Source organism: Phyllostomus discolor, chromosome 1 (assembly GCF_004126475.2).
Source record: "Phyllostomus discolor isolate MPI-MPIP mPhyDis1 chromosome 1, mPhyDis1.pri.v3, whole genome shotgun sequence".
In the NCBI taxonomy this organism is placed as follows: Eukaryota; Metazoa; Chordata; class Mammalia; order Chiroptera; family Phyllostomidae; genus Phyllostomus; species Phyllostomus discolor.
The window spans coordinates 180260730-180404908 of NC_040903.2; the positions used below are offsets into that span (position 1 = coordinate 180260730).

General features: G+C 38.2%; 3 protein-coding genes, 2 long non-coding RNA genes and 1 pseudogene across 7 annotated transcripts; 3 read left to right on the forward strand and 3 right to left on the reverse strand.

Annotated features, from left to right (window-relative positions):
• Positions 1–657: 657 nt before the first annotated feature.
• On the forward strand, positions 658–24737 carry PSMC6 (proteasome 26S subunit, ATPase 6). The gene is made up of 14 exons (XM_028505895.2): positions 658–817; positions 2011–2090; positions 2180–2219; positions 2461–2513; positions 4793–4860; positions 5077–5191; positions 7196–7283; positions 9183–9244; positions 9330–9453; positions 9808–9869; positions 11197–11317; positions 11464–11544; positions 19984–20055; positions 23533–24737. The coding sequence occupies exons 1-14, from the start codon at positions 691–693 to the stop codon at positions 23649–23651; spliced, it is 1212 nt and encodes a 403-aa protein (XP_028361696.1). The 5' UTR covers positions 658–690; the 3' UTR covers positions 23652–24737.
• Positions 24738–25907: 1170 nt separating this feature from the next.
• STYX (serine/threonine/tyrosine interacting protein) lies at positions 25908–73569 on the forward strand. Of its 3 annotated transcripts, XM_028506144.2 has the most exons (11): positions 25913–26300; positions 41002–41034; positions 42470–42523; positions 46050–46147; positions 51208–51268; positions 52119–52155; positions 54434–54473; positions 54576–54626; positions 56834–56906; positions 65718–65811; positions 70121–73569. In XM_028506144.2, exons 1-11 carry the CDS (start codon positions 26244–26246, stop codon positions 70192–70194), a joined length of 672 nt encoding a protein of 223 aa, XP_028361945.1. In that variant the 5' UTR covers positions 25913–26243; the 3' UTR covers positions 70195–73569. The 3 variants fall into 3 exon arrangements, with proteins under 3 accessions (XP_028361946.1, XP_028361945.1, XP_035865999.1); XM_028506145.2 differs by lacking the exon at positions 42470–42523 and having other exon boundaries at positions 25908–26300; XM_036010106.1 differs by lacking the exon at positions 54576–54626.
• LOC118496894 lies at positions 68801–70162 on the reverse strand. The gene is made up of 2 exons (XR_004899457.1): positions 69619–70162; positions 68801–69032 (listed from the first exon to the last, which is right to left on the reverse strand). It is a non-coding gene; the product is annotated as an uncharacterized LOC118496894 (long non-coding RNA).
• Positions 73570–75488: 1919 nt separating the features above from the next.
• GNPNAT1 (glucosamine-phosphate N-acetyltransferase 1) lies at positions 75489–84537 on the reverse strand. The gene is given in 6 exon segments (XM_028507874.2): positions 75489–75976; positions 77163–77224; positions 77918–78045; positions 83320–83382; positions 84345–84423; positions 84425–84537. Coding segments are annotated over 6 exon segments (579 nt in total). The 5' UTR covers positions 84524–84537; the 3' UTR covers positions 75489–75828.
• A 6045-nt stretch (positions 84538–90582) lies between these two features.
• On the forward strand, positions 90583–110461 carry LOC118496910. The gene is made up of 4 exons (XR_004899469.1): positions 90583–91035; positions 96139–96279; positions 107028–107129; positions 110292–110461. It is a non-coding gene; the product is annotated as an uncharacterized LOC118496910 (long non-coding RNA).
• Positions 110462–133804: 23343 nt separating this feature from the next.
• Positions 133805–135470, reverse strand: LOC114492970 (annotated as a pseudogene).
• Positions 135471–144179: the final 8709 nt, after the last annotated feature.

The following is a 144179-nucleotide window of genomic DNA, read 5'->3' on the forward strand; positions in this document are numbered from 1 at the left end:
TGTCATTGGCCTCCTTTCTGGTCCTGGAAGTGAGCCAAGCTCTTCTGCACCTCACGATCTTTGTTTGCACTTGTTGTTTCCTCTGGAAGATTCTTCTCCAGTTTGTTGCTCAACTGGGTCCTTATTTCAGATATCTGTTCTAAATTAGTTCTCCTAACCTTGCTCTATAACATTACCATATTTTATTTCCATTAAAATATAGTACTTACTACATTCTGAAATTATTTTTTTAATCTCCCCACTAGATTGTATCTCTATAACTGAATGAGTAAGTGAATGAGATATCCTAATCTGTCTGCACCCGGAGGTCCTGGATAGTAGTATTGTGTTATACCGATATAACATCAAAGCTCTCTATATAGACAGATTGCACATTTCCTACTTCACTCCCATCTTAGCTTAATACAAAGTGTTTTGTGGTTCCAGGACAGCGGTGACTCAAGAATAGCAAGGCCTCTCAGAATGGCCAGAATAACAGCACCCTGCTTTACCCAGCCCCACCAGTCGGGGGCAGTGTGGCGGGAGGCTTCCTTCGGCGCACGTCAACGCCCTACGTAAAAGAAGACGCGGTAGTGAGAGAGGTGGAGTAGAGAGGCGGAGCCAACCGGAAAGGGCGGGATCATCCTCAAACCCGCCTTTTCCAAGGAGGCCCTTCTCCCTTTCCCCGCCCCTTCCCCCGCCCGGGCGGCCATGGCCATTCCCGGCATCCCCTATGAGCGACGGCTTCTCATCATGGCGGACCCAAGAGATAAGGCGCTTCAGGACTACCGCAAGAAGCTGCTGGAGCACAAGGAGATCGACGGCCGCCTTAAGGAATGTGAGTGCATCTTTCTTTCCACATAATCTCGTGCCCGAACCCTCTTCTGTCTCTGACAAAGCGGAGGCCTTTGGCGGAGCCCGCCAACCTCGCTCTGACGATGGGAAGGCCTCGGTCCAGGGACAAGGCGCTTTGTCATCGGGCCCTGAGATTGGGAAGCAGAGCCCCTTCGGCGTGAAGATGGCCCAGTCTGGGCCAGGTGACAGAAAGAACATTCCTGAGATGGAATTGAAAGAGGACCAGAGGAGGCTTGGGGAAGAAGCGGTCCAGGGATGCTTCCCAGGTTGGGGTGCAAAGAGGGCAGTGCTGCTGGAGTCCCGGCACCGGGAGAAGGGAAGATACTTAGGTCAAGAAAGTTCAAGCAAGAGATGAGACTCGGGCAGTTGGTGTGTTAGTGGAGTGGAAAGCCGCCCACGGAGCTTGAGGAGTCCATCCGTCATAATAACCCTCCTCGTCTCCTCTTGTGCTTTGAGTTGTACTGCATCAGGCACACAGGTTTCCTTTAACTGCTGAGCTGAAAGGTCACTTATATTTTTTGATAGTGCACCTTTTTTTGAAAGGTGAATTAAATGAAGACCATAATCATGTAACTCTGCGGAGCACTCCACCAGTTGCCGTCATTAGGATAGAAAGTCAGAGAGTAATAATCCGTATGGATAGGTGAAGTGACGAGAAAGAGGCAGATTTATCACTGACTAGTGTGGCTCAGTGGATTGAGTGCCAGATTGGGAACCAAAGGATACCAGGTTCTATTCCCAGTCAGGGTACATGACGGTTGCAGGCCAGGTCACCAGTAGGGGGCCCTGGAGAGGCAACCACCCATTGATGTTCTCTGTCTTTCTCCCTCTCTCCCCTTTCTAAAAGTAAATAAATAAAATCCTGAAAAGAAAAGGTCAGACTTTTATCATTTGAATTTGTAGTCACAAATCCGGAAGTGTCAGTGTCTTATCTGCTAAGAACATAATCTAAAATGTGCTCAAACAACAGGTATTGTCAATTAAAAAAATAAAAATATGATGCTGTCTCTTACAGCATTTCGTTTTTATCTGGCACCTACAAACCTCATAATTTCTTTTGTGTTTTGATAGCTATAAAAATTATGTAAAGTGAAATAGACAAACTTAAGTGAGACTTAGTAACAAACTCACTGAGATTATTGTTTAATTAAAAATGTTCACATTATATTATTTCAGTAAGGGAACAATTAAAAGAACTTACCAAGCAGTATGAAAAGTCTGAAAATGATCTGAAGGCCCTACAAAGTGTTGGGCAGGTAGGTAATGGAGTTTGTGGGATAAAAGGGGTGATGGTAATTGCTTTTTAGCTCTTGGCAAAAGGTAATCCTTTTTTTCTTCTTCTTAGATTGTGGGTGAAGTACTTAAGCAGCTAACTGAAGAAAAATGTAAGTGTATTAATTGTTAATTAGTAAAGAAAAAAGAGTGGACTCTCTCCCTCCCACCACCACTTTTGAAATGCTTATTATTCTAATGACAGTAGTGAAGGTAGAGGCTATTCTTGCATAGACTTAATTTTCTTTCAATTATGTATTTTCTTGGAGGACAGAAATAAAACTCAGCCTGCCATCAATGTGGGTATATTTAATTTTTACTTGCTATTTTAAGTTTTTCTTTTTCTTTCTCTAGTCATTGTCAAAGCTACAAATGGACCAAGATATGTTGTGGGTTGTCGTCGACAGGTAACACTTAACATTTGTAATAATTGCTTTATAATTGGCAAAAGTACTTTCATATAAGTTATTTAATTCTTGAGGTAATCAGGCCAGGTATTATGCTCATCATTCACAAAGGTGATTTGCTAAGATATAACTAATTATTAGCAAAGTCTGAACTCAACCCATGGGGTTTGACTCTTAGTATTCTCTACTTTCTGTTGTACTGAGTTGTCTCAGTCGGTTCTACAAAACTAGAAATCAAAGACTTTTAGAACTAGAAAATGTCTCAGATCATTTTATTTTAATGTCTTTTTTTGGAAGGGGATTTAAAAGGATTAGACCCTATCAATTACCTATGTTTTAAATTTAAATATTCAGAAATGTTACTTATATACAGTACTATAGCTTAAATTGATTTTATATGAATTCATTTAAATTAAAAAAACAATTAGAATAGGCAAATTGAAATAACTACACATTTTATTTTTCAGTCATCAAAATGCCACCAAATGGTTTTAAATTATTAGTAGCCTCTGAATCCAATTTATGTATTACACTATTTATTCTCTAGGAAGTATCCTTAGGGCATATTTATAAGTTCATTGGGAAGAGCTTTCTCTATTTGTTGTATCATGTTTAGGTTTTAGAACATTGATATAACATGGGTGTAGAATGGAATTTAACCCAGGGGCTAATTCTAAGTTTGGGATTTTGCCTAGCATATAAGTAGGATGACATTTTCTAAACCAAAGTATTAGATGCCTAGTCTGACACAGGATTTTTATGTCCTTTATAGGGCCCTCTGGATGCCAAAAGTTGGCCTTTCCAAGATATTTCATGGTTGTGTGAAGGCAAGGGAATATTTGAAACCTGGAAAATTTGGCCCTGGCCATGTAGTCCAGTTGATTAGAGAATCATCCCAATATGCCAACGTTACGGGTTTGATTCATCTGTCAGGGCACATACAAGAATCAACCAGTGAATGCATAAATAAGTGGAATAACAAATTGATGTTTCTCTCTTTCCCTCGCTCCCCTTGCTCTCTCTTATCCATCCCCCATGCCTCTCTGCCTCACTTCCTGTCTCTCTTAGATCAATAAATAAAAACAAAATAAACAAAAAACTGGGAAATACTAAAAAATCCAGAGTATAGCCTTGGCTGGTGTGGCTCAGTAAATTGAGTGCCAGCCTATGAACCAAAGGGTTGCTGGTTCTACTTCCAGTCAGAGCACATGCCTGGGTTATGGGCCAGGTCCCCAGTTGGGGGCATGTGAGGGGCAACCAATGAATGTATCACACACCTTGATGTTTCTCTCCCTCTCTTTCTCCTTCCCTTCCCCTCTCTCTAAAATTAAATAAATTAAATCTACAATAAAAAAGAAAAAAGCCAGAGTATATATTTCCTGTAGATGTAAATGACCTCCCTCAGGATCCTGACCAGTACCAAGCCCACAGCCCAGGCATGTGCCCTGACTGGGAATGGAACCAGTGACCTTTCATTCTGCACAACAATGCCATGGCAACTGAGTCACACTGGTCACAACTTTTTATTTTTCATGTTTTTTTTTTTAATTTATTGATTTCAGAGAAAAAGGAAGAGAGATGGAGGGAAAAATACAATTCGTTGTTATGCTTTTTTATGCATTCATTGGTTGATTTTTTTTTTTTTAAGATTTTATTATTTTTAGAGAGGGAAGGGAGGGAGATAGAGAGAGAGAGAAACATCAATGTGCGGTTGCTGGGGGTCATGGCCTGCAACCCAGGCATGTACCCTGACTGGGAATCAAACCTGCGACACTGGTTCGCAGGCTGCGCTTCATTGGTTGATTCTTATATGTTCTCTGACCTGGTTGAACTTGCAACCTTTGAGTATTAGGACAGTGCTCTAACCAACTGAGATACCTGGCCAGAGCTCACCTAAAAGATTTCTGTATAACTGCTTTGGCACCAGTTGCCAAAGTTGCTGTATTACAGTGCCTGAATCGAAATAATGAGCAGAACCATATTAAATATGAAGGTAAAATACTAAAGGCCATTGCTTCCTCAAAAACAAGGTCATTGCCACCTCAAACTTTGTGTATTAGTGATTTCATATTTCACACTGCAATTGTGCAAAACGGGCAGATGGAAATAACATTGAATTATAACATTTATACCCTCTGTTGTCATGGTGTTTATAACCTAATATTAGTGTTCTCTCTGAAGGGTAAAAATGATTATTTGTCTTCTAAATGTTTGGCTCTTGTTAGAGTGTTAGTCCTCTTTTTAAGTGTTTATGTAACTTCTTTGTTGTACAAAATTAGCTTGACAAAAGTAAGCTGAAGCCAGGAACAAGAGTTGCTTTGGATATGACTACACTAACCATTATGAGGTAAGTTTTTTATTCTGTATAGTTCATTTTTTGAGAGGGAAGATATGTTTTTTCAGATCACTGAATATTTTGTCTTTCTTTTACTAAATCCTAATTAATTTAAACATGTATTTTTATAAAAATCACCAACAGGTGTTTGCTCAAGCAGGTCATTTATACTCTATCTGTAGACTGAGCAAAAATACATTTTTAAAAGACAAATACTTGTCATCACAGATATTTGCCAAGAGAGGTGGATCCACTGGTTTACAACATGTCTCATGAAGACCCTGGGAATGTTTCCTATTCTGAGATTGGAGGGCTGTCAGAACAGATTCGGGAATTAAGAGAGGTTGGTGATGTATGCTTTGTTTTCTGAACTTAACAATAAGTAGTATTTCTTTTAAGACTCCTGAACGGGCCCTGGCTAGTGTAGCTCAGTGGATTGAGTGCAGGCATATAAACCAATGGGTCACTCACTGGTTCGATTCCTAGTCAGGGCACATGCCTGGGTTGCAGGCCAGGTCCCCAGTAGGGGGCATGCCAGAGGCAACCACACATTGATGTTTCTTCCCCTCTCTCTCCCCCTCCCTTCCCCTCTCTCTAAAAATAAAATAAATAAATAAAATCTTTTTTAAAAGACTGCTGAAGGGAGAAAGATGATGAGAAATTACCTTGTCCCAATAGTGGTTACTGAATAGTATACATTTAATATTCTTGCTGAGAAAAGAATAGCACTAAATATCTAGCTGTGAAAATTATAGGTGTTTGTTAATGTGGAGATAATTTGGTGTGAGAAAAATCCTGCTCTTTTTGACAAAGAAGAAAATAGCTAAGAATAATTGATATAATACAATGCCCATGACATTTGTGTTTTTGATTATCACAATAGGTTACTTGGGTCAGAGCACGCTTGGATAACATGTGTGATGTAGTTTTTCCTATAACCTTATTAGTGTTAGCTTCCCACTCATAGTAAAGTAAGTTACCTGTGTCCTAAGTGTATTTTATTTCAGTAGAGGTGTTTACCGCTGTTTAAGAAAATTACTGGCTTTAGGGTGGCTTAAACCTTTTAAGCTCTTAGGTGAAGAATTTAATCAGGGTTGCCTTGCTTGATAGCACAGGTGTCTTCTTAACAATTCTCCTTAAAGCACATTTATTGTCCTATTGATTTCACCCTAATTTAGGATGAAAATACTTAGGAATAAATGAAGACAGTTGGAATGGTTTACATCATCTGATTTAAGTCCTAAGCTAGTAGTTTTCAGACCTCAGTATATTAAATTTTCTGGAACTCTTATTAAAGATATGGATTGCTAGGCCCTCTGCATGGTTTTGATGTAGTAGACTGGGGGTGGGACAAAGGAATTAGCATTTAAACAAGCATTCCAGGTATTTATGTAACCAAATTATTTTTTGACCAAGATTGAGGAAGCACTGGCCTAAGTGTAAATTAAAGCCTATTCTCACTCTGTAGTTAATGAAGGGTCAACAGGGGAAGAAAAGTGCTTCATGGAACAGTAAAACCTTGTCTTTTACAGTGATTTGCCACATCAGGCACAGGAGCAGAAAGAATCCCTCCCTCTTTCTCTCACACACTGACCACATGTGCACACGGTACCCTTTTCCATCTGCATACACTTCGGAACATTGATCTCTCACACTTTTAGCTTGTCTTAATCACACCTCCTGCACTCAACTATGCAATAGAAGTTGATCTCCAAGTTGTTGGCATTATAAAGAGTTTAAATTGGGCAGTTAAACCCTCACTTTTTCTATTCTCATTTTTTTTCCTTGAATCAGTCTTAGGACCTTGAAAGCAGAATATGTGGTTCTTGTAAGGCTGCTATGATAAACTGCCAATGTGTGAAAATTTTATATACTTTCTTTTCATAGTGGCAGTTATAACACCATATTTCCCCATTTTATAATTTGTATTGTGTTCCCAAATGCAAAAGAGTATATATCTTTTGATTTTTATTTTTTGAATAACTGATTTTTTTGTAGTGTAATTTTTTCATTGAGGCACAATTTATATTCATTAAAATGCATATTTTTAAGTGTACAATTCAAATGTGTTTTTGATAGATTATATGCCTGTGTAACCATCACTCTAGTCAAGTGTATGGTTTGTTAAAATAACCACACAGTTTTTAATTAATTAATCTAAAAACATTTAACTATTTTTAGATGTAAGAAATATCTGAAGAAAACTCTCTAATGCGGTTTTACATAACAGAATTCTAGACTACTATGAATTATGATGTGTATAACTAACTATACTAATACTTAAAGTATTTGAAAGTACATCAGAATCTTTACCATCTGTTTAAGAAGCGTACAACTTCTTTTCTAGGTGATAGAATTGCCTCTTACAAATCCAGAATTATTCCAGCGTGTAGGAATAATACCTCCAAAGGGCTGTTTGCTATATGGACCACCAGGTTGGTATTGAATTATGTCCACCTCATTAATGAATGAATTAAGGAATAAAAAAAAATAAGTTAGAAATTTAACTTGGGCATTTCCTACCTCCACATTGTTCGGAGTAAGAAAAGATAAGAGATGTGTGTCTGCTGTTCTCTCAGCATGCCTAGTCCTCTAGTGCCTTATGGGATATATAGTTGATCCTTGAGCAACATGGGATGGGGTTGGGGGCACTGGCCACCCCCCACACAGTCAAAAATCTACATGTAACTTATGACTCCCCCAGAACTTAACTATCCTTAGTATTGTCAGGGATTGGTTCTAGGACCCACAGGGATATCAAAATCTGTGGATGCTCAAGTCCCCTACATAAAATGGCATAGACCAATGCATACAGTTGGCCCTCTGCCTGCGCAAACCCCCAACTGTGGACTGAAAACAGTACAGATACTTATTGGAAAAAATCCACATATTAGTGGGCTCGCACATTTCAAACCCATGTTCAAGGGACAACTATATATTTTAATGTGCTAAATGTTAAACGTGATTCTAATGTAATGGTCCTACATGGTTCACAGACCTTTGGGTGTCCCTGACATACTTTCAGGGAATCTACAATGTCAAAACTTATTTTCATAATGCTAGGATGTTAGTTGCATTTTCACTGTGTTGGTGTCTGTGCTGATCTTGCAAACCCAATGTGGTAGAACTGCTAATGTCATAGCATGAATCAGTTAAGCCAGTGGCACGAAGTGGTGCTCGTAGTCAATGTGTTTTTGACCACTCACTTGGAGTATTTTTTTTTTAAAAGCCAGTTTCACTTAAAATGTCTTTGGTAAAGTAGTAAAAATTATCTTTTTAATTATTTTTTAAAATGTTATTTACATATTTATAGAGAGATAGGAAGGGAAGGAGAGAGAGAAGGAGAGAAACATCAGTGTGTGATTGCCTCTCACATGTTCTCTACTAGGGACCTGGCCTGCAACCCAGGCATGTGCCCTGACTGGGAGTAGAATCGGCGACCCTTTGGTTCGCAGGCTGGCACTCAGTCCACTGAGACACACCAGCCAGGGCAAAATTATTAGTGTTATTAAATCTTGATACTTGAATACCATCTTGATTCTGTGTGATGGAATGGAAGATACATATAAAGTACTTTTGTTGCCTATTGAATAGGATAATTAATCTCTTGTGCAGTTATTTTCGTTGCTAGCCAATTTAGCTGAAAGGATAATTTATAGATAATCTGTGGTTATCAGACTGGTTATTGGTTATTCATACTGATTATTGGTTACCTGGCACAAGTTTTTCACAAATGAATAAAGTTAGCCTGTCGTGATAAAGAAAACAACTGACATCATTTGTAGCCAGTGATAAAATTGGACCTTTCAAGGAGAAATTAGAGTTTTTGAAAATTTAATCCAGCACTGTGAGCTTGATAGCTTTCTACTATGTTAACATTTAAAAAGATGAGATTGGTGGTAATACTAACAAGTGTGATTTTTAAATAATGTATAATGAAAAATAACCAACATTTCAAAGATTTCCATAACTTACTAAGTTAACAGTTTCCAAATAATCAATAATTGATATACAGTGTCATGCATGGGTAAAAGATCCATTTAGTGTACAGGACAGATTAATGTATTTTAATGTAACAGGTTTCTATTGTAGTCTATTTATACATAGTGTTTGATATATTTCCAAAGTTATATTCAGTATGCTTAAAATAAGATTACAAGGACCATTTTGAATAAAATTTAAAATTGAATGTAGAAGTACAGTGGAATTTTCACTGGAAATTCTGTTTAGGATTTAGCTTCCATTTTGCAGAATTTACTAGTCAAAGGATTATATTCTCAAAAGGCTTTTGAAAGTTTTACTTTCTGTCTAATTAGAACTTTTGTTATTCCTAGGTACAGGAAAAACACTCTTGGCACGAGCTGTTGCTAGCCAGCTAGACTGCAATTTCTTAAAGGTAAAGGGAAGACTCTTTGTAGATGCTGAGATTAAATTTTATTTGAATTATCTTATGTTTACCTTAATGTTTTTTCTTTAATCAGGTTGTATCTAGTTCTATTGTAGACAAGTACATTGGTGAAAGTGCTCGGTTGATCAGAGAAATGTTTAATTATGCTAGGGATCATCAGCCATGCATCATTTTTATGGATGAAATAGATGCTATCGGTAAGAATAACATCTTAAACTTTTGTCTTAAACTTTTCTTGGTAGTGTTAGGAAACTTTTTTAAATCTAAAGGAACTTTTTTCCTTTTTTTCTAATTGCTACTTTTATGAAGTAGCAAAATAAGTTGGGTGTTATTTTTTAAAAATTCTTAAAATTTAACCAGTTTTAATTTATAACCTTTGACATTGACAAAATAAGAAATGTTATACCAAAATCATTAATTTTGTCAGTATAATTCTTAATACCTAATTTTTATCTTAATGTTTTTAACCCTAGACACTATCATATCCTGTCTTTTAAATGATAGTTATTGAGGAAAAGAATTTATATGAGCTTCCATGTAATTTTTTTTAGGTGGTCGTCGGTTTTCTGAGGGCACTTCAGCTGATAGAGAGATTCAGAGAACTTTAATGGAGGTAATATGTGGTAAAGGGGGCTTATGGAGAAATCAATGTTTATTGAATAAAGAAGTAAACTCAGATATTTGAAGGTCAAATATGTATAGTAGTTTAAATGAAGAATATACTTGACTGTGAAATTTGAAAATACTGACAGGAATGAACACATTTCTCCACCACACTCTTTAGTAAGAAAATGACTATTAGAAAATAATAGGGGCATCTACAAAATTCCCATTTTGCAGTCAATCAGATATTTAAATTGTATATGGTACTACTTGTAGTGTGGATATGATCTCATGATAGTTTTATTAGACATTTTATGAGTAATGGACATAGTAAAACTAGTGGCAATAAACGAGTTACGTATGAGTCTGATCTAAAAATCACTAACACTTTCCTTTCTTACTATATTGCTGAGAATGAGAGGAAACTGAATAGTGTTGATAATTGAAGAAGATGGATGCTGGGATAAATGTATATAACACCTTTCCCCATCCCAAAATCTGTGAAAGTAATGGCAAGAGCCCAAATATATTTTCAACTTCTACAAATAGAAGCTAGGTAGCATAGGTAATGCAATGTCAAATTCTGCCTGAGTATGGGTATTTGAAACTTACTTTTCATAAGTTATACTATTTGCTCAGAAGATATGCTGTATTTTAAAATTAGTTATAGAGTCTCCTAGAGACCTTAAGTTGAGGTATTTTAAAACAACACTGATATTAGTTTTATTCATGTAACTGGTATGTTAGCTAATGCATTTGGGGAAAGAAATAGACATGTGAGGCCAGCTATATTTTAAAGAGTTTGTTGAATGTGGTTAGGTTTTTCAAAATTCAAGAAAACTTTAAGAAGCAAAGGAAATATGGTTAGTGTCTCACTATTTCTATGTATAGTAGAATTATTTGAAAAGATATTTTAATGGATTTGTTATTAAATTTGTAGAAAAATCATTGTGTCTGGTTATCCTAATGTAAATTTTATGTAATGCATACCATAAGCACTTTATGTGTTAGATTTTATTATTAGCTTTTATTTTTAAAAGTAATGGAAAGAACATTGGAAATCAGATCTACATAGTTTAGTTTTATAATATTTGACGATATGGAAACCTTCAGACTTACTAAAACTACCTGATAGCTATAAAAAGGATGGATAGTACATTCCTTAACATAAGAGAGAAAAAACAGGATTCCACAAAATGATCATTTTGAATGTTACATAGCTGTCTGTAGGCAAACATTTCATGGTATTAGGCATATAAAAGTTGTACCTATGTATTTTTTTAATGGCTAGGATGCTTTGTAAAATCTGTTTATGATTTTTATTTATAAATACTTAGTTACTGAATCAAATGGATGGATTTGATACTCTTCATAGAGTTAAAATGATCATGGCTACAAACCGACCAGATACACTGGATCCTGCTTTGCTCCGTCCAGGAAGATTAGATAGAAAAATACGTGAGTTAAGGCCTTCTACCTGCTGTATATTTCCTTTGTCCTTATTCAGTTCTCTTTCCATACCTTTTCCTCACCCCCTACTTTATTACAAAATTAAAGCAAAAAAAATAACTACAAAAGAATTTTTTATAATTTCTTATTTTCAGATATTGATTTACCAAATGAACAAGCAAGATTAGATATATTGAAAATCCATGCAGGTCCCATTACAAAGCATGGTGAAATAGGTAAGGAAATACCCTTTTTTTTATGTGTATTTACATTTGGTAAATGAAGCAAAAGGCTATCATACATCATAGATAGTCTATTCAGCCTGGTTTTACTTTCATTTTTAATTGTTGTATTTTATTGATTATGCTGTTACAATTGTCCCACTTTTTTCCCTTTTCTCCACTCCACCTGGTACCCCCATTCCCTCCAGCAATCCCCCCCTTAGTTCATGTCCATGGGTCATACATACAAGTTCTTTGGCTTCTCCATTTCCTATAATATTCTTAACTTCTTCCTGTCTATTTTGTACCTACCAATTATGCTTCTTATTTCCTGTAGCTTTTCCCCCATCCTCCGCCTCCCCTCTCCGTGCTGATAAGCTTCCACATGATCTTCATTTCTATGATTCTATTCTTGTTCTGATTGTTTGCCTAGTATTTGTTTTCATTGTTATTTTTTTTAGGTTCCATTGTTGATAGTTGTTTTGTTTGTTGTCATTTTACTGTTCATAGTTTTGATCTTCTTATTCTTAGGTAAGTCCCTTTAACTTTTCATATAAAAAGGTGTTGATGATGAACTTTTTCAGCTTAACCTTGTTTGGGAAGCATTTATCTGTCCTTCAATTCTAAATGATAGCTTTGCTGGATAGAGTAATCTTGGGTATAGGTCCTTCCTTTCCATGTCTTTGAATATTTCTTGCCAGTCCCTTCTTGCCTGTAAGGCTTCTTTTGAGAAATCAACTGATAAGTCTTATGGGAACTCCTTTGTAGATAACTCTCTCCTTTTCTCTTGCTGCTTTTAAGATTCTATCTTTAACCTTTGGCAGTTTAATTATGATGTGCCTTGGTGTGGCCCTCTTTGGGTCCAGTTTGTTTGGGACCCTCTAAGCTTCCTAGACTTACATGTCTATTTCTTTCACCAAATTAGGGAAGTTTTCTTTCATTATTTTTTCAAGTAAGTTTTCAATTCTTGCTCTTCCTCTTCTTTTGGCACCTCTATGATTTGGATATTGGTACATTTAAAGTTGTTCCAGAAGTTCCTAAGCCTCTCCTCGTTTTTTGAATTCATGTTTCTTCTTTGTATTCCAGTTGAATGTTTATTCCTTTTGTTCCAAATCATTGATTTGAGTCCCAGCTTCCTTCCTTTCATTGTTGGTTCTGTGCATATTTTCTGTATTTTACTTTGTATAGCTTTCACTTCTTTATTTTGTGGCCATACTCGATCATTTCTCTAAGCATCCTGATCACCAGTGTTTTGAACTCAGCATCTGATAGGTTAGCTATCTCCATGTTGCTTAGTTTTTTTTCTGGGGTTTTGATCTCATCTTTCATTTGGGACATATTTCTTTGTCTTCTCAATTTGGCAGCCTCCCTGTGTTTCTGTGTATTGGTAGAGCTGCTTTGACTCTCTGTGTCAGGCCTGTTACATTGTAAAGAGTGGAAATTTAGGTATTTGCCAGGATAGTGTAACCTGCTTGGTGGCTTTGTGTCTCTGTATGTGGGGGAGGGATCAGAGAGGAAACAATGCTGCTTGGTGGGCTCTCACCCCATTTCCAGTCACATCCCCCACTTCCTGTAAGCAACTAGTGCTCTTTTAGCTGCTGCCCTGGTGCTAATTACCAGAGTGGGTGGGTTTGCATGCATTCTAGGACCCTGTGGGCCCTTTAAATGGATTCTCCTGAGAAACTGGCAATTTCTTCCGCCACCCTAACCCCCACCAGTTTTTAAATCCAGAGGTTATGAGGCTTTATTTTCTGGTGCTGGAACTCTGGGCTACATGGTCTGGCCCGGGGCTGGGATCGCTCACTCCCTAGTTGTCCTTCTTGGTTTTTCCCTGCTGCATGTAAACGTGGGACTGCCCATTTTGCCAGCTACTGCTGTACCACACTGTGTCCTCTCTGCCCCTCCTACCCGTCTGGATGAATGTTTCTTCTTTAAATCCTTGGTTCGGACTTCCATACAGTTTGATTTTCTGGCAGTTCTGGTTGGTTTTTGTTTTTAGTTGGTTATTATCCTTCTTATGGTTGTGTGAGAAGGTGAAGCAAGTTTACCTATGTTCTATCTTGGCTGGAAGTTGTGCTTTATGCCTCAAATCTGGTTTTCAATTCAGAAATATTTATTTACCCTCAACTGCATGTTAGGAATTTTTCTAAGTCCTGGGGATATAGCAGTGAAGGAAACTGACAAATTTCTGCCTTTATAGAATATATATTATCAGGGAAAGACAAATAAAGTGAGTAAAATATATAGTATAATGGATGGTAGTAAGTGCTATGGAGAAAAATAAAGCAAGAAAAGGGGACTAGGTAATGCCAGGGACGGGTATGCATATGTGCATGTGTGCCTGTGTGTTTATATGAACGTAAATGGAGGTGCGAAGGGGGCGGCCTTACAAAGAGGGTAATGTTTAAGCAATGACCTGCAAAGGTGAAGGAAGTAAATATGGATATTTGAAGGGAAATTATGCAGAGGAAGCAGCAAGTAAGAAGGCTTTGAAGAAAGTATTTGTCTGGAACATTCTAGAGCAGCAAAGAGGCCACGGTGTTAGTGGCAGAGTAAATGGGACAGTAGTAGCAGTAAGTGAAATCATAGAAGTAATGAGGACCAGATTGTGTAGAACCTTACTGAGTCCACCATGTAGGAACTTTAATTTTAATTTTAAAGATATGGATGCCATTGGAGGATTGTTAGCAAAGGAATGATCTTTCTCTTATTTTGAACTTTTAATTGTAGAAAACTAGAAATAATAAAAGTAGAATTAAGCGTATAATGAACTTCTGACCTCAGGTACTCATTCATCACTTAGCCTCAGTAATTATTAACTCTACAGATGAAACGTCTCATCTATAATGTCACCTACCCCTTATCGTCTGTCTAGTTTTAAAAAGCAAATCTCAGCATTATATCTGTAAATGTTTCATTTTATCTGTAAATATTTTAAAATTCACTTAGGCTAAAAGATTATTATAGATACATGAAAAAGGAAAAGAAGCCAGAGGATTAGATAGGTTATTTCAGTGATCCAGGCAAAGCTGGTGACTTGGTCCACATTGGTTTTAAAGTAATGAGATTTTTGGATATATTTTGAAAATAGAGGTGACAAAATTTGCTGATAAATTGGATGTGGCATGGGAGCTAAAGAGAACCAGGGAAGACCTAGGTTTTTGACTCGCATAACTGAAATGATGAAGTTACTATCAGTAAAAAAAAATAAGGGAAGACTGGAAAGATTTGGTTTTAAAAGGAGAATAAGGAATTTGATTCTGGATATATTAAATTTGAGGTGCCAATTAGATATCCACATGTAGATATTGATTAGTAATCCTTTATGCATCAGTAGTTTGTTGGGGTGGTCTATGCTTGATGTATAAATGTGGGTAATAGCATAAAAATGGTTTTTAAAGTATTGAGATTAGATGAGATTTCTGAGGAAGTGAATGTGGATAGAGAAAAGATTCAAAAATTGAGCTAATTCTGACATTAAGAAGTTGAGGTGAAGAACCATAAAAGGAGATTAAGAGGGTATAGTCACAGAGTTAGGAGTAGAACCAGGAGCTGGTGGTATCCTAGAAGACAAATGAAGAAGTTGTTATAAGGAGGGATTAATTCCCTGTGAAATGCTGACAATGGGTCAGATAAGAGTTCTGAGAATGGGTTTTTGGATTTACTATATAGAGATCATCGGTGACTTACCAGAAACAATTTCTTTGGAGAGGTGGGAAAGCAAGCCTACTTCAAATGGGTTTCACAAAGATTGGAGAGACATTGAGTTTAGACATTTCTTTCAAGGAATTTTTTAAGTATATTTTAATGATTATGCTATTACAGTTTTCCCAGTTTTTCTCCCTTTATCCCCCCTCTGCCCTGTACCCCTCAACCCTCCAGCATTCACCCCCCCTTAATTCACGTGCTTGACTTGTACATATAAGTTCTTTGACTTCTCTGTTTTCTACACCATTCTTAACCTTTCCCTGTCTATTTTATGTCTACCAACTATGCTTCTTATTCCCTGTACCTTTACCCCCTACTCTTTCCCTCTCCTTCCCCTCTTCCCCACTGAAACCCCTCTATGTGATGCCCATTTCTCTGATTCTGTTCCTGTTCTAGTTGTTTGCTTAGTATTTGTTTTTGTTGTTATTGCTTTAGATTCAGTTGTTGATAGTTATGATTTTGTTGTCATTTTACTGTTCATAGTTTTTGATCTTCAATTTCTTAGATAAGTCCCTTTAACATTTCATATAATAAGGGCTTGATGATGATGAACTCTTTTAACTTGGCCTTATCTGAGAAGCACTTTATCTTTCTAAATGAGAAGCTCTTCCATTCTAAATGAAAGCTTTGCTGGGTAGAGTTATCTTGGATGTAGGTCTTTGACTTTCATGACTTGGAATATTTCATTCCAGCCCCATCTTGCTTAGAAGATTTCTTTTGAGAAATCAGCTGATAGCCTTATGGGAACTCCTTTGTAGGTAACTCTCACCTCTCCTCTTGCTGCTTTTAGGATTCTCTCTTTGTCTTTAATCTTGGGTAACTTGATGATGTGACTTGGTGTGTTCCTGTTTGGGTCCAACTTCTTTGGGTCTCTCTGGCTTCCTGGACTTCCTGGAATTCTATTTCCTTGGCCAGATTGGGGAAGTTTTCCTTCATTATTTGTTCCAATAAGTTTTCAACTTCTTGCTCTTGTTTTTCTCCTTCCGGTACCCCTATAAGTTGGATATTGGAATGTTTAAAGTTATCCCAGAGGTTCCTAAGCTTCTCTTCATTTTTTTGAATTCTTATTTCTTCATTCTGTTCTGGTAGGGTGTTTATTTCTTCCTTTTCTTCCAAATCATTGATTTGAGTCCCAGTTTCTTTCCCTTCAATGTTGGTTCTCTGTATATTTTTCTTTATTTCACTTTGTGTAGCCTTCATTCGTTCTTTCATTTTGTGACAAAGCTCAATCAGTTCCGTGAGCATCTTGATTACCAGGGCTTTGCACTCTCCATCAGATAGGTTGGCTATTTCCTCATCGCTTAGCTCATTTTCTGGAGTTTTGCTCTGTTCTTTCATTTGGGCCCTATTTCTTTGTCTTGGCGCACCTGTTAAGTTGTAAGGGGGAGGGGCCTTAGGTATTCACCAGGATAGGGTAACCCTCTTTGCCACACTGTGGTGCTATCTGTGATAGAGGGGCCAGAGGAGGAACAATGCAGCTTGCTTGCTGGGTTCTAGCCCCACTTTCCAACAAACTTGTGTGAGACTGGGAGTTTCTTCCATGGTGGCAATCCCCACTGTAGTCCACAGTGAGCTCTGAGTCTTGGTTTCCCATTCAGCCAGCCCTGCCTGTGCTATCTGCTGCCTCACTACAGGTCCTTTCAGCCAGCTCTGCTGGAGAGGTCTGCCACCTTGCCCCTCGTTCTGTTGGCCAGCCCCTGCCTAGCTATGCGGTCTGGTCAGCTGCCTCACTGAGGGCCCTTTCAGCCATCCCTGCCCGCAGTCTACCACGTTGCCATGGGTTCTCTCTGTCCCATCTCCCTCCTACTGGTCTGGTTGGTCTGGTTGACTGTTTCTTTTCATTCCTTGGTTGTTGGATTTCCATGGAGTTTGATTTTCTGGCACTTCTGGTTGTTGTTTTTAGATTGGTTGTTATCCTCATTTTAGTTGTGCAAGGAAGCGAAGGGTTTCTACCTATGCCTCCATCTTGGCCTGAACTCTTCTTTAAAGGAGTTCTATAGCAAAGAAGAGAAGAAAAAGACTTGTAGCAGAAATGGAGATAAGGATTTGGGGAAGTACTCATTAAGATAGAACTTAATTTTTATGCTGATGGTATAATCTAGGAGAGTACGAAATTGAAAATGCACTTTTCTTGAAGAGGAGTTGGCCCTGTCTATGAGCATATCTTACTGAACAGACCCATGGAGAGGGGACGATATACTATTACCAAGTGGACCCTCCCTTTTCCCCAGGTCCCCCTGTACTGCTTTCGGCTTGCCCACTGCCAGGGAATTATAGCTCTCAATGCCAGGGATTGGTGAAAAGGAATGGAATTATTTATTCAAAAAGGTATATAGACTTAGACTCTTCATTAAAATCTCAAAGTCCCTTAAAACACCCACAAACACACACAACCTTTCATTCCCCCCTTTGCCCAGTCTGGGGTACCATATCTCAGGAAAAGAAATAGAAGTCCGTAGCTCAGGTAGTCCCTGGCTCTTCCTAGTAATCCGTGATCAGCTCAGCTGGCAGGCCTCCCTCAGTTCCCAGCACTGTCAGCTGTGTTGCTGGGATCTCTAGTTCTTAAATCTAAAACCATGTGGCACCTTCTCCTGGTCCACCAGCAAGAAAGAGTCCTTTCACCTGTTTCCTTCCTGCACAGTCTCTTCTGCATTCTTCCAAACTGCTAAGAGAGTGCTCCATGCTGCTACATCCTGTCTTCCGGCTTCCTAAGCTTCATGGCAAAGGGAGACCCAAAACTGTGCTGATCTCCCTTTCTATCCCTTTCTCCCCAAAAGCCACGTGGTCTCCCTTTTTCATGACTGCTGCACCTGGGTTCCTCAGCAGCCCCATTTTGGACTCCTCCCACAATCAGCTACACCTGCCCACATTCCTGTATTTTTCCAGCACTAGGGTGCCATAGTAAGTCTGGGCAGGCATGGCCCCATGGTGTGGAGCCAGTCAACTCCAAGCTCTCATGCAGGTGCTGTAACCAGGGAGAGTTGCCTCCCAGTTATGTCATGGGTTGGAGTCACTCCCGTCTCCCTGGCTCATAGCTTGGCCAAAGCTACTTAACATATCCATGAAACCAGTTAAAAGTTATAGAATGTTAAATGACTGTGCTTGAGGTTAAGTTGGAAAACTGTTGGTATGCAGAACAACTCTCAGTTGCCCTGCTTGCTCCATGTGTCCTATCCCCCAGTTCAGACTTGTGGGGATGAGGACATCTTATATCTTTTTAATGTTTCCTAGACCCCATTACGAATCCTTGTTTGGGGACCCACCTGGCTGCACTCTGTTACACACAGACTTCATTTACAACAAGAAGAGGGAAGGCAGAATATATAGGTGCTGATGATGATAGGTTCTCAATAATGGCAGGAACTTCTAGAATTTTTCTTCTGAATACTTTTGTTTTCTAATTGAAATAGGAAGCGAGCTCAGAGTCAAGATGGGAAAGGATTGTTAAAGATTTAAGGACAGAGGAGAGGTTATAAAATATTTATTTATAGATTTGAGAGACTGGACTAGGGTAGAGGCCAACAAACCATGGGTTGGGGGCAAAATGCTATCTGCCTTCTGTTTTTATAAATACAGCTCTGTTGTAACACAACCATTTATTTGTAGTTTGTCTATGACTGCTTTCACACTCTAACCACAGAAATGAGTACTTTTGACAGAGACCTTATTGCCTACAAAGCCTAAAAAATATTTACTATCTGGCTCATTACAGAAAGTTGGCTGACCCCTGGATTAAAAGAATCTAGTATAATTACTAAGCAACTCTTAAAAACCCTTTAGAAGTTAATGGTCCAAAACAATTATAATTAGTTTATTACTGCCCCTCACTAATTTTTTCATTACTCATGTGAAAGAGTTTTGAGCTGGAAGGCCTGGGCTGACCTAAAAATGTCAATTTATAGATTTCTTTCAATACTGAGCTCTTGCTAGGTGCCATATACTGTGTTAACCTTGGGAATCCCTAATCTCAGGAAGTTTACTATTAATTTAGATCTGAATGAAGACTAATTAATGAATATTTGTATGATTTCTAATAGAAATTGACACACTCTGGATTGTCTGATAAAGGGTGTCTCAAGAGTTACTTACATTGTAGAGGTTTATTCTGTCTCTTATTTTTCTCCCCATTCTGTATCAAGTCCATAACTGCTATCCCACACCAGCAGTTGTTTAAGTCTGTCATGTGACTAGAAAGATCACTTAATAATTATTGTTATCATTAGATCTGATACCACTCGGAGCCTACACAAAAACCAGAAAAGCCACCCAATGCTTGATCTAGCATGTGAAAATTCCATGATAAAATTATTTCTGATGACTATTTTGGTATATTTATATTTGTCTTATGTGAGTAAATTCCACTGTTGTTACGGTTTGTTTTGGATGACTTGGTTTATTCAAATTAAATGTTTGTTTACAGTTTTAATGAGTTATAGTTGACTGATAATCTGAAGTTCACATGGGCATAACTGTTTCACTGCATAGAAAATTAACATGTTTTCAGATATTGAGCATATTTCTTGGTTTTAAAGTTTCAGAAGTATGTTTATTTTTTAATAAATTCTTGGTGCTGGTTTACTTAACAGAAGTATAGCTCGTGGTTGTTAATATTGTAGAGCATTAACAGAGATGAGGCCTAGCTGGTCAAATTCAAAGCAAGCTCTTCAGTTTAAATTTTTCATGTGAGCATAAATCAGAAAGAGGTCTCTTTTTAAAAACTAATTTCCAATATTTTTTCCTAAACAGATTATGAAGCAATTGTGAAGCTTTCAGATGGCTTTAATGGAGCAGACCTAAGAAATGTTTGTACTGAAGCAGGTATGTTTTTAAAGTAGTTTTTGTTGTTGATTTTTATTTACATTGCTAAAAATGTGTTGAGTTTGTCTAAAAGCAGAGCCTAGGCTTTGTAAGGAATTGGTTACTTGTTTTGGGGGACAGATTCAAAGAAGCAGGAAAGAACAGGGCAAGTGAGATGGGAAAAGGGAAAGTTATTATAAGGGTATACCATGGCGGGGGGTAGATTTTGAAGAGACCCTCAGAGAAACATACAGAATGCCATTTATGATTACCCTGTTACAAGACGTAAGACTGGCATTTATTTTCCAGCTCTCATCCCCCATTTGATGAGATTTACTCTTTGGAATGTTAACTCTTTTGCACTTCTGGATGCCTTAGAGTAGAATGTGGAAAGATAGACATGTGATAGGATACTGGTTCCCTGAAGTAAGTATGAGGCTGTACAGAATTGTTTGCCCACACCCATGGCTGAACTGAGACTGGGACAGCACCAGAGGAATCTGCTACAAAGTGGATGACATGCTTTCTGATGCTAGCCTTTCAGTACTAAGCTTTGAAAATTGATTTATGAATTTTGTGTTCATTCAACTTGTAAAATATAATAGTTTTTAAATATTATTTTCTCTATGGATTGTGTCTTATTTTTATTTTTGGTGCCAAGTGGCTTTAAAACCCTACATAGAGTCAATTAGTCTTTGTCCTCCACACAGAATCTTAAAATAGAAAAAATGTCTATGATAAAGTGTTACAATATGTGGTTACCTCTTTTTCATATCACCTTACGCCTGTTTTAGCATTTCTTGTAAATTCAACACAGCATTTAAAGAGGCTAGCTTCTCAGGCATAGCTTTTCCATAGGAGTATCTTTGTGGGTATATTGTGACTCAGTATCTGAATCAAATATCTACAGGTCTAGAAACCTCAGTATGAATCAGAGTAAATCATGCTCACAAAGACTTATTAATGAATAAAAATATTATATTAAGAGGTAAATTGTCATGTGACTTGAAGTACCTGAAATAATTTATGACATTTTCTTTCCAAAATCTATGTCAACCAACTTAATTATTAAAAAGATTGCTTTAGTGAAAATGGAATCCAAACAAAAGCAGTGTCAAAATCTCAAAGGCTGATAACATAAAATTATGATGATCTCTTTTTTCCACATATATAAAAAATTATTTTTAGGTATTTCCAAAAAGGAACTATAACTTCTGTGTGGATTAGCATTATAGCTTTTTAGTTGGGATATTCACATCTGGAGACATAGTGAAATTTTTTTTTTTTTTTAATTAGACTTCAAACTTTTTTATTCTGTAAGTTAAAACACTATATTCAGTTATGGTTGCATTTTCCTTTCAAATGTAGATATTTTCATGCTTTCTTGTCGGGGGCTCTGCCCACAGGACACCCCCCCGCCCCCCCGGCCGCAAGGGATGAGAATAGGTCTACCAAGATATGATCTGCTTGGGGAGGAAAGGTGGTCGATCTCTCCAAGGAGAAGGACCAGGAGCCTGTTCCTCAATGGGCTTTTATTGGGTTCATTTGCACAGGAATACAGATAAAGCTCATTAATCATTGTCAGGTAGTAAGGATCAAACAATAGATAACAAAGAACTCTGAGGGCCTATTTTGAGTCAGGGTCAGATAGCCAAAGAGCTGTAAAATTTTGAGGAACAAACTTACTTCTTCCTTGGACCCTTATCATTTAATTGAGCATTCTAAACAAAGCAGGTTTCACAGGATCTTACATATTCTTTCTTAGGCCTGATCGCCTGGGGAACCCGCCCTTTCCAGCACAGAGCTGCACCACCCTCTGTCATTGTTTCATACTTGGGTGGAGCAAGGGAAGTAAGGCAGCCAAGAGATTAGGAGACTTCTTGCAGACAGAATGAGGACTCAGGCTTTGTCAAAGCCAAGGGGTGATGGTCCATCACCCGCTTTTGCTGTGCCCCCCCAAAGTCCTTCCTTGGGGGCCTCCCACATGATCGTGCCTGTCTTAGGTCATTCCCCCCTTGGGGAATCTTACCTGTCATTGGCTAACTGACCAAGCTTTGGGGGCCAGTTATGGATGAAGTAAAAGGAGCAGAAGCGCTGCTCCTGCCAGGGAGATAAGCTTTTGTCTCCTCAGTGGCTTATGGTCCAAGGTTGCTCCCTCAGCCTTAGCCTTGGCGGGGTTACAGCTTCTGAAACTAGGCAGGGTGGTTCCCAACACTTTCTGGATTAGTATGTATCTCAGGTTCATTCATTCACTAAATCTGGAAACACAGGTTTGGAAAAATAACTTTCCTAATTTAGTTGTAGCCTTCTAAACAAATTTTAAAACTACAGTATTAAAAAATCATTAAAAATTTTGTATTCATCTCATTTCTCAAGACAACATAGAGTAGCTATTTTCAAGGCTCCTTGTAATTAGAAATCTTTAAAGGGAAGATAGGAAGTAACCCTTGAAATCTTCTATTCAAACCCATTCATTTTATATAAGTGAAAATTCAATATAAGCAGATCCTCAATGAAAATATTAGTAGGATGCATTTAATTAGTAGATAGTGATAACTTATTGGCTGTAGGTTGTCATCAAATTGGGAGTCTCTGAAGACCTGGGATCTGTATCTGTGATACAACTACATAAAGTTAAAAAGGAAAAACACAAACAAAAACTTTTATCCCTTTGTCAATCAGTATTTGAAAAGTCACATTAGAAACTTAAAGGAAAAAAATTGAATTGTGATACTTGAATAGGAAAGTCATTAAAATGTCAATTTGCATATAAATAGCATAATTGTAATATGTGAATAATGGCACTGAGTTTTGTTAAAGCCCACTTTTGGCTTTTTTAAATGTCTTATTCTCTGTACTTTGATTATTAACAAGTAAGGGCTGTCAGAATTACTGAAGGTGTTTTGTGTTTTCCCAAACCATATATGCATTGCTTCCTTTCAAGGAACTGCTGCTTGTAGAGTTAGGAAACCACTGCTTAGCCTTGGCTGGTGTGGCTCAGTGGATTGAGCACTTGTGGCCTTCAAGGTGCTGTTTCAATTCTGGGTCAGGGCACATGCATGGGTTGCAGGTCAGGCCCCCAGTTGAGGCCTGCAATCAAAGTTCCTTTCCCTTTTTCTCCTTTTCTTCCCCTTTCTCTAAAAATAAATAAAATCTTTATTTTAAAAAAAGATACGGTTGCTTAAAGTGTGTATATTTTGTTTATAGTTGGATTTTGTTTTCAAGATGCCATTGAGTACAGAGATTGTGTGATTCGGATTTTAAATATTCAGATAATTGTCTCACTGTTTTCTAGCTTTTGGTTTAGAAAATAATTCTCATGATTGCTATGGAAATTTACTGAACAATGAAAGTAATTTTTAACAAATCAGAACTACTGATTCAGAAGTAGTAAATGTAGGCTTCTTCATTTATTCCAAAGAATTACATTATTTAGTTTTCTTATAATACATAACCCACATATTATATAAAGCAGTTATGTTGTTTTATTCTCCACAGGTATGTTTGCAATTCGTGCTGATCATGATTTTGTAGTACAGGAAGACTTCATGAAAGCAGTCAGAAAAGTGGCTGATTCTAAGAAGCTAGAGTCAAAATTAGACTACAAACCTGTGTAATATACTGGAAGGATTTTGATGGATGTGCATAACAGACATTGGCTTAATGTAAAAATGAAGTTAAGGAAAATAATGTATGTATTGGCAATGATCTCATTAAAAGTGTATGAATAAAGAGATGAATAACAAAACTTAGTAATTCAGTAATTTTACATTAAGATTGGTACAGAAGAAATATGTATATTTGTTAATGCTGCATTTATTGCAGCAGAAGTTATAAAAGAATATGTTGTGGCTTTTCGTATTTGCTGTGTGGGCATTTTGTAAAACACTGAAAATGATTTGAGATAGTAGTACAAAGAGCATTTCTTATCACTTATGTCATTTGTTTTCCTCATCCTAAAAAGTTGAATAAAATCTGTTTGACTCAGCTCTACACATACTGTCTTTTGTAAAACTACGTTTACTATATAGTCCTTTAGGGTTTTTAGTAAGTAAACTATTTAATAACCAAGGTAAAGTTGCATTTAGATTGTTGGCTTTTGAATTTTAATTTAAAACAGTACCCACCCTGTTTTCATAACAGTATCTTGTTACGTGTTTTTATGTCTATGTCTATGTCTGTTCCTCCTTCCAGAAAGTCTTTATTCAATTTCCACCTACTATGATTTAGGCTGTGTAATAGTTAATTGAAATAGTACAGGCACATCCATAACTTTTAAGATTATGATTGAAAGTAATATTCTGTAATAAATGTGACTTAGTTTTCTTAAGTTATATGAGATGATAGTTCCCTTTTTAGAAGGTTAAGGTATGGATCTTCTTCCCAGAAAAATTCACACATAACTATATACAATTTTGCAAATACTAAAAGTTAAGGAGATTTATTATTTTATAAGCTCACCCATGAACTCTGTAGGTGTCTGTGGATACCAGACTAAGAGTGTCTAATGTAGGTAGGAGATGTTGATGTCAGAAATGTTCACAAAAAAAGTTCTGTTAGCTGTACACAGTTCTTGTTCATATCATGTGGCAATTAAAGCTTTAACAAATTACAATAGGAAATCATCATTGGGTATCAAGTAAAATTATCTTATTAAAGGTGTTAAAAAAACAAACTAGACCTCAGGTTCATAAACACTAAAACACAAACTATAAATGACCTGGGTAATTACAATCATTCAAATTAAAATGTAATTAATTAAATTAAATTAAAATCTTACTATCAGAGTATTGTATACCTTTTCATAACCTTAAAAGATACAGAACAGATTACATAGTGGTAGAGAAAATGGACCACTCAAGCCAGCCACCTATTACTCAAATTATTGAACAGTTCCATTTCTATAATATGTTGACAGTGCATTTCATAAATACAACAATATAAAAAGTAATAGGATATTTGTGGGGGAGGGTATAGGTCAAATATCCATGTAATTCTTTTTACTTTATCCACTGTAATTTGCAATTTAATTAATAAATGACTTTTGCTTTGTTTTTTTACTTTGGTGCTGGTTTTTTTTCAAGAATCAGTTTGGTGTACAAACCTTAAATGTTTATGTGTGGGTTCCAAGTTTGATTTTCCTCACCTATTGAAACAGAAAGGGTAATATTATCTCCCTAGGCCCAGAGAAAACATCACATACCTAATCTTTATTAACAATATAGTATTAACTCTTGAGCCCCTTCTAAAAGATACTGAAAGCGCTGTAGTTTATCACAATGTTGAAATATTGATAAACTTCAAGTTAAAGGGAGAATTCTTTCTTAAATATGTGCAATTTACTGAGTGAGCTATCAATTCCATTTCTGTTTCTTAGGATTTTTTTCTATTAGGCATTTCTTGAGATTTTCTAGCCATATACTCAAGTCCATTTAAATTTGCATAAAAGTGATGGGTGTTTCATTTTCTGTGTAGCCTAACAATTTTAAGAGAACGCTTCACTCATTACTCTTTTGGTTAGAACCTCACTTCAGATTGCCCAGCATTCTGAAAAGGGAGAAACTATAGTTTTCCTTGCAGATGTCAGCTACTGGTGGCTAGGGTGTTTTGACCGTTCTTAGTACCAAAGAGACCCGGATCTGCCTGGAAACAGTGGAGCTGCATTGCCCCACTGCCTTTCCCAAGACCTTCAAACATTCTCTCCCTCTTCCTGCAGCCCCGCCTCCCCTACGTCGCGCGCGGGCTCGAGCTAGGGAGCCTCAGGCCCCACCCCGCGCGTCTGCGCTCTTGCGAAGAGGCGGGGCGTCGGCGCGCTGACACCTGGCGGCGGCGGGGCGGGCCGAAGGCGCGCGTGGGCTGGGATTGGCTAGGGCGGTGCAGGGAGGGCGGGGGGCAAGGAGGGAAGACGGTTGTAGGGCTCGAGCTTGTGCCCGAACCTGGGTGGTCTGAGGGGCGCGGAGACTCGGGGTTAGGGATCCCGCAGCATAATGGCGGCCCGGTATGAGCCGCCTAACCCTCCTCTTCCCCTCTGTGGTCGCCGCCGCCGCCGGAGTCGCCGGGACCCTTTGGTCTGCGTGTGTTAGTAGTAAGGCCGCTGCCCGTCCGTCAGCCCTCCGGTTTACCGGCGCTCCCTCTTACTGCCAGCCCGAGGGTCGGGCTGGCGAATAACTCCTACTCCCATCTCACCCACCAGTCAGCCGGCCGGGATCATGGAGGACTTGAAGCTGGAGTTCCCCTCTCTCCCACAGTGCAAAGAAGACGCCGAGGTGAGTCGGCCACGCAAAGGCCGAGAGGCAACCGCAGGCCCCAACCGTCGAAGTGCCCAGCGATACTGGAGCCTTGAGTGCGTCCCGGGATCTCGGGGTGGAGCCTCCGGCTCAGGGGAGGTCGGCTCTTTCCCTGATTCATTTATTTTCTTACCGAGACGCCGCCGGTGCGCTTGGGTGTGGGTCTGGTATAGTTTAATGAGATGAGCAAAAGTAGTCCCTTTACCCCCTTAGGTCAGCATCGAGGACTTCCTTGGAGTAAAGTTCCCCTTTTATTGCCAAAGCAACACGAAAGTAGTGTTGCTTTTAATCTCATTTTGAGGGATATCTTTGGTGTCACAGAGTTCACTTGTAGGACACATACCCCCGGTCCCCACCCACATGTGGAATAGACCTGGGGCCTGACTTTCAAATGGGCCTTCTAAAAGTTTTCCAAAGTTGTTGTTTCCTTTTTTTTTTAAGGCAAAGCTACAAAGTTGGCTCATTTGAGTCTGAAAACTTAAATCAGAAATCTTGCCCTTCGAAGGAAAGTTAATAGAGTAAAATTTTTCATAGCTTGGTCTTCTGAAGATTTCTAGTTTGGGGTTTTCTTTATAACCCACTTTACTTCTTCCCTGTATAATGTTTGTATTGAGTTGAGTTTCTTTTCCCCCTCATCGTTAGAATATTTTGAAATCTAAATTAGTAACAGGACAAGGTATGCTTTAGCATAATCAAGAAAAAAATCTACAATTTTCTAGTTTTTTTAAAAAGATTTTATTTATTTATTTTTAGAGAGGGAAGGGAGAGAGAGAGAGAAACATCAATGTGCGGTTGCTGGGGGTCATGGCCTGCAACCCAGGCATGTACCCTGGCTGGGAATCGAACCTGCGACACTTGGGTTCGCAGCCCGCGCTCAATCCACTGAGCTATGCCAGCCAGGGCTTTTGTTTGTTTGTTTGTTTAAGATTTTATTCAATTTTCTAGTTTTAAAGATCTTAAAAGTAAATGGAAGAAGAAAGCTCTAATTTTAAGAGACCCTTTAATTTACACCAAATATTCATTCTATTGAATATCTTCATTTGGGGTTCACATTTTTTGTTTGGCAGGATCTTTTGCTTGTGATAGTGATCCTTGAGAATTGCATGTTTTCAGAGTAGACTCGCATAGGTGGGGAAAAGTTGAATTTATATTTAAAAATGAATTTAACTCTTTTCTTCATTTAATATGAATACGAATAATGTGAATGGGAAATATGCTTCTATATCTTGGAAATTATTCAATCATTTCAGCACTGGAAGCAATCTTAGGAATAAAGTAGACAGTTGAAGAAATTGTAGCTTAGGAGAATAAGTGATTTGCCATGGTAACACAGTAGCACAAAGACAGTGAGAACTTTGATCTCATGAATCTTATTAATTCATTGTTCTTTTTAGTACACCTCAATTCTTCCCTGCTTTCATCTTAAAATGTCTAGTTTAAAATGTTTAAAGACTTGTCCTTACTAGTGTGGCTTGGTTGGTTGTCCCCCAAAGCAAAAGGTCAGGTCCCTGGTTTGATTCCTGGTCAGGGCACATGCTTGGGTTGCCAGCTGGCCCCAGTTGGGGCGTGTGTGAGGGGCAATGGATTGTCTCTCCCTTCCCTTTTCTCTAAAAATAATTAAGTAAAATCTTTAAAAAAAGTTTAAAGACTTTACATTTAATCTTTTTAAAAAAGATTTACTTATTTGTTTTTAAACAGAGGGAAAGGGAGGGAGAAAGAGAGGGAGAAAAGCATTATTGTGTGGTTGCCTTTCATGCATCCCCCACCAGGGACCTGGCCCCCAACCCAGGCATGTGTCCTGAGGTAATGGAACCTGCAGCCCTCTGCTTTGCAGTCTGGGACTCAATCCACTGAGCCACACCAGCTAGGACTACATTTAATCTTTTATTGTGTATATTATATGCAAAAATTAGAAAATCTTACTGGGAATATACCTTCTTTTCTGTGTGGGACAGAAGTAAATGTTTAAAGCCTAATAGATAGTGATGCAAATATTACCTACTGAAAGCCATTTCTTTATCTTATAGCATTAGATGTTTCTTCTCTATTTGTTGCAAAACTGAGACTGGCTTAAGGGAAAAGAAGTAACTAAATCCAGAAAGCTAGAGGTATAGCTAATGTCAGAGTCTTGACTAGACATTATAATACATCAGGACTGCTGCTGCCTGTCATCACGCTTGTCTGTACTTTCTCTCTGGGTCTGTGCTTTTCCTTGGGTTTTTTCACAGGGAGTTTGGCCAACATCTGCTCCAGGCTCATACCATGATGGAGCCTACACATTGAGGAATAAAAGCACTTTTCTCCAAGCCTTAGTGTTTAAAATCTAGAGGACTGAGCCAGCTTAGGTCATATGCCTATCCTTTGGATCAGTCATTATAGCCGGGAAGTGGTAAATATAATGAAAGGCCCAGGCTAGGTCATATACCCACTTCCTTGGTTAGGGTAGTGAAGTTTGTCATTGGTAGACATTTCCACAGAAGATGGAGAGTGCTTTGGGGGCAGACAGAATGATAAATAACCATTAAATAGGGCATGTAATTATTCGTGATGAACTAATAAAACAAGTTAATTTTCTACTTTCCAATGAGATATGTGAAGTGTCAAATTGTCTTAAACCTAATTAGCATGACCAGCCAGCACTGTGTCTTCTACATAGGAAGCACTATATGGAAAGCTAAATTACAACCCAAATCTTGCTTAATAAAAATGGAATTCAAGTAATGAGTGCTCTTAATGATTGATGTGATCAACCTGTGATCCTATCATCTCTGTAAGAATGTTACTTCCAAGTTTCTTGAAATACTGGTCAGGGCATTCTTTATAGGACAGTGCTAGTGTTACCCAGTACAAAGTGCCCAAAGCTTTGAAAGGCCAAAACCCAACACATAAGAGTTTGGCATAGGGAAAGTTTACTTACTGAAAGGCACCAGCCAAAAAGGTGAGGAGCCTTAGTAGTTAGTTACTCAAATCCATCTTAAGAAATGGGAGGAGGTGTTTTTGTAATACTCAACCCCACACAGAATTCCTGAAATGATTAGTTCATCTATGCAAGACTAAGCAGGAGCTATTAACCCAAAGGCCATGGAACAATACAGGCTTGAACAAGATAGAGTCAAGCCAAGCATTTCATTCTTACACTAGCAAAAATTTAGTTGTTTCCAGATCACTTTGCAAAAAGATTGACACTCCTTTGTTTAAAACTATACTGTGATTTCCTGTCTTGAGGATGAAGTTCAAACCTGCAGTATCATCTGGGAGGTCTTGTGATCTTGCATTTACCTACCTCTAACCTTATTATGAGCTACTGTTCCTGTTGCTCTCTTCTCTGCATACCCTAGTTATATTCATCTTCTCTCAGTTTCTGGAATGCTTTCATTTTTCCCCCTACTTCATGAACTTTGCTGTTTTCCTCTGCCATGGCTACCACCACTCCACTTACCCTCAACTAATTAACTACAAGCATGTATAGCACGACATTTCCATCAACGAAGCACCATGTATACAAACAGTGGTCCCATGGATGGAGCTGAAAACATTTCTATTGCATAGTGATGTTGTAATTGTCTAATGCAACAAATTACATAAATAAATACCAAATACATCTCTTTGGCATAGAATTATTTTAGGTTGGTTAATTTTAAGAAATGGTAGGATTGGCAGCTTTGGAAACCAAGTATACATAGAAGTTACCCTTTGTAAAACACATTTACCTTTGTAAGGAAAATCTTCATTTGTAACAATGCCTTCCCACCCCAACCAAGAGGGTGGTGACCTTATCTCTAGAAACTCTTATCAATGTAGAAGACGACTATAACTTAAATGTTCATGGCAGCCTTACCCTTGTTACTGTGCTTTTCCTGATAACCTCCCATAACTGACTCCCCTACTCCCAATTTCTTTGTCAGCTGAAGGTGTTACTAAGATGGTGGCCTCAGCCATTTTTGTAAGTTACTCAGTTTTGGGTCTCTCCTTCTTAAATAGAAAACCACAGGCCCAAAATGGTGTCACTTGAGCTGAAAGCCCAAGATGAACCTAAATACCTGATCCAATTGCAGTTCAACCTCTACCAGAAACATAATCGGCTTGGGATTTTGTGATCAATACTAGTGAGGTAATCTGCCTGATAAGACCCCTGACCTACCTCTAAGGGAAAGTGTCCTTGCCTGAAGTAATCCATTGTTTTAGTTTCTTAGTCTTGTTTCTGCCTACAAAAGCTTTCCATTTTGTACAGCTCACTAGAGTACCTTTCTAGTTGCTAGACAGATGCTGCCCAATCATGAATTGCTTGACTAAGCCCATTAGATCTTCAAATTTACTAGGTTGAATTTTTTTTAACACTCCCATGTATACAGGAGTTATAAATCTTATTAAACTTTTGTTTTTCTCCTGTTAATCTGCCTTTTATTACCAGGATGTCTTGGCCAAGAACCCAGAAAAATAAAGGCAAAATAATTTTTCCTCTCTATTTTTCATGATAGACTAAAAGTTTCGTAAGGAAGCTTAGTCACTATTAGGTTTCTATCTTATTTGCCATTGTTTCTTTCATTTAACACAGTGTCTGGTATATCTCATAAGCTTAACTAATGCTTATGAGATATTAAGCATTAATATCTGTTGAATTAACTAATTGTTGAATTAATTAAAGAATCTTGACTGGTTTTGTTAAAAAACAATTTGAAAAACAGAAATTGATGATCTAATTGGCTTTAATTGATTCATGAATAGGAGCAGCATCCCACCTAGCAACTGGAAACAAAATTTATGTAGAGTATAATGTACTGATATTAAATGTGCAATTCAGTGTTTGATAAATATACGTGTTAGGGTAGCTGTTGACACAGGCTGTGAAAGAATTCACAAAAAGAGGAAAATGCAGAACGCAAATTTTTACTCACTTTCCAAGGGAGGAAAGAGGCTAGGCGTGGAGAAATGCACCAGCACTGAAAGATTGGGACTGTGAGCTTTTATTGGATTACAAAGGGTGGCAGGTGCTGTTGTGTGGCTGCTGGAGTGTTGCAGCACAGGACGTTTCTGTTTGTGTAAGCTGCAGTTTTCTCTAATGTTATCTTTTGCTTGGTGCTATGGGGAACAGTTAGTCACATTCTATTCTAGCTTTTCCGGTAATTTTTCAGTAGTGGGGACATAAGCTCAAAAGAGTAAAAATGGCAGTCCTATTTAACAAGGTCATAGGGCTGCTCAGCAAATGCTGCCACAATAGCGGATGGTGCCACTTCTGTCCTTTCAATACAGGGTGGGCAAAAGTAGGTTCATAGTTGTTCCTATGGAAAATAATACAATAATTAATAATAATATAAGAAGAAACTGTGTTTTGTGTACTCACAACTGTAACCTACTGTTGCCCACCTTGTGTACATCAGTGGAACTATTCCTATCAAAGATATAGACTGTTACTACCAACATGGAAAGTTACATCCATTTCCATGGAGTCCCTACCTCATCCCATAATGGGCAACAAACATGATTTCTTTAATCATAGTGTAGTTTTATCTGTTGTTGAACTTAAATGAAATCCTAATTATAAATGAAATCATACAGAAGGGACTCTTTATGGCTTCTTTCACTGCGTATAATATTTATGAAATTCATCTATATTGTTGTGTTTATGAGTAGTTGATTCTTTTCTGTTGTTGAGTACTATAGTACTGTGTGAATACCATGAATAGACATTTGGGTTATTTGGGGTTAGGTGAATAAAGTTGTTTTAAATATTCTTATTGTACAAATCTTTTTGTAGACATATGGTTTCACTTCTCTTTGGTAAAATCCAAGGAGTTAAATTGCTAAATAACAAGATTGGTATATTTTTAACATTTTATTTAACACTCCCATTAGCAACTTTTGAGAGTCCCAGTTGCTCCACAATATTACTAGCATTTGGTGGTGTTCATCTTTTTAACTTTAGTGTTCGTGGGTATGGAATGGTATCTTTTGCTTTTAGTTTGAATTTCCCTAATGACTAATGTTGTTGAGCACCTTTTCTTGTGCTGTTGGCCATTTTTATATTTTCAGTGGTGAGATGTCTTTGCCCATTTTAAAAATTGGGTTGCCACTTTATTGGTGTATATTTAGATATTTTGAATACAAGTCTTTTATTGGATATATGTATTAAAATTTTTTTTCCAGTTTTTGGCTTGCTCTTTTATTTTCTTGGCAGTTCATTTCATTGAGCTAAAGTTTTTAATTTCATGAAATGTAATTTACCTTTTTTTTTTCCTTATGCTTAATACCTTTTGCACTCTCTTAAGACAGTTTTCCTTTTTCCAAGGTTGCAAATATATTCCCCAGTTTTCTTCTAGATGTTTTACCATTTTTGCATTTATGTTTATACAGTCTTTTATTTGTTCAGTGAGTACTTATTGAGTGCCTACTATGTGCCAAGCACTGTTATCAAGCATTGGAAATAGATACAGCAGTGAAGCTAGACAGATGTTTGTGTGCACGTGTGTCTGAGGGCAGGATCAAGATTCATTTAATTTTCTAGATATTTAACCAGTTTTTCCAACACCATTTGCTTAAAAGACTTTTCATTCTTCACTGCACTGTCTTGGTATGTTTCAGGAAAATTAACTGCAGATGTGTATGTCTTTTGGAATATATTCATTTCCACTTTTCTATTTGCATTTAATCTGGAAAAAATAATTCTCTCTTTTTGGTGTGTTGTTGGTAACCATTTCATTGTTTACCAGTGCATTTCATTCCCTTATCTTGCTTGGGGTTTATTGGGCTGCCAATTTCTGAGGCATGGTATCTTTAACCAGTTTTGGAAAATTCTCATTAATTAATATCTTTTTAAAAATTTTATTTAATTTTGGGGGTGACTATTAATAAATGTGTATAGCTTTGAAGTGTGTAATTAATAATACATCATCTATTACATTGTGTGTTTACCACCCAAAGTCATATCTCCTTTTGTCACCATATATTTGACTCCCTTCAAAACTCCCTCCCTTTTCTATTAGTATTTCTACCCATTCTCCTTTCCCTCTATTGTCCGTGTCTGAGTTTTGTCCTGTGTGTTCATTTGTTTTCAGTTTTATATCCCACATGTGAGTGAAATCATATGGTTCTTGACTTTTTCTGTCTAACTTCTTTTGCTTCTTCTTGAGATAGGCCTGTAATGATATAAACTTCCCTCTTATTACTGCTTTTTCTGTATCCCAAAAGTTTTGATTATGTCATATTCATTTGTCTTTATGTATCTTTTGATCTCTCCTTTTATTTCTTCTTTGATCCAATTTTTCTTAGTGGCATGTTTTTTCATCTCCACATATTTGTGGGTTTTTTCCAGCTTTTTACAGTCGATTTCCAATTTCAAAGTGTTGTGGTCAGACAATATGCTTGGTATGATCTAGCCTTGAGAATGTTCCATGTGCACTAGAGAAGAATGTATCATTTGATGTTCTGGGGTGAAAGGCTCTCTGTACATGTTGTTTTTGTCTATCCGATCTAAAGTGTCACTTAAGATGGATATTTATTTATTAATTGTTCTGTTTGTACAATCTATCCATAGCTGTCAGCAGGGTATTTAGGTCCCTTATTCTGATCATTTTTGTCAGTTTCTCTCTTTAGTTCTGTTAGTAGTTACTTTATATATTTTGGTGCTCCGTGATTGGGTACATATTTACCGATAAGTGTTTTGTCTTCTTAGTGTATTATCCCCTTTATCATCATAAATGTCCATGTGCCAAGCACTGTTATCAAGCATTGGAGGGAGTTTTGAAGGGAGTCAAATATATGGTGACAAAAGGAGATATGACTTTGGGTGGTAAACACACAATGTAATAGATGATGTATTATTAATTACACACTTCAAAGCTATACACATTTATTAATAGCTTTGCCTTGGCTGGTGTAGCTCAGTGGACTGAGTGCAGCCTCCATACCAAAAGTTTGCTGGTTCACAGGCCAGGTCCCCAGCTGGGGGGATGTGAGAGGCCTCCTAATCAATGTATCTCTCACACACTTATGTTTCTCTCCCTCTCTTTTACCCTCCCTTCCCTGTCTCTAAAAATAAGTAATAAATAAAACCTAAAAATAAATAAGTAAATAAATGTCCATCTTTGTCTCTTGTTACTTTTTTTAGTCTTGAAGTCTATTTTGTCGCATATAAGTATATCTACTTTTCTTGGTATGCCATTGCTTAGAGTATCATCTTCTGCCTTTTCACTTTGAGTCTCTGTTTGTCCTTGCAGCTGAGATGTGTCTCCTGAAGGCAGCATGTGGCTGGGTTTTGTTTTTTGTTCCAGCTTGAGACTCTGTGCCTTTTTATTGCTGAGTTGAGTCCACTTACATTTAGGGTGATTATTGATATATGAGAATTTCCTATAGCTGTTATGTCTTGTTTTCTGGTAACTCTGTGTTTCCTTTGTTTGTTTGATTTTTTCCTTATGTTTCTGTTACTTTAGTTTGGTGGTATTCTATGATTTTGTTTTACTGTGTTTCCTCTTTTTTTTATGTTATGTGTCTTAGTTTCCAAATTTTTGTTTGTGGTTACAATTAGATTTTGGAAAATAAATTTTCATATATACAGCACTCCTTTTTCTTTTGAATGCATTTTCTTCCCTTTGCAAAAACAGACCCTTACCACCTCCCCTTCTGTTTTTGTTGTCACACATTGTCTCTCTGTATGCTGTGTTTTCATTTCTAAATTGCAGTAGATATTGTCTTCTCTTTTTTTAATGGTTTTTTGTCCTTTAATCTTTGTTATATTTAAGTACATAATACTCTGTTCTGAATAAGGGTTGCAGTTTCCTGCTTCTGTCTGTCTGTTAGTCATCTTACTCATAGTTTTGTATCCTTTAGTCTTTTTGTTTTAGATAGAATACCCCTTCAGTATTTCCTGTAAGGCAAATCTTGTGGTGATAAATTCCCTCAGCTTCTGTATGTCTGGAAAAGTATTTCTCCTTCACATCTGAAGGATAACTTTGCTGGATATATTATTCTTGACTGGTAATTTATCTCTTTCAATAATTGGAGTATTTGATTTTACTTTCCTCTGGCTTGTGGAGTTTCTGCTGAAAAATCCGATAATCGAATGGGGTTTCCTTTATAGGTTACTGTCTTTGTTTCCCTGGCTGCCTTAAGAATTCTTTGGTTGTTGTTGTTATTTTTTGTCATTAACTTTTGACACTTTTAATATAATGTGCCTTGGAGAAGGCCTTTTGGGGTTAATATTATTAGGTGTTCTGTTTGTTTCTAGGATTTATAGGATCCAGATTTTTCCATTGATTTGTGTAGTCCCCTTGATTATTTCTTTGAATTGGCTCTCTGTTCCCTTTCCCTCTCTTCTCCTCCTCGCATACCCATTATTCTTTTCTTTAAAAAAAGAAAAGATTTTATTTATTTATTTTTAGAGAGGGAAAGGGAGGGAGAAAGAACAGGAAAGAAATGTTGATATTTGAGAGAAACATTGATCAGCTAGCTGCCTGTCACACATGCCCCGACCAGGGGACTGAACCTGCAACCCAGGCATGTGCCCCAACCCGGAAGCAAACCGGCGACCATTCGTTTTGTGATACGACACCCAACCAACTGAGCCACCCAAGGTCAGAACAGGTATACCCATTATTCTTACATTGTTCTTTCTGCTTTTTCTCATGGACTCAGTTCTCATAGAGCCCTTCCTCCCTCCCTCCCTGCCTCTCATTTGTCTTTTCTTTCACCTACATCATTTCTAGATTTCTATCTTCAATAGCACTCATTCTTTCCTCCATTTGCTCAGTGCTGTTTCAAAGCTGACTAGTTTATTCTTTATCTGTTATTGAGTTCCTCAGCTCCAGATTTTCTATTTGGTTATTTTATTTTTATTTTTTCCAAATATAAGAGAAAGGGTTCAGGGCCTTAACCCTTGGAGTGCCTGTGGAGTGTTCTTTTATTTTATTTTATTTTATTTTATGTATTTTATTTTTAGAGGGGAAGACAAGGAGAGAGGGGAAGGGAAAGAGAGAGGGAGAGAAACATCAACATGTGGTTGTCTGTCATGCGCCCCCTGCTGGGGATCTGGCCTACAGCCCAGACATGTGGCCTGACTGGGAATTGAACCATGACCCTTTGGTTTGCAGGCCTGGGCTCAATCCACTGAGCTACACCCACCAGGGCTGTTTGGTTCTTTTTTTTAAAGTTTAAACTTCTTTGGTGAAGTGTTCATGTTGTTGATTTTATTTCTGAGTTCATTAAACTGCCTGAGTTTTCTTGTATTTCATTGAGTTTTTCAGAACTGCAGTCTTGAATTCTCTGTCATTTATTTATTTTTCAAATTTTTAAAATTTCAATTTTTTTTTTTGCTTTTTTCCACCATTTACCCCCCTCTGTCATTGAAATCACATATTTCCATGTCTTTAAGTTTATTTTCTGGATATTTTTCATTTTTTTCCTAAGATGCCTTGTTACCTTGGTTAGTCATGGTATTGATGGATTTTTTTTCTCTTCTTATGCTTTTATGGGAATGAAATCTAATTTAAGACTAATATTTCTCTATTTAGTAAGTTGTATTCAAGTGCAAGTTTTTGTTACTCTTACACTGCTTCATATTCTTGGATCTCTGGGATGGTTAAAAATGCCCTGTACTCCCTGGGGACATAGGTGTCTTCTCTGTGACTGGGTCCTCTCGGTCTCAGAGCACCATCCCCATGGAGAAAAGTAGTGGGCAATGGGGTTCAAAACTTGTGAAATCCCAGAGCTGCCCCTGCAACTAGTTGTTGCACTGCCATAGATGTCCCAGGTGTTCCCACTGGGTTCAGCTGCAGTGAGTGGGAACAGGTGAACTGGGAGAGGCTGGCTTCTGCATTTGTGGCTTTGTTCTCCCCCCAGCAGCTGCAGCTGTCACACCCCCATCGTTGGGACCAGCTCCAGCTTGTGCCCATTACTCAGGAAGGAATGCCTCTTCTTCTCCAGTTCTCAAGATTGCAGATAGTGTGCTCTGCAACTTGATACTCACTGTCACAGCTTCTTCTGGGGCCTGCTGCTAGCTCTAGGAGGGTGAGAGGAGTCCAGCTCTGAGCTCTGGGAGATTGAAGGAGGGTGAATAAGAGTGAGGGAGGGTGAGGGGGAGTGGTCAGGCTCCAGTGGCTTTGTTTTCTGCCTGGTAATGGTGGCTGCCAGACCACTGCTGCCATAACTCTGTGCCATAAATCTCTAACCCCATTACTAGGTTTACCTACAATATGTCCTGACCACTCAGGCAAGGATGTTTCTACCTCTCTCTTCTAAGTACTGCAGAGAGTGTACGCTGTAATCCGATTCCTCCCCTCTCCTGAGACCCACAGTGAATTCCAGGCTTTGGTGTCACCATACTTCCTCTTTCTTACCTGTTTGCCTCCCAGTTCACCCACCTTTAGATGTTTCAATGTGTGCATCTCTCAGATGTGTTTATGTGTTGAATGGGGAGTCCTTTGTTGAACTATAGCTGTTCAACCTCTCATGCCACCATGCTTCTGACATCAAGAACAGTATCTTGTGTAATATTACCTTTCCTTTATTTTTTTCTCCTTTCTGGAACTTAGATTCTATGGTCTTAGAATCTATGGGTGACTTTTCCAATTCTGAATTTAGGTCATTTGAAAGGTCACTTCTGGTTTCCAGTTCACAGATTCTCTCGTTATCGGTGTCCTTTCTTCTGTTTAGCCTATCCACTGTTTCTTATTTTCAATTTCAGTTGCAATTTCTCATTTCTGCATATTCATTTGCTGCTTTTAAAAATCAGTTTTGTTAGTCATATTTTATATTATTATTATTATATATCATTAAATATGTTAAGTGTTTTGTATTTTTCATCATTGTCATATCTGCAGTCTGTAGGTGTCATTCAGTTATATCTGCTTTTCATGGTAGCTCATTTCCAACACCTACCCCCTTTTTTTAAGTCAGTTTTTTATTGTGAGCTCATTGAACTTACTGTGTGAGTTATTTCTGACTAGGTTTAGGGTATGTACCTCCGGAGAGAAAATGCATTTTGCTTCTCCCAGGAACCTATGGACACTATTTACCCAGGTCCCCTTGACATTAAATTTTCACTTGGCCTCACAAAGATAATTGAATTCTAATGCCAGACTTGAGTGAAGGCCAGATTCTGTGGTTAGGAAGGCCCCACCCTACCATTCCCACCACATTCTACTCAGATCCAAAGCTAAGAAATAAGAAAGGCAAGAATTCTCATTTCTGTGAGAATGGGGTGAGGGTTTTTTTCCCCGCTCCCTAGTTTATCTTTCACTGAGGGTGTTGCCTTTTGGGGTGCCAGCTTTTTGTTCTTGATCTGACTTCTCACTTTGAGCAGGTCCTAGGCTTTGTCTTATGTCTCACATATGTGGTGCGGTTTAAAATATGGCCATGATGAGGGTGTGGAACAACTGGAACCTCCATACCTTGCTGGTGAGAGTGTAAATTGGTTTTGGACAACTTTTAATCAATTTCTAGTAATGCCAAATATAGGCTTACCTTGTGATGTAGCAATTCCATTGCTATTTACATGTCCAAGAGAAACGAATGTATATATCCACCAAAGGACACATAAGATTTTCATAGCACCTTTATTCATAATTGCCAAAACCTGGAAGCTACTTAAGTCTCCACAGAAAACCGGGTAAATTGTAGAATATTCATGTAGTATAATACTGCACAGCAATAACAAAGGAACAAACTACTGGCATATTCAACAACATGGATGAATCCCGTAGGCATTACATGGAATGAAAGAAGCCAGATATAAAATAATACTGCTGTATGGTTCCACTTATATGAGGTTCAAAAATAGACAAAACTAATCTGTAGTGATAGAACTTGCTTGTTAGTTTAGCTGTGCATTTAAAGATAATTTTTAAAAGTATATTTTAACTCATTACTTAGACTGTTTCTCGGGATTTATAGTCTACTACTACATTGCTGAGACCAATTTTCAAGATTAAAATAAAATACATTTTCTGTTTCTTTTCTCTTTTTAAAATGCTCTTTTTAAAAAATATTTTATTTTTAGGAAGAGAGGAAAACAGGGAGAGAGGGAGAGAAACATCCGTGTGCAAGAGAAACATTGATCCGTTGCCTCTCGTATACCCTCAGCTAGGGACCTGGCCCATAACTCAGGCATGTGCCCTGACTGGGAGTCTAACGAGCGACCTTTTGGTCCTCAGGCTACTGAGCCATACCAGCCAGGGCTGGTTTTTGTTTTTGTTTTTGTTTTTTTTTCTTCTTTCATTTTGTTTTGTTTTTGTTTTTAAAGCCTTCTGTCATTGTAAGAGTATCCTTCCTTTCTATTACGTGTGTACAACAGTTCTACATTATATATAAAAGTACTTCTCTGATGCCCTGACTGCTTGGTTCAGTTGGTTAGAGCATCTACTAAAAGGTTGTGGGTTTGATTCCTGATCAGGATATGTACCTAGGTTGTGGGTTTGATCCCTGGTTGGGGGTCTGTGTGGGAGGCAGTTGATCTGTGTTTCTCTCTCTCTGCCTCACCCCCTGAAAAAAAAATCAGTGAACACATCCTCTGGTGAGGATTAAAGAAAACAGCTTTTCCGATTTGGGGAATCTGGATAAAGGGAATTTCTTATATGACCTTTTGCAACTTTTCTGTAATCCTAAAATTATTTCAAAATAAAAAAGTATTTAAAAAAAACTTCCAGTTTTAACTTTAGAAACCTAATTACTATTTATAATTCTGAATTTTATACAGCCAAGTTGGAAATTTGGAGTGCAGTCTGTTTACAAATTAGGCCTATTTATATTTTTTAAAGATTTTTATTTGTTTATTTATTTTTAGAGAAAAGGGAAGGGAAGGAGAAAGAGGAAGAGAAATACCAATGTATGGTTGTCTCACATGCCCCCTACTGGGGACCTGGCCCACAACCCAGGCGTGTGCTCTGACTGGAAATCAAACCAGCAATCATAGGCCGGCACTAAATCCACTGAGCCACATGAGCGAGGGCAAGGACTATTTGTATTATATTTGATTTTTCCATATCAATTTGCTGTAACTTTTTTTCTTTTTCTAACTTTTAAAATGTTTTACCTTTTGCCATTGGCATTTAGTATTATTTTTAATCTTCCTTATCTTGGTCTACATCCAAAGACAGAATGAAATCTATGCTTTGTTGAAATGTGTCTTTTGAGGGAATTAACTAGACAGAATCTTAAGCCAAAGTAAGATATAGAAAAGGCTGTTTGATATGCATCTGGCAGTTAATATCAGGGATGACGAATACCTGTCACATACCATTCTTCTTTCATCCGTAGCAGATATTGCTTATTGATCACTTCATTCTTTTCTTCCATAGTGTTTCTCCACACATTGTTTTAGCTGTCTGGTGCCAGTTGATTTGAATTGGTATGAATGACAAGTCTATTTAACATCTCTGATTTAGAGGATTATCTGGGGGAGAAACTTCTAGAATATCTGTTCTTATAATTAATGAACTATCCTACCCCTTGTATGAAGTAACATAATCATAATTTTGTAAGCCCAATTATTTAAAGAATATCTTAATCATTTTTTGGCACTTAAATTTTCAGGTGTTTGTGAAGCCAATTGAATCTGCTATTTTTATAGAATATTCTTAAACTATAATCTGTTCGTAAAAATATCCACACACTTAAATGTCACATCTTTAATTTTTAATTGGGTGGCATTTTTATAATGTTATTTACTTTTGTAATTTTTTTTCTTTTTAAGGAGTGGACCTACCCTATGAGACGAGAGATGCAGGTATGACAACCTTTTTGTTTATTAAGGCAACCCAACCTCACAAAGGCTTTGACTCCTTTGTGGCTCATCTGTTGAATCATTATCTGTCGGTTCATCACTAACTCTTTTAAATAATATATTTAAAGTTAATTGTGGATCTTAAAAGATGGGAAATGAATTGTTGCCTTTTTTATTATTATTAACCATGGACATAGTAATATGTGTACATGTTTAGTGAGTCACTTTGTTTTTCTGCATCTGAAAAATTGGATTCAATATTTATATTCCTTTTGAAAGCAGTTTGCTCTGTGTTTGTCTAGTTTAGATAAATTCAGGAGAGTTGATTTTATATACAAAGCTGTTAATTGGGCTGCATCATACCTTAAATACTTACTGTATAATGTATTATATTCCTGATTTCCAATCAACTTTCATAAGTAACTCCTCCAGAAGACTGAGTTGAATTACTCCCAGTGTGGAATAAATTAAGTTATAGCTAATTCTCATAACAGTTCATTCTTCTTTTGCATTTCTCAGCATTCGTAGTCAACTCTGCTGGACCTAGGGTCAAGCAATGTCTTCTGCTGGGGATCCTTTGACTTCTAAAAATGTTTCTTTTATTTCTTAGTGAAAAATCATTTTTGAAAGCTATGTGATTACCTATGAGGCATTTTACTTGGTGCTGTGGGGAATGTGAAGATGAGTAAAATGTTATTTCTGCCCATAAGAAGCTGGTAGGAGAAACCAGACCTATACACAAATATGATATCCTATACTCTATCCTATGATAGCACCTTGGGTATGATAGAGCCCAGCTGAAAGCTTACTGTGTTGAATTCACATAGAATAAATTTCAGTTTAACATGAAGAAGGTACTTATTTAAATTGTTGAAACTGTCAATAAGCAAACATTCGATATTGGTCTTTATTTTTAACTTGCTATACTTATCTTGTATTATTAACTATTGATAACAGTTTAATCTTGTTGTATCTTGTGCTGCTTTTGACTTGGCTGAATTAGGTTTTGCTTCATTCCAAAAGGAAGATTTTCTTTATGCCTATATCTAGATTATAGCAGAGAATAGAAGTAAAATTAGAGATGTTTTATTAATGTAAAAGATAACAATACAATGTACTAATTCTACCCAAACTGCTTATAAAAGCATTGTTGTCAGTAAAACTGGAAGGGAAAAGCCCTATAGAAGTTCACATATCTGGAATATATTATTCAGAACCACAACTGAACTTTGAATGTCTCATTTGATATATAAAGCATATCTGCATTTCTCTTTCCAATCATTTGCTCAAGGTAGTTAGGAAATGCTCCCTAAACAACAAGCTTTTGAGAAAATTACTATAACAACTATGTAAACACCCCCACAAACCCACTTTTATGGTACATATTTTATATAGATTTAAACTGCTGATGGTAAATATCTCAATTTTTTTTTTCTAGGAAATTTTACCTGGATTGTTTTTAGGTCCATATTCTTCTGCTATGAAAAGCAAGGTATGAACTTTAGGTTAGGTTTATCAAGAGACTTTATTACCAACCTTTTTGGAGTAATTAATTTTTTTAATAAGAATTTTATTTGAGGGAGGGTTCACAAATAATTTCATGTTAACAGTAATTTTCACTCTGGAGTACCTGTCTCTTTCTAAATTTTACTGGGCCAGTGATTCTCAAGTGTTTCACCACAAATCACAGCTGAGTATTTATATTTTATTTTTCTCATGAAATCCATGTATTCAAAAGATTTACCAAAGAATGGACCTTTAATCATTTATTTTTTCTTCTAAAAATATAAAGCCCCAAATAAGCATTTTTAATTAAGGAAACTTCCCTTATCAAGGGTGAGTGTTTATGTTGCTGTGTTTATTGCACATACATACACTCATTTGGATCGAAGTGAGATCCAATCTTATTTTTGTTTTTCCAGAATTTAGATAGAGGTCTGGATGCTCCAAGTTATAAAGTATTGCACCATCTCAAAATATCTTATATAGTCAAACTGGAATTGATTTCTTCAGTTACACAGTTAAGAGGACAGATCTCATTTTAATATATGTAGCAGTGTTGTTGCTACTACCTAGAGGATTCAGCCCTATGAATTATAATAATCCTACTAATTCTCTTTGAATTAGAAGGTGAAACATTGTGTCACAAATATCATCCCCCAACCTCTGCCTATTTAGAAGTCAGTATTATGTATATCTACCTACAGTACATTTTGTTAAAATGGTAGGATTTTAAACTTTCCTGATACCGTGTGATGTATTTGTGAGTTTGGCGTGACTTGGAGCTTTTTAGAGTTATTCATTTTGAAAGTGGAAGGCTTTTTGATAGGTGAGGCATCCTAGTCATTTTGATGGCTTGGAAAGGATAGGGTAGGTAACCATAGGACTTACATGTGACAGACTTTGTAAAAGACAAACATAAAGTTATTGCCCAAATAATGCAGTATTCACAAAATACTGGCCTTCAAGATGGTTTTAGATTATATTATTTGCTTTTTGTATTCCCATTATACCATCTGTCATATTAAATAATATGTATTTATTTACAGATCTTCTCAAAACCTTTTCCTCTAATGTTACCAGATTTTTATTATACAAAGGAAAAGCTTATGTGACAAAATTTGATTATTTCCTACCCTGAGTCATCCATATTTCTTTTCATGCCATCATTCCAAAAATATGTAACAACAACAAAACAAAAAATTATAATGGATCCTGGCTGGGTGGCTCAGCTGGTTGGAGCATCATCCTGTACAACAAAAGGTTGCCAGTTTGATCCAGGTCAGGGCACATACCTAGGTTGAGGATTTAGTATCGGGCGGGATTTAATTCCCAGTATGGGATGCAACCAATCGATGCCTGTCTCTGTGTCTGTCTGTCTCTCTCTCTTCCTTCCTCTCTCTCTAAAATCACAAAACATATCCTCGGGTGAGGATTAAAAAATAAAATTATAATGGAGACAAAGAAATGTTAGGGAATAAACTCCTTTTCTAAGACTCACTTAAGCCTATCCTTTATTACATTTGAATACAGTGTCAATAAAAAGGACAAATTAAGACTCTGTGATAACTAGTAAAATCTTTTGTAAAACTTTTCTATTGCTTTAGGTATGGTAAGGTCATAATTTGTTCTATATAATCAAATCTCTTGAATAGTAAAAAATATTCTTTGCTATATTGCATGTGGGTTCTACTTTGAAAAGGTTTGCTTTTACTTATTAATAAGGGGCTTTCAAATTGTCCGTAATTATGTATGTCGTCTTGTAGTTCCTCATATTAATTGATATTAAAATTTCTTCATATATCATAGATCAAGTATAAAGAATGAACGTTGAATTCATTTTGGAGTAGGATAAATGTGAATATGGAACATTAATTATTAATCCTATCAAATGCTTACCTCCCTTTCCCTACTCAGGATATACTTAGGAGATACAAAGGTAATTTAACCCTGATCTCTGCTAGAATCAGAAATTTGCTGCAAAAATTAATATTTAAAACTTTTTAATTAGCTCAGGCTGCTATAACAAAATAATACATACCTATAATAAAAGACTGGATTGCTTAAACAACAGACATTTATTACTCACAATCCTGGAGGCTGGGAAGCCTGAGATCAGGGTGCCAACAAGATTAGGTCTCGGGGAGTTCCCTCTTCCTGGCTTGCCAAAGGCTGCCTTCTTGCTGTGTATCTTCACATGACAGAGAGGAAATTCGGTCTCTTCCTCTTATAAGATCACGAATTCCATCATGGGGATTTCACCCTCATGACCTCATTTAAGCCGACTGCCTTCAGAGGTGTCTAAGTAGCTTCCAAAGATCCACACTTCCTAAAATCATCACCATGGAAGGTAGGGTTTCAACGTATGAATTTTAGGGGAAACAAACATTCAGTCCATAACAAATATAAATTATCCTTTGACTTTTCTGATGAATTACTAGTATTACTGTTCAGGACTATTTAATGTAGAAAGGGGGAATTAAATATATAGGATTATAAAATGGAAGTATAGAAAACTCAAAATTATTAATTCTGATTCATTATGCAAGTGATTGTTCAGTCATTTATTGAACAACTATTATATTCCAGGCACTGTTACACATACTTAATATGAATCAGTGAACAAAGTCCTTGTTCTAATGGAGTTAACATTTTGATCTTAAAATAACATGTCATCTATAGATTCACTGAAACCTATAATAACTTGCAAATAAAGATTTGATATTTTCTAGAGTTGTCATGTTAAATTGCTCTATAATTCAAGCCAAAAAAGCACCACAGTATATAATAAGATATCATTTGGAGTTGCCTTTTTTAACTACAGTAGAATTTTGAAGCCCTGAGAGGTTGAATTAGGTTCTATGAATTGTATAAATTAATTCTGCCTTATAATAGAAAAAGTGTACTGGGAGAAGCCAGAAGTAACCTAGAGATTTGGGCTCTAGTATGGCTATTATTAACTAGGTCAGTAGTGTTGAACCACTGTTTGTCTTAGTCCCCTCTAAAGAAAAAAAGATGGTAGTCAATATATGTAATTACTAAACACTTGACAGGTGCTAAAGGAACTATGCCAAACACTTTATATATTATCATATATAATTCTTAACCACTCAGTGAATAGGTAGTGTTTTCCTCACTTCACATGAGGAAACTGAGCCACAGAGCTCAGGTCATTAGCAGAGCTGGGATATAAAGCTTGGGCTCTCCTAACTCCATGCTTGTAACTCCTATATAGTATTGTTTTCCGAATAAATTATCTTTAAACTCCCATCAGTCTCTAAAATTATAGCTGCAACCTCTTGAGGACACTTAATATATTAATCTTGAATCATTGAAATTTCTTGTTGATTACTTCAGGTATATTATTTTAAAATTAGCTTTAATCTCCTTTATTTAAAGCTCAGATATGGCTGTATTAATTCTAATGCTGAATCATGCATTTTCAAATATCTGTGTTACAGTAAGAAGATGTTTTGTATTTTAAACTGTTTCTCTCCCCTGCCTCTTTTTTTTTATAGCTACCTATACTACAGAAACATGGAATAACCCATATAATATGCATAAGACAAAATATTGAAGCAAACTTTATTAAACCAAACTTTCAACAATTATTTAGGTAAGAATTATTGCTATGATTTATTAAAATATGTGCAGCAAAAATAAATTTTCTTTAAAATATTTAAAATAAGCAATTCATGCACATAATGCAGAATTCTAAAGGTTCAAAAGAATGTATACCAAAAAGTAGGTTTCCCTATTCCTATCCCACAGATATTCAAGTCTCCTCCTAAAGGCATCCAATTGTTGCTTATTTTTGAGTATCCTTCCATAGTAATGTTACATATATAAGCATGTTCCCTACAGATAAACATTTGCTTTTTACACTTGCTTTTATCTTTTTGGAGGTAGCTTTATGTTGTTACTTTTTTTTTTTAAAGGTGCATGTTTCTTTTTTTAAGTTGCACAGTAATCCATTGTATGACTACAATAAAATTTATTCAACCCTTCCCCTATCACTGGATATGTAGATTGTTTCCAGACTGGCTAATATAGCATATAGTGAGCATCCCTGTACATGTCATTTAATTCATATGTGAAAATATCAATAGGATAAATTTGTAGAAGTGGAATTGCTGGATATGGGTATTTAAAATTTTAATAGATGTTGTAAATTGCACTCCAGTGAGTTGGATTAATCTACATTTCTACTATGAAGTGTATGAGAATGACTCTTTTGTTGGTATCTCTCCAACGCAGAATTATAAAACATTAAAGATTTTTCCAAATCTCCTGGACTAAAAAATGACATGTAATGTAATTTTAATTTGCCTTTCTCATTTATCTTGCAATGAATGCTGTTGAACATGTAATGATTTTTAATGTTCTCTATTTTAACTTTATATTTAAAATTAAGAGTATGGTACAAAAAGCTACATAATGAAAATAAGTCTCTTTACTCCTGTAAACCTGGACACTCAGTTTCTCTCCTGAGAAACAGCTGCTATTAAAATTCTTCCTTGAATATCATGCTAGAGATATTTTGTCTGTATAAAAGCATGTATGTTAAAAATATTTTAATATTCTGCTTTATTGTTTGTAAAAATGAAAGCAGCTTGAATGTCCATCAGTTCAAGACACTGTAAAATACAGGGTCCAGCAGAAATAATGCCTGCTTGATTGTGGTTGGTAGGGTAATAATATGGTTATAATAATTTATAGTTTTAATTTGAACATTTCACCTAAAATATCATATGGTATGCTTGAATATGATATTGTTATGTTACAGAATTACATGCTTAGGATTTTGCAATAGATTTCGAATCAAAAAAGGGTATTATTTGTGCTGGACCCTGTATATTGTGGGAACGTACAATAGAATACTACAACCATGAAAAAGAATGAAATATTTCTGTCTATATTGATATGGAATAACTTTTAAGATTTTTTATTTTTTTAATATATTTTATTGATTATGCTATTACAGTTGTCCCATTAACCCCCCTTCATTTCCCTCTACCCTGTACACCCTCTCCCACCCACATTCCCCTCCTTTAGTTCATGTCCATGTGTCATAAGTTCTTTAGCTTCTACATTTCCCATACTATTCTTGCCCTCCCCCTGTCTATTTTCTACCTATTGTCTATGCTACTTATTCTCTATATCTTGTCCCCCTCTCTCCTCCTCCCACTTCCCTGTTGCTAACCCTCCATGTAATCTCCATTTCTTTGGTTCTGTTCCTGTTCTGGTTGTTTGCTTAGTTTCTTTTGGTTTTATTTTAGGTGTGGTTGTTAATAATTGTGAGTTTGCTGTCATTTTACCAGACATGTTTTTTATCTTTTCTTAGATAAGTCTCTTTAACATTTCATATAATAAGGGGTTGGTGATTATGAACTCCTTTAACTTGACCTTATCTGAGAAGCACTTTCTTTATCTGCCCTTCCATTCTAAATGAAAGCTTTGCTGGATAGAGCAGTCTTGGTTGTAGGTCCTTGCCTTTCATGATTGGAATACTTCTTTCCAGCCCTTTCTTGCCTGTAAGGTCTCTTTGGAGAAATCAGCTGACAGTCTGATGGGAACTCCTTTGTAGGTTACTGTCCCCTTATCTCTTGCTGCTTCTAGGATTCTCTCCTTCATTTTTACCTTGACAAATGTAATTATGATGTGCCTTGGTGTGTGCCTCCTTGGGTCCAACTTCTTTGGGACTCTCTGAGCTTCCTGGACTTCTTGGAAGTCTATTTCCTTTGCCAGATTGGGGAAGTTCTCCTTTATTATTTGTTCAAATAACTTTTCCACTTGTTGCTCTTCCTCTTTCTCTTTCTGGTACCCCTATAATTTAGATGTTGGAATGTTTAAAGATGTCCTGGAGGTTCCTAAGCCTCTCCTCATTTTATTGAATTTTTGTTTCTTCCTTCTTTTCTGTTTGGTTGTTTCTTTCTTTCTTCTGGTCCACTCCATTGATTTGAGTCCCAGTTTCCTTCCCATCACTGTCGGTTCCCTGTGCATTTTTTTTTTTCATTTCACTTATTGTAGTCTTCATTTTTTTTTTCATCTAATTTGCAACCAAAATTAACCAATTCTGTGAGCATCCTGATCACCAGTGCTTTGAAGTGTGCATCTGATAGGTTGGCTATCTCTCAGTCACTTAAAAGGATTGGTTCTGCAGCTTTCATTTGTTCTTCTGTTTGAACCATCTCTCTCTCTCTCTTTGTTTTTGGGGGGTCTGGTCGCGCCTGTTATATATGAGGGGCAGAGCCTTAGGTGTTCTCCAGAGCGGAGCAACCCAGTAGCTGGGTTGTGATGCTGTATGTGGGGACAGGGTCTGAGAGGGAACAATGGCACTTGCTCCATTCTCTGTCGGATTTCAGTCCCTTCCACTGCTTCCCCCAAGGAAACTGGACCTTTCTGGTGCTGATTCCCATGTGGGTGGGCTTGTGCACCCCATGGGTCTTTCTAATGACCTCTCCTGTGAGGCTGGGAGTGTCTCCCTGTACCTTAACTCCCACAGGTGTTTTCAATCAGTGCCCCAAGGCTCTATTTCCCAGCATTGGGATCCTGGGTTGGACACGGTGCCTTGCTTCATAATTACCACCTTGCTGGGTCTGCCGGTTGCCACCCCTCAGCCGGGGTCTGCCAGCCACCTCTTGCGCGCCCAGGGTCCGCCCTCTATGGTTTTATGTGCCAGGTCCCAACGCTCTTTGTGCCTTGACCCCTTTGCCTAGCTGCCCAACTCCACCCCTCCTACTGGTCTGGATGAACATGTCTATTTTAATTCCTTGGTTGTCCAACTTCCATACAGTTCAATTTTCTGTCAGTTCTGGTTGTTACTCTGTTTCTAAATTGTTGTTGTCCCTCTCTTGGTTGTGCAAGGAGGCACAGTGTGTCTACATATGCCTCAATCTTGGGCAGAAGTCCCAACTTCTAAGATTTATTAAAAGAAAAATCAGTCTTAGCTGGGTGACTCAGTGATGGGAGTATTGTCCCGTATACCAAAAGGTTGCACGTTTGATTTCCAGTCAGGTTTGATACCTAGGTTGCTGGTTCGATCCTTGCTCAGGGCGTGATCAATATTTTCACATTGATGTTTCTCTGTCACTCACTCTCTCTAAAATCAATAAGCATATCCTTGGGTGAGTATTGAAAGAAAGAAAAATCAAGGTGCAGAACCATGTATATTCTCACTGTATTTAAAAATATATACAAAGCATTAGGCATATATATTCTTGTATATGTATAGAAAATTTCTGGATTAACAGACTAGAAATTTGACAGTCACTGCTTCTGAGAAGGAAAATTCAGGGTCTAGGATAGTATAGGGACCTATTTTTCATTGCAGATATTTTTTATAGTTTAGAACTTTTGGCTACATGTACTAATTTCTCAGTTAATAAAAACTAGTTTTAAAAGATAAATGTCAATAGATTGCTTCTTTTCTAATTGTAAAAGAAATGCTTGTCCTTTATACATACTTTGGAAAGACTGGAATGATACAAAGAAAAATATTTAAGAAGTCATTCATAATTCCACAACCCAGAAGATATTCTTTAGCTAACATTTTGGTATATGTCCTTCTAATTATTTCTATATTGTATATGCGTATTAGGTATACATGCATGTAGACCGACGTATATTACATTTTAAAATGGCATACTAGACATTCGTTTTTAGGACCCTGAGTAGATTCTTTATCCTAATGGAGAACCCTTTCTCCGTAGATTTAGAGTACTTAGACTTAAAGCTTGATAGGTCCACAAGTAGTTTCTGACATTCAAAATGACATGCAGTAAAATATTTTAGTTTGACTCTGAATTAACTTTTCCCCCCGCAAAGCAATGTTTTATATAACCAGTCTACCCAATCACATACTATCATTGTTAGAATCTTTATGGTTTTTACGTTGGACTATCCTTGGATCCTGAACTTCAGCTTCTCTCTGATAAGGCCAGAATGATCATTAAAGAATTCTAATTTTTTAAACAATATTGACTTTAAAAATAATTTCATAACTTATTTATAGTTACGTTAATAAACAGGTCATCATGAATGAGCTAGAATATGGAACTTTTTCACAAAAAAGCCTAGCATATTAATAATGTCTTATGTCTAATGTTTTCCAAAGTGTAAAATTCTAGGAGAGGTGGTCTCGACTTTTTTACCCTGCTGTAGGTTGTTAGTTCAATCAGTGAATGTTTGGCTTACAACTCCATCAGGCTACTTTCTATTTTTATTAGCTCCTTTTCTTTCAGACTTCAGGCTTCTTCCAAATTGTCCTCTATAGGGTTATAAGGAGAGTGGATCACAGGACCATTCAGAGAAGAATCTTCTATTGTAGTCCTAGGGAAGTAGTAGAAATAGAAGAATAACAATAATGAACACAGACACTTTTTGTCTTTATTTTCTAGGTCCACTCTGATTTGGATGAAGGTCTCTTCCTACTTGTGATTTTTCTATTTTAACCAGATAGATTTGTTGTACAAAATATGAGAGAATGTTAGTGTTATTTAAGGCTTTAAATCCTATGTTTTGAGCAATACAAAATCTGTGGTTCAGTTCTTGGGAATATAATACTTTGAAAGTTGTTTTGCATTTTTATTATGGTTGTCTTAAGATTTTAAAGTTTTTTAGTGCACAAAGAATTTTACCTGAAAGTGTGCTTATCACAAAATGTTCTATTTTCAGATATTTAGTTTTGGATATTGCAGATAATCCAGTTGAAAATATAATACGTTTTTTCCCCATGGTAAGTATCAGTATGTTAATGTCATTTAAAATTTATTTATGGCTTGACTGCTTAATTGTGGTGCTAAAACTTTTACTTTGTTATGACTGAAAATTGTGGGATTATATAGTTTTAAAAAATTTATTATTTTTAAAGCCCTGGCTGGTATAGCTCAATGGATTGAGCGCGGGCTGCGAACCAAAGTATCGCAGGTGTGATTCCCAGCCAGGGTACATGCCTGGGTTGCAGGCCACGGCCCCCAGCAACCGCACATTGATGTCTCTCTCTCTCTCTCTTGCTTTCCCCCTCCCTTCCCTCTCTAAAAATAAATTAATTAATTAAAAAAAGAAGCGCTAAAAAAATTTATTATTTTTAAAACCTTTTTATCTCCAAAAATTTGAGAAATTGCACTTTGAATGTATTCAATTCAAATTAAATTTTAGTTCCTATATAATGTTTAGAACCTGAAATAGTTGTATTTGTAGCATTTTGAAAATTCTTTTTTTTGTTGTTTTTTTTTTGTTTTTGTTTTTGTTTTGTTTGATTTTTTTAAATTTATTTTTAGAGAGGGAAGGGAGGGAGGGGGGAGACAGAGACAGAGACAGAGACATCAATGTGCGGTTGCTGGGGGTTATGGCCTGCAACCCAGGCATGTACCCTGGCTGGGAATCGAACTTGGGACACTTTGGTTCCCAGTCCGCGCTCAATCCACTGAGCTATGCCAGCCAGGGCTTTGAAAATTCTTGAATGTAATTTTTATTCATGCATATTAATAGGAAATTATTTTCAGTATACTTTGTTTCATTCTCTATATGTATTTTATGCTTATTAATCCATATGTTTTATTATAACGCATTGTCTCTGCCTTCAGACTAAAGAATTTATTGATGGGAGCTTACAAGCTGGAGGTAAATAATATTACTTAGCTCACGTTTACTTTTAGGAGATTATTTGTTTATTTAATTAGTTAATATTCATTTTAAATTCAGAATATGGAAGTTGTAATTATATATAATAGACTATTCCCAAGTTTGTGTTTTCTTACTGTTTAGTTTGATTATCCTTTCTTTTTTATCTTCTTTTTTTAATATATTTTCTTGATTATGCTATAACAGTTGTTCCATTTTCCCCCTTCACTCCCCTCCACCCTGTACACCCTCTCCCACCCACTTCCCCCTCTTTAGTTCATGTCCATGTGTCATAAGTTCTTTAGCTTCTACATTTCTCATACTATTCTTACCCTCCCCCTGTCTATTTTCTACCTACAATCTATGCTACTTATTCTCTGTACCTTTCCCCCCCTCTCCTCCTCCCACTTCCCTGTTGCTAACCCTCCATGTGATCTCCATTTCTGTGGCTCTGTTCCTGTTCTAGTTGTTTACTTAGTTTCTTTTGGTTTTGCTTTAGGTGTGGTTGTTAATAATTGTGAGTTTGCTGTCATTTTACTATCCGTGTTTTTTTTTAATCTTTTCTTAGATAAGCCTCTTTAACATTTCATATAATAAGGGGTTGGTGATTATGAACTCCTTTAACTTGACCTTATCTGAGTAGCACTGTATCTGCCCTTCCATTCTAAATGAAAGCTTTGTTGGATAGAGTGATCTGGGATATAGGCCCTTGTCTTTCATGACTTGGAATACTTCTTTCCAGCCTCTTCTTGCCTGTAAAGGTCTCTTTTGAGAAACCAGCTGACAGTCTGATGGGAACTCCTTTGTAGGTTACTGTCCCCTTATCCCTTGCTGCTTCTAGGATTCTCTCCTTCATTTTTACCTTGGCTAATGTAATTGTGATGTGCCTTGGTGCATTTCTTCTTGGGTCCAACTTCTTTGGGACTCTCTGAGCTTCCTGGACTTCTTGGAAGTCTATTTCCTTTGCCAGAATGGGGAAATTCTCCTTTATTATTTCTTCAAATACGTTTTCAGTCTGTTGCTCTTCCTCTTCCCCTTCTGGTACCCCTGTAATTCAGATGTTGGAATGTTTAAAGATGTCCTGGAGGTTCCTAAGCTCTCTTTGCTTTTTTGAATTCATTTTTCTCCCTTCTTTCCTGTTTGGTTGTTTCTTTCTTCCTTCTGGTCTACTCTACTGTTTTGAGTCCCAGTTTCCTTCCCATCACTATTGGTTGCCTGTGCATTTTCCTTCATTTCTTTTATGGTAACCTGCATTTTTTCATCTAATTTGCGCCCACAATCAACTAATTCTGTGAGCTTCCTGATCACCAGTGTTTTGAACTGTGCATCTGATAGGTTAGCTATTTCTTGGTCGCTCAAAAGGATGAGTTCTAGGGCACTGTTTTGTTTTTGTGTTTGAGCCATATCTCTTTCCCTCTCTCTCTCTCTCTCTCTCTCTCTCTCTTTTTTTTGGTCTGGTCGCTCCTGTTATGGTGAGGGACAGAGCCTTAGGTGAGGGACAGAGCCTTAGGTGTTCACCAGGGCTGGGCACCCCAGTCACTAGATTGTGACGTTGTGTGTGAGGGCGGGGTCAAGAGGGAACAATGGCGGTAGCTTTGTTCTCTGTGGGACTTCAGTCCCTTCCCTGGGATGCTGGGTTGTGCACTCTGCCTTGCTCCACAATCGCCACCTCACTCGGTCTGCCAGCTGCTACTTGCGTACTCAGGGTCCACCCGCTGCGATCTAGTGCTCCCCAGATGCCCTATGCTCTCCAGGTTGCCTTATGTGCCCAATTCTCCCTGTTCTCCACGCCACGACCTGTGCCCGCGGTGCCCAGCTGCTCGTCTCCGCCCCTCCTACCGGTCTGGGTGAACGGGTCTATTTCAACTTCTTGGCTGTCCGACTTCCATTCAGATAAATTCTCTGTCAGTTCTGGGTGTTATTCTGCCTCTAAATTGTTGTTGTTCCAATCTTGGTTGTGCATGGATGTGCAGTGTGTCCACCTGTGTGCCTCCATCTTGGCTGGAAATCCCTCATTATCCTTTCTTAAATATCCCTATGGAACAATTTTCAAATTCTGGCTCAACTTTAAATCCCTTTAGCCTAAAAGCCTTTTGTATTCTTTACACAGTTAGTGTAAATAAATTGTAACGATTTGAATATTAATAAATATCCAAGTGTTATATATAAAATGTTCAAGAAAAGATTTATTTTAATGTAGTATGGTGCATGGTTTGAATATATTTTAGCTGTAGAATCAGGTCTTTTTCTATCAGAAAAACTATTTCTTATTTTTCAGGAAAAGTTCTAGTCCATGGAAATGCAGGGATTTCCAGGAGGTATGAAGTTTAAGATAATCTCTTTTTTTTTAGCATTTAATTAATAAGTTGTGTTTTCTGTTTGTTTGTTTTTTTTTCTAAAATTATTTTCCCCCTTTTCAGTGCTGCCTTTGTTATTGCATATATTATGGAAACATTTGGAATGAAGTACAGGTAAGAAAATACTCTGAAACCTTGTTACAATTTAAATTCTTACTAAAATGGAGTTTAATGGAGATGTTGGGAGCTTGAAGTTAATATTCTTTTGCTTTTGTTATCTAGTTATGTTTGAATAGGTAGGCCATTATACCCCATGCTTAGTCTCTTAACCTTTGTAGCATGTGTACCTTATCTCCCTAGGCTCAATTTTTGACTTTATGGAGCTGGTGCTGTTATTATTTTAAGAAGCCAAGGTAGTTATAGTTAAATAATTTATGGAAAACTGCTTACTGCTAGGGAATTGGTTAATCTGAGTTTTAAAACTCCTAGACACAGATGTTATTATTTTCCTTGTTTAAGAGACTAATGCATTATATTTTCCTTTAATAGTAGTTGGATGAAAAATTACTTAGAAACTGTTTTAGCTTCTATTCATAATTTAGGATAGTCTTTCTTATCCAAAATTATCTTTTATAAGTATATACAAAGATAAAAAAGAGAGGGGAGGGGTCATGAGCTTCTCACCCCAAAACAAAATCAAACCCTGGCCTTCGAGTATTTTTTTTTTCTTAGTGTGTCTTATTGTATAAGTTAGAAATCTTGTAATCATTGACACCTCCCTTTTTTACTCCCCATCTCCCAAACTGATCTATTACCTAAATCCTGTCTGTTTTATGTCCAAAAATATATTGGATTGGCAAAAAAAGTTCGGTTTTTTCCATAAGATGGCTTTGTTAGTGTCTATTTGTCTTTATCCTCATTCGAAACAGTTTTGTTAGATTGCATTGTGACAGCTGTCAGATCAGCGTGAGTTTTTTAAAGAACTTATCAAAATTGGTGAATTTTTGTGTTGCCATTTTAATACTAAAGATGAATAATACACAATGTTTTCAGCATATTATGCTTTAGTTTTTGAAGAAAGGTAAAAACACACACAAAGATCTGTGCAATGTATGGAGAAGGTGCTGCGACTGATCAAACATGTCAAAAGTGGTTTGTGAAGTTTCTTGGTACTGTTGACATTTTCGCTAAATATTGACATTTTGGCTAAATAATTCTTTGCTATGGGCCTATCTTACCCATTGGAAGATGTTTAGCAGCACCCTTGATCTCTATCCACTAGAAGCCAATAGTGGGAGATAGCTGACATGCTGAAAACATCCAAATCAATAAAGTTATTGGTGAAAATAAAAAATGTGTCTTTTATTTTATAGAAAAAAAAAAAGCCATATGGACTTTCTGGCCAATCCAATACCTGGAGTATCAGTATATCTTCTTCATTATTTAATCATCATTAATCCCCCTAATCCAAGCTCCAGTTGTGTCTCCCTTAGATTCTTCCATCAGGAACCTTCTTAGTGGTCTCCTGTATTCTTTGCTCCAGTCTGTTCTGCAGTGGGAATGGTCTTCTCAAGATAAATCTCGTCTGATTGTATAATCACCTTACCCAAAAAAGCTCTCAAAGGTTTCTGATCCTTAATAATTCTTAACATGGCCAATGAAACTTAAATGGCATGCACTTATCAACCTCTCCGCCTTATACCAAGTTCTCCATTACTCTTCATTTGAGCTATGTTCAGCATTGGATCCACATGTCTGCCACATAGTAAACATTCAGATGTTTGTTTGTTTGTTTGTTTTGTATCCTTTGTGTTTAAATTATAACAGAAAAGTTTGCTTAAAATTGTTAGTTCTTAAAGGAATATTATTTGAATACAAATGCTTTGTTTACTTGATTGAAAAAGATTAGCATTGGGAGACTTTGTTTTATATATTCTCTTTCTTGGTATCTTGTCAGTATAATATTAATAATGAAAGTAACTCCCATTTATTGGTTTTCAGCTATGTTCCAGGTATTATTATAGACATTTTTATCTCATTTAAGCTTCATAACAACAAAGAAGTAGATACATTTCTCATTTGACCAATGGTAATATTTTGAACATGTACAATACTAGGTGACAGATACTATACAAAGTGTTTTACACTTACCATCTCCCATCTTCACAGTAGCCCTCCGAGATGGGAATTATAATTCCATTTTATTGTAATTTGTCTGGTCATACCGTCAGGTTTTCCACTACAACTCACTACCACTCTGGAGTATAAGCTGTATGAGTAGGATTTCCTACTTTAGGTAAATTTTTAGATAGGTTTCTATTTTAGATGAATTCTGGAAAAATTGATTCATGAGCAAATAACAATTTTTTTTCTGTTTTCAGAGATGCATTTGCTTATGTTCAAGAAAGAAGATTTTGTATTAATCCTAATGCTGGATTTGTCCATCAACTTCAGGTAACTTTTCTTCCTCTGAAGAAAGAAAGTAGGATAATTAAAATCTTATGTTTGTGTAATTTAGGTACAGAATTTAATTCATAAATACTTAAAAATTGCTGTAACCTGCTTTTATTCTTTTTTCAAGTTCACATTTCTATTTAAAAGAATTTTCTTTTTTTAAAATTAAATTTATTGAGGTGACGTTTAGGACCGACAATACAGGTTCCAAGTGTACATTTCTGTGGTGCATGATCTGCATATTGCATTGTGTGCCCACTACCCACACATTCAGACCATGCTCTGTCACCACATATGTGGCCCTCTTTATCCCCCCACCTCTGGTGACCTCCATACTGATATTGTTGTCTGTGTCTATGAGTTTCAGTTTTATATCCCACATGTGAAATGATATGGCTTTTGTTTTTTTCTGATTTTTTTTTTCATTTTTCATTTTCATTTTTCATTTTCTGATTTTTTTCATTTATTCTCAAGGTTCATTCATGTTGATACAAATGGCAATATTTCATCTTCTCTTAGGGCTAAGTAGTATTCCATTGTATACATGTACCACATCTTCTTTATCCAGTCTTCTATGAAGCACCCTTTAGTTGTTTCCATGTCTTGGCCACCGTGAATAATGTTGCAGTGAACGTAGGGATGCGTATATATTTGCAAATAAATATTTTCAAGTTTTTGGGTAAGTACCCAGGAGAGGGTTGCTGTGTTACATCGTAACTCTATACTTAATTTTTTGAGGAACCACCAGACTGTTCCAGCAGCTGTACCAGTCTACATTCCCAGCAGCAGTCAGTGGGGGTTCCCATTTCTCCATAACCACCCCAACACTTGCCATTACTTCTCTTGTTGATAATAGCCATTCTAACAAGTATGAGGTGGTATCTCATTTTGATTTACATTTCCCTCATAGCTAATGAAGTTGAACATCTTTTTATATATCTCTTGGCCATTTTATATTTCCTTGGGAGAAGTGTCTGTTCAGGTCCTCTGCTCATTTTTTAATTGGATTGCTTGTTTGGTGTTGTATTGTTTGCAAATATCTCCCATTCAGTTGGTTGCCTTTTTGTTTTCTTGTTGGCTTTTTTTTGCTATACAGAAGCTTTTTAGTTTGATACAGTCCCATTCATTTATTTTTGCCTTTACTTCCCTTGCCTTTGGGGTCAAATTCATAAAATGTTCTCTGCAACCAGGGTCCATAAGTTTAGTACCTATGGTTTCTTCTGTGTAATTTATTATTTCAGATGTTATATTTAGGTCTTTGATACATTTTGAATTCATTTTTGTACATGGGGACAAACTGTAATCTAGTTTCATTCTTTTGCATGTGGTTTTCCAATTTTCCCAGCACCATTTATTAAAGAGGCTTTCTTTTCTCCATTGTGTGTTTTTGGCTTCTTCATGAAAAACTTGCCCATATACATGCGGTTTTATTTCTGGATTCTCAATTCTGTTCCTTTGGTCTGTGTGTCTGTTTTTCTGCCAATACCATGCTGTTTTGATTATGTTAGCTATGTAGTATAATTTGAAGTCTGATAGTGTAATACTTCCAGCTTTGTTCTTTTTTCTCAGGATCACTTTGACTTTAGGGGTCTTCTGTGGTTTCATACAAACCTGATGATGTTTTTTCTTTTAGAAAAAATGACATTCAGATTTTGATGGGGATTGCATTAAATCTCTATATTGCTTTGGGTATTATGGCCAAAAAAGGATTTTCTGAAAATCTGCCATTACCAGAAAAAAGAACTAAAGACAAATTGTTAAATATAAGATAAATAATTCATGTTAGAAATTTCTTCCATTTTTTTTTCTCCAGTTTGGTCACAGAGTTTTGATTTTATACTACATAGAACTATTTTTTAAATTTTATATGCTTTATCTTTCCCGTGATTTTTCAGATTTTGTTGGTGCTTGGACGATGCACTAAAAAAGATAATTATCTAATTAGACAAGTTTAAGTTTTTTCTAAGAAGGAAAATCATACGTTGAGAAATATGCTTGGGCTGATTCCATCCAGTTACGCAGGAATACATCTCAAATTTAGACATCAAATGCATTACAAATATGTGTTGTCTCAGTTACCATACTTTAAATTTTACCTCATTTTTTCTTTCAATTTACTTTAAAATTTTACTTCATTTAAAAGAGAAACGGTGGTATCTCTATCTTTACCTTGTTTGTGTAAAATGTTTTTATTCCATCTTTATATTATAGAACACAAAGCTAACTGTAATTTATAAGTTTCGTTGCCTTTTAATCCTATTGGGAAAAAACATCTTTTTTAAGACTGATTTCTGTACTTGTAAAGTAATATATACTCATTAAAAAATTTAAAATTCAACAATGCCTATGGAGAATACAATGAAAAATCTTAATAGAGTATCTTAAATATCATTCTAAAACAACATATACAACATTACTGTACCTGTAAAATACTTAAGTATATTTTATTGATTATACTATTACAGTTTTCCAATTTTTTTTCTTTTCCTTTATCCCCCTCCACCCTGCACCCAACCTCCCTCTAGCATTCCCCCCATTTAGTTCATGTACAAGGGTCTTACATATAAGTTCTTTAGCTTCTCCATTTCCTATGCTATCCTTAACCTCCCCTGTCTATTTTGTACCTACCAATTATGCTTCTTATTCCCCGTACCTTTTCTCCCATTTGCCCCCTTCTCCCCACTGATTACCCTTCATGTGATCTCCACTTCTGTGATTCTGTTCCATATCTAGTTGTTTGCTTAGTTTGTTTTTGTTCCTTTAGGTTCAGTTGTAGATAATTGTGAGTTTGTTCTGTTTTTACTGTTCATAGTTTTTGATCTTCTGTTTCTTAGATAAGTTCCTTTAACATTTCATATAATAAGGGTGTGGTGATGATGAACTCCTTTAACTTGACCTTATCTGGGAAGCACTTTATCTGCCCTTTCATTCTATATGAAAGCTTTGCTGGATAGAGTAATTTTGGACATAGGTCCTTGCCTTTCATGACTTGGAATACTTCTTTCCAGCCCCTTCTTGCCTGCAAGGTTTCTTTTGAAAAATCAGCTGCTAGTCTTATGAGCACTCCTTTGTAGGTAACTATCTGTTTTTTTCTTGCTGCTTTTAAGATTCTCTCCTTATCTTTAATTGTGGGTAATACAATTATGATGTGCCTTGGTGTGTGCTTCCTTGGGTTCAACTTCTTTGGGACTCATTTGAGCTTCCTGGACTTGCAAGTCTATTTCTTTTGCCAGATTGGGGAAGCTTTCCTTCATTATTTGTTCAGAGAGGTTTTTGATTTCTTGCTCTTCCTCCTCTTCTGGCATCCCTGTGATTTGAATGTTGGAATGTTTAAAGTTGTCCCAGAGGTTCCTAAGCCTCTTCTTAGGTTTCTGTTTGTTTGTTTGTTTGTTTGTTTGTTTTTTTAATTCTTGTTGGTTCATTCTGTCCTGGTTGAATTTTTTTTTTAAAGATTTTATTTATTTAATTTTAAAGAGAAAGAAAGGGAAGGAGAAAGAGAGGGAGAGAAACATCGATGTGTAAGAGAGACATCAATTGGTTGCCTCTGACCTGGCCCACAACCCAGGCATGTGCTCTGACTGGGAATCAAACTGGCAACCTTTCTGTTTGTGGCCATCACTCAATCCACTAAGCCACACCAGCTAGGGCTGAATGTTTATTTTCTCCTTTTGTTTCAAATCATTCGTTTGATTCCCAGTTTTCTTCCCTTCACTGTTGGTTCCCTGTATATTCATTTCACTTTGTATACAGCCTCACTTCTTCCTTTATTTTGTGGCCTTAGTCATTTCTGTGAGCATCTTTTTTTTTTCAATATAGTTTATTGATTATGCTATTACAGTTGTCCCATTTTCCCCTTCACTCCCCTCTACCCTGCACACCCTCTCCCACCCACATTCCCCTCCTTTAGTTCATGTCCATGTGTCATAAGTCCTTTAGCTTCTACATTTCCCATACTATTCTTGCCCTCCCTCTGTCTATTTTCTACCTATTGTCTATGCTACTTATTCTCTATATCTTCTCCCCCTCTCTTCTCCTCCCACTTCCCTGTTGCTAACCCTCCATGTGTGGTTCTGTTCCTGTTCTAGTTGTTTGCTTAGTTTCTTTTGGTTTTGCTTTAGGTGTGGTTGTTAATAATTGTGACTTGGCTGTCATTTTACTAGACATGTTTTTATCTTCTTTTTCTTAGATAAGTCCCTTTAGCTTTTCATAAAATAAGGGCTTGGTGATGATGAACTCCTTTAACTTGACCTTATCTGAGTAGCACTGTATCTGCCCTTCCATTCTAAATGAAAGCTTTGTTGGATAGAGCAATCTTGGATGTAAGTCCTTGCCTTTCATGACTTAGAATACTTCTTTCCAGCCCCTTCTTGCCTGTGAGGTCTCTTTTGAGAAATCAGCTGACAGTCTGATGGGAACTCTTTTGTAGGTTACTGTCCCCTTATCTCTTGCTGTTTCTAGGATTCTCTCCTTCATTTTTACCTTGGCTAATGTAATTATGATGTGCTTTGGTGTGTTCCTGCTTGGGTCCAACTTCTTTGGGACTCTCTGAGCTTCCTGGACTTCCTGGAAGTCTATTTCCTTTGCCAGATTGGGGAAGTTCTCCTTTGTTACTTGTTCAAATAAGTTTTCCACTTGTTGCTCTTCTTCTTCTCCTTCTGGTACCCCTACAATTCGGATGTTGGAATGTTTAAAGATGTCCTGGAGGTTCCTAAGCCTCTCCTCATTTTATTGAATTTTTGTTTCTTCCTTCTTTTCTGTTTGGTTGTTTCTTTCTTTCTTCTGGTCCACTCCATTGATTTGAGTCCCAGTTTCCTTCCCATCACTATTGGTTCCCTATACATTTTCCTTTATTTCACTTAGAGTAGCCTTCATTTTTTCATCCTATTTGAGACCAAATTCAACTAATTCTGTGAGCATCCTGATCACCAGTGCTTTGAACTGTGTATCTAATAGTTTGGCTGTCTCTTTGTTACTTAGTTGTATTATTTCTGGAGCTTTGATCTGTTCTTTCATTTGGGCCATTTTTTTTTTTGTCTTGATGTACCTGTTACGTAGTAAGGGGCGGAGCCTTAGGTTTTCCCCAGGGCATGACAACCCACATCACTGGGTGATGACACTGTATGTCGGGGAGGGGTCCGAGAGGGAAACAATGGTGCTTACTCTGTTCTCTGCCGGATTTTAGTCACTTCCACTGCTTATTCCAAGCAAACCGGGCCCTTCTGGTGCTGATTCCCGGGTGGGTGGGTTTGTGTACATTCTAGGACCCTGTGGGTCTCTCCAACAAACTCTCCTGTGAGTCTGGGAGTCTCTCCCAGCACTCAACCCCCACCAGTATTTTCAATTAGTGGTTTGAGGCTTTATTTCCCCTTGCTGGGACCCTGGTTTGTGAGGTCTGTCTCGCTCCCCAGTTTTGGCTGGTTTATCTGCACGAGAATGTGGCACCACCCGGTCCACCAGCCACCTTGTACAACAAGCCCCTCCACAATCCACCACCTCGCTGGGTCCGCCCACTGCCACCTTGTGCTTCTGGGGTCTGCCAGCCCCGCTTTGCCTGAGTCCTCTCCACAGTCTCCAGACTCCACTCCTCCTACCAGCCTGGATGAATGTTTCTTCTTTTAACTCTTTGGTTGTCAGGCTTCCATGCAGTTTAATTTTCTGTCAGTACTGGGTTTTTTTTGTTTGTTTGCTTGTTTCTAAATTTTTGTTGTCCTTATTTTGGTTGTGGGAGGGGGCACAGTGTGTCTACCTATGCCTCCACCTTGGCTGGTCTGTGAGCATCTTGATTACCTTTGTTTTGAACTCTGCATTTAATAGGTTATGTCTCCTCGTCGTTTGGTTCTTTTTCTGGAGTTTTGATCTGTTCTTTCATTTGGGCCGTATTTCTTTGTCTTGGTGCACTTGTTATGTTTTAAGCGGGGGAGCCTTAGGCATTTGCCAGGGCCAGGCAACCCGCTCTACCACATTGTTGCGCTGTATGTGAGGGAGGAGGGGTCAGAGAGGGAACATTGCTGCTTGCTCATCTCGCAGCTGTCTTTTAGTCACTTCCCCCGCTACCCACAAGTGAATTGGACCCTTCTGGTGCTGATTCCCCAGGTGGTGAGTTTGTGTACATTCTAGGATCCTATGAGCCAATGCACTCTTCTGTGAGACTGGGAGTTTCTCCCACCACCGCCTCTTCCAGAAGTTTTGAGGCTTTTGTTCCTATGCTGGAACCCTGGGTTATTCAGCTTGTCTTGCTCCCCAGTTGTTTCTCCCAGCTTACCTGCACACAAATGTGGGACCACCCAGTCTAGCAGCCTCCACCTTGCTGCATGTCTTCTCCGCCCCAGCTTCCTAATTCCACCCCTCCTACTAGTCTGGATGAATGTTTCTTCTTTAACTCCTTGGTTGTCAGACATTCATACAATTTGATTTTCTGGAAGTTCTAGTTTAGTTTTTTTTTTAATTGGTTGTTTTCCTCCTTTTGGTTGTGCAAGGAAGTGAATCGTATCCTCCTATTCCTCCCTCTTGGGGAGAAGCCTTGCAAAATATTTTTATGTGTATATTATATATGTAAAAATTTTATATGACCAGACCCTTATACATGGGCCTTTAGATTGTTTCTAGCCTATGATGATTATAAACAATATTGGAAAGAATAGTAGGTACATCTTTACATGTTGGAGTATACCTGTAAGATTGTTACAGAACCTCGCTAGTGCTGTTAGGGAACAGCTGTGGGGTTCAGTTGCCCACTGCCAAGAAGCATGACTCCTAATACAAGACTAGTGAAAAGGAAAGGGTTGTTTATTTAAAGGTTATATGGATTTAGAATAATAGCAGATTTGTGCTGTTAAGACCCACTCCTTTTAAATCTGCCCCAAAACACATAGTCCTTCCTCCCTTTGCCAAGCCAGGCCATTTCCAGAATATACCAGTCAGAGGTACTGTCTTTCAGAAACGCAGAAGTCTGAAGATCAGCATTCCTGGTCACCTTTCAGATCTAAGCATCTCTCAGAAATCTAGGTGGCTAGGCAAGTCTCTGCAGCTCCCTCAGTTCTGCCGTCATCTTCTCCAGGCAGGCCATCCTGGCTGTCTCCCTGACTCCCAGTGGGCCTCCTCTCCTATCCTCAACTGTGTGACTTCTCTTTCAGCCCACCCTCATTTAAATGCTTTGCCCAGCACTTCCTGTGTGACCTCATATCCGGCCCCTCCTATGATGTTTTAGTGTCCACCATTTTTGCCAGTTGCCCCATGTCTTTTACCTTCTTTTGGCATCCATCTTTAGTCAAGGCAAGAATTCGCAGTGACCCACACAGACATCCAGGGTGGGCATCTGTCCCCTGCTTCTCATGCAGGCAGTGTGTGAGCTCCACCTGGCTATGTCATGAGTCCATGAGCGTTTTCACAGTTAGGTAAACAATTAGCCCTGGGTGGCAGCCCTCTTTCCTTCAGGAAGGCATAGCTGTTATCTAGCAATTGTTATGCACTATATCCTAAACCTGGTATCATTCACTCCTCCCTTCCCCTAATCAAGGATTGTGGGGGATATGCTCTGCACCCTGTTACAAGATAACTGATCAAAGTGGAATTGCTGGGTTAGAAGGCCTTTGAAATGTGATGCTGTCAGATTGACTCTAAAAAGACTGACATAATGTAATCTTAATACCACCAAGAAACAAAGAGGACCCATTTAGCCATACCGTAATCAGTACTGCTAGTCAATGTATTTTAACAAACTTTTTGGTTATTGTCATAATGGTCGTAAAAGTAGCAACTCCTTATGGTTTGCCTATTTTCCATACAGGTTGTAGGTCTTTGCTCATTGGTTTATAAGAGGTCTCTCTGCATGTTAACGAAATCTATCTTTAGCCAACTAATTTGAAATGCCTTTTTTTTATTTATAGCAAATTCTGATCTGTACTTGGGTGTATTTCTGGACTTTGTGTTCTGTTCCCTTGATCCTGCTTATTTTCTGTACCTGTATTGATTTTAAACACTATAATATATAAACAATGTATGTCATGGCTCAAGATTCTCACATTGTTCTTTCTAGAATTTTCTTGGCAGGTTCTTACATTTATATCTTAGTATTACCTGTACTGGAAGAAGTCCTATAGTTGTTTTTAATAATACTCTCTCTACATTAACAGTTCAGAAAGAAATGGCCTCTTTAAATTTTCTTCCACTTTAAGAATACGTTTGAGTTATTCAAATCACCTTCCATATTCACTAGCGTTTTACAGTTTTCTCTGTATAAAGTATTTGCATTTCTTATGAAATTTATTCCTAGGTATTTTTTTGTTCCCATTAGAAATGAAACTTTCCAATACATTTTCTAATTGGGTATTTGTAAGTAGGAAAGCTACTGGTTTTTATTAAGTTTCCCGTTGGCAACCTTATTAAACTCTTACTGATTCTAAAAAATTTTCTAGTTGATTGTCTTAGCTTTTCATCTCATCTTCAAATTATGATTGCTTTGCCACTTTCCTAATTGCTTTCTTACTGCTTTCTCATTGAATTTTCATTCTATCAGAACAATGATAAGTAATAATGGTGAAATGTCGTACTTACCTTATCATAATGCCCCCACACATACTGACTAGTAGAGTTCACTGTGTGATGCCCTAGTGTAAGCTTTTGGCTTGCCTTATAGTCTCAGTAGTAAGTGTGAAATTATGAGGTAAGAATTTTAAGCCTGTATTTCTCTTACAACAAAATGGTACCAGAGTTTTTCAGTATAAACTAAGAATACCAATAATGTACACATCAACCACTGTTTTGGATATGTAGGATTTTAAATGTATATTGAAATTAAGATTATTTTTTTAGGAATATGAAGCCATCTACCTAGCAAAATTAACAATACAGATGATGTCACCACTCCAGATAGAAAGGTCGTTATCTGTTCATTCTGGTACCACAGGTAAGGATTTTTTCATTTTTGAGAAGGTTGTGGGAGGAAAGATGATAGTATGAAAGGCAGAAAAGAAGCCTGTTTTGCTTGTTACAACTTATACTGAACAATTTAAATTGTTTAGAAAACTTTGGACCATTGAATTAAAACAAGATAATTTCAAATTTTAATTTTATAATGAATCAGTGTGTATTATCTGCTGTGCGCACACCACTACCAAGTTAATTGGTATATGCTGGTTGGAAGATCAGATTTGTACTTGGTTTAGTTTTGAGCCTCTAAGTAGTATAACTGTTGCTACTTAGACTGAAATAGCAAGAGGAGTCTGGAAAACAGGTGATCTTTTTAAGAATAAATGGTGGTTAATAAATGAAAGTATGTTTCAAGTTAGTGAGACTAATGTCAGCTGACCTCAGTTTTTCTCTTGCCATAGATATTTCTTTTTTTAATATATTTTCTTGATTATGCTATTACAGTTTTCCCATTTTCCCCCTTCACTCCCCTCCACCCTGTATACCCTCTCCCACCCACATTCACCCCCTTTAGTTCATGTCCATGTGTCATAAGTTCTTTAATTCTTGCCCTCCCTCTGTCTATTTTCTACCTACCACCTATGCTACTTATTCTCTGAACCTTTTCCTGTTCCCTCCTCCTCCCACTTCCCTGTTGCTAACCCTCCATGTGATCTCCATTTCTGTGGTTCTGTTCCTGTTCTAGTTGTTTGCTTATAGTTTCTTTTGGTTTTGTTTTAGGTGTGGTTGTTAATAATTGTGACTTTGCTGTCATTTTACTGTACTTTTTTTTTATCTTCTTAGATAAGTCCCTTTAGCTTTTCATATAATAAAGGCTTGGCAATGAGGAACTCCTTTAACTTGACCTTATCTGAGAAGTACTGTATCTGCCCTTCCATTCTAAATGAAAGCTTTGTTGGATAGAGCAATCTTGGATGTAAGTCCTTGCCTTTCATGACTTGGAATACTTCTTTCCAGCCCCTTCTTGCCTGTGAGGTCTCTTTTGAGAAATCAGCTGACAGTCTGATGGGAACTCTTTTGTAGGTTACTGTCCCCTTATCTCTTGCTGTTTCTAGGATTCTCTCCTTCATTTTTACCTTGGCTAATGTAATTATGATGTGCTTTGGTGTGTTCCTGCTTGGGTCCAACTTCTTTGGGACTCTCTGAGCTTCCTGGACTTCCTGGAAGTCTATTTCCTTTGCCAGATTGGGGAAGTTCTCCTTTGTTACTTGTTCAAATAAGTTTTCCACTTGTTGCTCTTCTTCTTCTCCTTCTGGTACCCCTACAATTCGGATGTTGGAACGTTTAAAGATGTCCTGGAGGTTTCTAAGCTTCTCGCTTTTTTGAATTCTTATTTCTCCATTCTTTCCTATTTGGTTGTTTCTTTCTTCCCTCTGGTCCACTCTATTGTTTTGAGTCCCAGTTTCCTTCCCATCACTATTGGTTCCCTGTGCATTTTTCTTCATATCTCTTATCGTAGCCTGCATTTGTTCATCTAATTTGCGATCAAAATCAACCAATTTTGTGAGCATCCTGATCATCAGTGTTTGGAACTGTTCATCTGATAGGTTGGCTCTCAGTCGCTTAAAATGATGGGTTCTGGGACCTTGATTTGTTCTTCTGTTTGAGCCATCTCTCTCATTTTTTGTTTTTTTTTTTTGTTGTTTTTTTTTTTTGTCTGGTCGCACCTGCTACAGTAAGGAGCAGAGCCTTAGGTGTTCTCCAGGGCAGGGCACCCCAGTTTTTGGGTTGTGACGTATGTGGGGGCGGGGTCAAGAGGGAACAATGGCGGTTGCTCCATTCTCCGTGGGACCTCAGTTCCCTCTGCTGCTTCCCCCAAGCAAATTGGGCCCCTCTGGTGCCATTTCCCGTGTGGGTGGGCTTGTGCTTGCCATGGGACCCTCCAAGAACCTCCCATGTGAGGCTGGGTGTCTCTCCTTGCACCTCAACTGCCACAGGTGACCTCAGTCAGTGTCCCGAGGCTCTGTTTCCCAGCGCTGTGATCCTGGGTTGCACGCCCTGCTTTGCTTTACTACCGCACCTCACTGGGTCTGCTGGTTGCCGGTTGCCACCCCTGGGCCAGGGTCTGCCAGCTGCCCCTGTGCACTCAGGGTCCACCCGCTGCGGTCTTGCGCGCCTCGGACACCTTATCTTACATGCCGGGTCCCACTGCTCTCTGCTCTCCACGCCACGACCTGCACCTGGCTGCTCGTCTCTGCCCCTCCTTTCAGTCTAGATGCACGGGTCTAATTCAACTTCTTGGTTGTCCGACTTCTATTCAGATCAATTTTCTGTCATTTCTGGATGTTACTCTGTTTGTAAATTGTTGTTGTCCCTATTTTGGTTGTGCGTGGAGGTATGGTGTGTCCACCTATGCCTCCATCTTGGCCTGCCATAGATATTTCCATATTTCTCCCTCCTCTGTTTCGGAGCCCCCTCCCCCATTTTCAAAATTAGTGATTCAAGCTCACTCACAAAACCTTTTAACTTTTACCTTCCTTCTCCAAGATCTTGTTACCCTTGTTTGCCATGTTCGTTTTACTCTGCTAGAGCACTCACAGAATTCATTTGTAGTTTTTCTCTCCCAAAGTTCATTTCATTCTTACTGGAACCAGCCACCTTATACAATAGGAAGGACAGTTTACACCACCTACATTGTGTTGGGCTTGGAAATTGAGTGCTGGTGACCTGAACAAATCCAGCACTCTCTTCACTATATTTCACAGCCTGTGGTGATAATGTTGTATATTCACCCCTCAGGTGCAACTTCCTAGTTGTCATTAACTTTTTTTTTATTGTATTTATTGATTTTTTTAGACAGAGAAAAACATTGATTTGTTCCACTTATTTATGCATTCATTGGTTGATTTTTGTATGTGTCCTGACCCAGGATCAAACCCACAGTCTTGACATAAACGGGGACAGTGCTCTAACCAACTGAGCTATCTGGCTGGCCAAGGCTGTTAACTCTTCTTTCTCTTGCCACCTCCATCTGGTTCTTTCCAAATCTGCCACGTTCTGTTTCCTCGGTGCTTTTAAAGTTCATTCCCTCTTTTATAGTAGTACCCTTAGTCTCAGTTTAGTTCAGTCCCTTTTTGGCCTCCTGTCCAAACTCTTTTTATTTGGTCTGTTCTGAACATTGTGGCCAGAATTATTTTCACTAAAGATAGTTCTGATTGTGATGTTTTTCCTGTACAAAAGCCTTCACTGGGTTAATTCCTGCAGAGGAAAAAACATGGGTAGTGTCATAGGTACTAATCAAAGGCTCTTCTGATCTTTTCTGATGTCCCTCACAGTTCTTCTTTATATATGCACTCCATGATGGTTCCCTTTGTGCCTTTTTATTTCCAAGAAAGCACCACATTCCGTCTATTTTAACTTAGTTCAGGTGTCATCTCCTTCAGAAGGAGCAAAGGAGTTCTGTCATGCAGATCTCCTTTATCTGTACCCCTCACTTTCTGTCTTGCAATAGTTATTTCTATCTCACCTCCCTTAGTAGAAGGCAAGTGCAGCACCTCAGCTGAAACTCAGTATAGCAGCGGCATTTAGCCTTTCATGGCTAGCATATTTTTATCTTTATCTCATTGTCTTAATTTATGTTTCCATCCTTGTTTGATTATAGGGAGACATTAGTTTCATGTTGGAATCTGCCCTCTGAATTAACATTATTACTATGATTTAGCACAACCATTAGAGTGTATGTTTAAGGCCATGCCATTGTTACGCATGTAATATAGCATCCTGCTTTACCAGTTATTGTTTCCAACAGTTTTCCTCTGTTGAGATTCAGATTTTTTGGTTATACCTTTTGTGCATATAGGGACAATTTTGATTGTATGTGGGAAATTTGTGTACTAGCAGACTCTGATGTGAAGAGTAGCTTAAAGAAAATCTCTTTATCTGTTGCATGCCAAAGTCATAGACATAAAATTAATGTCTTAATTTTATGTCATAAGTCATGATTATGGTACCTAAAAAATATAAATTTGATAACCACTTATTTATGTACCATTATCTCTAAAACTTCTGTTATCAAACTATTTTAAAAAATTATGTTTATCATTTATAATACCTAAGACCATCTTAATTCTCAAGAGGGAAATATATTGTTAGGAAGATACAAAAGTCCTTGGGTGATTCATAACAAGAGAATTTACCAAAGTTTGCTGAAGTTCAGTCATGGAATTTTCATAGTACCTATACATGGCAACACTTCATTAAAAATGCAACTTTTATTAGGTATAACATTCTAATAAGTGAACTCATTTAAGCTCCCATTATATGTTATGTTCATGCCAAAATTTTAGGCAGTTTGAAGAGAACACATGAAGAAGATGATGATTTTGGAAGCATGCAAGTTGCGACTGCACAGAATGGCTGAATCAAGAGCAATGTTATAGAAGATGTGAATTTCTTTTGGGGAAGGAAAAAACACTAGAGACAATAATAATGTAAAATGGTAAAAACACAAGTAGTTTCTTTTCAATTGTATGTTGCTTCCAGATGTGTTTCTTTACAATCTGTTAAGCAACATTTTAAGATGTTGGATTTCTGCATTAGATGGCACTGATGGTTTCACTCCTTTTCTCTCTCTCTCTCTCTCTCTCTTTTTTTTTAACACTTTACAATTTTATTATAAACAAAGAATTTTGGACTTGCAAAGAGGTATTATTGCAATAATGCACTTTTCATACTTGAAATTTATTTGTATGATATAGTTATTACTTTAAACAAAATGCAAGTTAGGGGGATTTGTTTATAAAATCTGGGTAATTTATAACAAAAGAATTTCCTAAAGTTTGCTAAAAATTCATTGTGTTCTATATATTACATTTAAAAATAATTTTACAGTTCAATTTTATGATGGAACCTCTTACAGAAACATTAACAAATGCAGGAATCTTGCACATTTCTTTCTTAGTATAATTAAATAACTCAATCTGTTTTTTTAAAAAACTTCTTGATTATTACTAATCTTTAAATCATGACATTAGCCAACTACTTAAAGATGATCCAAGTATTGCTTCCTTTCCTATTATCTTCCTAATTTGTTTAGTCTATAGAAAAAGTTTAATGAACAAAAGATGCTTTTTGCATTTCTCAAAAGCCAAATGTGTGTGTTCTTTTTAGAGTTGCTTAGCTTGTTTTTCTTTGTCCAAATGGTTCTAAATAGAATATAAACCAATGTAGCAGTATTTTTTTCCTAAATGAAGCCCAAAAAGAAAAGTGCCTTGCATCATTAAAAAAAAAAAACTAAAAATAAATCCTCATGACCTCTAAATTAGTATGTAGAACAATGAAAAATTTTAACAATCTGAGGCTTGAAGAAACCTCAGTAAATAATTTGGAAATATTTACTCCTTATTTTATATTGTCTTAATGACTCTTTGAGGTTGTTCTGGCTCAGATAGAAGCTTTTCTTTGAAGGTTCATTTACTGGGGAAATTGATTTGTGGGAGACTTGAGGATGTTTTAAATTAGTGTTTTAATCAGTTCTTTACCTTGAGTTAATCTAAAGTCATTTCATAGATCCTGTTTTTCCCTATTTTTATTTATATATTGTTCTAAGAAAAACATTTTTGCTATTTTAAGTGTGTCGTAAGGGAGGAGGGGAGTGTTTTAAATTTTTTAGTTGATAATTTAGGTTAGCACAAACAAAACGCCTTTCTATCTCACTTTTATCAGTCCTCTCTTGAGGTGCTTTATTTCCATCTGTTCCCTTGGTACCTGCCAATAGGTACTATGCAAGGTAACATTACACCAAGTTACTTGCTTGGCTTTTCCTCCCTAAAATGTAATAATACAGTAAAAGCTTCTTTTATCCAGCATAGCAGGAGAGTAGAAATGAATTAAAATTGCTTTGTTAATTAAGAGTTAATTCCTGATGACCCAGGTGTTATTCCTCTTCTCATCTCCTTTCCCTTTCTCTATTTTACCACCCTGAAAACAAATACTGTTAATTCCACTGTGGTCTTGTATTCTGTTGTGTGATTAGGTCATTTGGTGTGGTAGAGTCAAGATTTGCATTAAGTGTTCAGAAATTCCTGTTGGTAAAGTGCCAGGTAACACAGCTTTCCTGTAAATAGAGCAGTATTGGGTAAGTCAGCGAAGATCTCTCTTGTAATCTATAATATATGATGCTTCATTTAGCAGAAACTCTGCTCAAAAGAATCTTCCTAGTAGTACATTTAGGTTTTAAAATTAGGTAAAGACTTTTAAAATTAGTTTCTTAAGCACACATGACTCTCTAGTAGTTGGGCCAAAAAATATACATTTGGTTATGTTTTAATTTATAGTTGGTAATTTTCCACTTTTCCTAACCACTGTAATTTTTATGTTGTCACTAAAGTGCCTGCCCAGCACTGTATATTGAAGACCATCTCTCACAAACACTAGGAAAAGGGACTGTCATGTGGACAAAACATGTTTATTCTTCCTTTCATATAAGAACATTGCAAATATGTTTTGTCTTGGATCCGTTCTTCCACCTAATGTTCAACTAGTTCTTCCCATTTTTCCAGTTGGTTCCATTTCTGTAATTCCTTTATTTCCACTGATGTGTTGTGATAGTTAATTACATTTAGCCAATCATGATTTATTTTCTAAATATTTGAATAATGTATAAGTGATATAGTACCAAATTTTAAACATTAAATATGTAATCTGGGCACAGAATTTAAAGTGACCCTAATTGCATTAAGACATGGGACAACTGTTTTATTGTCCATTTTGAAAGTGTGAAGCTTAAATATTGAAAATATTCAAACTGGAATGGCAGTCTTACCTTCTAATTTCAGTTAACTGGTTCATATTTTTTTATCTAGTAGATGTTTAAATAGCAGTTACTTTTGCTTATTTTTATCTACTTCATGGTGGAAATGTTAAATTTGTTATGGTTCTTGCTATGAACTCTCAACTACTTAACTTTTAGAGCAGAATATATGTTTTGGGGGGATTTTGTGCTTCACCTGAATTTAGAAGTAATGTTCAGAAAATGTTAAGCATGTCCTTTTTAGAAAATACAGGGTTTCTAATTGTCTTATTACCATGGTAATTCAAGTAAATTAGAAGTATTTAACTGCATTCTTGAATTATAAAGTTGGGGTGTGTATATATGCATATATACATATATCAGGGTCTTAACTTGATGTAAAGTAAATGAGCAGTTACCTGGTAGACTTTTTTTTTTTTTAAATAACTGGCTTAGCCCACACTTCCACAACAAAGCTTCACTTTAGTATTTACTTTATTGTTGTCCATTCAACAATGCTCCAAAAAAGGAAATGTTAAGAAATAGCTGAGAATTACTAAAAGATTTTATTTTATTTTTTTGGTTAAAAAATAAGTTTCTAGGTCTTTGAATGCTGGATTTCTTTTTTTCTTCTTTTTTTGTCTTACCCATCCATGGCAGCTAAAAAAAAAAATCACTCAAAATATTCAGGTTTACATGTTAGCTCTCTTTTTAGGGAGTTGCCATACCTCACAGTTCAAAGTGTATTCTATAGATCAGTAACATCATACTGACATGTAATTGCAATTTACTATGCAGCAAAAATTCAAGAAAAAAAATAATCTACAGTGTCTACTTACCTTTGTATAGGCAGTTGATTACGTTACTCTGCTTTCAACATTTGTACTTAGATAAAATGCTTATGTATGTATAGGAATGTCACAGTGCGACATGCTGCTAGCCCGGACACAAAGTATTAAAATTATTTTGTGAAGATTGGTGGTTGTATTAAAGCTGTTGTGCCATTATACCTCAAAACGATTGAAAAGCTTGTTTATACTGCTTATGCCTCAGAACTTCATTACTTAGATTGTTGGCTTCTAGGTAGAAATAATTTAGTTTTATTCCCACAAATTAAGAAGGATAAATGAACATTGGAAATTAATAAGCACTTAAGAGTATCTTCCAAACATTATGGTCTCTCTCTCTCACACACACACACACACACACACACACACACACACACAATATGGTCAGTTGTCCACCCAAGGCCCAAATATTAGCTCAAGTATAATTTTAGGGATTAGTTGATTGAGTTGGAAGTAAAGAATTTCATGCCTGAAGGAAATGGGAGGTAACCTGTAGAACAATTTCTACAGAAATTAGAAACTATTTTCCCTGTTAGCCCACCTACATACTATTCTTCATCAAATCAAAGATGCCACTACTACACCATTATTTTAGATACCACTGAAAGGCAAAATATTACTGAATAAACTATGACAAATCCTTGATCATAAAATGCACCCAGAGTTCCTAAATGTTACAGTGTAAAAAAACGGTCATCTTAGAATTAATGAAACAAATATACACAATAGATGGGGCACAGTAAAAATTACAATTGCCATTTCATTATATAGTACCTTTTCAAAAGCAAGCAGTGCTCAAATTTGTGAATATATTTAAATGACATGTTTTAGGTTTTTTTGTGCTCAAGTTTACTCACAATATGGCTTAGAAAATCATAAACATACTCTGGGTAACTAAAGCTAAATACAGAATATCATTTTCCTCATGACACAATTTTTATATACTATACCTTGGTTGTAACTATTTCCTTTAGGGGGGATTTAAGGTAACACCTTAAGAGCACCATTTAAAGAAATTTTTGAAATACCAACCTTGTAGACAGTTTTACATCAAATTGTTCGGTGTTAAGAAAAGTAAAACATTTAATTTTGTCTTTTATTAGGCTTATTTTTAATGTTGGTGTACTTGATAAAGCTACTGTCATTGCAAGGCTGTGGGACTTTAGTAAAGGCAAAACTAGCTTTGTTGCTTTCCTTAGTCCAGTTCAGGTAGGTGTGAGTGAAAGGGATGAGAAACAGGTGGTCTTCACTTTCCAAGTTCGTTTTATAAGGAGTACACAAAACTAACTTTATGAACCACGACTTGACCTATTAGTTCAAGAGAAGACTCAAGAAAAAGCACAGACGTTAGGATTCTAACAAAAGACTAGTCATCACATGAACAGGTTTAATGTAACATGGAATGCAAAAGATTAGAACCATTAACAACATTTTCATACCTGCTCCAACTTAAAAAAAATAAAATCAAAACAGGATAGTGACTGGACTATTCAATAGTACTCTTTATAATCACATTAAATAGAAAAGGTTCCATCAACATTTTAAGAATGTAACAAATATACATGTTTAAATATTCTATTCAAATTTATAATCTATTTTTCATAAAAATGTTCCTCAGAAGAGGCCTCAGACACCCATTAAAAGATGAGAATTCAGGTTAAAATTCTCACTCATAATATGCCATGATTTGCTAACTCACTGTTAAAAAGTACCTTATATTTATTTCCTCTTAGGTACCTTGAATAAGTATTTCACATATAAGACAGGTGGTACTTTATCTACATTAGAAATACACAAACCATTAGAAGTACATTTAAACTGTTTTACTTTGAATCTTGTCACATGTTTAAGTTAATTTTCATTTCTATTTTTAAAAGCTGACCAGATTATTTACCAGTACAGTATTAGGATCAACAAATGTTGGAATGTACTATATTTAGCTATATATCTAACATACCCAATTTCAAGTAATATATGGGAAATGACACACCCTTAATTTGTATTTAGACATTTCTTTGAACCGAAAATATTAATTTTATGGTGATAAGAAAGTCTTATTCATTGTATGCTTTTTTAAAAATGAGCACTACAGATAGCAAATACAGAACTCCTATACTGTGACTACCAAGAAATGAGGCCAAACTTTAGAAAAATACAAGAAAAGATTCAAGTTAAAAATATATTTCCTTTGGTTAAAAATCATCCTCTTTATAATTCATTTGTAATTTAATCAACTCACAGGTGAACCACCAACCCAAAGTAATCTTCTAAATGTCATTATATTTGTTGTATTACAATGTTTTTTCAACCCAGTTCTTGTGGAGGTCGCTGGGTTGTAACAAACTGTTTTAACTCTAGGAAGCCTATATAACGCTACTGCGTCAGCTCCTTTAACAACTGTCTTTCTTTAAAATTTTTACTTTAGAAATCTCCGACACATGTAGTTTTCCTCAGATACTGTATATCCAAACTTTTTATAGAAACCAACATTTTGTGGTAGACATTCAAGAGTAATCTTATAACAGTTCAGTTTCTTGCTTAGCAAAGTAAGGGTTGATAACAACCTGAAATTAAAAAAAAAATGGGAGGGGGAAAATCACAGATCATTTGTTAATAAAAATGGGTTTTAATAACAATATGAATATTACATAAAATTTCAAGTTTATATTAGAAATAGGTTTAGGTCATGGCCTTTCCCACTATATTCATTTAAATATTCATATTATAAGTGGATAACCATTTAAATCACCCCAAGCATTTTAGTTTGTTTCAAATATACATTATCTGATAATCATCAGCCTGCTGATAAATAGGACAAATACTGAACTCACCCTCACCCTCTTTAAAAATAAGTCTTAAAGACTCAATCTGTTTTAAAAATATGGCCTATATTATTTTTTAAAAATGTCTTTTTTTCTAAATCTGTTCAAACTACTTAAGAGCAGTCAACATTCCCACATAAAATGGGTAAACAATAGCTTTGTTCTGTATCATTTTTAAAGCTAATATTTGTGAAAGTAGATACCAGATTAACTCTGGATTGGAATAATTAATATGAAGTAGAAATAAAGCAAAACAATATACACCTTTACAAATCCTTAAAAAATTAAAACCCAGTATAAGGATGGGATTCTGACTGCCTTAGAGGTAAAAATAGGTAAGTAAATAAATCTACAAAAATTTACCTGACGTGTTTTTTTTTCATGTTTGCATAAACTGAAAAATCATGTCAATTTACAGAACATCTTGATTGAAGCTATAAAATTATAAAGGGAATGACAAAGTGAAGACTACTATACTAGGAACTGGCCTGTTTTTAAAAGATCTGGGTAGATGTGTAAAAGATTTTACAGTAAAGGCTGTTTTAGTATGTTTCTAAAACTTAGGAGACTGAGAACATTTCCCTTGTTTTAAAATATAACAGAGAAATGGGGAAATCACCTGACTTAGCCAAAACGTTATTTCCTACTTGTATGAGAATATAACTACTAAAAATTAACCATGTATAGATATTACTGACTGTCAAACAGTATACTTCCAATTCTCAACCTTTATGGTAAAATTAATATAAAAATACTTTTTCTTCATTAAATTCAGTCTAAACTGCAGAGAGATGGGTTCATAATTAATTATGTCTAAAAAGAACTTCAAATAGGAAAACATGTTTAACAAGCATCTTGGCAAGAATCTAAACTGAAACACAAAAAGCATCTTAATTTATGCAGGGTTACCTTGTTTCTGCCTACTTACAATTTGCCAAGCTGTTTTCCTCTGCATTCATCACTAACAACAACATCTTCTACTCGTCCTCTCTGAAAGAGCCAAGCATGTAGTTTGTTTTTAGGTGAAACAACAAGTGATGGATGGTAAAAATTCACTGATAAAAATTAATGTTTTGTAAACTTGAACTTAATATAAACTAAAATGCAACATTTTTCATTTACTTGTAGACGAAATAATGAATCCATCAATCTGTGGCTTAGTCTTATTTTGTCTATCCTGAACCTCCCCACCCCATTGTTCCTATCTTCCTGCAAGCCATGAGAAGTAAAGGAGCTCTGTAGGTATTAGAAATGTCACAGTTAGAAAATATTATACTGTTCTGAGCTCTTTACCACTTGGAAATTGATGGGAATTTGTGTTAGTGTAGTATATTCAAAGTATGGTTTTTAAAAAAAGCACTACGCATTCTAAAGATTACTGCCAAATTTCATGGCACTTTCTTGCTTTCTCCATGGCCAGATCAAATATAATACCTTAAAGAACAATTTTTAGCAAATAAAATTCCTATTGTTAATACATGTTTTTCCTCATAACTAGAACAAAATGGGAAATTGCCTCTAAGGGACTTCTAAGAAGCAGAACTTTTGGGGGGGGCAATATATACCCCTCATTTTACAATGAAAATCAGTAAGAAAACAGATTTGTCTAATGGAAAATCAACATAGATTTTGCTAGAAAACATCTGTCCATTTTAGCTCAGAAGCATTATTGGGAACACGTACCTTAGCACAGGAATGGATAAATTTATGTTCTACTATCAGAGTTGCTGTAGCAACAATCTGTCCTAAAGTCACATCTTCCACAACGGTAACATAATAATCTCCAGATTTCTTCATGTGCTCAAAAGATTCTGTGGAAATTGAAAACAGTGTTATGCAGACATTAAACTTCATTAGGTGCCCAGCTTACTAGGATAAGCTGAGTTCGTTATTAAACATTCAAAGCTATTTCACCAGAGTAATTTATACTGTTTCTAAGAAAATACTTAAAATGACCAAGTAGTTGAAATATCAGCAATCAATCATTTAGAATATAGTCCATACATGTAAAGAATATGCTAGCAAAGTCAGAGTAATTCAGCCATTTTAGACGAACAGCACTCAAGTAAATTGTAGATGTGCCACTTCTGTGACTGATGAATCATTACTTAATTACTTTAAATCAATGTTTTCACCTATTACACTCAACATATATTTTATTAGAACAAAACTCTGCAAATTTTAACAAAATGTTTTTACATGGCTCCATCCTGTAATTTTTAGTCTTTGGTTTCCAAATATTTTGATGAAAGTAGCTCTCAGTCCTTTCCTTGTGATCTCAAGTGTTTCATGAATATATGACTTGCTTTTTTAGAAATTAGAATCATCATTTAGTTTTGTTTCCTTTGAAAACACCTGTGAAGTCAGTGAAAAATGTCTTCCACTTCCCAAATCACAGCATATAGGAGCAAAGACAGAATAAGTACATTATACTCAAATTTGACTTTTAGTACTTATATTGCTGAAATAACAGTTTCTCATCTAATATGATATGTATGCAAAGAGGAATTCAGGAATAAAAATGAGCCTAACAGTTTCACATATTTCCACAGTCTTTTTCTAGATAGGGATCTGGGATAGGAAGAAGAAATTTGAGGAAGGAAAATAATGAAAATCAAAATGAAGGTCTTCATCTCTGCAGGGGGAGGTGGAGTACAAAACAAAACAAAGTTACCTATTGAAGGATATGAGGAAATACAGAAAACAGCAAAAGACTATTGGACCACCGGATGGAGTCAGGAAGGTTCTAGTCTTCCCTTACCAATAAACTACTTGTGACCTTGGGTGAGTCACAACCTCTTGACTTCCATTCTCTCATATGTATTTCAGGGGGTGGGAGAGAGCTCAATTTTAACTCTAAATTACATGCTAACCTTGAAAGTCAACAGAAAATAAAAAAATATAGAACATATTCTTTTACATTTTTGATTTGGTGGTTAAATTTATGTGAATTAACCTCATGAAAGAAAATAGCTAAAAAAAAGAATCTCTAGAGTTGCCACCTAGGTTCTCTGCAACAGTAATTATCTAACAGTAGTTAGGTATTTTGTAAAACATGGTAATTACTAGATTTGTGTTTTAGAACAGTTTAGCCATATAAAACATTTAAATAGGAAAATAGCTAATTTGGACTTCTGATTAAGATGGTAGAGTAAATAAATGCTATGCTCACCTCCTTTCACAACATCAGAATTACAACTAAATTGTAGACCTACCCTTGGGAATCACCTGAAGACTAGCTGAACAGAAGTCCATTAACTAAGGATATAAAGCAGCAGCCACATCAAGACTAGTAGGAGGGGTGGAGATGCAAAATGGGCTGGTCTCACATCCATGTGTGCTGGTTAAGAATTGGGGTTATCTCAGCCCCATACCAGGGTCCCCAGCCCAAAGCACCAGTGCTGGGAAGAGGAATTCCCACAATAAATGGCTGTGAAAATCAGTAGGGATTCAATTCAATCTGGTGGGATGAAGGGCTACTGGATACACAGGCATTCTTTTAAAAGGCCTGAGCATAGACTCATTCACTCACACTCACTCACTCCAAGCTCTAGAAAAAGGACAGGAGCGCAAAAAGTGCCAGGAACACACAGGGAAGAACTAAACTGGCTTCAAGGCAAGGGTGGATGCGAAGCTCTCTGGGATTAAAGTGCCAGCAGGCACCAGTTTTCCCTCACCCAGCTGGTGCAGATGGGTGCCAGATCCTAGCATCCATCTACCTGGTTAACACCACTCTCCCCACCCTGGTGATTCTCTGAGACCCTGCCCCACCCAATTCACCCACTCGGCCCAATCTCTCTCAGAGGCTAATCCACACAGGTGACCATGCTGTGACTGTACTGTGGATATTCTTAAAGTCTCTCAAAGGTCCCCAGACAAATAGTGGCTGGCCTCAGCATGCCCTGTATTTTGTTCAGCAGTCCCAAGCTGGGTAATAGTCACCAGCCTCAGTTCACAGCATAACAACTTCCAGGTGCCTTAAAGCCTAGCACAGGCAGCTACCAACCACAGGTCACTATAGCTCTCACTGGGTGGCCCCAGGTTAGAGACAGGTAGCAGCTGACCTTGGCCTGTGAGCACCAAGAGGCCCCAGCACCAATACACCTGGTGACTAGCCTCAGACCACACCAGAGCACCACCCAATTAATGCCACAAATGCCACACCCAAAGGGTGGGCTCAGGAGGAACCAGAGCTCCACTAAAGTGAATACTGGTCCATGGGGTCAGTCCCCACACAACAACTTGTCTGTGGTCCTCACAGCCAGTCAGCATGAGGGTCAATCTCAGCACTGACACGCCAACAGCAATAAAGGCTCAACTACAATAGAAGGGCACACAAAGTCCACACAAGGGACATCTAATGAGCACCTGGCTCAGGTGACCTGGGAAGACTGTGCCACTGGGCCCCATAGGGCACATTACATAAGGCCACTCTGCCAAGACTGGAAGACACAGAAGATATACCTGATACACAGAAACAAACACAGGGAGGCTGCCAAAATGAAAAACAGGACAAAATTATTGAAAATTAACTACACAGAAATAGAGGCAAGCAAGCTACCAGATGCAGAATTCAAAACACTAGTTAGAAGGATTGCCAATGAACTTACGGGAAGAATAGAAGATCTGAGTGAGAACTTCAAAGAGAAACAAATAAAAAAAGGGATAAGAAACAAAGAATCAGTCATAAATGAAGACTACAATACACGAAAGAAATACATTAGATAAAGTCAGTAGCAGGTCAAATAAATCGGAGGATCAAATCGGTGATTTGGAAGACAAGGTAGCAGAAAACACATAATCAGAACAGCCAAAGGAAAAAAGAATTTTTAGAATTGAGGACTGAGGGAGAAATGAGGAATAGTTGAAAGGGCCTCTGGAACAACATCAAGTGTGACAATATTTGTATCATAGGGATACCATTAGAAGAGTGGGAGCAAGGGATTGAAAACTTAAATGAAGGAGTAATGACTGGCCCTGGCTGGCGTAGCTCAGTGGATTGAGTGTGGGCTGTGAACCAAAGTGTCGCCAGTTCAATTCCCAGTCAGGGCACATGCCTGGGTTGCAGACCAGGTCCCCAGTGGGGGCCACGTGAGAGGCAACCACACATTCATACTTCTCTCCCCCTCTATCTCCCTCCCTTGCCCTCTCTAAAAATAAATAAAATAAAATAAAACGACTGAAAACTTCCCTAATCTGGTGAAGGGAAATAGACATTACAAATCCAGGAAACGCAGTGTCCCAAACAAGATGAACCCATAGAGGCCCACATGAAGACACATCATAATCAAAATGCCAAAGGTTAAAGACAGAAAGAATCCTAAAAGCAGCAAGAGAAAAGCAGTTAGTTACCCACAAAGGAGCTCAAGTAAGACTGTCAGCTGATTCCACAGAAACTTTGCAGGCCAGAAGGGATTAGCAAAAAATATTCAAAGTGACGAGAAGCAAGGCCCTAGAACCAAGATTATTCTACTCACCAAAGCCATCATTTAGAATGGAAGGACAGATGAAGAGCTTCCCAGACAAGAAAAAGATAAAGGAGTTCTTCACCACCAAACCAGTATTATAAAAAATGCTAATGGTTCTTACTGAAGAAGAAAAATAATAATAAAAATATGAATAAGAAAATAATGCAAAGAAAAATTCTCACTGACAAAGACAAAAACAGTGGATCACCAACACTAAAGCTAGTACAAAGGATAAAAGGCAAAAGTAGGAAGATCATACAACAGTAAATTAAGGGATACACATAAACACAGTAGTGAATAAATACAAAACCAAATGTGAAGCGGGTAAGTAAGTAAAAATGGTAATGATTATAGAATGTGTTCAAAATTAAACCATCAACTTAAAATAGACCACTAAACCTAGCTTTGGTACATGTAAAGCACATGGTAACCACAATAAAAAATCTACAAGAGATATACAAGAAATAAAGAGAAAGGAATCCAAACAACACTATAGAAAGTCATCAACATACACCCTGGCTGGTGTGGCTCAGTGGATTGAGCACTGGCCTGTGAACCAAAGGGTTGCCAGTTCAATTCCCAGTCAGGGCACATGCATGGGTTGCAGTCTGGGTCCCCTGTTAGAGGCATGCAAGTGGCAACCACACATCAATGTTACTCTCCCTTTCTCCCCTCTTCCCCCCTCTCTAAAAATAAATAAAATCTTTTGGAAAAAAGTCATCAACATACAAAAGATATTAAGAACTATAAAGACAATCAGAAACAAAAAATGGCAATAACTACATACCCATCAATAACTACTTTAAGTGTTAATGAATTAAATGCTCCAATAAAAAGTTGAATGGAAAAGGAAGGTGATATATATATATATACACACATAGATATGTGTGTATATATATTCAAAATGGGATATTACTCAGCCATAAAAATGAAGTCTTACCATTTATGACAATATAGATGGACCTAGATGGTATTGTGCTAAGTTAAATAGGTTGGCAGAAAAAGATAAATACCATATGATTTCACTTACACAGGGTGGGGCAAAAGTAGGTTTACAGTTTATATGGAAAAGTACAATATGTAATAATACAAGAATAAACTCTGTTTTGTGTACTCAGAACTGTAAACTACTTTAGCCCCACACTGCATGTGGAAGCTAAAAAACAAAACAGAGATAAAACTCATACATAACAGAGAACAAGCTGATGGTTGCCACATGGGAGCAGGATTAGGGGCTGGGTGAAAAAGGAATTGAGAGGGACAAATTGGTAGTTACAAAACAGTCACAGGGATGTAAAGTACAGCAAAGGGAATATAGTCAATAATACTGGAATAACTATGGTGCTAGGTGGGTACTTGAAATTAGAGAGGGAATACTTTCTAAAGGATATGACTGTCTAATCGCTATGCACCTGAAACTAATACAAAATAGTATTGAATGTCAATTGTAACTGAAAAGAAATTTCTTAAAAAGATAAAATTAGCCAATTAGTTACCTCAATTATTTCTATTTGAACAAAAACACATGTAGTATAGATGGAACAGAGCTCTAACAAAAATAAAATCTTGTTTCCCTTTATTTCTCTTCATTCAGAAAATAGAGGCTATAGTACTTACTCATAAATTGTTCAGGGCTAACAACTCCAGTCTCTGTTAGCTGACCAAGTACCTTTAAAAAACCTAGTTTGAAAAAACATATTTCAAGTCATAAAAGCAAATGTAAGAGATATCAAATGAAGCAATGTGCTAAATAAGCAGGTAGGATTATGGGTAATTATTTTTTCAAAACTTCAATAAATCTTAGAATTTTAAAAGTATTTCAAAAGATTAAATTGAAACCCTTTATTCTTCTATAGTCACTACATAAAACAAAGAATAAGTTTTACCAATGTTTTTGCCTAGAAAGATTTTTGGAATAGTATTAACCTTAATATTCAATATTTATAGAACCAGCGTGTATGTTTCTGAATGTAATTTGCATTAAATACAATGCAAAGGATGCCTAAAAGTGCAAGATTGTCAATGACCAAATAAAATACTATACATAATATAAATAATATAATTGTTGAAACTATTTTTAAATATTCCTGATTAATTTCATTAATGTTAGCTCAAATTATGTGAACAGTGCATTTTAGAACTTTGAGAATCTAACTTATACACACTGAATGACTTATTTAACCAAAATTAGTTTCTTCATATTTCTAACCAAAAGGAAAACTGTAAAAAGTTGACTTTTGATTACTAAAAATTAAGAAAATCATTTTGAAAAATTTAGATGTTAAACAAAATAACATGTAGACATAACCTTTCACAATTTATCCAAGGCAGTATCTCTAACCCTCATTCCCCATCCAGCATCTTAGAGAAGATTCTTACATGTCATTATAAGTGATCATTTCACCTTTAGGAGGAGTCTTTTGGCCTCTTATAGCAAGGAGCAATGTTTGTAATTAAGTCATTTGAAACATTACACAGTAATATCTGGTCTTTGCCATGACACATACACATTGAAATTGAGGGTCTCAGTCACTTTAAAAAATTAAATACAAAACATAATCCAAAGTCAAGTATTATTTTTAAAAATTATCACCATCAATATGATGTTTGTGGAGGAAAACAGCATGCTAACTACAAATAACCAGGATTTGTAAACTGAGCTCATACCTCTATTAAATCAGCAGTACAAAGAGGCCTCAAAACCAAACCTTCTCCAGGATTGTGCTGGGGAAATGGCTGGAGAAAATGTAGCTGTATTCTGGCTCCAGTCCACTTCTTGGAGCAGAGTTGGGTCAAACATAGGAGTTTCATCAAGTTTCATCTTTGCAGTAAGATCTAAAATACAATTTAAATGTTATTTTATTTAATAGAAGGAAAGTCACTATGCTGAGAAAGTTTAATTTCTTAATAACATTAACGAATAAGAAAAATAACAGATATGCAAGATATTTTATTTTAGCTCTCCTGAATCTAACATTGAGTACACAACTACAGATACACAGAAAATGCATGAATACTATCAAAGAGTAAACAAGTGAGTACATTTAAGTATTGAACTATAAAAAGCCACTTTAGGCAGTGGCTTTCAAGCATGTTTTCTTATGGGAATTCTGTGAATATCTGACTTTTCATGGGTTCTTACCTTTTTTTTACATTATTGGATTTCACTGCTGGGCTAAGAAACCATTTGTTGGTCTTACTTGCCACTAAGGTAGAGTTACTGGGCATGTAAACTTGGTTTTTTACACAAACTGTGAACTGAAGGTAACTGATAAGCTGGTTTTATATTACATAATTATTCTTTGTTCACTATATGTTATATTTGATCTTAACTATGATAATTCCCACTAAGAGTATCTGCTAGATTTGTTTTCACAGCATATTTTCTAAAAATCCTAAGTTTCTCAGCTGCATTTAAGTGACTTAAAAACAGCTACTGTTTTTCATGCTTTTGAAAATTGATCAAGTATGTATTTTCCTCTTTTTTGAACATTTAGAAATCGGCAGGTTCTAATAAAACTGAGACTAAATAGATATAAAAACAGAAGGGATGAAAAACATAAAACATAGAAGCGGGAGGGCACTTCAGTGGCACAGAGTTGCTGGAAGAAACAGGGTCTTCCTAACAATTATTAGGCGAATATAAAGTATTTCATTTCTACCCCCTATACCCAATTAAACTACTCTACTTGACACCTACCTTTGGCTCTTTGAAACAAAGAATTTAAAGATCTCTGTCAATAATATACTATTATAAAACACAGAGACAACACAGGAAAAATTAAGTTCCATTTAATGACAGAACAATTTCCCAAATAACCAACTCCCTGATGTTCCCCATAGGGCAACTCTTATTAACTTTACCTTACAGGTTGGTTAAATTTCTGCCTGTGAGACCCAATGTAACTATATAGGTAATGCTGCAGAAGAAGAAAGGCTTGGGACAGTAGGGTGGTTGTAATAACAGAAGTCAACATTGTTCAGCACTCATTATGTGCCAGACATTGCTCAAAGAACTTTACACACTACTAATTCATTTACTCCAACAGTCCTGCAGGGTAAAGATGATTATTATCTCCACCTTTCACAGATGAGGACATGCAGGCAGACATGTTAAGCAATTTGCCCAAGGTCACAAAATTAGTGGAGCCAGGATTTAATCCTAGGCATGGAAAGAGCAGGAGCTCTCGAATCAGACCTGGGGTTGGAATGTCATCTGTGTGACTGTGGCTAAGGCAGTTAAACTCTTGAGAATCTGCTTTTTCATCTATTGCACAGTGGAGAGGAGATGACTTCCAGGATGAAATGAATTACTGTGTACAAGCACCTGACAGTGCCTGCCACGTTGCAAGGGTCCAAACAATATATCCTTTAGTTAGCAATTAATGTAAATTCATGTTTATAAATTCTTGCTGGTTTTCTCACCTTTAATAAGTCAGGCACTGTGCTGAGTACAGGGACTACAAAAAGAACCACAGGTTGTCTATTATGTTTTTGGTAAACTAAAAGTTAGCATTCTTGGATAGGAAAGAAGAAATATTTTAAAGTCATAGTTATTATATAAAATACTGAGGAGGTCTTTTTCTTTTATTTCCCCCCTCCAAAAGGACGCAGACCATGTTATATTCTAAACAACACTATACCTGGTAGTAAGGGAAAGAAATAATTTTTGATGATTAAAACAATTCATTCCTATCAAATTTAAAAAGCTTACAGTCTACTTGAAACACATTTTTATTTAGAAGGAGGGGGAGAAAGGGTTGCATGGGTTTTTTTTTTATTTTTAAAGATTTTATTTTCAGAGAGAGGAGAAGGGAGAGAGAAAGAGAGGGAGAAAAACATGGATGTGTGAGAAGAAAAACATCAATTGGCTTGCCTCTTGCTCGCTCCCAACTGGGGACCTGGCCCCCAACCCAGGCATGTGTCCTGACAGGGAATCAAACCAGGGACCTTTCAGTGCACAGGCCAGTGCTCAATCCACTGAGCCACACCAGCCAGGGTGAACAAATATTTTTATAGATTAATTTTAGTGCATGCATTTTACTGTTGGTCCTGATAATTGGGCACCTGAGGCTTTTGTATAGATTCTGGTCTGAATGATGGGGTAACAATGTTGTTGTTTCTTTCAGTTATGCAGATGAACTGGCTAAATATTTTACTTTATCAATAAAATAAAATGTGTACATTAAATGCAGAAGCCAGAAGTACTAAGAATCTTAGTTCCTCCAAAGCAACACACTAAAACATTTTTTTGATGTTCACGCTATTTAACATAGTTGTAACCATGAGTTTACAGAAAGTTCAGAAGAGAATTTAGATGAACGATTAAGACAATTTCAAGGTAAACAAGAGTCCTTTTTCCTGTAAGTTTGCCTGAGTTTACAATAAAATGTAGCCTGGAAAACATGCAGAATAGGGTTAATAATTTCCAAGAGAGAGAGGGGAGAGATACACAGAAGAGTTAGAATTGCGAAAGCCTGTACTAGTGGATTTTAAAGAGTAAAATTTTAATATTTTCCTGTGTATTTTTTCCACCAGATGGTCCTATTCCAAGAATGATCATAAAAATCAATGATGTTAGTAACATTTATTGAGCACTTTCTATCTGTTAACTTTTAAAAATACAATGAAAGATGTATCATTGTTCCCCATTTTGCAGCCAGGAAGGAGGCACAACTGGCTCAAGATAAACAGAGCCAAAAGCAAGACCTAGGATTTAAAATCAGCCAAAAGGGGCAGCATCATGGGGACTGGACCTGTGTGGTTGCACAGGTCCACGCTTGGATTAATTCTCTGTGGCCACTGTCTTGAAATCTTACTTTTTTTTAACAAAGAGCCCTGCATTTCATTTTGCATGGGTTACCCACAGATTATGTACACAATCCGCATAACTCCAGATGGTACTCTTAGTACTGAAGATGCACTAGTGAAAATGAATTTCCTGCTTTTACAGAATTTACTGCACAAGAGTTAAAGATATAGTCAAAAGCAGCTCTTATAACCTATATTTGGAAAATGAAAATTTCAAGCTAGTCAAAAGACATTAAACAAAGCATTCTGGATATACATAAAAGTCCCATAACTAGGCAGTCAGAAATTAGTATCAAAACATTTTATCAGCATTTTTACAAAAATAGAGCCATACTTAAGGTTGGTTACCTTCCTGTAACTTAGTCTGCCCCATACAGGAAAATTCTGCTGGCATCCAGTTAATATGCAGGACAAGCTAAAGTAAGATATGGTTTGATACACATTTGAAAAGATGTTAGAAAAAAATAAGATAGGTTATTTGGCTTAAAGAAGTATTTTAGCATCTTCAGGTGCTCCCTAGTACTGCAAAAGTAGGAAATTTCTGCAAACGCATAGTTGCCTGAAGCTCTCAATCTCATCGTTACCATTGGGATCTTATTTTAAATATCTTAGATTAATTTAAAAAGCTGGCCCTGGCTGGCGTAGCTCAGTGGATTGAATGCGGGTTGCGAACCAAAGTGTCACAGGTTCAATTCCCAGTCAGGGTACCTGCCTGGGTTGCAGGCATAACCCCCAGCAACCACACATTGATGTTTCTCTCTCTCCTTCCATTCCCTCTCTAAAAATAAAATAAATAAATAAACTCTTTTAAAAAATAAAAAAATAAATAAAAAGCCCTAACCCCCTTACACATTTCTCAAAAACCTTTCCTGTTTAACTTTTAAATTAGCATGCATTTTCAAGGCCCATATATGCCTAACCTTAGCACAATAAATGCCTGGTGAATGAATAATGAGCGGTGTAAAATTTATCTGGAGGTCACATTTCAGAAAATCCAAAAGGAAAAAGATTTGCAAACTGCCACAAGTGATATAATAAAAACTATACACCAAGTTCATTCTTACTAGGATCACCTGAGGTTTTCATTCAGTTGACTTATTCTTTGGACACAATTCCAACAACTTGAGGAGCTGTTGCTAGAAGCTAGCAATAAAAGCAACAAGTAATAGACCCTAGGAATGAAGACTTTAAAAGTTGATGTAAAAATTTTAAAAGCAATCTAAGGCCAAATCTAAACTGTCTTATGTATTTCGAGAGCTCCTGGGGCATCATTATACCATTCAGTATGGTAAATGGGGAGCAGGGTGGGCTGGGCAGGGGAGACCCATGCTGTTTGGGACTAGGGTTCATCTACACACATTTTATAACAATTTCAATAATAATTTGGACTTTTAAAAAATGTTTTAATCCTCACCCAAGGTTGTATTCACTGATTTTTAGAGAGAGAGGAAGGGGGAAGTGGAGAGAAACATCAGTGGGTTGCCTCCCGTATGCACCCCAACCAGGGATCGAACCTCAGTCTAGGTGTGTGACCTCAACAGGAATGAACCTCAGACCTTTTGGTGTACTGGAGGACACTCCAACCTACTGAGACACCCGACCAAGGTAATAGGACTGAGTTTTTAATCTAAACAACACTCCATTCGCTGATGACTTCAATAGGCCTGGCTTTATAACTAAATTGTGCAATTACACTTCATTTGAGAATTTTAAAAAGTATTTCCTGATAGTTCATTTGATCCTTATAATTTAGGTTATTCCCAGTCTATGGACCAGGAAACTGAAGCATGTGGAGCTTCCAGGAACTGATCCCAAGGTAGCACACAAGTGAGTGAAATGGACTAGAATCCTAGCTTGAATTCCCATCTTGGGCCCTGCACTACCATATTAAATTGATACTATCATACCAGACAGGTAAGTAGCTCTGTCTCCCCTATGCTAAAAACTCAGTGAATCCTGCCGGAAAAGAACTGATCAAAATGATTTCTTGGACATCTTAATAAAACTAATCCCATAATCGCCTGTGCAATCTTGTATGAAGTTGAATTCGGTTTACATAAACATAAGCTCCTATAACAGAAATCACAGTACTCAGTGTTTCTAGGGGTAGAAGCCCCGGGAAAAGACACAAAGGATGGCCCTCTTTCCCGCAGTGAAAGCCCCGATTTGGTGAGTGCAGGTGATCTTCGGAGCAGGAGCATGTCCTCAAGTGGCTCACAACCGCTGTGGGGTACGCCTTGGAAAGGTATGGGGTGGAGGGTTGGATAACGGGGTCCGGCATGTTGAAGCCCATTCAAAACCGATGGCGGCAGAGACTGAGCAGCTGTCTCGATTCGCATGCCAAAGGCCGGTGAGCGAAGTTAGGATCCCGGTCTCTGCTCAGGCCCTGCCAGGGACACACTTGTATGGCAGGGCCACTGGCCATCACCCTAACCTCTCTTCCATGCGCGTAGCCGCTCAACCTGCTCCGAACCGCGCTCCACGACCACCGACCGAGTGTCCACGCACCCCGCTGGCGAGCAAAAATGCCAGGCACCCAAAATGGAACTGCGTGCTCCCCCACCCAGGGCCTACCTTGCCTTGCCCAGGGGCAGGACTCACACCTGTTTGATAAATCTGCAGGCAGGCCCCCCCCCGCCCCCCCCTGCCCCACAGCACCCAGGATCCCCGACCGGGCCCCGCTCTCATTCCCGGGCCCCCCCCCCCTCACCTGTAGTGGCCCCACAGTCGGCACTCCTCCCCGGGTCCGGTGGACTCTCCCCCACTAACAGACACAACGCTGGAACCGGATCCTGCTTCAGTGCCAGCCCCACCTCCTCCACGTCCCGCGCCGCTGTAGCGGTCGCCGCTGTAGTCACCCGGACGTGGCAGCGCCAACGCCTCCACCGCGCCCCCTCCCGCTTACGCAGGGCCTCGCGTAGTCGGACGGAGGCGCTGGAGAGAGGAGGCGGGGAGCAGCCCCGGAGCGCGGCGGGGCGGGCGGGGACAAGGGCGGGGCCTGCGGCTACAAGTTCCTGGCGCTCAGCCGGGGCGTAGATACTCAGGGACTCCACCCCGTAGCGGCGGGTGGACCAAGTTCTGACAACCTTCCCTACGTACGGCCTTGCCCACGGCATCGGTATGTTGATTTGGTAAAACTAATTCTACTTAGGAGCCCGCTAAGCGCTGTAAATGGTCACCAGTGTGGGCCTCGGATTCCCAGAGACCAAAGACTGGCCTCTTGCCCTCTTCGTCTGCCCCTTGCTGCCCTTTCCTTAATAGTCCATCTGTCAATTGGGACTTCGGCTGTTTACTGACAGCTGAAGCTCATTATCCCGTTTTCTGAGTCACAAATCCAGCCTCCCTGAGGCTGCATTCTGCACCTTCGAGGCTGTTGTTTTATTTCTCCCTCAAATGTATTTTGTATGAACATGGGGTTATGACCCTGGTTCTCACCTGCTGCGATTTTGCCTTTTAGAAGACAATTGGCAATGTCTGGGATAGAGCTGTTACTGGCATTTCTCCAGAGAATAGAGGATATAGGTAGGTAGAGACCAGGTATGCTGCTAAACGTTTTACGGTGCACAGGACAGCAAGAACCCCACAACAAATAATTGCCTGGCCTGAAATGTCAGTACTGCTGAGATCAAGAAACACCCTGGGTTAGGAGAATAAAAATGACTTTTCTCTGAGCTCCAATTTCCAAAGCGTTTTTACAGAAGTAGCACGTGTACCCATTTTACTGATTAGTAAACAGGTTCAGAGATGTTAGGTAATTTACCAAAATTGCATAACTAGTAACTCCCCTTTCTTGCCTTGTAGAACAAATTTGCAAAGTATTTATTCTTAAACAATGGTGTTCAAAGAATTAACATTATATATAGTCTGCCAAAATTGTGGTGGGTTTTATTGTGAGATTTAAATGTCAGTTAACTCTTACAGATTCATGCATTTTCACAACTTAAAACATCAGTGAGGCTGATGGTATTCACATTTCTGTATCCATCCTTGTTTTACCCATACATACAAAAGAATATGAGACAAAAATAAACACCACTAATCTTAAGAAATATTTAGCCTCTTCTTATCAGAGTCTGGCTCTGTTTTTAATGAGTTTCTCCTGAGCACCAGAACCCTATAAATTTTATAACTGAGCAAAGTGAAACAATTTTAAAGTTTCACAGAACTCAGGAATTCTAAGAAGTACCCCAAAAGATCTGCATTCCAGACATTCTCTTTGCCCACTTTGTGCCATAGGAACTCAATTCCTCTCAATAGTCAAATTCAGTCACTCCAACCAGTAAAGTGGCCCCTTTCTTTGCCTGTTGGTTTACTTGCATTGGGGAGCCCAGTGTAGACTGGAGACAAATATCAACTTGTGTTTCAATGGAATGGTTGGTGTGTTCTCTAATTTTTTAAATTTATTTTATGATTTTTTAAATTGAGATATTTATATATATTTCATATCTTCTTTATCCATTCATCTGTTGATTGAGAGGTTGTTTTGCACGTCTTCACTATTGTAAATAATGTTGCAATGAACATGAGGGTGCATATATCTTTTCTAGATAGTGATTTTGTTTCCTTGAGATAAATACCCACAGGTGGGATTGCTGGATCATATAGCAGTCCTGCTTTTAGTTTTTTGAGGCACCTCCATATTTTTCAGAGTAGCTGCACCAGTTTACATTCCCACCAACAGTGCATAAGGGTTCCCTTTTCTCCATACCCTTAAGAGCAATTATTATTTTTTGTCTCTTTAATAATAGCCATTCTAACAGGTATGAGGTGATATTCTCATTGTGATTTTGATTTGCATTTCCCTGATAAATGGCGATGTTTAGCACATTTTCATGTACCTATTGGCCATCCATATGTCTTCTTTATAAAAATGTCTATTCAGGTCCTCTGCCCATTTTTAAATCAGATTTTGTTGTTGTTGTTGTTGTTGTTGTTATTGAGTTGTATGAGTTCTTTATATATTTTGGGTATTGGGGATTTTTTGATTACTGACTCATTCTTATTCAGTTTTACTAATTCAGTCTGTTCAGATTTTCTGTTTCTTCATGGCTCAGTCTTAGTAGGTTGTATGTTTCTAGGAATTCCTCCATTTCTTCTAGGTTGTCCAATTTGTTGGCATGTAATTTTCATAGTAGTCACTTTGTATTTCTCTTGTATCAGTTGTAATATTTCCTCTTTCATTTTTGATTTGGAGTCCTCTCTATTTTTTCTTGGTGAGTCTTAACTAAAAGTTTGTCAACTTTGTTATCTCTTTAAAAAACCCACCCTGGCTGGCATGGCCCAGTGGATTGAGTGCCAGCCTGCAAACCAAAGGGCTACTGGTTCAATTTCCCATGAGGGCACATGCCTGGGTTGCAGGCCAGGTCCCCAGTGGGGGGTGTGTGAGAGGCAACCATACATTGATCTGTCTCTCCTCTTTCTTCCTCCCTTCTCTTCTCTCTAAAAATAAATAAATAAAATCTTTAAAAATAAATAACCATCTCTTAGTTTTTGATCTTTTCTATTGCCTTTTGGTCTTTATTTCATTTATTTCCACTTTGATCTTTTATTTTCTTCCCTCCACTAACTTTGGGTTTAGTCTGTTCTCCTATTCTAGTTGTTTGTGTTGTTTATTTGAGATCTTTCTCAATGTTGGCATTTATTGCTATGGACTTCCCTCTTAGAACTGCTTTTGCCACATACACCCTACAAGTTTTGGTATATTGTATTTTCATTTTCATTTGTCTTAAGGTAGTTTCTGACTTCTTTTTTGATTTCTTCTTCAACCCATTGGCTGTTCAGTAGCATGTTGTTTAATCTCCATATGTTTGTGAAATTTTTAGTTTTCTTTTTGAGATGAATTCTTAGTTTCATACCATTGTGGTCTGAAAAAAATACTTTCTTGATTTTGATTTTAAATTTATTAAGATTCACTTCGTGCCCCAATATGATCTATCTTAGAGGATATTCTATGTGTGCTTGAGAAGAATGTGTATTCTGCTGTTTTGGGTGGATTGTTTCTCTTGGCTCACTTTCTGGTTTAGAACCGCCCCGTTTTTCGTTTTTGCTTTTTGCTTACTGAGCTTCTCTACCCCGTTGATGACCGTGGGGTATTCACTTCCCCTCCGTTCTTGTCTGCCTGCTGTTTCCTTCCCCTTTACCCCCCTGTTCATCATGCTTTGTATGTTTCGGTGCCTCCGTGTTGTAGGCATACATCTTTCCCCCTGTTACTCCCGCTCTTGTTGGCTTGCCCCCTTTATTCTTCTCCCCTGACTTTCTTTCTTTTCCTCTTCTTCCCGTTTCACTCTCCCGTCTCATTTTGTCTGCTCTCTGCCACCCCCCCGCCCAACCATTCTTTCTTCGGTTTTCCATTCCTGGCATATCTTTTTCCTTCCCATCATTTCAGTGTGTACGGTATGGGTCCTTATCTCTGAAGTGAGTATCTTATAGGCAGCATATTAATGGGTCTTGTTTTATTATTTATTCAGCCACTCTGTGTCTTTTTGTTAGAGAATGTAGTCCATTTACATTTAAAGTAATTATTAATAAGTATGTACTTTTGGACATTTTGTTCATTGTTGTCTGGCTGGTTTGTAATCCTTTTCCTTTCTCCTTCTTTTGATCTCTTTGTGACTGGATGATTTTATGTAGTGGTGTGCTTGCTTAGATTTCTTTCTTTTTTTGCGCATCTACGATGGGTTTTTGCTATATGGTTAACATGAAGCTTACCTAAAACATTTTTTAGCAATCTATTTAAAATTGCCAATAAGTTCAAAAGCATTCTAAAACTACAGTTTTACTCTCCCCTCAAACATCTTATGTTTTTGATGTCACAAATTATATATTTTTATCTGTACATCCACTAACATATTAATGTAGTTATTTTTAGTGCTTTTGGTTTTTAATCTTCATAACTAGATTTATATATGATTAACCACCACCATTATATTAGAATATTCTGAATTTAAGTTATGTTTTTCTTTACTGGTGAGATCTATGTTTCATTTTTTTTCTGTAGCTAGTTAGCACCCTTTCATTCCAGCTTAAAGAAGTCCCCTCGACATTTTTCATAAGACCAGTCTAGTGATGCTCAATTCCTTCAGCTTTTGCTTGACCGGAAAAATCTTTCAGTTCTGAGGGACACCTGTGTTGGGTAGAGTATTCTTAGTGGGCAGTTCTTTCTTTTAGCATTCTGAATATATCATGCCACTCCCTCTGGCCTGCAAAGTTTCTCTGAAAAATCTGCAGATGGTCTTATGGGAGTTCCCTTGTATATAAGAAGTGTTTTTCCTCCTGCTTCTTTTAAGATTCCCCCCTTGTCTTTAACATCTGACAATTTAGTTATAATGTGTCTTGGTGTCTTTCTCTTTGGGTTCTTATTAAGAAGTTTCTGGAATTCCTGGATCTGGATGTCTCTGTCCTTCTTAGGTGAGGAAATTTTTCAGCCAAAAATGTATTTGTTTAAATAAATTTTCTGCCCTCCTTCCCCTATTTTCTTCTTATGGGACTCCTGTGAATGTGGGTCCACTTGGCAATGTCTCATAAGTCCCTTAAACTGTCATTCCTCTGTCTTTCGTTCTTTTTTATTTTTATTTTATTTTTTATTTATTTATTATTTATTTGGCTTCTCTGATGGATGAATTTCACTGCCCTGGCTTCAGGTTTGTTGATCCTGTTTTTTTCTGCTGTTATTTAGTCTGATACTGATCCCTTCTTTAGAATTTTTCAGTTCAGTTGTTGAATTCTTTCTTTGTGATTTCTGTTTGGTACTTTCTTATATTTTCTGTCTCTTTGTTGAAATTCTCACTTTGTTCATATGTTGTTTCCTGATCTCAGTGAACATTTTTATGACTAGCATTTTAAACTCAGGTAAATCACTTACTTCTGTCTTATTAGGGTTTTGTTTTTTTTTTTTGAGGTTTTGTCTTGTTATTTTATAGGGAATATATTTCTTTGTTTCTTCATTTTCTATAACTCTCTGTGTTGGTATCTATGTGATCGATAAAACAGTGGCCTCTCTTAGTCTTAAAGGAACAGTCTGATGTTGGAGATGAAACTTAGTGTTTCACCTTCCCCAAGCTCTCAGTTGTCTCTCAAACCTTTGTGACTGTCCAAGCAGCCTTCTTTGTTCTTAGCGGCTCCCAGTAGTTGAGGGCATACCAAGGTCTATTGGTGTCCCAAAGAATAAGATTTTGGGCAGCACCTAGATACAGGCCGATTGGAAGCCAAATCCTCAAGCAGCATCTTTTAAAGTATGTAAACACACCTTTTTCAGGAGGGAAGACATTATGATGGGCATTTCTGCCTGCTCCTTCTGTACTGAGTCCTGGTTTGGGGGTGGGGGTTAGCTAGTTAAGAACTGTTTCTTCTTTTGCTGTTGTCCACAAGCTCCTCTCTTGGAGACACCAGTGACCTGGAGCTGGGCATAGCAGAAAGATGATGTCTGCCTACCAACCCTGTCTCTGGAGAGGGTTGTGGTAGGTCCCTATAGGTGTGTTAAATTAGATGCCTACCCCTCAGGCTGCAGCTGTTAAGGTAAACTCATCGCCTCTTTCACAGAAAGACTGGGTATTTCCGTCTGCTGCCTCTGTGCCATGACCTGGAGGAACAGATGGTGAAAAACTATTTCTCTCCCATTTGTTACAGATCTATGGGATCTGCAAACATGACATTTGTTGGCCACCAGAGCCAGGCAATCAAGGGGTATCCTTTGAGTGGCAGATGCAGAAACCATCGTGCCAGACCTATGGACGAACTCCATTTGCTCTTCAAGCCAAAGCTTTTAAGGTAAGCAGATAGCTTCTTTCACGGAGAGACTGGGAGCTTTTCATTCTGTTGCCTCTACATTGGACTCTGGGTGGTTAGCCATGGTGAACTTCTGTGAGCCATTTAAGAACTGTCTTTTAGTTCACCATAGCCTTGTGGGTCTTGTAGGTACGAGACCTGTTGGCTTCCAAAGCTGGATCTTTTGGGTGCTTACATCTGAGGAGGAAGCCTTAAAAATTGTGGTGCAAGCTGCAAGGTCCATATGTATCCTTTGCTCTCAGGGAGATGCTGGGAATTGTGAGCTCCCCCCAGTAGTGTGTTGGTATGCCCAGCGTGAGGTTTATGGTAAGATTGTGTCTTAGCCTCTCCTACTCATTTTAGTGTGGATATTTTCTTGTTTGCTGCTCTGTAGGAGTCACTCAGCTATTTTCTGAATTTCACTGAGAGAGAATTATTCTTTATGTAGCTGAGTTCAGAAGCCTCTTACATTGACATCTTACATCAGAAAACATTTTATGGATCTTATAAGAAATGCTGTATTACCAACATTTTTGAAGGCACAGATAATGATATTATGTGGAAATACGTGGGTATCAATGATTGAGTCAAGAAATGATTCAGGAATGTTTGGACTCAATGGGAAGTTTTAAGAGTACCTTAACCAATTTATTCGTTCATATTTATCTCAATGTTTGCACAAGATTAGACGTAATGATACAGATCTAAATGAAGGTCTCTTTTACTAAGTATTAAGTAAAAGTTCCAAGTGATAAGGAAACATATGTTATAGTTTTTCAACTGGCCACATTGTATCTTCTTAGCGGTAGAACAGAACTAATCCGTCTCTTACAACAATGTTTCATAAGATTTGTGGTGCAAAGCTGTAAGGTCCAGTGTTTCATAAAATTTGAATGCAGAACATAACCTAAAATAATTATTTTCTAATCATGTCCACAAATTATTTCCTTTGATCTTTATATGAATACTGCAAAATAAGGTAGGCATTGTTATTTCCATATGGCAAATAGAACTCAGGCAATTTTAATTTTCTTGTAGGTGAGGTTATATTTTGTTTTATAGACTTTTACTTAAGCTAATAACATAGTTCAGTAATTGTCTTCTGTAACATTAAGCCACAAATTTAAAGTGTTTCTACTGTTGAATAGATCATGTTACATAATGATATCATGACATCATTATCATTTGTTTCATATTATAAATGAAAGATGGGAGCTAAGCATAGGGAGACATGTGTGAAGTTAGGGAATACTCGGGTATGACAGGAATTCCTGGAAGGAAGCAAAAGATCAAACTTGGGAGAAATGTGTGTGGTATGGAAAAAAGTCTTAAATCTAGGCAAGGTGCTTTTCTGGTATTAATTGTCATATTATAAACCTTGGATCTTGTTGTTTAGTCCTTTAGCAGTGACTGATTTTCTCCTAGATACTATGCCTTCAATCATATAGCTGCCAATAGTTACTGCTTGGTATTCAGGTTCTTGCTTCCCAAGCAAAAGAAACCAACTCGGGAAGAATTGTTAGTTACAGAGTCCGTGGGGAGCTGGAGAACCAGACTCAGGAAATGATAGAGGCCAAGAGTGTCTAGGTGGCCAAGAACACAGCCACGGGCATGCTATGAGAGTAGCATCATAGAATTGCCGTCATAGCACAATGCTCAAGTGACATGCGTGCTGCCTGGCTGCCCACAGTCTGGGACAAGCAACACTTTGGCCTTTCAGCTGCATCCTGTTAAGAGTCATACATTGCTGAATTCCCAAATGGGATTCAGATTCTGGGCAGCCAGAAAAACTACAGGTACACTTGGTTATTATATATTATGCCACATGTACGTTGTTTAAATAGGACTGAACAGAATATTTAAATATATGTTTAATAAAGCCATTTTTACCTATAAGGAGTTGTTTTATTAATATTGCTTTTCTTTTAAGAAGTGCTGTTTAGTACTGGAAAACCTGGAAAGCATTCCCAGAACTACAGCCTTCATCCTGTCATGGGCAGGGCCATTTATTAACACCAAAAGTTAAAATATACAGGAGCGCTTTCCCCAGGAAACAAATCCAATTTTATTGTGAAAGATAATGTGATTCACGTTATTTGCTAGAATTCACCCATAAAACCAGTTATACATACAAATTGGTAAAGAGTGATTTTTAGACATTCCTTGTTATACCAATCCTTTTTGTAGTCGCTAAGTATCTAACATATAGTTTATCTGTTTATATGGTAATGAGTTATTATTTAAAAATGTGTGACACCACAGAAATACAGAACAAGAGTGATTAATCCCCATTCTCCTGCCCTTGGGGATAACTACTGTTAATAGCTTGGTTGATGTTACTCCAGACTACCTGGGTTCCATTTCCAGCTTTTCCATTTAGCTGGCAGCCTTGAACAAGTTATTTGTCCTTATACTGCCTCAGTTTCCTCATCTCATTGTAATAGTCCTGGCTTCCAGGGTTTTGTGAGGGTTTAATAAGTATACGTAAAGTGTTTAGCATGGTTTTTTGCACATAGTAAATGCTTAATCAATGCTAGTGTTCGTACATTTCTTAGGATAGGCTAGATTATGTTGCGGTAACAAATTTGACAAAATCTCAGTGACTTAACACAACAAAAGTTATTTCTTGCTAATGCTGCCTGCCTTACCCAGATTGGCAGAATGGCTTCTCCCTGCACTCGCTCAGGGACTCAGGGTACTGGAGATCCCACCGTGTTGTGGCCGTAACCTGCAGTACATGACCCCTTTACTGACCTCCACAGGGAAGGAGACTGTGAATCACATACACACGGGGTTTTTGCTGCCCTAGCCCATAATAGACATACTCCACTTCTAATTACAATTTATTGGCCATAACTAGTAACCACAGCCCTGCCCAACTGCAAGTAAGCTGGGAAATGTACAGTGTGGAATACAAAATATTTAGTGAGTGCTTCTACTTCAGTCGCAGTCTGCTTTTTTCTACCCAGCATGGTATGATACTATTCAAGCTTTCCTGTTTTCTCAAGTGCAATATATCATGAATGTCTCCCCATATCAATACGTATTCATTCATTGACTATTTATTAAGTGCTTCTATGTATCAGGCATCAAGCTAGATAGTGGAATATATCAGTGAAGAAAGCATTTGATAGTCCTTCCCTTCATATAATTTATTGGATTGCTAACAGATAATGAAATAATTTTAAAAAGTATAATGTGAAAGAAGGTAAGAGATGTTATGGTGAGAAATAAAAAAGAGAAAAGGTAAAAAAGCGTTTTCAGGGTACAGTTTTAAATAGAATATGCATGGAAGGCCTCTGTGGGGTGATTTGAGTTAAATTCTGAGAAAGTGAGCCTTGTGAATACCACTAGAGAAAGAACATTCCAAGGAAATAAAACTGTTAGTGTGGCTTGGTGATTTGTACATGAAAATGCATTTTCCTGTTTTTGTATATGTTTAAAATTTCCCATGAAAAAAATTAAAAACAAAATGTAGCCTCGGTTGTAGAACTTGTATCTAGATTTTATTTCTGTATTTTGGGGTGGGGGGAATCAGGATAGAAATTTAATACACAGTCTCAATTTCCTAAAAAAAATGATAAATAAATTTGATTCTACTGATTTGCTTCCTCAGAAACAGTGGTTTAGCATCCCCACTAACTCTGGCTATCATACAATCTAGCCTTGATTACAGAGTGCTGTTTATTATGAATAATTGTGTTGTGTGTGTTAGTCTTATCTTTCCAATTATTTGTTAAACTCTAAATCATGTCTAACTTTTAAAATACCCCCTCTATCATTCCCTTTAAAGTGATTAGACATATAATAAATTCTCTATAAAAATTAGATTGAGAAGTAAAACTTAATGATGACTTTATTTAATATAACCTCAGTTCTTATAGCATTTTACTGTGAGAATGGGAAAAAAAAGTAAGCTGCACAAACTATTATATCCACAAGCAATTTAAAAGTTTTGAGCATTAGAGAGTTCATTCAAAATAGGCTTTTTTTCCCCCAAGTAATTGGCCAGATGTGAGGTACAGTTTGAATAAAGGCCCTTCTTGGTCCAGAGACACACGAAAAGATGCTCAGTATCGCTAGCTATCAGAGAGATGCAAATTAAAACCACAATGAGATACCACTTCACACCAGTCCGAATGGCCATCATAAACAAAGCAACAAACAACAAGTGTTGGAGAGGTTGTGGAGAACAGGGAACCCTAGTGCACTATTGGTGGGATTGCAGACTGGTACAACTACTATGGAAAACAGTATAGAGTTTTCTTAGAAAACTAAAAATGGATCTGCCTTTTGACCCAGCAATTCCACTGTTAGGATTATATCTTTAGAACCCTGAAACACCAATCCAAAAGAACCTATGCACCCCAATGTTCATAGCAGCACAATTTACAATAGTCAAGTGTTAGAAGCAACCTAGATGCCCATCAGTAAATGAGTGGATCAAAAACTATGGTACATTTACACAATGGAATTCTATGCAGCAGAAAGAAAGAAGGAGCTCCTACCCTTTGTGACAGCATGGATGGACCTGGAGAGCATTATGCTAAGCGAAATAAGCCAGGTGGTAAAAGACAAATACCATATGATCTCACTTTTAACAGGAACCTAATCAACAAAATAAAGAAACAAGCAAAATATAACCAAAGACACTGAAATAGAGAACAGGCTGATGGTGACCAGAGGAGAAAGAGGAGGGAATTTCAGGGGAAAGGGGGAAGGGTTTACAGGAACAAATATAAAGGACACATGGACAAAAACAAGGGGGGTGGTGGAAATGGGAGGGAGGTGGGCAGGGCTGGGGGTGTGGGCTGGGATGGGGGTAAAAGACAGAAAACTGTACTTGAACAATAATTAAAATAAAATAAAATTTTAAAAAAGACCCTTCTTATCACATACTTATCATGATTTTTCCACTAAAAAATTTGTTCTTTCAGTGGTTTATTTTCTGTTACCATAGAACTAAGCTACATTGCACAAACATTTTGAGTAAATTCTGTCAGTTTTTCCTTAATATGGCCAAGAGTCTTAACAGTTAGGTAATTGTGATTGACGAAAAAAAAGTTGAAATCATCCTCGTCCAGCCCAAAATATTTACTGGACTCTTTAAAAGTTATTTGGCTAGATTGTGAAGTCACACCCATACACCAAGGAGGAATGCCTCTAAAAGATCATTAACTTAGAACCACCCTGCATTTAGCGGAAGTGGTGACAGGCTGGTCAAGCCTGAGGAAGATTCTTGTCATAGAAAAATTTGTCAGTGTTAGTCACACAACTAGAACACAATGTTTAAAGGAAAATGCCTGATGGCGCTGGGAAGCTATGTTGGAAGAGTGGCTGCCAAAGAAAAGAGAATTACAAATATGGAAGACTGCGCTTCCATGACACAGATAACTTGGAAGTCTGGTGAATAAAAAGTTTTGTTTCCATAATTTAGTTCACCTTAGTTATGATCTATTTGATATGAAGCAAAAATCTTTTTTTTGAGAACAATGTCATTACCTCAGGAAGGAAGGATTACAGCATTAAACTGACATTCAGTTGGCAACATTTTTAGGATGTGGAATGATTCATTATTAGTATCAGACTGTTTAATCACATGCCTTATCAAATCATAAAAACACTTTTAAAACAGTGGCCATACCTCAATGTCAGACACAGAAGACCTATGACACATTATAACTCAGAGGTCACCAAACTGTTTTGAGACCACAAACAGTAATTTTGATCTCCGAACTTGAATTTCCTCATCTGAAAAATGGACACACAGATGATCTTTCATCTGCATTTACTGGTCTGTTTTGAGTATACCAAAACTCAGCCTCGTTCTTCCAGGCAGAAACCAGAACGAATGAAAAAATAAATAATAAAAGAACCACACATGGTGCCTCAGAAAGAATGTTGTCCTTGTTAATTGCTAATCATCCTCCCAGGGAGAATTTCCTTAGATTTCTACCTGGAGATTCGAGCTTTGCTTAGCAGTCCTCTGTCATATCACAAATTCCCTATTCAGTCATTCTTCATTTATTCATTCTTTTAGTGAGTTGGTCATGCGTCAAATATTAAGATTCTACCATATGCCGAGCACTGTGGTAGGAACCAGAGACTTAGAAGAGAGCAGGGGAGACCAGCAATGCATGGAGTTTATGCAGAAGTAGGACAGGGTGTTATGGGAGCTTTCAACAGGGGATTACTTAACCCGTTTGTGTTTTAGAGATATCAAAACTTAAACAAGATAAAATGAAGAGGAGTTGACTAAGCAGAGAGTACCGGGGAGAGAGGTTTGGGCAGAGCACAGCACTGAATTCATTTTGAAGTGCTGGAAGGAAAGCTAACGTGGCCATAGTGTAGAGAGACAGCATCCAGATCACAGAGGCCTCCTTACAGGTTTGCCCTTTATTCTGAGAGTAATGGGAAGCCATTGAAGTTTTAGGTTTTTGCTTTATATGTTTATGCAGGAAAGTAACACGATCACTTGCATTTATAAAAGCTCATTCTAGGAACCATGTGCAGCATGGAGGAAAGGATAGCACACACATAATATATGTGAGGAAACCAGTTAGGAGGTAATTGGAGGAAATGAATTAGGGGCTTGGTAGAGAAGAGGAGGAAATAGTGGACTGAATCAAGAGATATTTGAGACAGAATCACATGGTGCCCTTTATGTTTGCCTTGACTTTCTGAATGGGAGCATCTTCTGATGTGAGGTGCAGGGAGGTGGGTGCTACCGCAGATTATACAGGCCAATGTGAAGGAATAACAAAAGCAGCAACATTCTGGTAAGGTTGATCCAAGGAAAAAACAGGGTGCACAAATAAACAATAATAGGAATGAAAAGGGGTATATAGCCAGAAATGCTTTCAACATTGAAAAGATAATAAGATATTATAAACATGTTTATGCTAAAAGAACTTGAAAAGTAGATCAAAATTGATAGAAAGCTATCTCAAGAACAAATTAAATCTCTGAATAGTAGTTCTTTAGCCATGAAATAAGTTATCAGTAAATTGAAATCTTCCTGCAAAGCATACTTCAGACACAGAGTTTTGTCAGCCAAGGGACATACAATTCCAATATTGTGCAAACTATATCAGAAAATAATAGAAAAAGAGGATTAATTCCCCAGCTCTTTTTATAAAACCAGGATAATCTTGATACCAATATATCACTATGTCAGTATAACCAGACTAAGATAATAGAGAATCTGTTATGACCATAGTGAAATTGTAACAGTGAAAATTCTAAATAAGCTCAGTTACAAAATGGAATCAAATGGTGTATAAAAGAGATTATACATCATATATATCTCACAAGCCCAGTATTAGATTAATATTAGAAAAAAGTGATAAAGTTCAACATACATGATTTTTTTAAAAATGCTTCTTAGGCAAGCAATAAAAAAGGTCCTTTCTAACCAAAATAGAGCTTATCTACCAAACCCAGCAGCTAACATTATTCTTAATTTGATATGTTGGAAGCATTCTCTTTAAGCTCAGGAAGAAGACAGGAGGTCTAAAGGAGAGAAGACCTAAATGGACTTCAGAGCATGAAAGGCACCCCTGAAAGTCCACAATACTGTGGCTCAGTCTGAGTAAATGAAGAGCTGTGTCATGGTTATCAATAAGATTCAATATATTTTTAAAAAGTTATTTCTTATCAAATTGATCTATAGAGTCAATGTAATTCTAATCAAAATCCAGTTGTGTGTGTGTGTATAACTTGTCAAACTATACCTATAATTTATATATAAGCACCAAAATTATACTCTTGTAGAGAACAACATGCAGAGATTTGCCTTACAGATTACCTTTTTAAAAAGTTATGGTAATTAAGGCAGTGTGATGCTAGTTCAGGGATGAAAAAAATGACCAATGGAATAGAATAGAAAAGTCAACAGAACCCAACTATGTGGAAACTTGGTTTGTAGCAGCCTTGCTTTGCGAATCAGTGGAAGAAAGAACTCAAAGTGTGAGTACAATTTAAAAGCATGGCATTACACCCCTACCTCCCTCCATGCACTAAAATAAATTCTAAATAGATCAAAGATCTGAATGAGAAGGGCAAACAAGAAAACTTTTAGAAAACCATATAGAAAAATATTTCATGGCTTTGGAGTCCAAAATAATTTTTTTAATATTTTATTTATTTATTTTTAGAGAGGGAAGGGAGGGAGAAAGAGAGAGAGAGAGAGAGAAACATCAATATGTGGTTGCTGGGGGTCATGGCTTGCAACCCAGGCATGTGCCCTGACTGGGAATCGAACCTGCGACACTTTGGTTCACAGCCCACGCTCAATCCGCTGAGCTACGCCAGCCAGGGTGGTTTTCTTTTTCAAGATTGTTTTGGCTTCCATCTTTTGCTTTTTAATGTATACTTTTTGGATCTTTTAAAAGAAATGAGCCCTGGCTGGCGTAGCTCAGTGGATTGAGCGCAGGCTGCGAACCAAAGTGTCGCAGGCCATGACCCCCAGCAACCCACACATTGATGTTCCTCTCTCTCTCTCTTTCTCCCTCCCTTCCATCTCTAAAAATAAATAAATAAAATCTTAAAAAAAAAAAAGAAAAAAGAAAACCAATGTTGGAACACTCACACTTCCCAGTATCGCACCTTACTACAAACCTGCAGTAATTAAGACAGTGTGCTACTGGTATAAGGATAGACATATAGATTAATGGAGAATCCAGTAATAAACCCTTACATTTACGGTCAGTTGATTTTTCCACAAGGACATTAAGACTATCTAATAGAGAAAAATAACCTTTTCAACAAATGTTGCTTGGTATATTCATGTGTAATAGAATGAAATTAGACCTCTACCTCAACCATACATAAAAAATGGTTCAGAGGCCTAACTGTAAAACAAAACAAGACAAAACTGTAAAACTACTAGAAGAAAACATAGGAATAAATCTTAGTGAGCTTGGGTTAGGCAATGATGTGTTAGATACAACACTAAAGGGACAAGTGATAAAGAAGACTAAATTGGACTTTATCAAAATTAGAAACTTTTGTGCTGCATACTATACCATCAGGAAAATTAAAAGACAACCCACAGAATGGGAGGAAATATTGATTTTGGGTGGCAAAGAAAACCCACTGCAGAGCAAGAGGTACAAATGCCGGCAGTCCAGAAAGCAAGCCCTATATGTATTAAGGCCTGAAGGCATATGCGTAGGGCACCAGTAGTATCTGCTACACAGCCCCAGACTCTTCAGCAGGATTAGACAGGCCTTAGTCTTAGCTTGGGTTTCCCAGAAAGTATACAGAGCCCAAGGCAAAAGGTTTACATGCTGTTACTTTATTAGGGTGAGCACTTCCAAGAAACATGGGTAGGAAAAGGAGGTGGGTGAAGCAAAGGACAGAGAACCAGTATAAAATTGCATTATGGAAGTGGCCATTATTAAATGCCATTAATTGCTTGATCTCTTGGGATAGTCTTTAAGAAGCCTTAAAAAGCCTTTGGACTTTTGTACCCAAAGACCCAAAAAGAACCTGAATACAATTTTTCTTAAAATGTTTAGTTTTCCCTCCAGGTAGTTGATATCTGTAAATTAAGACTCTTAGACCTTACTCATACCTCAGGTTTCCTGTAATCAACGTCCAACTCATAATTGGTGGTAAGGGATAGCAGGGATAATTGAACCACAGAATAATAGCTACCATTTAGTGAGCACCAGGCAGTTTTATATAATGTCTCATCCTCACAAAGTAGCTTTTGTTATATCGATTTTATTAATGCTCAAAATGAGACTCTGCTAACTTAAGGGGCTTGGCGAGGGTTACAAACTAGTGTGCAGCAACAGGGTTTTGGAACCAGGTCTGTTAAAAAAAAAAAAAAAAACAACTTTAAAAACAATGCTTTCTTTTAGAAGAAGGATTGAGATTCCTAAATCTCTTCTTAGCCAATACTTTTTAAAATGCTATTTATTTTTTTAATAGATCATACAGACACATGGTTTAAAAGTTCAAGAAACATTAAAGAGTATTCAGTGAAAACTCTTCATTTTTACCTGGCCCACCAGTCACCCGATTCCTCTTTTCAGGGGCAGTGTGACCAGTTTCTTGTGTATTTCTCCCGAAACAGTTATGCATAAATATAAATATTATTTTTCACCTTTTTAACAGAAATTACATATATACACACTATACTCACTGTAGGTTTTGTTTTTTTCACTGAATAATACATCCTTATCTCTTCACATCCATATGTCTTCATGAAGCTTAGCGAACACATTGAAATGTTCTCATCATTAATATTTCATTATTAAAGAGTACGATGTGAGCCCTGGCTGGCGTAGCTCAGTGGATTGAGCATGGGCTGGGAGCCAAAGTGTCCCAGGTTCGATTCCTAGCCAGGGTACATTCCTGGGTTGCAGGCCATGACCCCCAGCAACTGCACATTGATGTCTCTCTCTCTCTCTCTCTCTCTCTCTCTCTCTCTCTCTCCTCTCTCTCTCTCTCTCTCTCCCTCTCTCTCCCTCTCTCTCCTCCCTCTCCCTCTCTCTCCCTCCTTCTCCCTCCCTCCCCTCCCTCTCTAAAAATAAATAAATAAAATCTTAAAAAAAAAAGAGTACAATGTAAGCTATACTAAAATTTATTTACCACTTCTCTCATCCTATTTATCCACTAGTAAAAGAATAATCAAGAAGCAAAATGTCAAAGAATCAGGACCAGGGAAGGAATGGGGAAACATGAAACACAAGTTCAACAGTAACTTTTCATCCAAAGACCTTTCTCGTTTGCTCTCTTAGGTTACCTCGGCCCTAACTCATCTGTAATTTTCAGGTGTGTTTCACAATGTAACTGCTATTACTCTTTCCTTCTTGTTTTTTGTTTATATGCATGAGTGAAAGGTGAGTACATATCGGTCCTGTTGCCAACTTAGACCATCTGGCCCCAATATTCCAAGATGAGAAGATAACATGAAAATGAGTGGGAACTCTAGATCTTGTCCTCCCAATTTCATAATCCTGAAGCTTCTATCACATTATACAGCACTTGATTGCATTTAATCTAATACTTTTCACTGGTTGTTTCTTTTACGTGGAAAATCACTTCCCTTAGGATAGAGACCCTAACTTGCACCATGATGGGTTCATGATAGCAAGTGCTGGAGGACAGAAGGTAAATGTGGGGGTCCTGGTACTCCCTCCTGCATTGACAGGAGGCCAAAGTAATGTGCTCTTGCCTTAGGGTGGCTGGTGGGCAGGTGGGGAGAGGTGAGGCTGGAAGGAGATTAGAATCACAAAGAAGATTTCTCAGATACACATGCTAATTCACTGTCACATCAACATTCCATTTGGGGGAGAGGCAAGCAACATGCAGGGTGGGCAAAAGTAGGTTTACAGTTGTGAGTGCACAAAATGCAGAGTTTATTCTTGCTGAGTTAACAAAGCCATTGTAAACTACAGTCTGCCTGACAAATGTAAAACTACTTTTGCTCACCCTGTATATTTTGACAAAGTGTCTTAGGTGACTCTTAAATTCCTCCATTCTCATACCCCTAATTCATAATTATCACTAGTACAAAGGAGAGGTACAAAGACCAGAGCAAATATCAAATATTCACTCAAGCAGAAAATTATTAAACAACTAATTTCAAATCAAAGAAGATAGGACTTCCTTTTTTCTCATACTTTCTTTATGCCTCTTGGTATATTAGCCGCACACAGGAGGGGCAGACTGTCATAGCCAAGCTGCCCGTGCACGTGGTCTGGGAGGCTCAGATGGTCTCTTTCTGTGTGTTTCAGGTGTTCTAATGTGTTTGGTTAGAGTTGTTCTATCTTCTTTTTTTTTATCTTCCTGAAAAATTCTTTCTCAGAGATCCTGGATCCATGATGTTAATGTTCACCAATACTAATGTTTTCTAATCTTCTAATCCGGTGGTTCTTAACCTTGAATGAGCATCAGAATCACCTGGAGGGTTTGTTGAGACATTGCTGGAGCCCACCCCCAGGTTTTCTGATTCAGTAGGTTTAAGGTGCAGCCCAATACTCTTCTTCGTTTCTAACAAATTCCCCTTGGATGCTGCTGCTGCTGCTGCTGGTCTGGGGAACCACACATTGAGAACCACTGTTCTGATGATTATTATTAATTTCATGCTTCCCACCATAGGGTAGGAGAGAATCCTAGGAACTAGGAAAGGTGATTAGGAATGGCAGTGCCAATAAACGTTAATAGAGGAAGACTGTAACAGGAGAAGAAATGCTCTTTTAGCGTCGTTGTTGGGTCTGGAAGTTTCACTAGCATTTGCGTGAGTCCTACTGAGAGCTTTTGACCTAAAATTCATCTTCCCTATGTGAAAATTCTGATTTTTAAAAGGGGTTGAGGGGCAAGAGGAGAAGGTTACAACTTTGCCCAATCCAACATGAAAGGTATTTTGGATCTACCCACTTTCTTCCATCTGAATTACTGTGACTCTATCCTGAATCGCTGTCATCTCTCACCTGGATACTGTACAGTCTCCCAGCAGCTTGCTACTCAGAGTGTGATCCATAGCCCAACAGCATCAGTGGCACCTGGGAACTTAATAGAAAAGCAGCATCTCAGCCTCCACACAAGGAACTATGGGTACATGTTAACAAGATCTCCAGGTTACTTGTTTGCACGCGAATGTTGAAAAGCAATGTACCTAGCTGTTCTGTTAGGCTTCACTTCTGTCTCCTTCTGACCCATTCTCTGCAGCTGCAAGGGTGATCGTCTCCAGTTAGATCTTGTCATTCTCCTGCAAAAAAAAACAAAATGAAACAGAAAGAACAACAAAACACCCTACTCTCTTGGTATCTCCTGGCTCTGAAAAGTCAAACTCCTTGTCTCGGCCCCTTAGGCCTGGCGTGAGCCGGGCCCATCCTCTCCAGTATATCCTCACCTCGCTTCGTGCTCCTCTCTCCGGCTTCTCCCACATGTCAGGATCTTTCTTGCCTTTAAACATATTGTTCCTTCCATCAGGAACATCCACCGATATCCATTGCATACCTAGCTCCTCCTTATCTTTCAGCCCTCTGCCTAAACGTCTCCTCCTCAGAGAAACCTATATACTTTGGCCATCCTAGCTAAATTAGTACCCCTCTTCCCACTTTTATTAATTTCCTTCAAGGTATTTACCATAATTTATAATGATTTAATATGTCCATTTACTTTTCTGGTCAAGGACCACCCTGACAAAGGAACTAAGCCTCTCTTGGTCACACTGTCTGGCACCCAGTGTGCCCTCAGTAAATATCTACTTCAGCAGTGACCCCTTGGTTCTTTACCAAGCAAGGGAAAATTGGAATGGAGGTGGAAAATAGCCTTGGATTTTAAAGACCCCAAAGGAAATAGGGCCTGTAAATTTTGGGGAAAAGAAAGGAAGTAGGATTTCAAGAAAAAAATTTTAACAAGAAAAAAAAAGGTGGAGGGATGAAAAGAAATTTGTTGGTTAAGGCATTATCCACGTGGGGCTACCCCAAAGGCATAGCCAGACCCAGCTGTCATGTGTGGCGGGTGGGGAAAGGTTAGTGAGGTTAGTTCGGTGCCACATCTGACCTGTGCTTCGCCCAACAGTGGCTTCCAGCCTCTTGTTAGCTGAATGGTTTGGATTCTGACATTGGCTCCAAGGGTTAGAGAGGAGGGAAATGTGTTCCCACTTCAGCAGTGGTCACCGAAGATGCCCTCGGTGCAGAGAACAGAGATACCCAGGCCCCATCTGTGGGGAACTCACACTCAAATGGCTAAACTTTTATTTATAGACAATGCTTTCTCTCTCTCCAAGGAGCTCTCCCATCTTTCCCTATTATTGTGGTTGTTAGGGTTAGTTTAGATTAGAATGCTAATAATCAGATTACTTTCTTAAATATCTGTGCTTCACTCTGTGCCTAAGCTGGAACTTCTGAAATAGGAAGTGTTAATCTATAGGGTGTCAATTGTGTTAGGTCAACTTCTGAAACACCCGAAAGGTGGTTGTGAATCGTATACTATAACTAGTGTAGCGATGATGAGATTAATAATGTGGGCTTTCTTCTGTTTTGGTCACTTAGGATTTCATGGAGAAAAACTGACATGGTTATAAAGATCTCAGCCAGCCGTTCAGACCGGTGTTTTTCAGCCTTGAGAAATGATCAGGCCTCCTGTAAACACCTCTTGTAGATCTCTAAGAATGTGTCAACAGAGAAACATTGACTTAGTAAGTTAAAAGGTCTTTGTGTATAAAAATACCTTTTACCCTGGCCAGTGTGGCTCAGTTTGTGGGAGCCTCGTCCCATAACCAAAAGGTTATAGGTTTGGTTCCCAGTTTGGGTGTGTACAAGCCCAGTCTGGGTGTGGATGGGAGGCAACCAGTTGGTGTTTCTGTCACATCGATGTTTCTCTCCCTCCCTCTCTTTCTAAAAGCAATGAAAAAATGTCCTTCAGTGAGGATAAACAAATAAAATGCCTTTTAATTGTGAGTTATGATAACAAATGAGTTGTTTTAAAACCACTGTTTTAAAAACAAATGGGGATTTGAGGACCCCAGTTTAGGAAATCTCAAACCACACACCAGTTGAAAGCCTGGAGCTGGCACACTTTCTCGTCACCACTGATGCAAAAACAGTGCCTTCAGTTTGTCTGTCTCCCTTGACTGTACTAAATAATCATTAAAACAATGTGGAAAGTTCACTAAGACAGGTGAGAACAAGGAGACAATTAACTGTGATTGAAGATGACAGAAATCTCCCTGGAGGATGTGACATTTGAACTGAGCTTGGAGTCTCTGCAGGACTTTAAAAAGCAGACGGGAGAAGGAAAAAATCCACCCCAGGCAGAAAACACATTAAGTGTGACAAGGGAGGCAAAGATCATGACACAGTCCCTGCGAGTTGTGCGGGGGATTTGAGTAAAAGGCACACGTGGGCGGGTAATGATGCTCTGAAGGTTGTCGGAAGTCAGATTGCAGATGTTATCTTATACAGGGGGACTTAGACTTGATGCTGTCAGGGATGGGGACTCACCAGAGGAGTTTAAGCAGGGGAGGGCCATGATCAGACTTGCAAGTGTCCACTGCCAGCAATGTGGGGAATGAATGAATTGGAGGGAGTCAAAACAAGAAACTTGGAGATAAGAGGTTATTATTATAGTCCTACATGAAGATGAGGTGTGTCCAAACTAAATAATTCAAATAGAAATGAAAAAGAGGGGTAATTTTTGCAACACTTCAATGGAATAAAATTAATAGGACTTAGTACAAATTGGATATAAATATGAAAGAGAGGGAAAAGTCTAAGGTGAATCCCAAGAGTCTGTCTTAGATAACTGAGTGGTTTACAGTGCCATAAACAGTATAGGAAAAGAGCCCTGGCTGGGTATCTCAGTTGGTTGGAGCGTCGTCCCAATGCACAAGGGTTGCAGGTTCAATCCCTGGTAGGGGCACACACAGGAAACAACCAATGAATTTGTGAATAGGTGGAGCAACTGATTGATGTTTCTCTTTCTCTCTCTAAAAAAAATTATTAAAAAACAAAATAAATGCCTATTAAAAAACAATATAAGGAAATCACGAGGAACAGATTTTGGGAAAAGATAACAGTTTAGTGTTGGGCATGTCATCTTGTTTGCTGGGACATGTCCATAGATGGAAATGTGAAACCAAAGTTTTAGATGTGAGGCCAGGGTCACAGAAAAAAGATTCAGAAAATTCTTGGCCATCCCTACCAGTGTAAGGTCCATGCTCTTAATTAACCCTCATCACTGGGTCTACTATTGAGATAGTTCAAGATCAGGTCATGGGTAAAGGTGAAGTTGTACAGTGAAAATTATAGAAGGAGATAAGAAGAGAGCCAAAAATGAGGCCATAGGAAATACTGATGTTTAAGAGATGGATGAAGGAAAAGAACTTACTGAGGAGACCAAGAAGTTTAGAGGAAGAACAGGTGCCTTTGGGATGGAAGAGTGTGGTGCTGAAAAAAGAAATACAGAGGAGTGAGTAGGAATGTTTCAAGGGTCAGAAATTAATAGGAATTGATGGTCCCTTGGGGGTTTATGTGGCCCTTCCAGGGCGAGTTAGCTGCATCTTGTCACAGGAGTGTAGACCTGATGTTGCTGGATCTTTCGATTTTTCAAAAGATGCTGGGAATTTAGATTTATATGCCAAATCTTCTCTTGCACAAATGACTCAAATTAAAAAACAAACAAAAACTATGTATGACTGTGCTTGGCAGGATATTTGAGATAAGAAAACAAGAGTACAGCACCATCACTGAATATACATTATTAGAGAATAATAAATATCTATACAAAAATCCTCAGATAAACCAAAAATGAAGGGATTATATTTGATGATGGTACCCTCTGGATTACCTACTTAATTACACTGTTGTTAGGTGTCTGAGACTGTAGGAAAAAAGTAAATGGCTGTAAGATTTTAGACTTTAAGTGTATAAAAATGCATAAAAATAACTTTCCCAAGATGGAAGTTTCTGATCAATTCTGTTCAGACTTTCACTTATTTTTATTTGGCTTTCTGACTACTACCTCTGGTCAATATAGCTTTTGTTTATTATTCCTTTCCCTTGAAAAAGCCAGGTAGTAAATATTTTAGGCTTTAAACTTTATTTACAAAAAGAGGTGGTGGGGCCAGCAGCCCGCAGTTGGCTGACTCTCCAGGGGACGCTTCTGACACCTGCACGCACACAGTTGCGTGCCAGCACATCCGCAGGCCGAAGCGAGGCCCTGATTGGTCCTGTGTGTGGGTTTCTGTAGAGCGAACACTTCGATGAAACGGCTGGTTTCAAGCTACCAGTAGTTTAGCAACTGGATTGTGAAATTCTTGAGTATTTAACCATTGGCTCTGGTAAGCTGGTAAGAGCCAGTCCCAGCATACACTGGACACGTAAACCTGGGATGTGGGACAATGCACTGGGAATAGGTGGGGGAGAAGGGAATGTTTAGCTTTCTTTCTTTCTTTTACTCTTAAAGGTTTGATATACATGAATAAGCAAAATTACTAGAACTGCTTTTGCCACACTCAAGTTATGTTGCTTTTGTTTGATTTTGCGTTATCAGGAAATCTGCTGGCATTAGCACTGAAATTAAGTCAAAGTGAAAAGAATTGGATCAAAAATAAATGTATGTGAATATGAAATATATGCATGTGTTATGTATATATGAACACTTTATAATATTTTATATATATAGTTTGCATATTTTAAGGCCATTTTCTGTTTCACAAATTGTTGCTTTTTTCTGTGCCTAATGATTTTTTAATTTGGTATCAGGTATAATAAATGTTCCATTGTCAAGTGTTTTCAGTTTGTTGTCTTTTTTCAAGGAGTACTGAAGTTTCTTCTGGCACCCAGGTTAGTGGTTAGGTTGGTTGTGGATCAACATGATATTTTCAAGGATTATTTTAAGCTTCGTTAGAGCGTTCCTAGAATGGCCTTTGTTCTAGGGCTAGTTTAGCTTTAATACTAAACTTTGACCCCTCTGGGGTTTCTGTTGATTGCTCAATGGCTTAGGGAGTTGGGTAGAGTTTGAACATCTCCTAGCCCTCTGTGTACGCTGAGAATTGCTCAGCTTACAGCTCTGGTGGGAGTTCTTTGCCCAGCTTTGTAGAATTTCATTCTATGCATGTGTAGATTGGTGTTCAGCCAAAGAGTCAAGAAGACCCTGTGCAGATTTTGCAAGTTCTTTTGCTGTATAACTCCCTCCTCTCCAGTACTGTGCTTTACAAATTCCAGCTCCCTCCCCTCTTAAAGACCTAGTCTCTATCTTCTCAGTTTAGTGAGACCACTGTGCTTTGAGTTTTCCTTCCCTTTGCTGTAACCTCAAAATTGCCACCAGATAGGAAGCTCTTTTCTTTCTGTCAGACATCAGAGTCTCTTCCTGTCTGTTACCACAATGTCTGAAAACAGTTGTCTCGTACCGTTTATCCAGGTTTCCAGTTGTTTATGGTAGGAGAGTAAATTCTGCACCAGTCACTGCTTTGTGATCAGGATTGGAACCCAGTATTTATCAATACAATGTTGAATCTTCCAATCCCTGTATTTTTATTAGGTCTTTGATATTTTCAATTAGTGATAATCGCGCCTTGGATAAACCTCATTGGCTATGATACTGCCACTGTGCAAAGCTGTTCTTCAATATTTTAAATAAACTTTAGAAATTCTGTTTATGGACTCTAACATTTAGTGTTAGATTTATCCCAAACTTTTATACTGTTATGCATTGCAAATGGTATCCTTTAAAAATTTTTTATTTTCTACCTACCAGTTGCTAGTGTAAAGTAAAAAATGAATTTTATTAATTTTTCTATCTAGTAACTTTGTATGTAGATTTTTCTACCCAGTAATGAAAGTGTTAATTATTTTGAATTATTTATCATTTTCAAATAATGAATAATTATAGTTTTGTTTCTTTAATTTCATATGTATTTTTTTCTTGCCCTACTTCACTGTTTAAGAGCGCCAATGCAATGTTAAGTAGATGTTTCTTTCTGTTTCTAGTTATCTAACACTTTTTAGTTATAAATAGATGTTAAGTTTTATCAAATGCTTTTTTTGCATCTACTGAGATGTGTACACTTACTCACTTTAAACTATTAATGCAGTAAATTACATGGTTTGAGTTTTTTCTCTTAGGTGAAAACCAACTTTGTACTTTTAAAACGAGAGCAACTGGATCATGTTATATTTTCCTTTTTATACACCGCTTGATTTTATTTGCTATTGTTTTGCTAAGTATTTTTGCATCTATATTTGTGAATAAGATTGTCCTGTAATTATTCTTTCTCTTTCTCTTACTGTAAGGTTCTCACCTATATGTTACCATAGTAGACCTGAAACATTTTGGAACTGTTTACTTCTTGAATATTTTATAGGACTTTTCTAGTAAGCTATTGAGGACTGGACTTGAGCCTCTTTATAGTAGTGCTTTTGCCTTAAAGTTTATTTTGCCTCCTATTAATATGCCATACTAGCTATCTTTTGGTTCGCATTTGCAAGATAATATGTAATTTACAATCCTTTTTAAAATTTATCTTTTAATGGAGCAATTAAAGTGAGTTTATTCTTCTTTCTGCATATCAAAAGTTTCTACAATAAAGTTACAATATCTTGATAACAACAATTGTATTACAACAGTAGGACAGTTTAATTTCCAGCGTTGTGTGTGCTCTTATATTGGCAAGTTCACCTTTTACTGCCTCAGGTTCTTCATCTTCAGAGCAAGGCTGTTCAGAGAGGTGCTGTATAAGGGCCTTTCTTGGAATACCCCATTATTCTCGTAGATGAAAATTTCACGAGCAAAAGGTTGCCACCCATTCAAAAAAGCTTTCACCTTTACAACCAGACAATTTTCCATGGGAAAAGTAATCACATATTCTTACCATCCTTTTCATTTAAAGTTTTCTGTCTGCCTTGTGTTTTGGATATCTTTCTTTTAAAGAGATTATCATTGGATTTTTAGTTTTATCTAGTCCAGTGTTGTTCTCTTTCACCTGGAGCCTTTACTTTAATTCATTATCATTTAACATCATTTCTCAGGTATTTAGGTTTAAACCTGTCCTTTTATTTTGTGACTTCTGTGTGTGCAATTTTTTCTCTCTATTATAATTTTTTGATTGATTCAGGGATTTTTGAATAGTCCTTCCATGTTTTCCCATTGCTTGATAGTTGTCATTCCCTGCTTCTGTTCTTTGGTGGTTACTAGAAATTTCAACATGCATATTAATTTATCAAAGTCCTGATAATCTAAGCAATACTTTTACCTGTAGTATAATGTAAGGACTTAAGTCCATTTATCTTCCTCCTGATTTATGTTACTGTTGCTTTGTATTTTAATTTCACCTTTTTAAATTTTACTCCATAAGTCATTATCTTTGTTCTATACCTATATATACCAATAAATTTGCCACACCTTTTTTTTTTTTTTTTTGCATCTCAGACCATACAGACTATTCCTTAGTTTAATAATTTTTGTGAGTCCTTTTCTGCTGTGTTTCTGCTGGTTTTTACTCATGGTGCTTTGTTTCACATGTGCTTGGTTATTTCTTTACTGAAAGCTGCTCATTTCCCAAAAAATTGTTTGTGGCAATCCTGTGAGGCCTTAGACAAAGGAGAATTCCTTCAAAGAGTATTGCATGTACTTCTACCTGGTGCTTAGAGTTCTCCCAACCTAGGGCCACTCTAAAACTGCATCTTGGGGGTGTTGGGAATCACCAGGTGGTGTTTTAAAGAATATTTTAAATGTTTATTACACATTTTCAATTATTAATGGGAGGTGCTATCTGCATAACTGTGTCATATTACCAAAGTGGAATATATTGTCTATATATGTATTTTTTTAAAGATTTTATTTATTTTTAGACACAGGGGAAGGGAGGGAGAAAGAGAAGTAGAGAAACACCAATGTGTGGTTGCCTCTCATGTGCCCCTACTGGGGGCCTGGCCTGCAACCCAGGCATGTGGCCTATCCGGGAAATGAACCAGCCACTCTTTGGTTAGCAGGCCTGCACTCAATCCACTGAGCCACACCAGCCAGGGCTATATTTTTCTTAGAGTTTTTTCACTGTGGTAAAATATACATAATATAACATTTACCATTTTCACCATTTAAGAGCACAGTCCAGTGACCTTAAGTACATTCACGTTGCTGTGCAACTGTCACCACTGTCCATTTCCAAAACTTTTCCATCTTGCAAAATTGAAACTCTACTCATTAAAGATCAATTCTCCATTCCCTCTTTCCAGCCCCTGACAGTTACCATTTTGTTCCTCCTGCCTCTGTGAATTTGACCCCCCTCTGCCCCTCACATGAGTGGAATGGCACACTGCCAGTCCTTGGGGATCGGCTTATTATGCTTAGTATAGGACCTCGAAATGTAATCTCTGTTGTGGCATGTGTCCTTCTAAGAGTTAAAGTGTTTTTTTTTTCATAGTTAGGTCCAGTTAGGTCCTAACTTTGCATGTAGGTGTGAGGTGCAGGTTGAACTGTATTCCAGTATGGACATCCTGTTGTCCCAATACCATTTGTTGGTTATTCCATCCTTTTTATGTCGATTTATAATGTTACTGCTGTCATATATCAAAAATCCACATGTAACTTGTTTCTAAGCTGTCAGTTGGCCTATTTATCAATGTTATACCAGAAAACTGTATTAGTTATTAAGACTTGAAAATAGTTCTTAATATCTGGCCAGGCAGATCTCTTCACCTAGCTGGTTTCCCCAGCCTTAGCCTGGTCCCAGGGCACTCACTCCCCCAGTCCAGGGGAGGGAGGTCGAGGGGGAGCAGTGGTGTGGCAGACTACACAGGCTGAGAAGGAAAGCCGCCTGCCTTTTCCCTTTGCTTGTGCCTTCAGGTCCTGTTGGGTTTAGTTCCAATGTGTGGTTTCTGCCTGGTTTCTGGAGCTGCCTCAGGTTACAGTGTGTGGAGCAGAAGCACCCACTTCGTGGCACTGCTTAGACTGAGAGTCTGCTGGTGGGCCTCGTCTTCCCAGAGCCGAACAGGTGCCTCAGGAGCTGACACAAACATGCAGTGTATCCATTTAGTAAACATGTACTGAATGCCTCCTCTAAGCCAGCATTGTGATGCAGTAATGAGCCAAACAGACAAAATTTCTCCCCATAACATTTTTATTCTGGTTTACTAAAAGGAAAGAGTTATATATTTTTGGTTGTGTATAGTTCTTTCCTAAAAAAAAACTAAGGGCTTTCTACATGATTATTAATTGAAATCATTGTTTTGGTCTTTGTGCTGTACATTTCTAATGTTTCTGAAGGCATTTTAATTTGAAAATACTTGCTGGCTGGTGATGCAATATTCCACAAAGGTCAGTGTTTTTATGAGCACAGCATTCACTGGGAAACAGTTTGCCCATATCTGCAGAATTGAGGCCAAATTTCGGACGAGGAAAAAACCTGCAGGAGTGGACCAGGCTGCCCCCAAAACCTGGACACACTCTGAATACACTCTCACCACACCTGCCAGTCTGCACCCTTCCTGAAGGTGCCATACCCCAGAGAAGGTGCCTCTTTATTTTCTCAGTCTGTGAAGTGGGATGGTTAAAAAAAAAGTAAATTTTGAAAATAGTCATATTAATACTAGCCTTTTTATACAAACTTACCACACAAAGAAGTGACTGAAAATTGTTCTTTTTGAAAGATGTATGCTGGCTCAGGGGAAGGTATTGGCAGGAATTTCTTTGAATTCAGGTTTAAATAATTCCCCTTCAAACCAAAGAGATATCATAGCAAACTGTCAAAATCTAAACAAGATGAATGACTCCATTGTTCACCTTAAATGCTGGTGGGTGACTTACCAAATTGGCTGATTTAGCAGATTGCACTAACAGCTGGAAGGCAGAACTAGACATTTCTGTACCAGATTGCTGTAATTAATATTTATCGTGGAAACTGAGTTATTTCAGATTCTTCACATACATGTCATAGAAATTATAGTCTTCATGGTAAAAATCATCAGTCATCCTCCTTGTCTAAAACAGCTCTTTGACAAATGCTTCTCCTAGATTCTAAAAGAGACTTACAGAGCATCAGAGAATATCTTAGTCTGATAAATGACATAAATGACTTAGCTTCCTGCCAGATAATACTTATCAAAATGTTTACCAAATTAGGCTGGAATCATTACACTCTAATTGCCTCTTTAGCAAGATTCTGTGTATATTTTGTCAGGGATTAGCCTGCCATAACTCATGAACATTAAAATATTAATGCTATTAATATCTGTATCTTTATGTGAATCTGAGGCCTCAAATAGAACCACAAAAAGAGAAAAGAAATTGCCTGGATGCTAAACCTGATATTTGCTCTTGGCTCCCTTTCATTTATTTGTGTTCAAATTGGGTGTGCCCTGTAGCCTGGTAAAGCAAATGAATACTCTTTTCCTCCTTGATGTTAAATTTAAAACCATTTTTAATATTAAAACAAAAAAATGAATATACTGAGTGGATGCAAAATTGGCATGAGCCGCCATTGTAATCCTGCAGCAGGTTGCCTGAGGCAGCCAGCGGGGGACCGTGCGAAGGATCCCACCGAAGGGCTCAGGAAAGCAGGGAGTGTGCGTGTCAGGCTGCCTCTGTCTCCATGTCCTAACACTGCAACTTGGGTGGGTTATCGTGACGTTTTTATTGCAGCATTTCCATCAGAATGGACAAGCACACCAGGTTTTATTTATTCCACAGCTACATATTAGAACCTAGTATGTTCAAGGCTCTTTGCTAGATTCTGTGAACATAATGGTGAAAAACTAAGATACATCACAGTGTTCAGATGTTAAGGTATTACCATTTTACATAGCAACAACTATCTCAGATTTTCTTGTGAAAATTAACTACAAAATCCTGTATAACCTGGCAGACAATACGTGCTCAATAGATGAGCACTTCAAAGATGAAGTAAACTATATGCAATTTGTGAATCTTGATTAAATCTTGATTATTTTTAATTTCTTTTTAGGGAGAGGAGAAGGGAAGGAGAAAGAGAGGGAGAGAAACAGCAATGTGTGGTTGCCCCCCATGTGCCCCCAACTGGGGACCTGGCCCACAACCCAGGCATGTGCCCCAACTGGGAATCGAACCAGCAACCCTTTGGTTTCCAGGCCCACACTGAATTCACTGAGCTACACCAGTGGGGCAATATCCTTGTTCTTAAATGAGGCTGGAGGAAGTATTTCAGGGTGAAATGGTATCCACAATTTAGTTTCAATGTTTCAGAAATAAATGCAGTTGAAGAATGTTAACAGAGGTAGGTTTATTAGTGCACATAGTACTATTCTTTCAGTTTGTCTGGATGTTTGAAAACTTCCAAGATATACAATTGGGAGAGTCTTTTGTGTTTTTTTTCCTCTTCCCTGATCAGGAGAATTAATAATTATGCAGTTCTCCAAAAGGAATCTGTTCCCCAAAATATGAGTTAGAAATTGGATCCCATGCAGATTTAAGGCAGTTTCCAAAAGGATTTTGTTTTCTTTTTTCTAAATCTAACTTACACCAGTCAAGGGTCAACTCAGATCTTAGGCAACACTCTTCCTGAACTTTGTCACAGCATTTTTTTAACATTTTTTCCCCGAACTGCATTTTACTTTGTGCACTCACCTTTATCAGAGGAACTGCCTCCCCCGCCACCAGGAAGGCAGTGTCACGTCGTCCACACACTCACAGTGCAGCACCCCTGGGTGGGGGGGGGGGAGCGAGTCCAAGACACTCAGAACGTACAGTGTCACTTGGTGAGCTTGGAGTTTAATTAGAAGGTTAAACATGATGAAGTTGAAAAACACTCAGAATAATTTAGAAAGTACAAACTAAAATAGTGCAGTTCCAGAGTGGGTTATAAAGAGAATGTTGTTGCTGACATCAGCATTGAAATAAAGCTGTTGTAATAATCTGGGTGTTAACAGAATAGGACAACCATAAACTTCAACCCTTTTCAATAGATTACCGTACATTTTTCTTCAAGCTCAAGTGGGTTCAGAACACCACTGGAATTTTTGGAAGCTACCCACATTTCCAACTTGGGCATTCTTTTCCCTGAAGTTGAAACCAGGAAATGACATTGTGTATCTAATCATAGAGAAATTGTTTTTTGACCATGGTTTTCGTCAAGTCCACAAAGCCCCGAAGGGTAAACAGAACACATCTAGGGTACCCAATATATATTGTGTATTTGCAGTACATCACATTACTATGTAATCGTGACATTTATGGTCCTTAGAGTCAGACTTACAATAATGCTCTTGATTTCTCAAGCAAAGCCAAAGACAAAAAGTGATGGTGGGGGAAAAATGAGCTAGATTTATATAGGAGCTAAGAATTCTTGCAGGTGCTATGACATACTCACTAGAAAAGTTTTATTCTGTCTTACAGAGGCTAGTAAAATTCTTATACATTTACTCACATGCTAATATAAAATGTATCAATTTGATACTTTGCTAAAGACTAAAGATTTATTTTTAACCAAGGGAAAAATGTGTAAAATTATTTCTTTTTAACTCTAGGTGGTGCTGTGTAGTGTTTTTTGTAAGCATAAGACTGCCTAGTTCAGAAGTTGTACTCAAAAGATCCTCGTGTTATTTTACAGCTAAACCAACTTAGAGTCATTGAAATTTTGTCTTGCTTAAGATAAAACTTCTGGTTTGAGACAGAGCCAGGACTAATGCCTTTCTTTGTAAAATGTTTAACATGATTTATTTAAGAAAAAATTAGTCATTTCATAATTATTTCAGTGTTGTACTATTGTGACAGATTTAAGAATTTATTTTACTTTGTTGAGTTGATGAAGTTTTCTTTAGAAAATTCTGCCCTGGCTGGTGTAGCTCAGTGGATTGAGCACGGGCTGCAAACCAAAAGTGTCGCAGGTTCGATTCCCAGCCAGGGTACCTGCCTGAGTTGCAGGCTATAACCCCCAGCAACCGCACATTGATGTTTCTCTCTCTCTATCTCCCTCCCTTCCCACTCTGAAAATAAATAAATAAAATCTTAAAAAAAATTCTAAAAGAAAATAATTTGCCAAGGAAAGATAATGGGATATCATTTATATTTTGTATATCTAAAGTACTTTATCGGAGAGTCACTCCCAATGGTTAAAGAACACACAAGGGGGAATCACTGCAAAGGAAATGCAAACTGCTAATAATCATGTGAAAACATGTTAAAACTCACTAATAATCAGAACCAAACTAAAATAGCAGTGTGGTGCTCTTTTTTCCTCCCAGCTCAGGGGAAAGTCCGTAATGATCACCCTCAGAGAGACTGAGACAGGGGCAGGGACAGGCACACCCCACTGTGGGACCCGCACGACTGTTCTGTGAGTTAACTCACAGATGTTATCGAGAACCTTAAATTGTTCAGACTCTTGCCTGGTGGCTCAACTCCTGGCCTCCTCTCCGCAGGAATAATCAGGGATGTGGATAACAGTTTATATACGAAGATATTGACCACAGAATTATTCTCAGTACTTATAAGTGAGAAAATCACTACGTACATTAGGGTATGGTTACGATATCAGGCAGCCACTTATGAACTTGCAAATAATTTTAAGTAACATAAGAAAATGTTCATAGTATTTTACTCTATTAAAGAGGAAGTTAAAATCTATAAACATGATATTATCTCAGTTTTATAAAAATATCGCTGTATTTGGAGAAAAAGAGTGAAAAACAGGCAAAGACTAAGAGAGATTGTCTGGATGTACAAAGAATGAGTGCCTTTCTTCTATTTTCTCCCCCAGTATTTCAAGATTTCTACAAAAGTATAAGTGCATTTGTAATCGGAAAAAGTTATCTTTTTAAAGAAATAAATAGCATTTTAATCATTTTGGAACCTGTGACTCTGTTGATCTCTCAGGCCTGGGGCCTTCCTGCCTTCCCAGCTCCCTCCCGTGTCTGGTGGTCAGTGGTCGCAGTGAGGGGTCCCCGCAGCCCCACCAGTTCCCAGAGGCAGGCTGCACATGTCTGGCTTGCTTTCCTTTTCAACCCTTTTCTTGAGACTGAGAACATTCCTAACCCCCCGATGTCTAAGGTTCATTTTAGGTGGTAGTGAATAGTGGTGACATCTAAACAAACATGGCTCAATATACAAGGGGGGGGCAAAAGTAGGTTTACAGTTGTCATATGGGAAATAATACCATAATTAATAAATAATACAAAAATAAACTATAAACCTATTTTGCCTCACCCTGTATGTTGTCTGCTTTTCCTCTTTAAGATTTTTTTCACTCCATTTTATTGTATGGTTCATATTGACTCAGGTTTTAAGGTCTATTTTTGTGCTTTATAATTCATATTAAGTTTTCTAACAAATGTGAAGTTCACATGGTTAGATGTTTTGCTAGCTGGTAGTTCGTTCTTGAACTGGTCACTAAAAGGTTCTCAGTGTCATTGAAGTAGCCTCTTGCTAGCTCGCAGTCCCCAACCTTAAACCATTCATTCATTCATTCATTCAGAGTTGTAGGAGGAAATGTTGGCTCATCAGAAACTTCCTTTTTTTAATTCAGATTGTCTTGTGATGATACAACTCATAAAAGCATACTCAGTGTTATGTAGTGAAAAAAAGTCCAGAATCAAACTGCAAGAGGGCTTGACTTTTGTCCTGGATATTGGTTAGCAGGACAGTGAGGAATGAACAGTTTAGCATTTCCATCTGGCATTAATTACTTTGTGATCTTTGGCAATTTATTCATCCTCAGTTTCTTTGCCTGTGAAATTAAGGTGGTGGCCCAGAGGGTCCATGACTCATTCATCTTACAGGAGCAGAATATCTGAAATTGTGCTTGCATTGGAAAATCTGGGCCACAGGGCTCCCAGGCATTTAAGATCTCTTCCGACTTTGAAATGCTTTCCTGCTCACAGAATCCCTTCATTACAGTATCTACAGCAGGAACCTTGTCTCTCAAGTTTGCTCCCAGATTTGATAGTTTGGAAGCCACTGTTTGCTTCTATATTCTGAGTTCCACAGAGCAGGCAGGGCTTAAGTGCTGGAGCTGGGGGCATAAAAGCTGCTACTGAACTCCTAAAACGTGTCAGCCAGAGCCATGAACACATCTGGAAGGGTACAACAGCCGTATGTGTGAATGCCCTTTGTTGTGCATGAGGAAATGGTAGCAGAAACTATGTGTAACGATACCCTAATCCTCCCCATGCAGGATTCTACTATGTGTTCAAGTAGATAGAAGACATTGCTGGCTACCTACAGGGCATGATTGAGGAGACACCAGACGGGGTGCTTCATCCAAAAATACTGCTCAGCTGGCTATTAGTCCAACATTATTGAGCTTAACTTTGTCTCTTGAAAGCTATCACAATGGCTTTAATACATATCTTTCAAGAAGTGGAAAGAATGTACTAACAGGAACACCCATAGAATACAGTAAGTCAAGATCAAACGAAAGCTTTGGTGTGGCTGTGGTGAGACTTTAAGAAAGACTGTAGTGTATGCTTCCTGTCCTCGAGACACCAGGAACACTGCATTAGCATCTTCACATTTCACACTTCCCCTTATTCATTCCTGACTTATCAGGGTACCATGCTCCAATGGCAAGTCACAAAGCCATCTCCCAGTTTGCCCATTTGTGTTTGAGTTGCTCTTGGATCATAGATTTCAGGTTAAGATTTATGCCTGTTTTTAAAATTACTTCTTTGACATGAGTCGTGTTCTACTTTTGGCCATCAGTGTGTTTATAGGCAAATCTCTTACATTTATCTGTGGGTGCTTTGTTTTAACAACTACTTCAGGCATTAATAATGAAATTATTAAACTTTTAGACAAGAGATTATGAAAATTTATTTAATATGGGAGAAATGTCTATGCCTTAGCATTGTAAACTATACAGAGTGTACACTTTATTTTCTATCGAAGTTCTTAAAACTACTTGTAATTTATAAACATAGTGATATGATAAGCTTATAACATAAATTTATAACATTAAGCTTATATTAATTAGTGATGAAGACAAAAGTAAATTCTGAGATAACAGAATTCTGAGCATCCTGGATAGATAGTCTAGTGTGACTTTGGCCAGAGCCTTCCTAGAGGGATTTGCGATGCACTTGACTCATTTGGTGATTTTTCTGAGATTCCTCTCCCACCTGTCATTAAAAGTATTCTCTGAGCTGGGTGGCTCTGTTGGTTGGAACAGCATCCTGTACACCAGAAGGTTGTGGGTTTGATTCCAGATAGGGCACTTACCTAGGTTGTGGGTTCAATCCCTGATCAGGGTGCATGCAGTAGGTGACTGATCGATGTTTCTCTCTCCCCCCACTTCCCCCCACATACTTCCTCTCTAAAATCCATAAAACCATATCTTTGGGTGAGGACTTAAAAAAGTATTCTCTGAAGTTTTAGGTACTTATCCATTTGTTAACAAATTAGCTGTTGGGTACCCACTGTGTTCTGGGCACTGCTCTTATTCCAGAAGCCACAGAGATGAATAAGACAAAGTCCCTCTCAGTGATGGTGGGAGACAGTCACAGCATAACAATACACACACAGAATATGCTTGAGGTTTCCAGAAATCTCATGGGAAGGAACTTCTTGGAATGTCAGGGAAGATCTGCCCAGGGAAGGAACACTTATCAGAGAAAGATACACCTGACCTCGATCTACAGAGGAAGAAAGAGACCTGTGTGATAAGTGCCTGGCTGAGGGAGCCCTGGGGTTCTTGCTGCAGGGCACCTTGCCCAGCCCGAGTGGTTCTGGGAAGGTGCTCAGAGAAGGACCCAGTAAGGGCTGGAGGAAAATATGGAATAAGAGAGTCTTCCAGGAAGGCAGCCCAGAGGGCCAGGGCACAAAGGCATTCAAATAATTTATTCAGGGAACTGCAAGTAGTTCAGAAAGGCAGGGAGACTGGATTTATGAGGGGCATTGATGAGGGAGGGAGTGGTGGGATATGGACCTGAATGATGGCAGTGGCTAGTGCTTACTGAGTTCTCACAGTGTGCCATGTGCCATTCTACCTGTAGCATGCTTCAGCTCATTTAATCCTCATATAACTCTATAAAGTAGTTACTATTACTTAATCTCCATTTTGCAGAAGAGGATATTGAGGTGACATTAAAATATATCCTCAGATTCTTTGATGCTCTTCCATTTAAGAAGTAGACCCTCTATCCTGTCCCCTTGAATGTGGCCTGGCTAATGACTTGCTTCTACCTAATAATTATGGCAGAAGTGATGATTTGTGACTTCTGAGACCAAGTCATAAAAGGCATTAGGGCCTCCTTGTTCTCTCTGATCATTCACTCTGGAGGAAGTCAGCTGCCATATGGTGAGGACACTGAAGCAACCCCATGGAGAGGCCCACGTGGCAGGAAATTGAGCCCTCCTGCCAAAAGCCATCAAGAACCTGAAGCCTCCTGCCATTGGCCAGGTGAGGGAGCCATTCTGGAAAGGTTGGGTAGCCCCAATCAACCCTTCTGTGACTGCAGCCTTGGCCTTGACTGTAACCTCATGAGAAATCATTAGCTAAAGCTGCCTAGCTAAGCTGCTCCCAAATTCCTGACCCCCAAAACCTCTGGGATGATAAGTGGTGGTGTTTAACTCCAGGATCTGTGCACCTAAATTATATATTATTCTGCCTTGAACAGTAGACGGGGGCCTGTCTGTGGAGATCCTGCGCTCCTGCTACACTTACACACACCTTCTCTCCATGCCCCTCTCCCCGCTTAATCCTGACAGTGATGGGGAAGTACTACAAACAAATGCATTTTAGAAAGATTCTTTGGTATAGAGGCCTGAGTGTAAGGGCTACAGCTGGAATTAGGAAGAACAGTGTCAGATAGTGTAAGTAGTCCAATCAGTGAATGGTGAGGTCCTGAACTGAGGCATGAGATAGAAAGGACTAGACAGATTCAAGAATTTTTTAGCGGGGGACTTGAAGGACTCCTAGGTGGCTGACTAGATGTTTGTTGTGCTGGGCAGGAGGAGTCGGCAGAGGGACTTTAAGGACTGAGTAGATCGTGTTGGTGTGAGGTGGGAGAGTAGGGGAGGGTTACTGTGAGTCCTGCCTTGGCTGTGGTGCAGTTGAAATTTCCTTGAGACACTTAAGAGATACCTGAGAGGTGGGGTGCTTGCAGGGGAGAGGTCTCAGCCCAAGTGAGGACTTGAGTGCCATGCGCCCACCTGTAGAGTCATCACCCATGCTGAAGTGATGGCGTGGATAACTGTATCCTAGGACAGTGTGTGGACTGAGAGGAAGAGAGGTCTCTCCAAGGAGGCCTGGTCTAACCTTGACACAGTATGGGAAGAAACTAGGAAGCCAGAGAAAGAGAACCAGGGGAAATGGCATCAGACAAACTGAGGGGAGATTGTTTTGAGAAAGAGTATCATTAAGTTGCCAAATGCAGGATGAGTATCTGCCAGATGCCCTTCCTCAGTCAGTGGAGTGTGGCCACTGCGACTCCAGGCCTGGCACTGGCAAGAGCGCCCCATGCAGGCCCTCCCCTACTGTGCTCTGAGGTGTCTCAGAGGGTCCCGGTGAGGGTACACGTCTACCTGGTCTCAGCAATCTGCTCACCAGCTCATTTCAGTTCTACAAATGTTTAGTAAAGTTTAGCACCTGATAGGCAGGTGATAAATGACTGTCAGATGAATAAATACTTATTAATTAATACGTGCAAGGCTTTCCCTTATTGGCACATGCAAACATAATATAAGAAGACTTCTCAATGAGTCCCACTGACTCATATTAAGTAGCTGCAGCTTTCAGTGAGGGTTCGAAGTCTCCCACAGAGACACAAAATTTTATTTCTCCTGTGGAAGAGCTATGAGTATTAACAACAAAAGGAGTCAAAGGCCTGGAACTCCACAAGTTTTCCTGGTATTTTAAGGTTGAGTTTACAAATGCAATTTGGAAAGTTGACATGGATGAAGCTGAATTTTTAAAAGGGGATTCTTTCAGCTCCAGCTGTTCTCATGGTGACTTCCTGTCCATCTGGGAGTCATTATTTTTAAAAGTTGTATTTAAGTTAAATGCAGTAATGTCAGTACTTAGACATTTTTGGTAATTAGATATAGTGATTAGATTCTCTTTTTAAACTATGTTTGGATTTTCAGTTAAGAAAACCATGGCAAAGTCATAAAGTAATAGGTCCATAATAAAGTTTCAAAAGTCCAAAAACTTTTACAGACTGAAAAATACTGAATTTAAAATATTGAATTCTGTGGCCTTCATAGTAAAAGCAAAAAGAAGTCTACCACATATTTAAATAATTAAGACAATTAGAAAACTATAAACTAAGCTTTTGATTCTGTCACCCTTTATAGTATGAAAGCTCCTTTGTAAACCTGCTGGATGAATTAAGTGGGGACGCTTGTTCAGTGGGGCACAAAACCCTATAACATAATGGTACTTACGGGGCTTCTTTTGTTTCTTAGTTTGCTTTAAACCGCCCCACAAGTAAAAAGACTGGAAAGAGGAAAGATTTCACTGAGCTCATTGGAAACAACCTTGGTCATGGCTCCCAAGGGAAATCTTACCCGTAAGTCCCACCTGCTCCTTTGTCTCTGAGTCCAACCCCTTTCCAGGCCCCTCTCACCTGCTTCGAATCCCTGTGCGCTGTCCCTTGGCAGGAGGCTTTCATTCTGTCGACTTAAATTATTCTATAGTTATTTCATGGGTACTCAATGCAGGTTTGTCTCTAGAGTTTACTTTTCTTGAGTATAAGGAACACTGTAAGTTTTACCTCCCTTCACATACGATGGCTTAAACAGTGTGGATCGCTGAACACCCTGTTTCCATGCTGTGATGTGTTCAGTTTGTAATGGGTTTATTCAGACATGACCCCATCATAAACTGAGGAACATCTGTCATTTCAAACCTACAGAAGTGTTTCAAGAATAAGAATAGTACAAAGAAAAGCTATATACCCCCTACCCAGCTTCATCTAGTTCACCCATTTACTTTATCATTGTGCACACGCTGTCTCTCTCCCTAAACACACACACACACACACACACACACACACACACACACAATTTCTTTTTGTGAACCATTTGAGAGTAACTTGCTATAGCTCTTTACTTCTAAATGCTTCAGTGTGTATTTCCTAAGAATAGGGATATTGTCTTACTAATCCAGTCCAGTTAACAACTAAAGAAAATTTAATATTGCTATAACACATCTATTCCATAATCTGTATTCCAGTTGTATTCATCCATCTAATATTGTACTTTAAAGCATTTTTTTTCTTTAGTGTAGGGTCAGTTATCATGTCTCTCTTAATCTGGAACATTTCCACAGCCTAATGCTAGTTTTAATAAAACTTTGAGGCGGAGATAAATCAACATAAGACATAATTTTCCTCCTAGGACTTCATTAGGATCACACAGATCCTGGACATGAAACATATACCCTCATGGTGCCTGACTTCGCCGTCCTGCCGTCCTCTGATAGGCCTCCCCCTCCAGCTCCCTCCTCGCCCTGGGCACGGTGATGCTCAGACAGACCTGCGTCTGAGGTTCTGTGGCCAAGGGCTCATTCTGAATTAGAGCTGGCTTGCGAATGAGAACCAGGTCTGTTTTTCAGTTAATTAATTTATAACATAAGAAAAAAAAACAATTAAGAGCTTGAGTTTTAAAAAAATTAATGAGAAGACATTGAAGTCACTGGGAACAGGCTTTTCTAAATATGTGCCCTTCAGCTTTATTGAATATATTTTATAAAAAATGAATATAATTAAGCTGGACTTAGTGCATAACAAGCTCTGGCTTTTTTTTTTTTACAGAAGGGAACATTCGATTAAACTATTCATCTGAAAATATTATTCGATGGGGAAAAACCATTAGGTGCATAAAGACAGATAACATTAAATGGTTAATTGGGAACAAAGGCTCAATCATGTAATGCAGATAACTAAGAAAAAGAGTTCTTTGTTTTTAAATACATTTTTATGTATTTAAAATACATATAGTCTATTTAAAATTGTTGTCATGGTACCCATTTGGTCCAAAAATGGAAGTTATCTAGTATGTCATGTAACATCTTTACTTTGACTGATGCACTCTCTTGGCATGGTTTTTGCTTCAGATGAGAATAGAAATGGTTCATGTCATACTCTAGAAAAATGTCTTTGATAATAAAGCAGAAAGAACACAATTAAGGAGATGTCTGATCTCCTTAGATTATTATTAGATTTTTGACTATTATATATTTTTTTAAATATGGAATTTATTTAAGGGCATATTCTTATGACCAATGAAAGTGACTTAGTTTTTCTTTTTTTTTCCTTTTTTAATAGATTTTATTTATTTATTTTTAGAGAGGGGAAAGGAGGGAGAAAGAGAGGGTGAGAGAGACATCAATGTGTGGTTGCTTCTCATGTGGCCCCCACTGGGGACCTGGCCCACAACCCAGGCATGTACCCTGACTGGGAATCAAACCTCCGATGCTTTGGTTCACAACCTGCACTCAATCCACTGAGCTATGCCAGCCAGGTGAACTAGTTTTTCTTTTTTAACAGGAAAAATATTAAATTAGAATTTGATGCAGCAGGGTGGGGAGGGTCGTCCGAGTTCACGTTTACATGATTAACAATTAGCTGATTACCAATCAGAAATCCCCAAGTGGTAGATATTGCTTTTGTGAAAAAGAAAGCCTTTTGTTTGTTTGTTTTACGTAGAAAACTTGATGAATAAAATGATTACCATTTGTTAAAACTGAATACCATTCTCATTTAGAAATCAACTAACTGTGGGCCTATAACCCAGATCAGGACGTTAGTCATAACACTTATTAAGAAAAATGGGCTCACCTCATGCATTGGATATCTCTTGCTCTGGAAACCTAAATGGCCTTGGGCCAAAGGAAGTTCTGCTAATACTACACATAAAGCATCTCTGATAAAACAAAGATTTCCAGACACATTTCTAAAACATTTTCCATTATTTACCATACAGGAGGTTAGATGTGATGCAAATGAAAGGCAGTTATTTTCTGTTAGTGAGAGGCCTTCTCTTGACAAAGGACAGAGACACACTTCTTTCTCAATGTGTAAAGGGAACACATTGTTTCCTTTTGAAAGAGCAGGTACAGGCTGAATGCAGAAAGCAGTCGTATGCCTGTGGATAGATTCTGGCCTTTGTGTTCCTCCTTGAAGTGGTTTTCCATCCCTTAATGTACCTAAATGCGATCTGGAGAAGCTGCTCCCACTTCCTCCCAAAAGAGACAGCTCCTCCAGTGAGTCACACAGAGGAATGAATACACACCAGGGTCCAGGGTGTTTCCCTTCTCAGCGCAGACGGGCGTCACGTTGCCTGCAGCGTCAGCAGCCGCCTCCAGTTTCTCAGAGGGGGCTGCCACTGTAGCCTAGTGTCATTGTCCCTGAGGGGCCAGGGCTTGTATCTAAGTACCCCACAGAGTGGGAGGGAAAAGCGGGTGGGTGGTCAGGTAGAAGTGTGTTAGAGCTGAGGTGGGGTGGACTGGTGGAGATAGCAAATGGGTCCAGGGTTTGGAGTGCCCACCACAGTATTTCAAGAATTAGGCATTGCTTTTAAAATCACCATAAATCTTTTCCATTCTCCCAAGAGAGCTCAGTTGTAATCATTACATTTTCTAGGTTTTAAAAGGTTATGAATCTGGGGTTCAATCACTGTTGGATTTTATTTACCAGAACACAATTAGATGATTGGATAAATTGTTGGTTACTTTGCCAGTAACTATAACCCTTGTGGAATTATTGCTTTTTGAAAGGCTAAACATTTTAAACTTCTAATGTTCCTGCCAATCCACGTTAAAGAAAAACATGTTCTGACACTGGTTAAAATGGTAAGGAAGACTATTCGGGACTATTATAGTAAGAGCGTTGCAGTGGAGGAGAGAGATGGGACTCAACCGCAAATACAGTGCAGACATCTGGGCATTAGTAATTGACAAGTGGAATGAGGGGCCCAGTGGAAGGAAAATTACCAAGAGGAGATATCAAGGGTAGGGGACTTGCAAAACCTACTTAACACGATTCATGCGACCGGCAGGACAAGAACATATGCATCAAAGTTGGGTGGTGAAGAACTTGATCCCAGCAAGGATGAGGGACAAGATCAATGCCTAGTTGAGAAGAGGGCTCAGAGGAGTCTGACTGAAGTTTAGTAACATGTGCTTTGTAGTATCTGCTGCATCTGATTGCCCGCTGCAGAGAGGACCTCAGGGGCACAGTTAGTCTGAGAAGGGGAGGCAGAGCTCACCGAGGTGCGGCTCGAGGGCCCATGACTTCTCCTCTGGAGGCTAGGAGGGCCGCGCAGTGTCGGCAGTTGGGCTGGGCAGAGCTTTCAGGCCTTCTGTGTGTCCACCGTGTCCACCCCCACCCAGCCCAGACAAACAGTGTGCTGCTAAACCAGATCCAGAGAAACATGGAAGTCTTTATGGTTGCATGTCCCAGAGACAAAGTGGAGGAGTCACTTTTTATTCATTTTATGTATTAAAAATATTGAAGGTGCATTTTTAGATTATAAACTGGGTCTTATCTGCTAAGGTAATCACCTCAAAAGCTTATTAATTTTTTTATTGAGGTAAAATATACATAGCATAAAATTTACCATTTGACCCCTTTTTGAGTGTAAAATTCGGTGGCATTTCCAGAACTTTTCCATCACCTGAAACTGGAACTCCATACCCATTAAACAGTAACTCCTCATGCCGCTCCTAGCCCTTAGTCCCCCACAGCCATTGCTCTGCTTTCTGTCCCTGTGAGTTTATGTGGTCTGTGAGTGCTCCGGGGACCTCATGTCACTGGGATCACACGGTATTTGTTCTTTTCTGACCAGCTCATTTCACTCACTGCACCATAGTGCCTGCAGAGTTCATCCATGGTATAGCATGTGTCAGAGTCTCCTTCCTTTCTGAGGCCGAGTGACATTCCATTGTGTGTGTGGACCGTACTCCATTTATCCATTTGTCCGTCAGTGACCACTGGGTTGCTCCCACCTCTCGGCTGTTGTGAACAGTGCTGCCGTGAACGGGAACGTACAGATATCTGCTGAGCCCCTGCTTTCAATTCTTTGGGGTATGTACTAGAAGTGGAACTACTGCATCATCTGATAGTTTTATTTTTAATTTTTTGAGGAACCATCATACTGTTTTCACAGAAGCTGCACCATTTTACATTCCCAACAGCAGTTTCTCCATATTCCTCACCAACACTTGTTATTCTGTTTTTGACTTTGTTTTATGGTCACCATCCTGATGGCTGTGAAGTGGTATCTTAGAATGGTTTTGATTTGCATTTCTCTAATGATTAACAATGTTGAGCTTTTTTTTTTTAACGTGATTACTGGGTATTATAGCTCTTCTTTGGAGAAATGTCTGTTTAAGTCCTTTGTCCATTTATAAATGGGGTGTGTTTTTTTGTTGAATTGTAGGAGTTCGTTATATATTCTGGATATTAATCCCTTATCAGATATATGATTTGCAAATATTTTCTCCCATTTTCTCCCAGGCTTCCTTTTCAATCTGTTGAAAGTTTCCTTTGATACACAGAAGTTTTACATTTTGAGAAACACCAATTTCTCTATTTTTTCTTTTGTTGTTTGTGTTTCGCTGTCTATCCAAGAATTCATTGCCAAATGCGGTGTAATGAAACATTTTCCCTATATTTTCTTCTAAGAGTTTAATAATTTTAGGTCTCACGTTTAGATCTTTAATGCATTTTGAGATCATTTTTAATGTGGTACAAGTACGGGTCCAGTTTTGCTTCACTGCGCGTGGACATCCGGTTTTCCCAGAACCGTTTGTTGAAAAGACTGTCCTTCCCCTATTGAAGGTCTCAGCATGCTGTTGATCATTTGGTTTTATCCTACACTGAGAAGAGGAAATGGCTAGAATAATGTTATTTTTAAAAAAGATTTTATTTATTTATTTTTAAAGAGAGGGGAAAGGCAGAGAGAGAGGGAGAGAAACATCAATCAGTTGCCTCTGGTATGTGCCCAGACCAGGGACCACACCAGCAACCCAGGCATGTGCTCTGACCGGTGATCCAACTGGTGACCTTTCCTCTTGCAGAATGATGCCCAACCAACTGAGCCACACCAGCTAGAGCAGAATAATCTTATTTTTAAATGTTCCTTTCACTTTTCAACCAGTTTTTCAATATTTTATGTATTTGCCAGTTGTTCACCGGCCCTTTGCTCAAGAATCTATGCAGGTAGTCATTGTCCCTCTGTTAGGGGGGCTGAGGCCTGGCCCCATGAAGACCTCCACCAGTCGGATGGTACTGTACGGTTTGAGGACACCCAGACTTCCCCACAGTTCTTCTTGTTGGGTATCCTACAGATTGAACTTTTTTCCTAAGGAATACATCCCTTGAGCTTAACAGACTTATAGAATGCATGGGGGAAATAAAAACATTAGCCCCTTACACGCCAGTGTGAATTCATTTACGTGACTTTCCTCCCAGTTGAACTGTATCGGTGGGGCGGGGGAAGTAGAGGGAGAGGAAAGGGCCACAGTCCAAGGAGGGCAGGCCAGGGCGTGGTGCTGCCCCGGCCAACATGAGCCAGTGAGCACCCTGGACAGACCCAAAGAAGAGGACTGGGACCCAGAAGGGGAAGTAGGAGGATCTAAAGATAAATTCTGCCTACCCCACAGCTGTGCCAGGGAGAGGCCCTGGAAGTGAGTATGAGTAATCCACAGGCGTGCGTGACCAAGACCAAGACCTATCCTTCGTGTTTATTTTAAAGCAGTGGCACATACTTCTGCGGGCCCAGCAGCATTGCTTTTAGATAGTGTCAATTCAGTCCTTTTGAGGGAAAAATGAAGAGGCCTTAGTGCTGAAAAACATATAACAGGATTTTCTTTCTATGACCCCGCTTCCACCTCCAACACACACACAATTACCTGTTTGGGGGATTTGTCATGATTTTGTAATGATTTTAATTTGAGTCAATTGCACATATGTAAATAGCAGGTATTTAAAATATAGACTATATTGTTGAAGCTGGGCACTTCTGGTAAGTACTGAATATTTAATTTTTATTTGTATAGTTTTTACCCACAAAAAGCCATAACTTTATTAAGGATGAAAATAGTACAGATTTCAGACCAGGCTACAGTTACTCTTTTGAAACACCAAAAAGAAAGAAAAAAAAAGAAAACAGGTCCTCATTTTTGGATGGTTACGGTGTGAATTCCAGAATAGCATTTACGATATTGTTACTATTATCCTTCAGGGCACGGACTGGCTGTGCTCTTGACACATTTTCTTGAGATAGGACCAATTCCATGTCCTTAACTTCCACAACTGTCTCTTCAGCTTCTTCCCTGTTACTCTGCTCTCAGACTGTTGGAGTCTGTGTGTGTTTGTTGAATGTCTGAGACAGCTTCACCCTGAACTGTGAATTTCTCAGCAGCTGCTAACTAGGCTTGCCAAGATAAGTCCTCGATCTTGCCTTCCCCCAAAACTGGGTAGGTATCCGAGGCTGGGCTCTTGTGGACATCTGGTTTTGTGACAACAAAGAGGATATTCTTAGATTTCTGGATAGTGTAACTTGCTGAAGACCCAGTTTGGACATAGCCTTCTGTGCCTGCTTTGAACCCTGGCTCTGTTTTGCTTTACTGGCTGGTGCTTTGTCCATTTCAGCTGCTGCCTCCTGGGCTTGTTTAGAGGTTGCCTGTGTGGAATCTTGTTTCTCGAGCTCTGGTACTGATTCAGCACTGTCCCCTTCTGTTCCAGGCCCTGTCTCAGCCTGGGGCTGTGGCCGTTCTGCTCTGTAGCAGGGACAGTTTCTATGGCTTCACCGGGCATTTTGAGCAGGGAACACGGAACCAAGATGGCTGAGTACTGAATATTTTAATAGTTCCCATTCATACATTTTAAGAGTTAGGATGTTTTTAAATTATTAAAGATTGACATTTTCGTCAAGCTCCTGTTTCTAGCTAAAGTCATCTCTACAATACACTAAAGAAAGTAGTTTTAAAATTTGATTCAGTTATCTAAAGTATCTTTTATTCACAAAGGAAAATCTATCTAGATCATATCCAAAATTTATATCTCATTAATGACTCACAGATCTGATTAATTTGGCCACCCAGGCACTGTTAGTCCTATAAAAAGTTCCACTAAGGCGGAGCTCTTACACCCTTAGTTTTGTGCTGAGGGTTCTCCCGTTTCTAACCCAGAACTACTTATCTCTCACTTCTTGGTCTTTGTCCTGTTACAAGAGAGTCGACTTGTGACACTGGCGTGCAAGATATCACAGATCATTCTGGGCAGCACATTTTGTCTTTAGCAAATCACACTGGACTATTTTTAAGAAGTTAACAGGAGAGGCCACCTTGTGCCACTGTTAGGAAGCTGGGGTTTCTGCTTTCCGCCTTCTTTCAGCCAGTATCAACTTTTTTTAACTTATGTTGTCCAGCACTTAAGGCCCTCAAATCCAGTGACTAATGTCCCCTACTCTCGAATAGACTGTGACCACCCTGTAACACACTGCTAAAAATACGTGTACACCAAACAAACAAAAATATTTTTTAACACAAGATGGTGGACATCTTGCTTGATTAGCTCATATATATTTTGTTTATTTACATTTTGGGGGATGCATTTTTCCCCATTTGGAATTACATTTGACCTTAGAACATGCAGGGATTAGGGAGACCACCCTCTGCACTCCGAAAATCTGCACATCACTATAGTGTGCCCTCCGCATGCTCAGATTCTCAACCACGGAGATGGCCCTTGAACAACATGGGTTTGAACTGTGGATCGATTGAAAATGATCACATAAGGGACCATGTAGCTCACATCCATGTTGTTCAAGGGTCAAGTATATTACTGTTATTTGAGGTAATACCTGACTAACACCATGGAATAGCTAATCAGTGTTTGAGTAGGGTAGAATGGAATAGAAAGCACTTTTAACCTTAGAATAAGATATTTCTGATAACTTTTTTTCTTCTAAAGATTACAATGTGGTATCATGGCTGTATGCATGTATCCAAACTCATCAAATTGTATGCATTAAATACAGTGCACTTATTTTGCATATCAATTATGTCTCCATTAAGCTCTCTTTAAAAAAAAAAAAGAGTAACCTCATTTCTGTCAGGTAATAGGAGGCTCAGTCTTGCAAAAAGAAAAAATTCCAATAAATGTAAAGAGATACTATCCTTATGGATTGGAAAGACTCAATATTGTTAAAATGTTAATTGTCCCCAGAGTAATGTGGAGATTCAATACAATCTCAATCATAATTCCAGCAGGCTTTTTAATGTAGGAATTGACAAGATTACTTTAAAATCTATACAGATATGTAAAGGACTTTGACTTGCTAAAACAATCTGTGAGAAAAAGAATAAAGCTAGAAGATTTACATTACCTGACTCAAGATTTACAGTATAAAGCTATAATAATCAAAACAGTGTGGCTCTGGCAGAAGAGAGAAATGTATGGTGTAGGGACAGAACAGAATCCACAAATAGACGCTCACTCACATAGTCAGCTGATTTTCATTGAAGGGACAAGATCATTCAATGGGGAAACATAGTGTTTTCAACAAGTGGTGCAGGAATACTGGATAACCATGTGTTAAAAAGAATGAACCTCAACTAGTACTTGACTTCATATGCAAAAAACTTAATTTAAGATGGATGGTGGACCTAAATGTAAAAGCTAAAACTATAAAGCTTTAAAAGAGAACATAATAGAATACATTTATGGACTGGAGTAGGCAACTGGTTTTTAGAAAGGACTCAGAAAACAACCATAAAAGAAAAAAATTATAAATTTTTTCAAAATTAAATATCTTTGTTCATAAAAACATTATTAATAAACACGTGAGAATTCCTGTCAAGATGGCAGCGTATATGTGGTACTCACATCCTCCCATAACCATATCCAGATTACAACTAAACTGGAGAACAACCATCATTCAGAACCACCTGAAATCTAGCTGAATCAAATCCTACAGCTAGGGATTTAAAGGAGAAGCCACATCGAGACTGGTAGGAGGGGCAGAGACGCGGAACAGGCTGGTCCCACACTCACATGTGGCAGACTAAAATCGGAAGGAATAGCTCAGGAGCAAGGGGTCTCAGACCCACACCAGGCCCCCCAGCCCAGGTTCCATTGCCAGGAAGAGAAGTCCTATGACTTTGGGCTGTAAAAACCAGAGGGGAATTGAGGCTGAGTGTGACAGAGGACTCCAGGAGTCCCAAGCGGTACCTCTTACAGGGCCTGCACATGGACTTACTCTGACTCCCTCCCCCTAAACTCTGGTGCTGGGATAGCAATTCAGAAGGCACCAGGGACATCTGGGGAGGAACTAAATTGTCTGGCTTCTCCAGGTGAGAATGAGGGGCAGCTTTCTCCCAGACAAAAGTTCTGACATAGGCCAGTGTTCCTTTGATGAGCCCATCCCCCACAGAGGGGGCAGGCAGGTACCATACCCGAGTCTCCATCAAGGTGGTCCACACTGTTGGCCTCACCCTGATGATTCCCTGAGACTGTGCCCCACCAAACTTACGGACCCACCCAGGTTGTTTCCATTGTCTTTTCTATACCACTGGCCGGCTTTGGCTCACGCTTCAGACTTTCCTAAGATCTCCCAAACGAGCAGCATTTGGCCTCAGCCTGCCCTGTATTTCTTGCTAAGTGGCCTGATGCCAGCACTAGCAGCATCTGGCTGTGGGTCACAGCTTGGCTTCTTCTGGGCACCTCCAAGACCAGCACAAGTAGCAGCCATCTGCAGACTGTTTTGTAGTTCAAGCTGGTTGGTCCAGGCAGAACACAGGTGGCAGTTGACTTTGGCCTGCACCTCCTGGGAGGCCCCAGAGTTAGTGTACCCTGTGGAGTGCTTCATATCATGTGAAGCACCACCAGCCACCTCTAGTATGGCATACTCAAGGGGCAGACTCAGCAGGCACCAGAGCCTCGCTGAAGTAAGGCCTACTTCATGGGCCCCTGCACAGCTGATCCTCCACAGTGATCACATATAGTCCCTGAAGCCAATCACCCTGGTGGGTAAATCCCTCCCATTGATGTGCCAACAGCAATCAAGGCTCAACTACAACAGGAGGATAGCCCACATATACAGCCCACACAGGGAGGGGGGCACACCTGGAGTTCCCAGCTTAGGTGATCAGGGAGGCAGTGCCACTGGACCTTACAGGACACCTGCTATGTTAGGCCACTTTAGCAAGCCCAGGAGATGTGGCAGCTCTGCCTAATACATAGAAACAAACACAGGGAGGCTGCCAAAATGAGAAGACAAAGAAACACACCCCAAACGACAAAACAGAACAAAACTCCAGAAGAAAACTAAACAAAGTGGACACAAGCAATCTACTAGACGCAGAGTTAAAAACGCTGGTTACAAGGACGCTCAATGAACTTAGAGCAGGGGTGTCAAACTCATGTTCACCGAGGGCCACATCAGCCTCATGGTTACCTTCAAAGGGCCAAATGTAATCTTAGGACTGTATAAATGTAACTACTCCTTAATGGTTAAGCAAGAGCTCAGTGCTGCCACCAGGTAGAAACAAGGTGCCAGGCTGGATAAAACAAGGTGGAGGGTGAGATTCGGCCCACAGGCCTTGTGTTTACCAGCTGTGACTTAGAGGAAGAGTAGTTGAACTTAGAACTTCAGCAGCATAAAAAAGGACTTGGAAACCATAAAAAAGTCAGAAACGAAGGATACAATCACTGGAATGAAGAGTAACTTAGAGGAAATCAACAGTAGAGTAGATATAGCCAAGAATCAAATCAGCGATTTGGAATATAAGGAAGCAGAAAACACCCAATCAGAAAAAAACAAAAAGAAAAAAGAATCCAAAGAAATGAGAATAGGGTAAGGAGCCTATCAGACCACTTCAGGTGTACCAACATTTACATCATAGGGGTGCCAGAAGGAGAAGAGAGCAAGAAATTGAAAACGTATTTGAAAAATGATGACAGAAGACTTCCCTAACCTGGTGAAGGAAATAGACATACAAGTCCAGGAAACACAGAGAGTCCCAAACAATATAAAACCAAAGAGGCCCACTCCAAGATACATCACATTAAAATGCCAAAGGTTAAAGACAAAGCAAGAATCTGAAAAGCAATTAGTTACCAACAAGGGTGTTTCCATAAGACTGTCCATTGATTTCTCAACAGGAACTTTGCAGGTCAGAAGGGACTGGCAAGAAATATCCAAAGGAAAGAAAAGCAGGGACCTACAATCAAGATTACTGTACTCAGCGAAGCTGTCATTTACAATCAAAGGACATATAAAGAGCTTCCCAGATAAGAAAAAACTAAAGGTGTTCATCACCATCAAACTAGTAGTACATGAAATGTTAAAGGGTCTTCTTTGATAAGGAGAAAAAAAACTAAAAATGTGAACAATAAAATGGCAATAAATACATATCTATCAACGAATGAATCTTAAAAATCAAAATAAGCAAAGAAGCAGAACAGAAATAGACTCATAGACACAGGGAACATTTTGACAGTTGCCAGATAGGCTGAGGGCTGGGAGGATGGGCGAAAAAGGTAAAAGGATTAAGAAGTACAGATTGGTGGTTCCACAGCAGTTGTGGGGATGTGAAGTACAGCACAGGGAATGTAGTTAATAGTATGCTAATAACTCTGCGTGTGTCAGAAGGGAATGAGATTCATTGGGGTGATCACTTAGCAAGTTATATGTCTAATCACTGGGTGTGTGCCTGAAACTAATATAATATTATATGTCAACTGTAATTGAAAAATAAAACATTATTTAAATTTAAAAAAGAAAATAAGCAAGCAATCCATAGCCTGGAAGAAGTGGCAAACTATATATCTAATAAAGGACTTGTATCCAGAATCTGTAAAGAATTTGACAATTCAATAATAAGGACAACCTGATTTTAAAAAGATGTACAAAAATCTTAAACCAACACTTCACAAAGGAAGATACGTGAATGGCTAGCACACACAGGAAAAGGTGTTTAACATCACTAGTCATCAGAGAAATGCAAATTAAAACCACAATGAACTAGTACTGTACACCCATTACAATGGCTACAACGAGGAAGACTGGCATCATCAAATGTTGGTGAGTCTGCAAGCAACTCTTTTACATCACTAGTGAAAATATAATGTAGTACATCTACTTTGGACAAAGGTTTAGCAGTTCCACATAAAAATCAAGCATACACCTACCTTTTGACTTAGAAATTCCACTCCTAAGAGAAATGAAACACATGTTCACAAAAAGAATGGGCACAGTGGGTTTCTTCATAATAGCTCCAGGATGGAAACATCCCAGATGTTCATCAATAGGAAAATGGATAAACAACTGTGGTGTATTCAGATGATGAATGAGCCACCAATATATTCAACAACATTGGATAAACCTCAAAAACGTGCTGAGCAAAAGCAGCCAGACACAAGAGGACATTCTGTGAGATTCCATTTATAGAAATTCTAGAAAAGGCAAAACTAAGCTAAGGTGGAAAAAACAGACAGTAACAGTGGTTGTCTCTGGGGGTGGGGAGAGTGACTGGGAGGGGACATGGAGCCACTGTCTGGGGACACGGACATGTTCTGAATCATACCAGGACTGTGCCTTACATGTGTGCACCCACCCACTCAGCAAGTTGTATAGCTGACATCTGTGTGTGTTCCAGGGTGTGTACATTTTGCCTCACAGAAACCACACAAAGCAGTTGAAGAGTGGGCAGCAGTAAGGGTGATGTAAGAGTGGCAAGGTGCATGGGGGTTCCATTCTGTTTACCTTACGTGCATTTGAATTTCTCCCCTAGTAAAAAGTTTTCAAAAGTGCTTGTAAAATACCAGAAGTGAATTGATTGGAAGGCTCATGGATTTTACTCGTTGCTGTACTTTTCCTGGACAGTGTTCAGTTGTCCACATTAATGGAGCAGAATACCGTGGTTTAAGATCACAAGCTGTGGAACCATTTACTAGTTTTTGTGTGGCTCTGAGAAAATTCTTTGATTTCTCCATAGTTCAGGTCCCCCATGTGGGTTTATGAGGTTTAAACAAGATGGATACAGGTCAAGTGCTTGGCCAGTTTCTTGTTCAGTAAATGTCAGTTGTATTAGTGGGGGGAAAATGTGGCAGAGATCACTTTTTCAAAAAAAAAAGACATTTCTTTTTTGGCCTTAAAGTCTTTTTCTGTTGAATTTGAATGTGTCTATCTCAGGTATTTGGGAATCAAGACGATGGGGTCACACAAGGGAAGACTTGGCTGAGAAGAAATTAAAAGGCAATTCCTGCCCTTGGAGTGACCTCTTCTACTTCGTGTTTCACTTGAAATTGACACCTAAACTCTATTTCCACGAGACTGTCTTCAAATTTGTAACATAAAGCTCATAAGCCAATAATGCATACAATTCCAAAATGTTTTTTCCCCTTGTTTGTTTGCTTTTTGAGCTTGAACTCCCCCCCCCCCCCCCCCCCCGCCTTTGTAGAGCACCTGTCTCTGGGAGGTTTTGCTTGGGCCAATATTTAAATTGGCTGTGTTTTCTGACTTCAAAACAGCTAGTGGTAGGGAGAGAAAGCTAAGATTTTTAGACCTAAAAATAGCAAAATAAATAATCCCCAGCTGGCTAATAAAAAAACAAGTGTATGACCATGTTCAGTCACAGGCCTGGAGTATAGCTCCCTCTGAGTTTCTTTCCTTAGCACTTTGTGCCCATGCTCTCACACTAGTAAATGCTGATCACTCCTTCCTGGCTGGAATTCTCCCCCTTATTCATTGCAGACACTTTCTGTGTGCCCCACCCCATTAGCCACTGGGGAGGTAAGGATGAGCACAGCCCTCTTGGTTCTATGGCTCCGGGACAGACACTTAGTCAGTAGTGAGTAACTTGTGGGGACACGGAGACGGTTGTCAGGGAAGGCCTCTCTAAGAGGTCATGGGTGCAGACCCTGTCAGATGAGAAGGTCTTCACTGGTTTCTTTTTCTTGCTTTGCATACGTGGTGTGGGGTTTTGGTGTCATTTCTCTGCAGAGGCCCTAAACGGAGTCTGCCGGATAGAGTTGTCTTTGATGGCTGACTTGCGGTGGTCACCTTTCCAAATCCCTTCACAGGGTCTCTCTATGCACCACAATAGATTCTGCTTTAGGAAAGCAGATTTAGGCACATCTGCTCAGGGGCGAATTTCTCCCCGCCCTCCTCATGGGGTCGCAGAGAGATTCCCACGCCTCAGTTCCGCCCGGCCTGGCTGTGGTTCTCTCCTCCTTCCCTCCCCTCCCTGCTCCCCTCCCCTCCCCTCGCCTCCCCTGAGGACGTGCTCACAGGCTCCGGGCCACTTCCAGCCAGGCGCCCTCCTCATCCTGAAATGTAAGGAGCGACCTTTAAAACGGAGGTTGGCCTTCCCACAGGTCTTCCCTGTGTCTTGTTTCTGGAAGCTTCAATGTGTTGAGCTCCTTTATCTTGTGCTATTGTAGCACCTTTTTTTGTTGCTTCTTCATCATTATTCCTCTGCTACTTTTTAAAATACAAGCATTTATACTAATTAAGGTTATAGATGATGCTTCTTCACATGTACATCTTATTTTCCATGTGTCTTCAGGATGATTTTTAATGGTTTGTCTCCCTCACATTCTGGCTTCTCCTGTTTGTGCTTCTGATATATTTGGCTAATTTTAGCTTCATTTGAATAACTCAAACCCACACCACATTATTGCATATGATTTCTGTTTAAGTACTTGAATCAGTTTCATTTTGAAAAAACCTTTCATTTTAGGTTTCTGCAAATATTTATTGAACACCCACCATTTCCTCGTGTTGGGACTGGATTTTCTCACTGACTCAGAACCTTGCTTCCAGCCCTCGGCCTTCCTGCCCTCCCCTCTGGGCTTCTCCCCATCCCGCCCCGCCACTGTGCCTGGGCTCGGGCAGTTTTCCCAGGCTGCTCTGGCCACGGAGCCCTCTGACCTACGAGCACTTATCACCTCCATCGCTCACTTGGCAGTTAGTCATAAACCGCTATCTGACGAGCACTGAATGTCGCATGTCTCTTCCATGATTGTAAATCTTGTCGTCTCTGGTCCCTGTTATCATTTGCTGTTGTATCTTCTTCCTCTGGTGCTCAAATATTAGAATTTCTTAAAGAGATAATAGTTCCTTGCTTTCTAGTTCTCTACCTTCAGTTTCCGGAACCTACTTTGGTCTCGAGTCCTCCAAGAGAAGTTAATTCCCTTTCTCAGAAAATATCGATCATGTGACTTTATCTGCCTCATAAGGAGAGGATATGAATTTATAGGTCTCTTGAAACAAAATGAGCTGACTGGCTTTCAGGGATTTGTAACCTTTTGGAGACGGAATTCAAACAGTTAATTATTAAACACCCCTCCTGTTTTTAAAAAACAGTTGCCCAACATATTGCAAAAGACTGTGCCCCAGGCTTTTACAGAACACAGCTTCTTAGCAGAATTCCTCAGAATATAAGTCAAGGGCAAAGTTTAGAATCAGATCTCACAGGCTTAGAAATCATTTCTGTTTATAGAGAGCAACATGATCTG

Excerpts from the sequence above, each read along its gene's own strand:
- PSMC6 (XM_028505895.2), top strand. The coding sequence starts at position 691 with ATGGCCATTCCCGGCATCCCCTATGAGCGACGGCTTCTCATCATGGCG. Across the intron at positions 818-2,010 it reads CGACGGCCGCCTTAAGGAAT|TAAGGGAACAATTAAAAGAA; the intron begins GTGAGTGCATCT and ends ATATTATTTCAG. Across the intron at positions 7,284-9,182 it reads TTTGCTATATGGACCACCAG|GTACAGGAAAAACACTCTTG; the intron begins GTTGGTATTGAA and ends TGTTATTCCTAG.
- STYX (XM_028506144.2), top strand. The coding sequence starts at position 26,244 with ATGGAGGACTTGAAGCTGGAGTTCCCCTCTCTCCCACAGTGCAAAGAA. Across the intron at positions 54,474-54,575 it reads AATGCAGGGATTTCCAGGAG|TGCTGCCTTTGTTATTGCAT; the intron begins GTATGAAGTTTA and ends CCCCCTTTTCAG. Across the intron at positions 54,627-56,833 it reads ACATTTGGAATGAAGTACAG|AGATGCATTTGCTTATGTTC; the intron begins GTAAGAAAATAC and ends TTCTGTTTTCAG.